General features: G+C 43.0%; 3 protein-coding genes, 1 long non-coding RNA gene and 1 pseudogene across 4 annotated transcripts; 4 read left to right on the top strand and 1 right to left on the bottom strand.

The window, feature by feature from the left end:
• Positions 1–5,581: 5,581 nt before the first annotated feature.
• On the top strand, positions 5,582–10,161 carry LOC143132599 (uncharacterized). The gene is made up of 3 exons (XR_012988344.1): positions 5,582–5,689; positions 9,641–9,777; positions 9,942–10,161. It is a non-coding gene; the product is annotated as an uncharacterized LOC143132599 (long non-coding RNA).
• A 46,378-nt stretch (positions 10,162–56,539) lies between these two features.
• Positions 56,540–59,380, top strand: LOC143133194 (macrophage-expressed gene 1 protein-like; annotated as a pseudogene).
• Positions 59,381–76,965: 17,585 nt separating this feature from the next.
• Positions 76,966–93,384, top strand: xpnpep2 (X-prolyl aminopeptidase (aminopeptidase P) 2, membrane-bound). Its single transcript, XM_076292769.1, has 21 exons — positions 76,966–76,978; positions 80,968–81,032; positions 81,481–81,591; positions 82,963–83,026; positions 83,274–83,378; positions 83,481–83,567; positions 85,450–85,593; positions 86,014–86,115; positions 86,437–86,518; positions 86,851–87,049; positions 87,524–87,613; positions 88,877–88,986; positions 89,226–89,303; positions 89,479–89,550; positions 89,687–89,747; positions 90,087–90,156; positions 90,286–90,390; positions 90,619–90,678; positions 91,359–91,435; positions 91,696–91,785; positions 92,826–93,384. Exons 1-21 carry the CDS (start codon positions 76,966–76,968, stop codon positions 93,024–93,026), a joined length of 1,986 nt encoding a protein of 661 aa, XP_076148884.1. The 3' UTR covers positions 93,027–93,384.
• Positions 93,385–96,591: 3,207 nt separating this feature from the next.
• On the top strand, positions 96,592–106,056 carry sash3 (SAM and SH3 domain containing 3). The gene is made up of 8 exons (XM_076292234.1): positions 96,592–96,792; positions 100,165–100,260; positions 102,401–102,523; positions 102,920–103,061; positions 103,324–103,484; positions 104,097–104,309; positions 104,549–104,693; positions 104,894–106,056. The coding sequence occupies exons 1-8, from the start codon at positions 96,730–96,732 to the stop codon at positions 105,115–105,117; spliced, it is 1,167 nt and encodes a 388-aa protein (XP_076148349.1). The 5' UTR covers positions 96,592–96,729; the 3' UTR covers positions 105,118–106,056.
• A 1,002-nt stretch (positions 106,057–107,058) lies between these two features.
• On the bottom strand, positions 107,059–132,126 carry zdhhc9 (zDHHC palmitoyltransferase 9). The gene is made up of 9 exons (XM_076292233.1): positions 131,166–132,126; positions 122,471–122,631; positions 117,525–117,683; positions 115,503–115,640; positions 115,089–115,135; positions 114,281–114,385; positions 112,464–112,567; positions 111,930–112,044; positions 107,059–110,830 (listed from the first exon to the last, which is right to left on the bottom strand). Exons 1-9 carry the CDS (start codon positions 131,330–131,332, stop codon positions 110,639–110,641), a joined length of 1,188 nt encoding a protein of 395 aa, XP_076148348.1. The 5' UTR covers positions 131,333–132,126; the 3' UTR covers positions 107,059–110,638.
• Positions 132,127–133,744: the final 1,618 nt, after the last annotated feature.

The following is a 133,744-nucleotide window of genomic DNA, read 5'->3' as shown; positions in this document are numbered from 1 at the left end:
GTAAATGCAAAAATGCATAGAGGGAGTTATGACAAAACCGTGACTGTTAACAAACTATAAGCTATATAAGGTAGGCCCTATGCTAGGCCTATTACACAACACAAATTGTCACTAGGCTATGCTGGCGACCCAAATAAAATCTCCTTTGGAACCAATGGCTTACACCTTACAGCATCAAGCTGCCACCTCTTGGCGAAAAGTTATGCATATCAGTAGTAATACATTTCAAGTAGCTGTGTGAATCACCGAAAGGGCGAATGAAGCGGACACTTCTAAATGGAACCCAACCCACTGTACAGTAGCTCAAGGTCTGTGGCTAAAGCAGCCATAATAAAAGCGTTATCATTGTTTGGATACTTCACACACACGTGTTTTTTAATCGCATAGACTACAACTACCAAGCTGGAATCAAAGCACATCGACTCCCCTCTCACACCCTAAACACGCACTTCGAACAAACAAAAAGCGCCTCAGTCTCACGATATAGCCATAGGCAAAACTGTATCTGACCGGTGTAACGTTGGTACTAAATCATTGATCGCAAAGAATGATTTTTGTAGCACGTGCAACAAATATGTGTAGGTACAGCCCTGCCCTGAATACATCTCAACGTGCGCTCTAAAACATCTGGTTTAAATGGAGATGTAGATCATCACGGGTGCGTTAATAAATCTACATTGCGGCGAGTTGACACAAATTATTCACTTTGACGAATTTATGTAGTGTCAGTTACTTTACTTTGAGCCATGCTCTTCCTTAAAAATAGAGGATTGAAGTAGCCTATATGGGTGTTTGGGAATGAACGTTGACTGCTTTTTGAGACTTCGAGCAGAAATGTCCCAGCCCGGTGTTTAGGATGCATCATAGACAGGTTATCTTTCAGGCCTATATATTTTTTAAAAAACCATCACGTAGCGAACGTATTGTGGCTAACTCACTTAGCTCCTGTTAGTAGCCTAGGTTATGGTCATAAGCAAATGAGATGACAGTCGAAAGATACAATTAGTGCTGTTATCAATTTGCTTGGTAGCCTATAAACGCATTTATGGTTTTCTACAAATACATCAATAATCAAATTGGCCTCCATCACTCAACCATGCTAATGGTAACATTATTTTACCTACGTTCTGCTATTGATAGGATTAACGTAGCCTACCTGCAGTAAAAAACAAGCATGTCCGATAAACATTCTCAGATTTATTTCGGCTTCAAGAGGAAATGGGAATTACATGTCATGCAGAAATCATCCTACCCTTAGACGTTCTCTGCGGTAAACTACTGTAGGCCTACTGTCTTGTCCTTGTAGGAAGCATAGTGTCTTTCCAAACCACTTTAGATTAATTTCCAACAAAATTACGTCTCACTGCAACGATGCGCCATCTAGTGGACAAACGACTACGGGACGCCAATACTGGAAATGAAGCCAAATTATTATGATGAATATTTGGTTTTCCTTTAATCCTACTGAATTTGTAATTATGTATCAGCCGTTCTAATTGCCGATACTGATGGTATACATGCCTGTGTGTGTGTGTACGTGTGTATATGTGTGCACCACCATCTACAGGCCAATGAGTGTACAGTACAGTCACTAAATGTACACATAACTTCATTTTTTAGACCCCCCCATGGATGAAATTCTACGAAACTTGGCATACCCCCAGAGAATGTCAGGTTAATCATACACATACAATTTGGTGCAGTTCTGAACTTCTTAACTGAAGAGAGGGGCGATTAAAGCAGAATTATATTGCATTTTCATTTTTTACCGGGGGGGTGCAAATCACAAATGAGTGATTATGGGCTAGGTTTATGTGGGCCCTTGAGACCAACATACCATAAAAATTTCTTCATCCTCGGTGCCACGGTTCAGGTAGTTATTTAGGAAAAACTGCATTTTTTGGGTTTCGGGGGGCCCCGCGCGGAGGGGGAGTGGCCCCCGGGGACCAAACGAAATTTTTCCGTAAAAGTCTAGTGGGGCTACATACCCACCAAATTTCATGTGCCCCGGTGTTTCGGTGCCCCGGGTATCGTTGACCAAAATTTCAGGAAGTAGATGACGGGAAAAAAAAAAAAAAAAAAAAAAAAAAAAAAACTTTGACAATCCCTATATGACCGCTTCGCTAGCTTCGCTAGCGGCGGTCATAATAATCTAACAAACAGCCTGAATCTGATATGGGGTGGGCTTTAACAGAGAATTCCAGCAGATCTCAACCTGATCCCCATTGTTAGATGTCTGTACACTGTAAAAAATAACATTACATCTTACTGCAGTAACACAAGTATACCTTACTTACTATAGGCTGACCTAGTGTTCTTACTAGAGTAACATTAGTAATGTGCCGAACTTGCATCAATGGGGTCTAAAACTTGAGATACACGAGTAAGCTTCACAACTCCGACCTGAGTAAACTGGACTCACGCAGTGCACACGCGCACAGTCAGCAGAGGGAGCATTCTGGATTCCACAGCCAACGGTCGTCAGTGTTACGGTGTGGCTGACTTTTGGGATGGGAGTGTAACGCAGCTTCACCAGTGACTTGCTCTGTCCGGTAAGTTTACAGTATGTATTAATGTGTCAAATGTTTACAGTATAGGTTGAACTAACAGCATTTGTGCAAAACTGTACATTCGGTTTCATTAACAGCTGGGGTAATGTTAAGTTCAACTTGCTAAGTGGCCGATATATGCGCTAGCTGCTAACAGTTTGCAGCTAACATTAACTGATAGCAGCTATGCGAGTTAACATTGCCTCAGACCATGCGGAGCAGAAAACAAATATTCTAGGTATTCAAGCCCTTTGATATTTTTTGTTATCGAAGTTATGAGGAAGTGGTGGCGCCTGGGGTCTAGAACTAGGCTGTATAAATTTGCCAATAGCAGTTGTCTTCATGAGCTCTTAATAAGGTTTAGTTCTAACGTTTCTCATGAGAAACGCTTGCTAGCATGCTAAGTTGATTCAAAACGTGTAAAGATTAAACTGTATGGTTTACGTCGATATTCCTACTGTATTGATAAAACAATTAGGATAATTGGACTCATAACCTTACTGACTGAGAAAGCCATGGTCTTTTATCTAAAATCTTTCGTTGTGATTTAGCAAGAGGACTTAGGTTGCAGTGTGTGGAATTTAAACGAATGTGCCGTTATTGAGGTGCAAAATGGCGTCATATAATTCCAACATATGATTGACATTTTAAATTCTATTGTGATAAATGTACTAGGCCTGAAGCAATAGAGAAAATTCAGTTGCCAAATCATAATATTTTTAGCTTAACAGTATTAATTAGGTCTCTGGAGAAATAATTTAAATGAACATTTAATGTGATAAACTTAATCAGCTGTTTTAGTTAAACATGGCCAATAGATGCATATTGATAATAATTTTGCCCTCTTTTTCTTTTTGCAGTTGGAAAACTGAAAATGCAGAGCAATGAACTGGACATGTAAGTTGTGCTTGTTTGGATGTGAAGTCAGAGGTCAGTTGCTCAAACACTACAGATTGAAACATGGAGGTTACACCAGAATACGACCGAAAAAAACTGAGGGTGGTGAAAACTGGCCAACGTATCACCGGTTCCTCACTCCCCTCCATCAAGGCCATCCAGGGCAAGTGATGCTTGCGTAAGGCGCGCAGCATCATCAAAGACTGTTCTCACCTCAACCACAGACTGTTCATCCCACTCCCCTCTGGGAGGCGTTACAGGTTTCTCTGCACCCGAACCAGCAGGTTCAGAGGAAGCTTCTTCCCTGCGGCTGTCACCCTACTGAACTCTAGCTCTACATCCCGGTGACAACCAACCAACTAAGCCCCCACCCGATGCCTCCTTGCCTGTGCCTGTTGAGGTGTCCACCATGACCATGGAAACCTTGACGGGGGACACCCACCCCCGCGGACAATTGCATTACTCTATCCCACCCATAGTGTTCTATTTATTTACAAATGTACATACTGTAATTACACTTATACATGGCATTTTCTACTGCTCTTCATACTATTCACCCTGCACATACACATATTTTTACTACTGTTATAATGTTACTATTTCTGCACTACAGTACTGTTACCACACTGCACATAGCTGTATACTGTACATATATGTCTATATGGTTCATACCGAATATCCATATTTATTCTGCTAATACACTGCACATATTTATACCTAATTTATATTACTCTAAACCACCTTCTGTAAACCAACTGTATACTACTGTTTACACCGCATATTTCTTATCCTGTCTATGCACCACCTGTCTTTGTATATCACATTGCATTTTTCTGCTTTTTTTGCACTTCTAGTTAGACGCAAACTGCATTTTGTTGTCTTTGTACTTGTACTCTGCAAAATGACAATAAAGTTATCTAATCTAATAGTGCCAACTATTTGTGTACATTCTGCAAGTAAACTTTACTATCCAACATAAAGTACCCTTTACAACTCAAAGTAAGGGTAACTCATTTAACAGTAGTAAATACAACTTTGTTTTTAAGTAAGCTTTACTCGAGGGCATGAAGTAAACTTTACTAGTTGGAAGTAAGTAACCAGAACTTTAAAGTCTTAAGTAAGGATAACTTCTTCTAAGTAAGCATTACTTGTAGACATCAAGTAAACATAACTTGGACGAGAAAAGTTTTGTTTACTTAACTTATTTAAGGCAACGAGTTTCCACCCTTTTTTCAAGTAACCATTACTTATTATTTTTTACAGTGTAGGTAGGCTACTTTCATTAGGGACACAAACATGGAGATATTATATAGAACTTGAGAGAGTGAGGAAGTACAGCCTCCATGCATTTCAATTGTTGAGGCTAGCTAATTCAGACAAAATGATACTCATCATTGGATTAGAATCAAAAACTGGTAAAACACAAACAAAAAAAACTATTCCGTGTACTAGACTGGAGACAGTAAACTTTTTTGCTTTTTAATAGGTTTTTCTTGTTGCTCAAAATTGACTCTTGTAACATTTCATTTTATGCAGCAAGTGCCCTTGGGGAAAGTTGTAACACTGGGTGAGTATGAGTGTAACATGTATGTTTAAACAGGTACAATTTTAATATGTATATATTTCCTATATTTGTATTTTGGAAGGCAGAATTGTATACAAATATTTGATTTGGACATGTCTTGATGCCTTGCTGCCACGGAATGCATAAGGCTTCACCCGGAAAAAAGATTCAAATTGGCTTCACTTGTCTCTATTGAAGTCCTATGGGGTGGCTGTGTCCATTTCTTTTACTGTCTATGGTTTATTCTAGCCAAAGAGGTTATGCGCTGCATCATCAGTAATGGACGTCTCTTAAAAGTGATGCGTGAGTGAGCATGACATCATAGGGCAATTCCACGCAAAATTGTCACGTCCATAACGGCAACTAAATACTATGGTATTGTGTTGGCGTTATGGAGGTAACAGTTTTGCGTGGAATTGACCCATATCTGCCTCTCCTTGATTCCTCCATCCTCTTTCCATTTCTTCCTCGTTTCCTTCACTAAATGTATTACTAAATGTACAGCCGAGGTGGTGGCGGTTAATCTGTGTGAATTGAACTTTTGAGGAAGTGCACATCACTGCACACGTTACCTCTTCCAGGAAATGATAGTGAAAGTAAGAAACACCAAGAAACAAAGGCAGCACCCAAAAACATTTCTGCAAAGTAAAAGACTTCTTTAAAAGATGCATCTTAAGATGTAAGTAGAAAATAATTGTTGTAACTGATGTTCTGAAGGTTACTTGATTGTAATATTTTCTATAAGCCAAAACCTGCAGTAGATTTGTTGCAGATGAGTTTTCATATAAATAAGAGTCCAGGGGAAACACAGGTGAACACTGATAGTGGGACAATTTTGGAAATGTTATGTTCTCTTACAATCTCTTGATTGTAATATTTTCTATAAGCCAAAACCTAGATTTGTTGCTGATGAGTTTTCATATAAATAAGAGTCCAGGGGAAACACAGGTGAACACTGATAAAGTGGGACAATTTTGGAAATGTTATGTTCTCTGCCACTTTTAACAATAATCCTAATGTCATATAACAACTGTAGGACCATCCTTAAATCATTGAATTCATGTCTAAGTACACAGTTTAAATATGCCTTTGTGGTAGTTTAAAAGAACATTGTAAAAATGTTGTAAAATAATGTATTACTGTGAAAGTGTCTGTAAATGTGTTTTTTAAATGTGTTATTTTTAGAGTCAGGAGAGAAGAAAACAAGATGACAGAGTTTAAAGAGAGGAAGCTGGAGCACACTGATCGCTTGCAGTCTTTTATTTCAGTGCAAACACTTGACTAACGTTTCGACAACATCAGTGTGCTCCAGCTCCCTCTCCTTATCTTAAAGTCTGCTGTTCTACTGAGAAACCTGACTGCACAGTTTCCGAAGGATAATGTGTGGAATGCCCTACTTTAAAATGACAGACTGTCAAGTCAAGTCAATTTATTTATATAGCACATCTAAGTTCAAGTTCAAGTAATTTATTCTCATGTACTCATTGGTAATTTATTCTTATGTATTCAATGGTGTGTGTGTGTGTATGGGGGTTAGGTGTGTATGGGGTGGGGGTAATGGATAATTTAATGCAATAGGGTTGACCCAACGTGCATTACAAATGATTAAATGAATAATAACAAAATAATAATATAATACAAAATGCCATAATACATAAGAAAAAAATAATAAAATAAAGAGTATATAAAGTAACTAGAATTGTGTTCCCGAGGAACTGCAAGAGTGGAATTGATCAGGTGCAGTTTGCCAAAAGGATTGCAACAGTACCTCATTTCTGAAAATCTGCATTAACACAACATCCAAAAAGCCAAAACGCATGAATAACATGGTTGCTATGCTGGTTGCTAGGGTAATCATGCTGGTTGCTATGGTGTTAGGGTCACATTATAGTGGTGGTTGCTAGGTTGTTGCTAGGGTAATTAAGAGGATTGCTAGGGTGTTGTTATGGTGATTAGTATGGTTGCTAGGGTACATATGGTGGTTGCTATGCAAAATAACACAGATGCTGTGATGGTTGCTAGGGTAATCATGTTGGTTGTTATGGTGGTTGCTAGGTTGACATTATAAAGGTGGTTGCTACGTTGTTGCTAGGGTAATTAAGATGGTTGCTATGGTACATATGGTGGTTGCTATGCAAAATAACGTGGTTGTTAGGGTAATCATGTTGGATGTTATGGTGGTTGCTAGGTTGACATTATAGAGGTGGTTGCTAGGTGGTTGCTAGGGAAATTTAGATGGTATATAGGGTGTTGCTAGGGTACTGGTGGTTGCTATGCTAAATAACATGGTTGCTATGGTGGTTGCTAGGGTTAAAGCCAATCAATGTGTATGCAGGTTAAAGTATGCAGGTCACATCATTTTTTAAAGCCAATCCAAGCCAACCCATGTGTATACAGTTCATGTACATGGTCTACAGCAGATCTACAAAGATTTGTTTGATATGGATTGGCTTTTAAAAAAAAAGATGGACATCTTTTTTACATGACCTTTACAACTGGTGCTGGCTAGGCATTGAACTGGGCTTCATTCAAGTACTCCAACGGTACTTCATTTTTGAAAATCGGACATACTGTACGAGTCAAAAGTTACATTCACACACCTTCACAGACACAAACAGCCCAGCCCAGCCCAGCTTCGTAATTGACCGATCGCAAGCCCCGCCCATTAAACGCAGATGAGCCAATGGCAGTTCACTAGCTCGCAGGCAGGCACACTCCGACAGCTTCAACTTACGGCTCCATAGAAATGCATTGGGAGCTTACGGCTCCATAGAAATGCATTGGGAGCCAGTTTTATGGGATTTTTATAGTAATGTGAGTTGAAAAGGACAGGCAAACGACATGTATAGGATTAAAGGAGAATTCCGGTGTGATTTTGACCTAAAGTGTTTTGAAACATGATACCGAGTGTGAACGTATGTCTCATAGCCCATCTCGGCTTGTCCCCTGCACTCCGAAATCTGGCGCTAGTTAGCCAATGCTACCAACAAGGCGGTCAATGGTCGTGCCTCGGCATCGGCATAGCCATGCAAATAAATCACTGTTTTACACCATTTACGAGGCTCAATGTATCTCCACACTTCATTAGTAGACCTCCGAGGGCCCTGACATTTAAAACGAGACATTGAGAACTTTGAAAAAGCACTGGTAGTTTACTTACAAGACGATTTATACAGACAGTATCTTCACGAAGTTTAGCGTTTGCAGCCATCTTGAATTTAATCACGATAAGTCGAGCGACGAGTAAGAATGAACAGGTATGATAAGGGATCAGATTCCAAAAATAATTCTGTGGAAATGCATGGAACTGGAAAGGCAACACCGATACACAGAATAATGACTTTCAATCTTGATTATGCTTTCTGTAATTATGTTATATTGGCTATATTGGCAAAGTGTCAAAGTGGGACACAATAAAATAAAATACAAATCTTAGCAAACCAATTTGGGTATGATTACCTATTGTAAAACACATTTGATGGACTACTACTGTTTATACATCAAATAATTGATCCCATAGTAAGCTACAAAATTATTTAAAGATCATAAATGTTTCTGCTAGCAAATATGGTAGCTTGCTGTCATGTTGGCCACTAGCCACGTATCTAGCCAAGTATCTTGGATAAAGTACTCCGCAGTAAATAACTGTTTAGAACTGTCTTAATTACTTTATGTGCACAATATGTGGTCAAAGGTCAAAGTTAAATCAAGTTTTGGAAAAGGTAACACCCCTCGATTTGCTTTCTCACTTTAACAACACCCTAACTGCGCCGCATTATAGTTTTGGCTCTAGTGATGGCCCTATGTTGGGCAAATGCATCACATGCTTTGGTGTCTTAAATATTGAAACTGATAGGTGGCAGTATATTTGAGCATTATTTTAGCAGTTGTGGAAGCACTAAGTAAATTAAGTAGCCGATAGTTATCCTGGGTTTCCCCACGCTGCCTTGCACGTGATTTTATTTGCGCTGCTAGGCAGTCTGGATTCCATAGACTGATTTTCACCTCAACGAAGGAACAAATCACAGAATGGAGGGGAGACAGCAAGACGATGACAACGTCTATGCGACACACTGAAGAGGCTATGAGCTACGTACAGACGCATTTGATAGACATTCGTAGCACCCAATAAACGGCTCTAGGCATTCGTAAACCACGTCTCAAATACGAGAAAATGAATGTGTAGTTCCCAGACCCCATCTCAATGAGATGAGGCCTGGCGTTAGCCAGGCTAGCCGATAGTAGTAACACAGGTGAGAAAAATAAAATAAATAAATATATTAGATACCACAATTAAACTTAACTCCCCCAGTTGTTTACATTACAATACATATTTTATGTATTACAATTTGTTTTATGTATTTGTTTGAATATGCAAATGAGGCACTATCTACTTAAGTACCAATGCAGCATTCCCGTTGATTTCCAAAGCATCAATCTGAATATTGGATGGCGCCATGTTTTTTTGTTAATATATTGGGTACCAAATTGGGAGCATCTATTTAGGATGAACTGTTAGCCTATTGTAACTGAAACCTTCAGACCCAGGGGACAAGGGCATCAGCCAAATAAACAAATAAATACACAAGCAAATAAACTTCAACAATTCACATGTGTTCAATTTTTTCAGGAGTGGAGTGAAGTTCGTCGGTGCTGGGATTGGGATAAATGTGGCAAATCTCTATGCTTCGTCTGACGTCCTATACAGTATTGCAGCAATAATATTAGCTGTTGGATTTCTAATTATTGTAGTTGGCCTATTTAAAAGTAAGTTTTTACAGTTGTTAATGGGACTTAATTTTTATTTACCTGTCCAAGTTGAAGTTTAACACAGTAATATCTCACCACTTAGCCTACTGCCTGAAGGCATACTAATAAGTTATAATGTTACTCCAAAGCCTCTCATGTGATGTCTCTGCTTTATTTTGAAGATCCACCACCTCAACCACCTCAACCATCTAATGGGTTCAAGAAGCAATGATCAGACAACACAGTCAACAGAGATATAGGCTGTGCAATTATTCAGATTAATTGATTAATCATCAATTATGAACTCCACCGATTATGAAAACGACAAAATCGCTTTGCTCTACATTAATGTACATAAACTTTTTATGTGTTTTCCAGCTGAAGCAAAATGTAATTCAATTCACTGTTTTTACAGTTGTTATTGGGACTTTTGTTTCTACAATGCCAAATGATGTACTTAAAGGAGAAATCCGGCGAGTTTTCACATAGATCTCCACTTCTCAAGGTCACCAAGTATTATTTGTTTGGAAAAAACACGAGCTACACTCTGGCGGCATGTCTGTGAACTCCCATTTACATGCCCACAGAGTGTAGTGCTGTAGTTGCCTGGCTACATTAGCTGCTGGCTGTAGCAACTCGAGCTAGGTAAAACCGATTGTTTTCGGGTTTTTTTCATACTGACAGTATTCGGTGACCTCGAGAAACAGAGATCTATGTGAAAACTCGCTAGATTTCTCCAGCGAGTTTTCCCATATTTACATTAAAAAGGTACTTCGGGGAACCCGCCCAGGAAGCCCTTATTTGGACTTTCCTGTCACTGATTGCTTCCCCCCACAGACACCTGTGGAGCGCCATTTGTTTTAATCTGTATTCTAATTTCACTATATCTGACCATGAGTGCTCTGGCTCTGCACTTTTTTTGCTTGGCTTACTTTGTAACTTTTGTATTGATATATTTTTACTACCATATTTCTCTTAAGACTCAATCAGGACGATGCACGATCAGAATCCAGGCTTTATTCTTTTCAATGAGGGGCCAGTGCCCCTCAAGGGAGAGAGGTACATGTTTGGGTCACCCCATCATGGGTTTCCACCAGATTCTCAGTATTTCTTTGACTTCTCTGAGGCGTATACTAACTTTATGTTACAAACAAAAGAAGGAGTGACGTCTAGGTCCAACCCAGTTTGAATATGCAATAGAAAGGCCCATCCACCAACCCACCACATGCCCCTCGAAAACTCCCTTCCCCTGGACAATCCCAACGCTGGACTATTGAACTTTCTGTCACTAAATCAGGAATAACGAACTACCATAACGGATACGTAATCATCCCACCTCTTGTAACTTTCAGCTCAAGTGGTTAACACCATGTCTTATTCTCTACACCCGACTATCATATGCATTTGTCATGTATACAGACCTTACTGTCATGTACTGACCCTAGGCAGATGGGTCAGGCCCTTGAGTCGTGGATCTGCTCGAGGTTTCTTCCTATATATATCTCCAATTCTAGGGAGTTTTTCCTCGCCCCTGTTACCCATGGGCCTCTCTCTTGCTTTCCTTTTCTTCCTTTCTTTCCTTCTTTCTCTGATTGCCTACATTCTGTAAAGCGCCATGATACATGTGTTATGTTTTGGCGCTCTATAAGCACAATAAATTGAAATTGAAAGGGAGGATGAGGATTAGGCCTTCATCAGGTCTGGTCAGCTTCTATTGTCTTTTAATTAAAACTACCCCCTTTCCTGGGAAGTCCTTCAGAGGCCTGGACACATGCTGTTCTACAAACATTAACATTTCACACCTATCTGAAGAACAAAAGGCATCTAGACAGGCTTTCACTGAATTCAAGGATAAACAAAGGATGCTTGCATACAGACCAAAGACACACACACAGGGTACACATGGGTACAAAATCACAAATGACCATAAGAACTACACAGTATTCAAGTCATAAAGACTTGAATCATTAAACTGTTCACATAAAATATGAATACAGAATTATTTCCTTCAGTATCCTGAATACTGCTGTAACATTCGTTTGAGTTGTTCCTGTGGTAGCCAAAATAAAGAACTATTATTTCACCAGCCAGCTTGAAGATTTTTACCTGCTCTATAGCTAACTCGATTGGATTAACATTGGATTTTAAATCAACTCGCATGGTGCCTTTCTGCACTTAAAGTTAAAATATTCTACAGGGGTTGTCTACAGGGATCTTCTCCACAGTATCACATAAGTGCAGGGCCTTGCACAGAGATTTTGGGGGACAGGGGCTCAAATGAAAAAGGGCACTTTGTATAATTTTCCAAATAAAAAATGCTTTAAAACAAGTGGGTAATAGGCAAGCAAATTTCTGACTAACCGAAAATACCTTCACACCCATGCAAATATGTAATACTCAACAGATTTCTACAAAAGAATAGATTCACAAAGGTCTTCATTAGAAGAATTATAAAATCCCTTCTTTTACATAGGGAAGGCTGTCTATATTGTGTATTGATGAAGATCTATTGGCAAGGAACTAGTATGAATAAGCCTAGTTATTAGGTGAGGAGCCTTCAATCAAAATGATGCAGTTAATGTTTAAAGTAGGACACTACAGGCATAACATTTTCCCCATGTACTGTAGGCTAATTTTCAGATTTTGGTTTACTGTGGTATTTTGGTTTACTTCTTTCACTTTTTTACTATCCTGTTTGCATCTATAGACTAAATGTCTCACCAAACAAGCTAATATACAAGTAAATTTAAGCTTTCAGGGGTAAATGCTGTCTTTATGTAAGTAATTAAGTCCTATGTGATATATTCACGTTTTTTTCACTTCACTCTCAGACCCCGTTTACACGAGCATGTGTATTTTTATAAACGAAGACATTTCCCTACTTTTGAGCCTTTCATTTAGACGCAAACGGAGAATTCGCCCCGTAAAACGGTTATCCAAAAAAACTCCGGCCACAGTGTTTTTTTTGGAAAACTCCGTTTATGCGTTTGGTTCTAAACTGTGGTAAATGGAGTTTTGGACAGCCAACGTCACAGTATGCGACAGAAGTACACCAAATGTGCGACCAATGTTTACATTTACATGTTCTCACGTGCGACTTTTCAGGGTTCTGATTGGTTAATGTGAGCTTGAGCTTATCGTTAGACTGCCACTGTGGTTTGGCGTGCTCATGACAGCATGTATGTACACGGGTTCGTGTAAACACATTTTAAAAATAAACGGTCTTGGGTAAATGCAGTTTTATTTGCAAACGTAGATGGCCAGATATTCGTTTAGGAAAATACCCTGCTTCGTGTAAACGTACTTGCATGGCAGATGGAGCTTCAGGCCTCGAGTACACAGCTGGGCTGGTATTACGGAGGGTCCCTTCAGTGGCAATCTGCCTGGATCTTTTGCCGTCTGACGGCTCTTTTCTAATGCTGTGTTAGTACTTGTAGTTATCTTATCGTGCCTCCTTTTATTCTGAAATCAATATTTATCCTATATAAACTTTTCACTATATGATAACCATATGCCCTGGTGTTCTGATTCCCATTTATATGAGACAAGGGTATTTTTTTGTGTTTAAAAGCTAGTGTTTGGTTGTGGTGATGCTGCAGATAATCACAATGAAACCAATGGTTGTGCCAACTTTTATAACCTGTGTCCTCAGACAACCTGAGGTCAAACATCTCATCTCATCATCTTTTTAAAAAAAATCATCTAAAACTTTGTGCTTAACTCCCCTTGGAAACCTGATCAACTTCCAAGGGGAAATCCGCCTAACAACTTAAATTATGGGTAAAGGTTATATATGTCAAATAGGTAAGACGCTCGGCTTATAATAAATACTTGTAACTTGTAAATAAAATTGTATGTTCTAACATCCCGTTAGGAAGGTTTCAACAGGGAAAGGACTGGCGTCTAACAATTTTTGGGTGTTGCCTGCAGGGGGCAGCACACCCCCTAAGGCAGTGGTCCCCAAACTTTTTCTTCAGAGGGCCAGCTCACTATGCCTGGCTCTAAGAGAGGGCCAGAGACTCAGAGTATGTCAGTACTCAGTAACCATAAATAGCTTAGTGCTGTGAACAACAGCAGTCTACCTTAGTTGAATACAGTATTAATCCATTACATTTAATCATAGGCTATTGTAATCTCATACCATTGTGAAGGAGAAATTTTGGATTACTAACATTTTATGAAATAGAAGTGATTAACATTTCATTTTCTTATATTTTGTGTATGCTGTCTATACATTCAATATGCATTAACTTTGCTTTGTCTGTAATTTGCTCTCTCCATGTCACGACTTTCTAATAAAGGTCATGCGACCCCCTTTGTCACTAGGGTTAAGGTTAAGGGTATTCTGCCTGAGGCAGTAATATTAGGAATATCTCAACAGGAACTGGACTATGGCAAGAAAATGCTGAAGGATGTGTATGTATTGTATTGACCAATTATCTACTTACTTGGAGTAGCCACATGACTTGCGTATGGATCCCATGTATGCCGCATGGATCACATGCTATATCCAAGAAGTGTATATGTATTGTTGTATTTCTGAATGTATGAGGATTTTTGGAAAAGACCATTGTACTCATGTGATTTGTATTACCAATGTAATTAACATGCATAAGATGGGGCTTCGCCCTAGAGAACTTTGAGTAGTGTTACTGTAACATGCCGTTCCTAGTGACCTGCTCCCGGAATCATGAATAAACCTGCAGTGGTTCCTCACACCTGAGTGTTGCTTGGATATTTTTGGCCACAATTGTTGGCTGTGTTTTTTTTTCATATTGCCATCATTCCATATCAAGATAGTATAAGTTTACGTATATATACTCTTTTGATCCCGTGAGGGAAATTTGGTCTCTGTGTAGCAGGCAGACCTTGTCTGCTTGCTTGCTCTTTCCTCCTGGTCTCTCCTGGCCCCTCTGCTAATGAGTGGGTGGGGCCAATCATTCAATTAGGCCCACCATGTGCTACTTTAGGAGCTCTACACCAAGAGGCTCGGTAGGTTCCCCTGTTTGTCCCTCGGCTGATCACTGGGTCTACCGACCAGCAGGTATGTTACTGCCCTAATGCTGTAGACTTAAATGTGCTTGGTTTAGCTAAACTCCATTTCTCTGTAGCCCTGTAGATGGATGGATATGCTATCCTCATCTGCTGTCAGTGGGAAAATTGGCATAGAGAAGAATATGGGTATGTATGTATGTATGTATAGCTCTAAAATAAATGTATGTTTGGGGAAATTCCAGGTAGCACAGCGTTTCCATCCGCGTTGCCCTCAGCGTAGGTCGTGCTGCTGTCTTGTCTTGTCTTAGTTTTATTTGGTTTCTGTTTAGCTTTGCTTGCACTTGGCAACTGCCTGCATTGTACTTGTACCCTTTTGTTTTACTTTACTTTTATCTTAGTTATCAAGTGTCCGCCTATCCATAGAGTCTGGGAGCAACAACTTTCATTTGTTTGTTAATTTGGCAGGCAGGGTTCTCGCTGGCGGGAGGCTAGTCAGTCACTTAGTGGTGGTGCAGTAAAGATGCACATTTTGGTGTGAATTATCAGAATGTTTGTTGTGGTCTGCGGTGTTACTATTTGAGCTTTCTTGCTGTGCGTGTGCATGTGTGTGGGCTCTAGGGCACATTATCAGTAGTCTGCCTCCCCCAGGTAAGCCCCTGCCTTGCTTATCCTGCTCCATCGTGCCTCCCTTATGGAATCTGTTAGTTGTGATCAATTTTAAAATAAAAGAGCAACAAGACCACATAATAAATATTGTTGTACTTTCCTAACTCGGATTAGTCTTGTCTCTTTGCAGCTACCCCCCCTTTTCCCTGGCTTCAGTTCAATAAACTTGGTCATGTTTACCCTGGAATTCACGTCTCTGCCTAGTGTATACGAACCTGTGTGCAATTGTGTGTTATCTTAACTCATTCTCTGGGTGCTAGGCCCAGGGTGGCGTAGTCTGGCTACAGTGATTGGCTGTTAGTGCTGCTTTCCCTCTTCGAAAACCCCGCCCTGCTACACTTACCAGTGACAGAACGCTATGTAGCCTTTTTTCGCCACAGGAGCTCCAGTTATACATTGGATGAGTGCTAGTTGTCCTTTGGAAAATAATAAATCAGATTGTCAAAGGAAGCCATTGACATTATGCCTCTTTTTGCCAGTTGGAGACCGGGGTTGCGAGACTTGGCCAGTGTTTTTTGGGGGGGTCGCCAGACATAAAGTTTAAGAAAATCGACTGACAGAGCTTTCAATTAATCACATTATAATCAATAGACCAAAATCATAAGTGTTTTTTTTTTTTACAGTTTATCTGTGCTCGAGGTTCATAATTCAAGAACTAAATAAGAGAATCATAAGGCTATGTATCTTGAAGTTACGTGAGAAACTTGCTGTGCCTACAGTAAATATATCCAACCTCAAGTATGCAGCTAACAAGGAAATAGAATTTAAATAAGGTGAACTTCTTCCCACTGTGGAATGCTACAAGGAAGGGAATTCAAACACACTGACTCAACACCTTACCATCTATTGAGGTCATTGTGGTTCATTGAGTTTTGTAATTTTTTCTGTTAAAGATTGACATATAGGCAATAGGACTGATTGCCTTTGACGGTGTCCTTTTCTCTGTGAACTTGCACAGTTAAACTTGCTCGTCTTTACTTGCATACGACTTCACACCAGAGCTGACGCTTCAGCAATAGCAGTCACTGAAATACATGTGAGCTTCGTTGAACACAGCTGTTCTCACATTAGCTGAAGGGGAAAAAACATTGTTGCCTATACCAATTACACTTGTGTGTAGTATCTACTGTTTTTCCAGTGTGCCCACATTCCACTCACATCTACATTAGATATACTTTATAAAAATGTGTGTGTGTGTGTGTGTGTATATATATATATATATATATATATATATATATATATATATATATATATATATATATATATATATATATATATGTATATGTAGTCCTTATCCTGAACTATCTGTCAAAAATAAGCCCCGCCCCCTGAAACGGCATAAACCACGTGATAGCCACGCCTCCTTTTTATGCAAATTAGCCATGTTTGTTATTGTTATTGTTTTGTGAGTCATGTGACAGTCATGTGACTGGTGTCATACCCTTGGGCGGCCATATTGGATGTAAAGTCATGTGACAGTCATGTGTCTGGTGTCAAACAATGCCACGCCCCCCTTGGCATCCATATTGGATGTATTGTCATGTGACAGTCATGTGAATGATGTCAAACCCCTGGGCGGCCATATTGGGCCCCAAACCCCCATGTGTGTTTTGTTGTTATTATTATGTGTTATGTGATAAACTTTGTATGAAATGTATAGGAGTGTTAATAGCTGGAAATAAACTTATAGTATGCTACTAGCATAGCCAATAACCTGTTTAGCATGTTAGTGGTTTTGGTTGAAAAAAGTGTTAGCTAGACGCTATGCATTGTAATGTAGCCTAACCTTTAGAATTGAAATTATGGTGGTCTTAGGTGACGAAAATGATAGTCTATGATCCCCCTACTTTGTAGGGGTGGTGTTTTGTCCGGGCATGTCTCTGAGTGTATTGTTTGAGACCCCTTTCATGTGGGGGGTCTGCCTACTACTTACGTACATGATAACATTGTAAAAGAACTGTATGGTTTGTCAGAGTTTCTGGTTGGTTTTATGTTCGAATCTAAAATGTATTTCACTCGCATATTTATTCTTCTATTTTTATTTTGTAGCGCCATCCCATGATCTAGCTGGTCACTGTGTTATCAGCCTCGAAACATCTGGTCTCTTGTGCGCTGACGAAAACGATTTGGGAACGACGTTTGGGGGATCTGAATTAGGTGCTGCGACAAGCAGTAAATCTACATCTGGTACAGAACCAGGCCCCGGAGTGGGTAATCGGGAGAATCGGGAGAATTCCCGGTGGCCCGCTTCACTTTTGGGCCGGTCGAGGGAAAAATATTGGCATTTGTCACGTTAATCTATCTTCTCTTAAAGTTGGCAACACACGTTCGCATTCTATGCCTAACACCGCAGCCTCTGCATGGGTTGTTCTCCCCTCCCAAGAAGAGTTAATTGGTTGGGTCCATACTTTCCTAAAAAGTTTTCTCAGATACCAGCCGGGCCGGTCCTACCGTAGTGATAAGCGTCAGGGGGGATGGATGGTAGAAAGATGCCATGAGGGACTGAAAAGGCCAGGTAAAAAATACGAAAAGTATTGGAGTGAAATGCTGCCAAATGTGCCATGTTTCCAATGTTTCCATGTTTTTGAAGAGGACAGACATAAGTGGCAACTGGTAAAGAGAGATAGCCATGATTATAACATCGTAATTGGGCTAATAACCTACTGGACGTTGTAGCGTTGTCAACCTATTCGCAAGTAACATAATGAATTAAAATATTAGCATTTTGGTATCATCCAATATGGCTATTCATAGACTTTGCAAATATTATGCAAATATTGATAACAAAACTCAAGCTTGATCTGTGTATGCAGTAACCTATAGGCCTAAAAACAAAAGTAGCCTGAGCAGCAGATCAGCCAGTCCCCCGCAATGATGAGCCCAAAATGAACTATGACTATAGGGACAAGTAGAAAGGATAATAGAGTTAACCATATGAATTAAAGTTATTTTATGGAAGAAAGAACAGTAGGCTATGACAGCAGTAGGCTGCATGATCAACCTATATGGCTTGTTTGCTCAGAAGTGGGTGTAGTAAAGGAGAAAATCACCAAACAACAACATGATAGCTGACCCATGCAGAAAAAAAAAACATGTAAACAATACAGTAGTTCAATATGCCTCTTAGTGGAATTGTGGGATACATTTCAAATGCTTTATTTCTTCCTTCCTGATTTTGTTAACTTATCAACCTATCCTTGTGGAATAGTGGAATATTAGCCTATAATAAAAACTACAGGATAGTAAGGGCTGAAATGATGCCTTTTTAATCCAATTACCACCACCACTAAAAAAGGGGGCCGGTCTTGGGCCTGAAACTTCTGGGCTGAAAAGTGGCCCCACTCTGGCCCTGTACAGAACCCTTACCATCTTACGACCATGTCTATTGGAAGGATACTAAGAAGAGACGTTATAACGATTCTGATCTAGAGATCCTAGAGATCTAGCCATAACTGCGAGGCCTGCTAAGCATTTTACTGGGGTAACGCGAGTGATATTTCCCAATAGTTCATTCTTTCCCCTTTTGATAAAACAGCTGTTGTTACGGGTATGTTTATAACTGTGACACCCACTTTGGGGTAGAGTGTTGGTCTAAATCATTACCGGTGACCATTTGGAGATCTCTGTAATTTAATGTCTAGTTGTTTTATTCTCCATACATGTATGACTTCTAAGTGTAGCATGGTAGCATAATGTGTTTGCGGTAATTTCATTTGCAGAAAACGACGCGCACGATGACTTGATAGGTCTTGGAAACGCATCTATCAACAGGGGGAATACACATTCAAAGGACTATCAAACTAATGTTAATACTCAATCAAAGGACATTAACCGTGTGGATTTATGGAGTGATACTATACTAAAAAACTGGATGTCAAACAATTTCCTCCAGTTGAATTCTGACAAAACAGAAGTCCTCATCATTGGATCCCAGCACATAGTGAAACAAATGATACCATCCTTAGGTCCCTTTCAATTTTTAGACTGTGTAAAACCTGTTGCAAAGAATCTAGGTGTCTGGTTTGACAATAATTTAAGCTTTGAACGTCACATCACAAAGCTCATACAGTCTTGTTTCTATCAACTCAGAAATATTTCCAAGATTAGTTCCATCTTAACTTTTAAAGACACTGAGACCATTATGCATGCATTTATTTCTTCACGCCTGGATTACTGCAATAGTCTTTTTTCTTGTCTGAACCAAAAATCTATAAAGAGACTTCAAACTGTTCAGAATTCAGCTGCCCGGCTTCTTACTAAGACAAAGTACTAAGACATTACTCCTGTTTTAGCCTCACTGCACTGGCTCCCAGTAAGCTTAGGAACTGATTTTAAGATTCTTCTGATTACTTTTAAAGTTCTACATGGCCTGTCTCCCAACTACATATCTGATCTCCTAGTACCTTATACACCTGTGCGTACTTTAAGATCATTTGGTAGTGGTTTCCTAACTATTCCTAAGGTCAATCTCAAAACTAAAGGGGTGAGAGCATTTAGTGTCAGGGCACCTAGGCTCTGGAATGACCTGCCTGATGAAATCAGGTCAGCCAAGTCAGTATGCTCTTTTAAATCCCTCCTTAAAACACATCTTTACAAGCAAGCCTTCCTTAGTTTTGTTTAAGTAATATACTTCATTTTGTGTTAAGTTTATTAAGTTTTATTTCAGTGTTAAGTTTTATTTCAGTAAGTTTTATTTCAGTGTCAAGTTTTATTTCAGTAAGTTTTATTTCAGTGTCAAGTTTTATTTCAGTAAGTTTTATTTCAGTGTCAAGTTTTATTTCAGTAAGTTTTATTTCAGTGTCAAGTTTTATTTCAGTAAGTTTTATTTCAGTGCAAGTTTATTTTCCTTTTTCAAATTTATGTTAAGTTCTAATTGAATTAGTATATATTATCTGATTGTTATATTATTATGTCTTATTTGCATTTTCATATATGTTGATATTGTACAGCACTTTGTAACTTTGTTTTGAAAAGTGCTATATAAATAAAGATTATTATTATTATTATTATACAGAACTCGATTTTGACGACCTATCTGACGCGACTTTACTGGAGGCTGCGGATGCTGTCGACCCGTGTGAACTACATGAAAGGTCAGATTCGTTGAATGTTTCTGAACCTGGGGGGTGGCTGGGGCCCTCTGCAGATTTAGCAGTGTGTGATGTAAACACAGTTCGCTATAATTACACAGATGTAGAATCAGCATTGGATAGTGTTGAGCTGAGACTAAATTATGCTAGATCTGTGGCTCGTAGAGCTACGGATGTAATAGGTCACACAGTGGCAGATCTGCTTATCGGTGCTGTGGAAACTCTGCAAAAGATTAGCCGGGATCATATAAAAAAATTAAGGCTGTTATCGATGGCATACTGAAATGAAATGTTACTTTAATGATGATCTGAATGGTGTTTAACCTCGGTGTGATAGATTGTTTATAAGGTTCATGTTTATTTTTTCTTTGTTGTTGTGTAATATAGTTTAAATTTGTTGAGTAATCAGTGAGTAGCCATGCCCCCGCCGTAATAAGCGTAATAGAAATGACAGTGGGTGCAATGATATTGAACCGCCTGATAAACGTACCAGAGATGATCAGACAGATTGTGTTTTTTTTTATTTTTTTTTATTTAGCACTTGTAAAAAGACAGAATCAGAGAAGAAACAAAGAAAGTAAATCAGTGCAGGAAGAGGCAGTAAGCCCAGACTGGCTTATATGCAGGGCTGTACGTTAACTTTTTTTGCAAGTAGCACTGGTGCTACAGAGGTTAAAAGTTTTGTAGCACCAGCCACAAATTATGTAGCATCGATATAAAACCTCTAAAATCTCTAAAAACAATCAGTTCATCACAGTTCATCAATTGTGGATGGGATTTAGGCCTACTGCAACTGGATTGATAAAAGGTCATGTAGTTGTAAACATCTCACCTGGCTACATTGTGTTTGAGATGAACAAAAGCTATCAGCATGATATGTTATTTGGTTGTTGTGTTTTTGTAAAAACAAAAAAACAATCAATGACAGTTCCATGCAGTTAGACTTTTCAATGGGTATCAGGAAGACAGGTCATGCCATGATTTTTTGTTCATTTATTTTTGAATAAGTAGAAGATATGCTGAAGATTTTATTCCACTAAGATTTAATTCACGTTTAGTTCATATTTCTAAGTTTTTAAATTAGTGTAATCCTACATTTAACCTTATTGTCATTGCACGAGTGAAATACCGTACATCTAACCAGTGGTGCAAATGAGTAGGCTAACTGACATGTCAAATGCATCCCTAGACTGTTCCATACACATAGGCTGCAATAGGTAGCCTAAAGATAGCTGAAGGTCTGTGGCTAACGAGTCGTAATTAAAGTGTCGTGAAGGTTTTTTCGGAACCGATCTTGTATAGGTTATTAAGCACTACTAAGCGAGACTTGCGCATGAAGTGGGCTCATATTTGACAGATAGAAGCGAACGTCCCGGTGGACTTTTTTCTTCTAAGTTTTAGATCTGAATGGTGCTGTTTGGATAAGTTGTTCGTTTTAAACTGAACTAAAAATGCAAAGCAACAAGGCGATTGCCACAAACTTCTACCTCTGCTTGACTAATCTAATCACCAGTGATGCCAGTAACGCGTTACTTAGTAACGCGTTAGTCTATTTTTACCACTTTTTTCAGTAACGAGTAATCTAACGCGCTACTATTTACAAACCAGTAATCAGATTAAAGTTACTTATCTAAGTTACTGTGCGTTACTATTTTTGTCATGTTCCTTAATAAAAAGATATATTCTTTGCTTTCTTCTTGTCTTGGGTATTAATGTCATGTAGGCTATGCTCACGTTTTCAGCATGAGGACAATTCACGTGCAGCGACACAAACGTAAACAACAATGGAGGGAGAGAGAGAGATGCACATTTCATCAGTCATTACTTTGAGTTTGTGTCAGTTAAACATGACAACATTAAGGTACATTGTACATTCTGTGCTGGCGACAAAGTGCTGTCTAGCTAGACATCCCAAGTCTCTCGAAGTTTTGGGAGTCTCCCACATATTGATAGCGGCTTCCTGACGCCCGCAAATTACATAAAATCTCCCGGAACCTAGAGCGAACAAGAGCACGCAAGCCAGACCGGACTTCAAATCAAAGATTCTAGAATCTTTGCTTCAAATCGCGTGTGCATAGCTTAATGCGCACACAACGGAGAGGGAGAGAGAGAGGAGTGGTGCGTTTGTGCCTGAAGCGCATCCAAGACAGAGAGCATCCTGGTCTGTTTTGCTATATCAACCAATCCGTTTTCAGTGTAAGTGCTTATATCTCTTTTCTCCCAAACATAATTAATCAGTTCAGTCAGTGTATCTAGGAACAGAAGCGTCATGGCAGCGTCAGTGCCCCTCAAAAAGGAAGATTTAAGACCCATTTCACATCAGACTACACAAAAGTGTACCCAATTGTCTCAAAAGATTAAAACATAATGATAATCTTGCACACTGCACTGTTTGTAACAGCAACTTTAGCATTGCTCACGGCAGGTTAAATGATTGCAAAAGACTTGTTGAGGTGAGTTTAACAAGTGTAATTTCATTTGCATATTACTCAGGCCTATAGGCTACAAGATGGCTAGTTGCCAAGGCTACATGAAAAAAAAATCTACATATTTTACTATAACAATTTCTATCAATAGGCCTTCCTTATTTGGTGTACTTAGACATTATTGAACAAACATCTGAATTTCAGTAGGTTAGGTTGGGATGTCTGCTATACATTGCTGTTAAAATGCACTTCCAGTATATTGAGTATTGGCAAAACCGGTTATCATTTTTATGTTGAGGCGTTGGGGGTGTTGTCGGCAGCTGCTGAAAGTAACTAATAAAGTAACTTGTAATCTAACTTAGTTACTTTTAAAATCAAGTAATCAGTAAAGTAACTAAGTTACTTTTTAAAGCAGTAATCAGTAATCAGATTACTTTTTCAAGGTAACTGTGGCAACACTGCTAATCACCTCAGCCCGGCCCGGTCGGAAGATACTTTCGCTTTAGACTAAACATAGCTATCACTTGTTTGATTCGCGAGGATAATTTGCAAGGTGTTTTTTGGTTTGGAGTTGGATTGTTTGGATACTATGCCTACAAACAAGTAGACATTGTTTTTAATCGCGTAGACTGCAACTAAGTTGAAATCAAAGTAGCCTCTCACAGAAGTAATCTATACATACGCACTTCAAACAAACAAACAAGCGTTCCACCGGGAGCCTACGCCGGGCGCGTAACAAAGAGCTCCGTTTGCGACGCGCAAAAACAGAAGAAGGGTCTATTTTTTTTTTACGTAGCCTACGCGCCGCTATCACATCTGGTGTAGCCAGTTGCACTGATCACAGTAGAAGGTAATTGCTGTAGCCTCCCTGTCAGTCTCACACGCATGCATTGTATTGCCATAAGCAAAACTGTATACTGTAGCACCAGTGCTACGTTGGTAAATCATCCATTGCACAAACTATTTTTTTTGTAGCATGTGCGACATATGTCGCACTGTACAGCCCTGCTTATATGAGGCCTCCACCTAAAAAAGTAACATAACACCAAGAGCCACAAAAAATATCTAAACAATATAAATTAAAAGAAAAAGAAAGAAAAAGTATGAACAAACAGTGTAAGCACTACAGTAGAAGAAACTACATTGACAGAAGTCTTCAGGAGAACCAGCTATAGACCAGCAATTAAATTAGCCTTTAGGCATCCTTTAAAATGATTAGTAGTAAAACATTTCAAGGCCAGATGTGAATTTTTTTTCTCGATATTTTAGCACCCCTATAACGTATGGAAAATTGAGCTTGACATGTTTTAAGTTGAAGAGGGTGAAAATCATTAGCTTGCCTCGTTACATATGAGTGAACCTGTGAATTAGTTTTAAAATAGCACTTAAAGTGCTCAGGAATCTTTCCATTACAATTATATATTTCATAAATAAAAACACAGGTTTGAAGTACATTAATATCATTCACAGTAAGGATTTTCAATTCTTTAAATAACGGAGTAGATACAGCACACCTTTACATTAATACACAGGATTAGATGTTAAAATCCCTTGTGCCAAAATCCAAGGTAAAAACACATTCAGAAGCCCCTGCTCAAGTTTAACTTTAAAAAGCACACTACCCACAAATCCGCCAACAAATGGTCACAAGCACAATGCAAATGGCCTATCCAACAGCAGTAGCCTATATAGTATGCGGCATGTCATTGGGGTTATCAAGTGGGCACCCTCATTCACCGATGTTTCGTTAAGTTAGGCCCACGACACCTCATGAAGGCTTAACAGTGAAACCAGCGTCCTGGAGACACTCCCCTCCATGCTACCACCATATTACCACATTGAAATATCCAATACTCAAAACACTCTTAACCAGCCCAGGCATGGTCTAAGTTGGCTAGGTCGGTCCGTCCCGTTGATGTGGACTGAACCATAAACCATAAAGAACCTTAGCCAAGTACCATCACCCTAGGCACAGCCCATAACAAGCACAAAACAAATTAGCCAGTTAGCTTAGCCCATTATCTTAGGCCCCATCCCAAACACAAAACAAATTAGCCAGCAGTTAGCAGTTAGCTTACGCCCCATGCTGCCCCATATTACCACAACAAGCATCCAAATACCCTTAACCAACCTAGGCATGGTTTAAGTTGGCTAGGTCGGTCCGTCCCGTTGATGTGGACTGAACCATAAACCATAAAGAACCTTAGCCAAGTACCATCAACCTAGGCACAGTCCATCACAAACACAAAACAAATGAGCCAGTTAGCTTACCTTAGCTTGCGCCCCAGGAAGGGTAACTTCTCCTTACCCACCACCAAAACAAATGAGCCAGTTAGCTTACCTTAGCTTGCGCCCCAGGAAGGGTAACATTTCCTTACCCACGACCAAAACAAATGAGCCAGTTAGCTTACCTTAGCTTGCGCCCCAGGAAGGGTAACTTCTCCTTACCCACAACCATTCGCTTGCCCGTTCTGCTGCTAAGGACATGTTACTAACCACCTGCCTTAGACTTCGACCACAAATGCCCAATTCAGACAGCAAGCCAATAGCAGATCTGGCCACAAACCCACGTGCACCGATTTCAATAGGCCTTAATCGTGCACTCCAACCTCGCTTAGCTGCCTCCTCTGCTATTTCAGTATATTTAGCTCTCTTCAGCTCATTGGCCACTTCCACTCTGTCTTCCCAAGGAACAGTGAGTTCAATGAAGTAAACTATCTTCTCTGAATCCGACCATAGAATTACGTCAGGACGTAGCTTAGTACTCACTATATGTGGAGGTACCGCCATCTGCTGGCCAAGATCAACCTTCATTTCCCAGCCCGCCCCATTTTTCAACTGGCCGGTTTTGCACCTGGCCTTCGCGGAACAAGGTTTATCCCCCTGACGTACAAAGTTAATTTGCCTTACCCCTTTACTAGCTGCTAATGAATTGACTTCTCTTCTTTTATCCTCTATTGCCGCTGCCACACATTTCAATACCTGGTTATGACGCCACGTATACCGCCCCTGGGTGAGACTTACCTTGCATCCTGATAGGATATGGTGGAGACTGCCCACACACGAGCAAAGTATGCATTTATCATCCTCACCAAACCATTGACTTAAATTCTTGGGAGATGGGAGCACATCATATGTAGCACCTAACATAAATCTGATCTTACTAGCTTCCATGCCCCATAGATCTTTCCATTTAATCTGTCTTTTTTCCACCCCTTCCCAGTTCACCCACTGCCTTTGTTTTGCCTGCGACACTGCCTTAGTACATCTTACAGCCTCCTCCTGTCTATGCATTTCCTCCACTACCATTTTCCTCTTTTCTCCTGCAGAAGCCTTACTCCACAAGGGTTTACTTGCACCCACCCCTAGACCCCCTGCCCGTGCTGCACATGGCCCATTATATCTCTATGCTTCAATGCTGATTGAGCTTGCTTAACTGCCTGCTCTGGGTTCCACTTCCTCCCTGCATTAACTGAGGGTGCAACTTTCCTCACCACTGGGTCCTTGGACTGAGTAAGAGTCAATTCCAATCTAGCCTTAGCACACTTAAATTCCTCTGTCAGACTAGATATTGGCAACTCTACAATACTCTTCCCATACAAGGCTACACTGCTTAAGCAGCGTGGGACTCCGAGCCATTTTCTGACAAAGGAGTTGATCATTTTTTCCAACCTCTCTACCTTTGACAGAGGAACTTCATAAACTGTCAATGGCCACATTAGCCGAGGCAACAAACCAAACTGCAAACACCACAGCTTGAGCTTACCTGGCAGCCCCGACTTGTCAATTTTTGCAATACCTTGCCTAGTGACCTGTCTCAAGTCTTCAACCTGTGATTTATCACTAAGGCTTGCATCATACCACCTTCCCAGGCTCTTCACTGGTTTCTCCAGAACTGTGGGAATCACCTCCTTATTTATAGCAAACTTCTTATCTGTTACCTTCCCTTTAATAATTGAGAGACTCCTAGACTTACTTGGTTTCACCTTCATTCTGGCCCATTGGAGATTACTATTTAACTTACCCAGCAACCTGTTGGTGCATGGAACGGTTGTCGTCAAGGTTGTCATGTCGTCCATGAAAGCCCGAATCGGGGGGAGGCGTGGCCCTCCCTGCAACTTCTCCCCGCCCACTACCCATTTTGAGGCCCTAATAATGACCTCCATTGCCATTGTAAAAGCAAGTGGGGAGATGGTACATCCGGCCATGATTCCTATCTCAAGTTGTTGCCAACCTGTGGTGTAATCAGCTGTAGTAAAACATAATTGAATATCCAGAAAGTATGCTTTTACTAGGCTTTTAATGCTACCTGGGATTCTGAAATAATCAAAGGCCTCCCACAACAGACTATGCGGCACAGACCCAAAAGCATTAGCCAAATCCAAGAACACAACGTGCAGGTCTCTCTTCTCACGCTTTGCTAATTGAATTTGGTGCCAAATCATGCTGGTATGCTCTAAGCACCCGGAGAAGCCAGGAATTCCAGCTTTTTGCACCGTGGTATCAATTAGTTTATTCCTTTCAAGGTAATTTGTCAGTCTCCGTGCCACCACACTAAAGAAAACCTTCCCTTCAACATTCAGTAGACTAATTGGCCTAAATTGATTAATCTCCACTGCGTCCTTTTCTTTGGGAATAAATATTCCCCCAGCCCTCCGCCAAGCCTTGGGAATACTCTGCTTTTTCCAAACTATCTTCATTAATTGCCATAAAAATCTTAAAACATCTGGTGCACTCTTATACAACCGGTAGGGCACTCCATTAGGTCCCGGGGCTGAAGAGGCCCTTGCACGTTTTATTACTTCTTGCACCTCTTTCCACCTTGGTGGACTATCATCGCATTGGCTACTTAATTCACCAATAGGTGGGATATCAGCAGGAAGTACCATCTCCCTGAACCTCTCCCTATCTTTGTGCACTCCCTCTAAATACTCCTCAAGCTTCTGCTTAGGTTCCAAAAGACTACCACTCTTCTGCATTACGAATAAAGACTTAACAAACTTAAATGGGTCTTTATAGAATGCTAGTCGGGCTCGTGATTTCTTCTTCCTATTTTTCCTAATATTTTCAGCTCTTCTTAGCACTACTAACCGCTCCCTCACATCTGCCTGTAGACAGTCAATACCTTCCTTCTCATCATCTGTAGCTTTTCTCCACTGCTTCTTAAGCTGCCTCCTCTCCTTGATAAGTTTATCTATCTCCTGCTGGCGCCTAGATTTAACTACCTCATGTAGCCGTTTTGTCCTTCTCTCAATAGTCCCAAATCTTTCCTTACCATAGCTATAAATAATGTCTCCCATTTTCTCTAATTTGCTTTCAGCCGTCCCCTTGAGCTGACCCAGGATACTGACAAAATCACTATTAACATCTTCCCACATTCTACATTCTGCTGCGCCTGGCCATCTAACCCCAGGCCTATGACCATTAATCTTCTCCCTCCTTGGCTGACTGGCCTCTCTCTCTGCCTCAGTGCAAGAACTTACCTCAACAACAGGGGTACTGATGTCCTGCGAACTGTGGGTTTCTTCCTGTCGCTGGACTTCAACCGACTGACTTGATGCACTTCTTAAGAAATAGCTATCAATGCGGGGACCCTGTGTTCCCTCTACCAAGCACTTCTTTTTCCCTTGATGAATTTTCAGGCCCTTTAGACTTGTAACCTTCTGCCAACCACACACACACATCTGCAGCTTTTTCTCAGTTTTCTCTGAACTAGTGGCTTCCACAAACATGTTTTCCTTACTCGTAATCAAATTCGTTCCAGGGTCAGTAACCAAGTCTATCACCAGTGAGTCATCTTCCGCCCCTGCTCTCGCTGACTCTAGGGGTATTTTTCATTATGTCGTACTGTAGCTTAGTAGGGTGCAGCCCATAGCTTAGTGAAGCCTGGGCTACTGCCACAATGAGCTGCTAACCCATTGTAGCCCCGGCGGGGTCTATTCCCTCCTGTCAGCCGTCTTTCCGTGCTGTCACAAGGTCTTTCCCTAGTTGCCAGCTGCCCTATTCACAGCAGTCACTAGCCTACGCTAGCTTCAGCATTACATTAATACACAGGATTAGATGTTAAAATCCCTTGTGCCAAAATCCAAGGTAAAAACACATTCAGAAGCCCCTGCTCAAGTTTAACTATTTATAACAGGTTGCAATTCTAACAAAACGCTTTTGAATGACCAGTAATTTCTATTTTAGTATTTTTATAGACTTGTCAAAGGCATTTGATACTGTTAACCATTCTATTTTATTGGAAAAACTGCATAAATATGGCTTTCATGATCTTACATATAAGTGGCTAAGTAACTATTTATCTGATCGAAAACAATTTGTCTGTGTAAAGGGTTGCAATTCCAACATGGCTGGATTACCCTGTGGTGTTCCACAGGGTTCTATCCTGGGACCTTTATTATTTCTTTTTTATATTAATGATTTGGCCAATGTTTCTAACCTTCTTTTTCCTATTATGTTTGCAGATGACACTACCTTGATTCTTTCACATTCAAATTTCAGTGTTTTAATGAAAGAGGCAAATGCTGGCTTATCTGCATATGCCACTTGGTTCAAATTAAATAAACTTTAAAACTTTTAAATCTTAAAAAATCTAATTTCATCATTTTTGGAGGTAAAAAATTATACCCTAATGACATATGTAAAATTAAAATTGAGTCTACAGAGATACCGCAAGTTTCATCAACCAGATTCTTGGGAGTTATTGTTAATAAAACCTTAAAATGGAAGGATCAAGTAGACTGTTAGCAAAAAAGTAAATAAATCAATTGGGATAATTAGGAGGGTTAGTTAGTCATCTTGTCTCTAGAAATTGCCTCCTCACTCTTTATTATAGTTTAATTTATCCATACCTTTCATATTGTAATTTAGTGTGGGCAAGTACTTTTCCTTCCACTATTAAGAAATTACTGGTCATTCAAAAGCGTTTTGTTAGAATTGCAACCTGTTATAAATGGTGTGCTGTATCTACTCCGTTATTTAAAGAATTGAAAATCCTTACTGTGAATGATATTAATGTACTTCAAACCTGTGTTTTTATTTATGAAATATATAATTGTAATGGAAAGATTCCTGAGCACTTTAAGTGCTATTTTAAAACTAATTCACAGGTTCACTCATATGTAACGAGGCAAGCTAATGATTTTCACCCTCTTCAACTTAAAACATGTCAAGCTCAATTTTCCATACGTTATAGGGGTGCTAAAATATCGAAAAAAAATTCACATCTGGCCTTGAAATGTTTTACTACTAATCATTTTAAAGGATGCCTAAAGGCTAATTTAATTGCTGGTCTATAGCTGGTTCTCCTGAAGACTTCTGTCAATGTAGTTTCTTCTACTGTAGTGCTTACACTGTTCATACTTTTTCTTTCTTTTTCTTTTAATTTATATTGTTTAGATATTTTTTGTGGCTCTTGGTGTTATGTTACTTTTTTAGGTGGAGGCCTCATATAAGCCAGTCTGGGCTTACTGCCTCTTCCTGCACTGATTTACTTTCTTTGTTTCTTCTCTGATTCTGTCTTTTTACAAGTGCTAAATAAAAAATAAAAAAAAACACAATCTGTCTGATCATCTCTGGTACGTTTATCAGGCGGTTCAATATCATTGCACCCACTGTCATTTCTATTACGCTTATTACGGCGGGGGCATGGCTACTCACTGATTACTCAACAAATTTAAACTATATTACACATGTTTACTACTCTTCCGCAATTATAGCCGTAAAAACAACAACAAAGAAAAAATAAACATGAACCTTATAAACAATCTATCACACCGAGGTTAAACACCATTCAGATCATCATTAAAGTAACATTTCATTTCAGTATGCCATCGATAACAGCCTTAATTTTTTTATATGATCCCGGCTAATCTTTTGCAGAGTTTCCACAGCACCAATAAGCAGATCTGCCACTGTGTGACCCATTACATCCGTAGCTCTACGAGCCACAGATCTAGCATAATTTAGTCTCAGCTCAACACTATCCAATGCTGATTCTACATCTGTGTAATTATAGCGAACTGTGTTTACATCACACACTGCTAAATCTGCAGAGGGCCCCAGCCACCCCCCAGGTTCAGAAACATTCAACGAATCTGACCTTTCATGTAGTTCACACGGGTCGACAGCATCCGCAGCCTCCAGTAAAGTCGCGTCAGATAGGTCGTCAAAATCGAGTTCTGTATAATAATAATAATAATAATCTTTATTTATATAGCACTTTTCAAAACAAAGTTACAAAGTGCTGTACAATATCAACATATATGAAAATGCAAATAAGACATAATAATATAACAATCAGATAATATATACTAATTCAATTAGAACTTAACATAAATTTGAAAAAGGAAAATAAACTTACTGAAATAAAACTTACTGAAATAAAACTTGACACTGAAATAAAACTTAGGATACTGAAATAAAACTTGACACTGAAATAAAAGTTGCTGAAATAAAACTTGACACTGAAATAAAACTTACTGAAATAAAACTTGACACTGAAATAAAACTTGACACTGAAATAAAACTTAGGATACTGAAATAAAACTTGACACTGAAATAAAACTTACTGAAATAAAACTTGACACTGAAATAAAACTTACTGAAATAAAACTTGACACTGAAATAAAACTTACTGAAATAAAACTTAACACTGAAATAAAACTTAATAAACTTAACACAAAATGAAGTATATTACTTAAACAAAACTAAGGAAGGCTTGCTTGTAAAGATGTGTTTTAAGGAGGGATTTAAAAGAGCATACTGACTTGGCTGACCTGATTTCATCAGGCAGGTCATTCCAGAGCCTAGGTGCCCTGACACTAAATGCTCTCACCCCTTTAGTTTTGAGATTGACCTTAGGAATAGTTAGGAAACCACTACCAAATGATCTTAAAGTACGCACAGGTGTATAAGGTACTAGGAGATCAGATATGTAGTTGGGAGACAGGCCATGTAGAACTTTAAAAGTAATCAGAAGAATCTTAAAATCAGTTCCTAAGCTTACTGGGAGCCAGTGCAGTGAGGCTAAAACAGGAGTAATGTCTTAGTACTTTGTCTTAGTAAGAAGCCGGGCAGCTGAATTCTGAACAGTTTGAAGTATCTTTATAGATTTTTGGTTCAGACAAGAAAAAAGACTATTGCAGTAATCCAGGCGTGAAGAAATAAATGCATGCATAATGGTCTCAGTGTCTTTAAAAGTTAAGATGGAACTAATCTTGGAAATATTTCTGAGGTGATAGAAACAAGACTGTATGAGCTTTGTGATGTGACGTTCAAATCTTAAATTATTGTCAAACCAGACACCAAGATTCTTTGCAACAGGTTTTACACAGTCTAAAAATTGAAAGGGACCTAAGGATGGTATTATTTGTTTCACTATGTGCTGGGATCCAATGATGAGGACTTCTGTTTTGTCAGAATTCAACTGGAGGAAATTGTTTGACATCCAGTTTTTTAGTATAGTATCACTCCATAAATCCACACGGTCAGTGTTGCCACAGTTACCTTGAAAAAGTAATCTGATTACTGATTACTGATTACTCCTTTAAAAAGTAACTTAGTTACTTTACTGATTACTTGATTTTAAAAGTAACTAAGTTAGATTACAAGTTACTTTATTAGTTACTTTCAGCAGCTGCCGACAACACCCCCAACGCCTCAACATAAAAATGATAACCGGTTTTGCCAATACTCAATATACTGGAAGTGCATTTTAACAGCAATGTATAGCAGACATCCCAACCTAACCTACTGAAATTCAGATGTTTGTTCAATAATGTCTAAGTACACCAAATAAGGAAGGCCTATTGATAGAAATTGTTATAGTAAAATATGTAGATTTTTTTTTCATGTAGCCTTGGCAACTAGCCATCTTGTAGCCTATAGGCCTGAGTAATATGCAAATGAAATTACACTTGTTAAACTCACCTCAACAAGTCTTTTGCAATCATTTAACCTGCCGTGAGCAATGCTAAAGTTGCTGTTACAAACAGTGCAGTGTGCAAGATTATCATTATGTTTTAATCTTTTGAGACAATTGGGTACACTTTTGTGTAGTCTGATGTGAAATGGGTCTTAAATCTTCCTTTTTGAGGGGCACTGACGCTGCCATGACGCTTCTGTTCCTAGATACACTGACTGAACTGATTAATTATGTTTGGGAGAAAAGAGATATAAGCACTTACACTGAAAACGGATTGGTTGATATAGCAAAACAGACCAGGATGCTCTCTGTCTTGGATGCGCTTCAGGCACAAACGCACCACTCCTCTCTCTCTCCCTCTCCGTTGTGTGCGCATTAAGCTATGCACACGCGATTTGAAGCAAAGATTCTAGAATCTTTGATTTGAAGTCCGGTCTGGCTTGCGTGCTCTTGTTCGCTCTAGGTTCCGGGAGATTTTATGTAATTTGCGGGCGTCAGGAAGCCGCTATCAATATGTGGGAGACTCCCAAAACTTCGAGAGACTTGGGATGTCTAGCTAGACAGCACTTTGTCGCCAGCACAGAATGTACAATGTACCTTAATGTTGTCATGTTTAACTGACACAAACTCAAAGTAATGACTGATGAAATGTGCATCTCTCTCTCTCCCTCCATTGTTGTTTACGTTTGTGTCGCTGCACGTGAATTGTCCTCATGCTGAAAACGTGAGCATAGCCTACATGACATTAATACCCAAGACAAGAAGAAAGCAAAGAATATATCTTTTTATTAAGGAACATGACAAAAATAGTAACGCACAGTAACTTAGATAAGTAACTTTAATCTGATTACTGGTTTGTAAATAGTAGCGCGTTAGATTACTCGTTACTGAAAAAAGTGGTAAAAATAGACTAACGCGTTACTAAGTAACGCGTTACTGGCATCACTGCACACGGTTAATGTCCTTTGATTGAGTATTAACATTAGTTTGATAGTCCTTTGAATGTGTATTCCCCCTGTTGATAGATGCGTTTCCAAGACCTATCAAGTCATCGTGCGCGTCGTTTTCTGCAAATGAAATTACCGCAAACACATTATGCTACCATGCTACACTTAGAAGTCATACATGTATGGAGAATAAAACAACTAGACATTAAATTACAGAGATCTCCAAATGGTCACCGGTAATGATTTAGACCAACACTCTACCCCAAAGTGGGTGTCACAGTTATAATCATACCCGTAACAACAGCTGTTTTATCAAAAGGGGAAAGAATGAACTATTGGGAAATATCACTCGCGTTACCCCAGTAAAATGCTTAGCAGGCCTCGCAGTTATGGCTAGATCTCTAGGTTCTCTAGATCTCTAGATCAGAATCGTTATAACGTCTCTTGTGTTAGGCATAGAATGCGAACGTGTGTAGCCAACTTTAAGAGAAGATAGATTAACGTGACAAATGCCAATATTTTTCCCTCGACCGGCCCAAAAGTGAAGCGGGCCACCGGGAATTCTCCCGATTCTCCCGATTACCCACTCCGGGGCCTGGTTCTGTACCAGATGTAGATTTACTGCTTGTCGCAGCACCTAATTCAGATCCCCCGAACGTCGTTCCCAAATCGTTTTCGTCAGCGCACAAGAGACCAGATGTTTCGAGGCTGATAACACAGTGACCAGCTAGATCATGGGATGGCGCTACAAAATAAAAATAGAAGAATAAATATGAGAGTGAAATACATTTTAGATTCGAACATAAAACCAACCAGAAACTCTGACAAACCATACAGTTCTTTTACAATGTTATCATGTACGTAAGTAGTAGGCAGACCCCCCATATGAAAGGGGTCTCAAACAATACACTCAGAGACATGCCCGGACAAAACACCACCCCTACAAAGTAGGGGGATCATAGACTATCATTTTCGTCACCTAAGACCACCATGATTTCAGTTATAAAGGTTAGGCTACATTACAATGCATAGCGTCTAGCTAACACTTTTTTCAACCAAAACCACTAACAACATGCTAAACAGGTTATTGGCTATGCTAGTAGCATACTATAAGTTTATTTCCAGCTATTAACACTCCTATACATTTCATACAAAGTTTATCACATAACACATAATAATAACAACAAAACACACATGGGGGTTTGGGGCCCAATATGGCCGCCCAGGGGTTTGACATCAGTCACATGACTGTCACATGACACTACATCCAATATGGATGCCAAGGGGGGCGTGGCATTGTTTGACACCAGACACATGACTGTCACATGACTTTACATCCAATATGGCCGCCCAGGGGTATGACACCAGTCACATGACTGTCACATGACTCACAAAACAATAACAAACAACATGTGGCGACAACCACATGGCTAATTTGCATAAAAAGGGGGCGTCACGTGATTTATGACGTTTCATGGGGCGGGGCTTATTTTTGACAGATAGTTCAGGATAAGGACTACTTATATATATAGTGATATCATGAGAGGCTACATGGTTCTCAGCGGGACAGTTCAGCAGTGCAAGGACACAATGGTATAATACAAGGAAGGTTTTTAATAAAGTTCTTGGGAATTAACAAAAAGTTATGCCAAGTTCAAAAGGGTAACTAAGGATACGGTTGATCTTTCAACAGTCAAAACTTAAACAATGTCTCTTCAAACGTGAAATCATAGTCCCATTCCCTCAGGTAAATATCTTCTTTGGAAAGCGGTCTTCAGCCTTACTTAAGTCAGCGCCGCAGCCCATGGCCAATCCGGCGATAAGTATTCCAGTCTTCAGGTAAGTATTCCAGTCTTCCAGTACTTCACGTGGAAAGTGCCACTTCGACGGTCTGTAGCTTCTCTGAGAGCACAACTTGGAGCTTGTCTCCCAAACCCCACTCTGACACCAACTGTGTCTCTGGGCCTTAAAAAGCCCTTCAGCTCATCAGGCCCTGATCGGTCTCAGGTGTGTTGGGATATCGTGTGTTTGAGGGGTGGAGTTTCCAACTCCACCAGCAGATGGAGCCAAAGCTGTCCGTGACTGCAGCCATCTCAGGGGAATGGAGCGCCCCTCCAGAACGCAGCCTCTCGTGACATCACACATCCCCCCCCTCGAGACCGACGTCCTCGTCAGGGTGAAGGAGGCGAAGAAGGCGTCGCGCCGGGAAAGGGCATCCGCATTGCCGTGGCGCTTGCCAGCCCTGTGAACAACAGAAAAAAAAAAACGCTTGCAAGCTCAAAAACCATCTGGTAACCCTACTGTTAGTCTCCCGGTTCCTGGCCATCCACTGTAGAGGGGCATGATCAGACACCACCGTAAACCGTAGTCCCAGGAGGTAGAACCGCAGGGATTCCAGGGCCCAGGTTACAGCGAGGCATTCCTTTTCCACAGTGGAATAGTTCTTCTCCCTTGGAAGTAGCTTCCTGCTGAGGTAGAGAACGGGATGTTCCTCACCGTCACCGTCACCGAGTACAGCACCCAGACCCACCTCCGAAGCATCCGCCTGGACAATGAAGTCCTTCTTGAAGTCCGGCGCCACCAGGATCGGACTGGAAAACAGGACTTGCTTCAGGTCGACGAAGGCTGCCTCCGCCTCGGGATTCCACCTCACCATTTGTGAGTGGCGTTTGGTTGTCAGCTTTGTTAGAGGTGCAGCAATGGTAGCAAAATCCGTAATAAAACGTCTGTAGTAGCCGGCTAGGCCCAAAAACGACCTCACCTGTTTTTTGGTGATGGGCCGTGGCCAGTCCTGTATGGCCCGCAACTTGGCTTCCTGAGGCTTGACCAACCCCCGCCCAATGGTGTACCCCAGGTAGTTCGTCTCGCTGAAGGCCAGCCTAGACTTCTTTGGGTTTGCCGTGAGCCCTGCTTCCCTGAGTGAATCAATCACCGCCTGTACTCGGGGTAAGTGGCTGGCCCAATCGGGACTTTGTATGACCACATCGTCCAAATATGCTGCTGCGTACCTCTTGTGGGGTGCGAGGACGCGATCCATCCAGCACTGGAACGTGGCAGGCGCTCCGTGGAGACCAAACGGGAGCCGGGTATACTGGTAGAGCCCCCCTGGTGTGGCAAAGGCAGTCTTCTCCTTCGACGCCGGGGTCAGGGGCACCTGCCAGTAGCCTTTGGGGAGGTTAAGGGTGGTTAGGAAGCGAGCATGCCCCAAGGAGTCTATCAAGTCATCAACACGAGGCATGGGGTATGCATCAAACTCAGACACTTCATTTAATTTCCGATAGTCATTACAAAATCGTACCGACCCATCTGGTTTGGGAACCAGTACAATGGGACTTGCCCAGGCACTTTGGGACTCTTCGATCACCCCCAGCTCCAGCATCTTCCTTACCTCCTCGTGAATCACCACTTTACGAGCCTCCGGCAGGGCGCTGGTTTACCGTTTTGCCAGGCATGGTGCGAATCTCGTGTTGGACCACCTCCGTGTGCCCAGGTAGGGAGGAGAAGACATCTCGGTTGCGATCCACCAACTCCAGGGCCATCTGCCGTTGATGTGGGGACAGGCTTGGACCCACCTGAACCTCTTCTCTCCCTGGTTCCTTGGTCTCTGTGGAGGGTAGACAGCTGAACAACGCCTTCCTGGCGTGCCACTTCTTTAAAAGGTTAACATGATAAATCTGCTCAGGCTTTCTTTTATCAGGTTGCCTCACCTTGTAGTTTACCTCTCCCACACGTTCAATGACCTCATATGGCCCCTGCCAGGTTGCCAGGAATTTGCACTCCACGGTTGGCACCAGGACCAGCACTCGGTCCCCGGGCTTAAACTCTCTGGGTTGAGCAGATCTATTGTAGGAGGCTTGCTGTTGCCGTTGAGCAGTCTCCATGTGTTCACGCATCATGGGATAGACAGCCTTCATTCTCTCTCTCATGGCCCCGACATGCTCGATCAGGGTCCGCTGTCGGCACGGTTGCTCCTCCCAGGCCTCCTTGGCGATGTCCAGCAGTCCTCGGGGTCTGTAAGACCGCAAGAGCTCAAAGGGTGAAAAACCAGTAGACGACTGAGGTACCTCTCTCACCGCAAACAGTAGGTACGGTAGCAGCTGATCCCAGTTGCGCCCATCTTCCCCGATCGCCTTCCGCAGCATGGATTTTTGGGTTTTGTTAAAACATTCGACTAGCCCGTCTGTCTGGGGGTGGTAGACCGACGTTCTCAGCTGTTTGATTTTCAGCAGAGCACAGAGTTCTTTCATAACCTTGGACATGAATTGAATGGACTCCCTTGGTCTGTCAATATCTCCTTCGGGAGCCCCAGACTAGTTGACAGAAGGAACAACTCCTTGGCGATCTGTTTGGACGTAGCCTTCCTCAGCGGGATGGCCTCAGGATATCGGGTTGCATAGTCCAGGATGACCAGAATGTACTGATGTCCCCTGGAACTCTTCGGTAAGGGCCCAACGATGTCCAGTCCAATCCTCTCAAACGGGGTCTCGATAATGGGCAAGGGAATGAGCGGGTTTCTATATGTGGGCTTTGGCGCCACCCGCTGACACTCAGGGCAACCACGACAGTAGTTCTCTATCTCTTTGTGCACTCCTGGCCAAAAGAAGCGTCGCAAGATCCTTTCTTTCGTCTTCTCCACCCCTAGGTGGGCCCCTAGCGGGTGGGTGTGTGCTAGGTTGAGTATGGTGGCCCGGTGGGGCTGTGGTACGAGGAGCTGTTCATGCACCTCACCATTTTTCTGTACCACCTGATACACTAACCCCTGGTTGACTGCAAAATGGGGGTAGGTAGGGCTTGTCCTATCCCCTAGCACCACTCCCTCTATCACCTGCACATTTTTCAAAGCATTTGCAAGAGTGGGATCTTGTAACTGGGCTGTACCATACTGGCCTGTGAGAGGGGGAAGCTCTTTGGTGCCTTGGACGTCTTCCTCACTGGAGATTGCAGCACTTCCTGGGACCATGTTCTCTTCCTCCGTGTCTGGACCAGTCTCTGAATCAGCCTGGGCACCTGCCATCCCTGCAAGAGCACAGGCTGGTTCTGAGGGTTGTATTTGCGTATTCTCAGGATACGTCTTACCTCTCCGCTTCCGAGGTACTCGGGTCAGCCTCTCCTGAGTCTCCCTCCACAGTGGGTGAAAGGCTGGGCAGTCTCGTCCAATTAGGACAGGAACGGGTAGGGAATCAACCACACCCGCCGTCGTGAGGATGGTTCCCCTGGTGGTGGTCATTGCGAGTTCAGTGGTGGGGTAGTCTCTGGTGTCTCCATGGACACAGGAAACCGGGAGGACTTTCCCTGGGGTCAGACACGATGAATCCACCAGATCCTTATGCACCAGGGTGACCCGGCTACCGGAAACCGGAATCTTGCAGAGCTTCCACATCATGGTGATTCACAGTCACCGGGCAGGTGGGGGGTCGTTCTTGGGCGCCATCTACGACTCCCACGAGCGAAGCAAAAAGGTGGGCGGGTGGTGAGCTGGAGGACTCAGCAGTGGGCATAGGCTCATCCGCCGGTTTCCCACACTGCCAGGAGATGTGTCCCATCTCCCCACACCGGTAACACTGTCAGGTTTCACTCTCCCGGTGTCCTCTTCCTGGTGCCGGCTGGTTTCTGGCTCCCCCTGGAGCCTGGAGCCTGGACAGCTCCTGAATTGGCTGGGTTGGACCCCTTGCGGTTCTTTGGACGGGCTCCTCCAGTCTGTGGCGGGGACGCACTCTGGGGCTCCTTTCTGGAAGCCCGAAGCCTCTCTGCTGTGGCCTGGTACCTTTCCACAGCTTCCACGGTTAGGTCCGCTGTCGTCAAGGCCTGTTGACTAATGAGCCATTTCGCCTCATAAGGCAGGGCCCGTAAGTACTTGTCCACCACAACGGCCTCCACTATTGCAGCTGCCGTACTCTTCTCCGGTTCCAGCCATTTCCGCGTGATCCGGACAAGTTCGTGCATCTGTGCACGAGGAGGCTGGTCTGGTTGAAAGGTCCAGCTGTGGAAATGCTGGGCCATGCCAAACTTGGTGAGCCCACTTCTGCTGAGGATCTCCGCCTTCAGTGCATCGTAGTCAGTCGCCCTGTCAGAGGCCAGGTCCTGGACAGCATTCAGCGATTCCCCCGACAGAAAGGGGGCTAACAGTCCAACCCACTGTACCTTGGGCCACGCTTCCCTAGTGGCTGTAGCTTCAAAGGCGTGCTGGTACGCCTCAACGTCATCGGTGGTCCCCATCTTGGATATAAAATCACCTGCTCTTATTGGGCGGACATTACGGATGGCCAATTGTTCCTCTGTCTTCAGAAGATTGGCTCTCTTTTGCTCCTCCAAGAGAGCCACGTTCGCTTGCGTCTGGGCTTGCTGGCCAGCCACCAGGGCTTTCAAAATGGCCTCCATTTTGTTTTGTGGGAGGTCTACGGCCAATTTGGAAAATTGGGATATCAAATGTTCAGTGTCCTCCTCTGACATGCACTATTAGCGCTTGAACTCTGCCCGCATTCTCCACCATATGTGATATCATGAGAGGCTACACGGCTCTCAGCGGGACAGTTCAGCAGTGCAAGGACACAATGGTATAATACAAGGAAGGTTTTTAATAAAGTTCTTGGGAATTAACAAAAAGGTATGCCAAGTTCAAAAGGGTAACTAAGGATACGGTTGATCTTTCAACAGTCAAAACTTAAACAATGTCTCTTCAAACGTGAAATCATAGTCCCATTCCCTCAGGTAAATATCTTCTTTGGAAAGCGGTCTTCAGCCTTACTTTAGTCAGCGCCGCAGCCCGTGGCCAATCCGGCGATAAGTATTCCAGTCTTCAGGTAAGTATTCCAGTCTTCAAGTACTTCACGTGGAAAGTGCCACTTCGACGGTCTGTAGCTCCTCTGAGAGCACAACTCCCAAACCCCGCTCTGACACCAACTGTGTCTCTGTGGCCGGTTGCACAAAGCACCTTAAGTTAAGTTTTTCCCTTAAAATCTGATTTAAGGGTCCCTTAAAATAAAAACGGTTGCACAAACACCCTTAAGTTTTCTCCTTAAGGGTTCCTTAACATTTTCCCTTAGTATTTAAGGGTTTGTCCTTATCTTTTAAGAAATCCCTTAAACTGTTGCACAAAAGACCTTAGTAGTCTAACTAAGGGGAAAACCCTAAGGGACATCTGACTCTACCTTAACCATATTATTAACTGAATTGATGCTGATAAATTAAGTTTATTAACTACTTTTGACCATTCAAAATAAAACCTCTCTGTTAATATGGTTCCTCTGTCAAATAGATAGGCCTATCAGAAACATGCCGTAGCTTTTATTGTTATTGTTTGGTTTACGTAGGCTAACGTTAACAATTCATGTGGATGTCTTGTTAGCCTATGAGCTTCGGTTCGGTTCGCTAGGCAAAACGTTGGTGCACTGATGACAGTCAGGATCATTTCTAACTTGCCAACTAGTATTGTTCAGTTCGTGTATACATGTTTTACTTGCTACCTGGATAATTTCCGCTAATATTATTAAGGTAAGATGAATGATAAGATATAAGCACTGTGTTCGGTGGGTTAACTAACGGCATCGCGGCAAAGGCAGTTAGCTAGGCTATAGCTGTTGAACAATCTCCGTGGAAACTATAGAATTTTCATGCCGGAAAATCCCTTTCAGTGCAGTAAATCCCTTGACGTTTCTCCTTAACTAAGGAAACATTTTAAGGTATTCTGTGCAACACCCTTAAGTAAACCCCTTACCTGAGGAGAAATTAAGGGCCCATCCCAATACCTCCCCTACCCCTAGATTTTTGCCCTAACCCTCGTTTTTGCGCGTGTACGTGTAGGGCTAGGGCAGCCATCACCAAATGGCGGACCGCGGTCCGAGTCCGGACCGTGATGTGATCCTATCCGGACCCAGACCATAATAGCCTAATTTAGATTTTCACGTAAGATTTCAAACCTGCGCTAAATGTTTCGTTGGTTAGGATAACACAGCATTTACTTCAGGAGCTTCAGGAACCATCATTTCGCTTGCTGCTACTCAGCCAGTGAAATCTGTGAATTCTGATAAAGTCGAGTCAGTGAGTAAAGTAGCCTACTATGGAGAAGAGACTGATAGCCTGAAACGAGCGAGGAGAGGAGACGGGACGAGAAAAAATTAGATGGATATCTAAGTTAACGATAAGTAAGTTATTTTCAAATCATCGATTGCTCAAAGAGGAGAAAGCTAGACAGCGAGAACAGAGCTTTATGTAACGATACGGGAGCAATACCACGCAAAACTGTCACGTCCGTAACGCCAACTAAATATGGATGTGACAGTTTTGCGCGGAATTGCCCTGGACCTCTTCTATATATTCTGAGACAGGCGATTTTAAGCGCCAATTTGAAGCACCTCTACTAGACAAAGCATATATTTTGAGCAAGCATAGGGTAGGCTAAGCCCATTCAACAGTGAACTGAGACCACAGAATATTTTACGATTTAAGAAGGCAATATGATTGATCCACCACAATCTAGTTAAGCATTCGCTGCCCAACAACGTGATATTCCTGGGTTTCCAGGATTTCGGGTCAACATAAAAAAAAAACTAAAAACCTAAAAGTGCACGTTAAGATCTTAAAAACTACTCAGTTTTTCTCCCCAATTAGGCTACTCTTATCTTGCCTTATTTCTCCTCATTTCGAATGTTGCCTTTTAGGCTATTTAATGTTTCACATTAAACATTAGGCCTAGGCCTACAACCTTTTATTTCTTGAATTTCCCCTTGGGGATCAATAAAGTATCTATCTATCTATCTATCTATCTATCTATCTATCTACAACTAGGCTTCATCCATCCATCCTAATATTATACATACATACCAGTGATGCGCGGGTCCGTGGATGATCGACCCGCCCCACCCCGACGTTTTCAACTAACCCAACCGCAACTCGACCGCAAAAAAATAATTATTAAAATACTGTACCCGACCCGCTTCCCGACCTGCTTATTGTAAACACTAGTCTATGCTCTTGATGAACTTAATCGTAGCGTTATTGAGCTACGCAAAACTGGTTTCCAAGAGTCATATGCATTTAAAACAAAGTAGGCCTATTCAAGTTATACAGTATAATAATTGCTCAGCAGTTGGGAAACCTGCGTTTAGTCTTTTTTTGTCCCGCGTCAGCATTCACCCAAAAATTATATGACTCAACATTGAAAATAATTAAGGATTTTCCACTACAAATTCTGTTACAGCCGTTCGTCACATGAATGCCTAATTGAAGCTCTCCCAAGCAAAAAATGCAGGCATAGATTTTTTCTAAGAAACTCTTTATTAACGTCTTCTTCAACGGACCAAAAACAAGTAGCCTAAGACCTAGTCCTATAGGCTACAATGTGCAGAAATGAGCAGAAAAAATATTCACAAAATATATTCATAAAACTAGAACCTAAACAAGCTTAGCTGGGCTGAAAAAGGAAGGCTAAAAGGTGCCGACTGTTGGTCAAAATAAGCTGGTAGCCTAACACAGAAGATTAACACAAAAGATATCAGTGCACGCTGCATGATGGGCCCAATTGCATTTAATTTTGTAAGAAAATGAAATATGCTACAGCAGCCTAGGCCTACTCTTTTTTAGCTTTCCTCGCGCTGTGGAGAAATAATATTGCGTCAACTGTCTCTGGGTTGAGGCGGTTTCTTCTAGCCTCGATGACACGGCCTGCAGAGCTGAATGTGCGCTCACTGGCTGCACTTGAAGCTGGAATGCAGAGGATCCTCCTTGCCAATGCACGGAGCCTCGGGAAGGTGTGCGCCTGTCAGTCTGAGCCAAAATTCAAGCAACCGGTCCTCATCACAGTCATCCGGTGTAAAGTGCGCTGCATGGTACCTCTCCAATTCATCCTGTAGGCCTACATCAGCACGGGAATCATCGGCCCATTCTGCAAAGTCCACTCTGGGTCTTTTCTCTCTCTGACTTCCAGTGACGTCTATGAAAGACATAATAGCCAACCTTTGTTAATAATGTAATTTACAAGCCTGAAACTCAAATACCCCATTCATCAATAATAACGCAGCCACTTACCCTCGCCTGTAGATCTTCGTGGTGCTGAAGTGCTCGTAGTCGGAATCTCAGGAGAGTCCGCTGCTTCATATGAGACAGGGTGTTTGAGGTCGCCAATGATGCTGTGGACATTTGTCCTTTCATTCTGGGTCATCATTCTGAGACTTTTGAACCGGGGACAGAGGAAGAGTGCGATTTTGTGCGTGTCTGTGATGATTAACTTTTCATGGAGTAGAGCACTCTGGGTCTCCAAAGACTGGTTGGCAGTGTGCGCCCAGTTTGTAAAACCACAGCATCACCAAATGCAATGTGGGGTAGTCCTCTCCCTGCAACTCCTCGGATGCTTTCTTGAAAGGTTCCAAAAAATCTATCACGGACGTGAGCGTGTTTTGATAAACACCTTCCATGCGCTCAGACTGTCCCCTGCTTTCAAGTAACTCGTAAATGTCCCTATATTGCATACTCACGGATTTCAGCATGTCTATTTTACTATTCCAGCGAGTCTCACATTCTTGAACTAAGGCATATGGTAGAGTTGTGGTCACACTGGCCTTTTTCAGATATTTGACAATGCCCTTACACGCGTCCATCATCTCCGTGACCTCTTCAATGTCAGATCCACTGAATGTATGCTTCAGGACTGTGTTCAGAACGTGGACTGAGCATGGAATCCAATGATAATTTTTGAGGGCGGCTTTTATGTTAGAACCCTGGTCACTCACGAGCACCACTTGATCAAATGAGATTCCATATGAAGATAGCTCGTCATTAATCTGTTCGTGGATGTTGATTGCTGTTTTGGGCATTGTGGAATCAAATTCCACTGTGCACATAACACGACTTGCCAGCTTCCAATCTTCTTTTACATAATGGCAAGTCAAAACAGTGTAGGACCTCCTGTTGAAATCATCAGTCCACATGTCAGTTGTCATTGCAATCCCCCCGCTGTCACGAAGCGCTGACTTCAGAACCTCGGATAAGGCCTCCTTCTCGACCATGGCCTGTTTTTTAGCTCGATCACACACCGTCTGCCTATGTGGAATGACTGCATTTGCGTCGACTGATCCATAACGTGCTCCAATGTTGATGAGACCCTGGGCCACTTTAGTAAAACCTTCCCCCGAAACAATATCAAAGGGACGCAGGTCTGTACAACAGAAGTCCACGCAATCATCCACAAATTTGCTCTTAACTTGGAGTGGAATTTTCTTGTGGTCAGCGCGCATAAAGGCATCTATGGTTTGAGGTCTGGGTGATGTTACTCTATTAGGCTGGGAAGGCTTACCAGTACCGCATTTATGTCGGGCCATGTTTGTCGTGCCAGTTTTGTGGCTATCAAATGTGTAAATTGTATCGCATGAAGAGCACATGACAAAGCCAGCACTCATGTCGTCCTCTTTAACCACCTCTGCAAACGATTCCCACACTTTGCTCTTTCTATCGGTGTGTTTTTGGAGTTTCCACTCCCCAGTCTTTAGCTTCTCCCTTACCGCCTCCATCTCTATCCTCAAGCAAGCACCTGCGGAGCTCGTGCTGCATCTTCGCGCCAGTCATTCAGCCAATGACAGATGCGGCTGTCAAGGCACACTTTTAGATTTGACTTAGTGGCAATGCTACAACCAATGCTATATTTGAAAATCAATTATGAGTTTAATATTGTTAACTTTCTCGTGATACTTTAAGTATATATATATATATATATTTAATCAATTTGACCCGCCCGCAAATGACCCGAATATCATTAAAATATTTTTTTTATGACTCGTAACCGCGGGCGACCGCGGTTATCCGCAGGCGACCGCTTCATTTCGGGCAAACCGCGCAACACTGATACATACATAAACATATACATAGCCTAAACACACGTTAAACATTATGATGCTCCGGACCTTTGCTTGAGGAAATTTTCTGTAACTGGACCTCGCTGAAGATTAATTGAATACACCTGGTGTTTGGAAGTTTCAGCTCTGTGCTGCATTTGCAGAGCTATTGCCACGCCCTCTTCTCCTTTGACACTCATTTCCCCATTCAGTCCACTGCAGCTCCAACCAATTAGCCCAATCAGCCACAGACTTTATTAGGCAACACCTGTGCCCACAGCCCTTCCTTTGTTCAAGCCACATGGAGGAATCCTTGTTCGTTGCTGCTGCGAATGTCGTGTCCTGCCTTGTGTGCGTTTTTTGAACTATGTAAGTCATGTTTTTCTTCAATGAATGTTGTTAATTTAATTCATTTGATTATTTACTGCATTCTATGTTCTAGTGTAAATGTTTGTTGTTTAATTGAATTGTGGCCTTGTATTGTGGCATTATGGAGCTAATTGTATCCCATATCCCTTTCCCTCTTAGAGACCACACACACACACACATACCTGCTCCTATCCAGACAGTCATACACACACAACCATAACCATACTGGATGTAGCATCAATAAAAAGGATTGTGGAATTACAAGTGACTGGACTGAACTGTTCTCACCGACACCTCCACTGGTATCAAGCCAGCCACCTACACCTCCCTCTCACACCTCCTTTTCATGGTCCTTCGAGGCCGGAGCCTACTGATGACCAGTGGAGATGTCCAGTCACTCCTTGCCCTCGCTACTTCAGCCTGATCGTCCACGCCGCCAAGCCCAGCTTCCTGCCCGGTACGATGACTTTATCCTGCAATATAGTCAGCGACCACAACATCCTGCTGAAGCACCAGAGCCACAACCTCTTTACTCCGCAGACATCTTTGGTGTTGGACCTCAGTATCAACCACAGCATGAGGATGAGGAGGAGGAAGAGCCACCTCAACTACCCAACGAGTATGATGAAGAGGAAGAGCTGGAACCACCGCAAGAGCCGGAGCCAGCGACAGAGAGAGGGACTCAGGCAGACTCTCCAAACCCTCCCTCATCTGTCTCTTCTGGAAGAGCCTCAGCCTTGATTCCTGACCCTCAAACTGAGCTCTTACAGCAGTTACTCGTAGAAGTAAGAAATCAAGGTAGACTAATCCAGCACTGTATGCTTAGTGGCCAGTCCTCACGATCTCGTTCACTGCCATTCCCTTGCCCTGATAACCTTGGCCCTCAGTTAGTAGCATCACCAGCCCAGCCTGCTGCAATGCCACCTCAGGCTACCACAAGTGACCATAGGCCCTTTCCTCCCCCACCTCAGCAGCAGCTTTCTTTTCCCCCTCCTGTAAGCCGTGCCTCTTCCATTCAGCCCCTAGCTCAGTCCTGGCAGCCTACGAATCCTCTTGACCATAGTCAGTTTCCTGCCACCTCTCAAGTCTCAGTCTCACGTAGCCCCTTGCTCCCAGCCTACACGTTGCCACCTCAAACTGTCCCTGCAGCAATGGCCCGCTCTGCTCAGTCAGTGTACCAGTCCCGCGATGTGCAGCCTCACCACCTTACTTCTGTGGCCCCTCCAGGCCATTTAGCTCCTCCTTCAGGCCGATTGCAGTCATATAGAAAGGTAGAAGGTCCCTCATTTCCTTATCTTACTAGTGAGGATGAAAGCCAGTATATGATGTTAAAGATGGCCCTATCTAACCTGTTAGACCCAGGAGAGTCTGAGCAGTATAAATACCACATCTTACTGGATCACTTAAAGGTAGATCAGGCGAGGCGACTTGCATTAGCTTATGTCCATGCCCAAGATCCCTACACTCAAGCTATTCGGGCCCTAGATGAGCGTTATGGTCAACCCAGACAGCTTGCTCTGAGAGAGCTCCGGGCTATAATGGAGATGCCTGCTATCCGGATAGGTGATGGTAGAGGTCTAGATCAGTTTTCCCTTAGAGTACAGGCCTTAGTGGGTCTCCTCCAGTCCATGGGCCATGAAGGCCTCTCGGAGCTTACTTGTGGCTCACATGTTGAGAGGCTATTAGAGAAACTACCTAGTGAGCAATTCTGCCAGTTTAAGAGAAGCATGAGTTTGAGCAGACCAGGTCCCCTTTCCTATAACCTCCTAGATTTCTCCTCCTGGCTGCGACATGAAGCCCGCTGCCAGCCCAGAAGGGAGAGAACCCTTCAGCCTGTCCGGCCAAAGCAACCACCCTCTCACCCCTTCAGAGCTACAGCCATACTCCATGGTAGTAAGACTTCCTCTCAAGTGAACTCCCCTAAAGTCCAGATTGCTCCTACTAAAGCCAGTCCGCTTCCCCCCAACGCCTCATCCGAACGCTGTCGAGTGTGTGCTTACTGTAATTCCCCTGAACATCATGTCAGTAAATGTGAGGACTTCCTCCACCTCACAAAAGATCAGAGAACTAGCTGGATCAAAGAGCAGAAACGCTGCTGGCGATGTGCACGAGACCACTTTGCAACCCAGTGTGATCTGAAGGGACGCTGCAACCAGTGCAATGGGAAACATCTGCAGGTCCTATGCAACATCAACCAGAGGCAAGTGCAGAATTTCTACCTAGACCATCCTAGCGATTGCAATAAAGTGCTGCTGAAGGTGGTTGATGTGACCCTGCGCAATGGAAACAAGTCCTTAGACACGTATGCCATATTGGATGATGGGTCCGAACGTACGATCCTGCTGTATCCTGCTGCCCAGAAACTTCAGTTGGAAGGAGAGCCTGAGAGCCTGACGCTGAGGACTGTGAGACAGGATATCCAGACTCTTAACGGTGCCGACGTGTCCTTCACCCTCATTCCAAAGGCCCATCCAGAGAAATCCTATGCCATCAGGCATGCATTCACTGCTGACCAGCTTTCCTTGTCCGAACATTCTCACCCTGTGAAATCCCTCCAGCGGCGCTATGCTCATCTCCGGCAGATTCCCCTGAAACAACATGATAATGTAAGCCCTCTGCTACTCATAGGAGCTGATCATACTCACCTCATCACTCCAACCCAGCCTGTAAGGTTAGGCCCTCCTGGAGCCCCTGCAGCAATCAAAACCCGTCTCGGCTGGACGCTCCAGGGTCCTGCTAGAGATATTGTTAGCTCTCCCTCCACCAAGTGTCATTATACCTCTTTTAAATGCCCACCTGATGACATCCTCCACAATGTGCAAAAACTGTGGCAGCTGGACACATTACCTCTGAGGAACACGAAAATGGTTGTCCGCTCTAAACAGGACCAAGAGGCAATTCAACAGCTGGAGGCTCAAACCATCCGAATTCAGGTCGATGGCGTCCTACGGTATGCCACACCTCTCCTACGAGCAGATCCCTGGCCCTCTCTGAAAGCCCCCAAGGAAGCTGTTATGTCCCGTCTTCGCAGCTGTGAGAGACGACTCCTCCAGAACCCCCCACAGGCGGAGACCTATACAAGAGAGATCCAGAAGTTAGTTGATGCTGGGTATGTCAAGAAGTTATCCTCATCTGAAGTAGCTGATGCTCCCGAGTCTTGGTACATACCTCACCATATTGTGCATCATAATGGAAAAGACCGCATTGTATTTGACTGTTCCTTCTCCTATCAGAATCAATGCCTGAATTCACAGCTGCTCCCTGGTCCAACCCTTGGGCCTTCCCTCCTTGGTGTTCTCCTCCGTTTCAGGCAGCACAAGATTGCCATCAGCGGAGACGTTAAGTCCATGTTCCACCAGGTGCGCCTGCTGTCCAGAGATAAACCCCTCCTTCGCTTCCTCTGGCGTGACCTGGACAGTAGATCCCCTCCAACTGTGCATGAATGGCAAGTCATCCCATTTGGCACAACCTCCAGTCCATGCTGTGCCATTTACACCCTCCAGAGGATCGCCAAGGATGCACAGGCAGATGAGCACATTACCCATTCCATACACCAATGTTTCTATGTGGATAACTGCCTTCAAAGTCTTCCCACACCAGAGGAAGCTAAGGACCTCCTTCACAGCCTGCGCACAACCCTCTCCTCTGGTGGCTTTGAGATTAGGCAATGGGCCAGTAATGACCCCAAGGTCATCTGTGACCTCCCTCCAGATGCCAGGTCAGACCAGGCAGAGCTCTGGCTATCACACCATCCTTCCCTTGATCCCATGGAGTCTACTCTAGGCCTTCACTGGAATTGCCATACAGACACCCTGAAATATAGACATAGAGCCATTGAAGCTACTACCCCAACCATGCGTCACATCTACAGAGTTCTTGCGAGCCAGTACGATCCCCTTGGCTATATCCTCCCCTATACAACAAGAGCCAAGATCATTGTACAGCACCTGTGGGCAAAGGCAAGAGAATGGGATGACCCCAACCTTCCCCACAACATCCTAGAAGCCTGGCTTTCCTGGGAAGGAGAACTCTCTAATCTTTCCACCATAGTACTGCCCCGTTGTCTCACCCCTCAGACAGTAGAGCCCTCCTCAGCCACTCAAGACCTGCACATTTTCTGTGATGCATCAGAGCAGTCTTATGGTGCAGTCGCCTACATGCGCACAGAAGATAGTCCACAGGTGAATGTGTCCTTCCTAATGGCGAGGTCCCGCGTTGCACCCAAAAACCAGCTATCCATTCCTCGACTTGAATTGTGTGCAGCCCTCATTGGAGCTCAGCTACTCAACCTCCTCCAAACAGAGCTCACCCTCAACATCAGACAGGTTACTTTATGGAGTGACTCTACCACCGTCCTCTATTGGCTTCTCTCAGAATCATGCCGCTATAAGGTCTTTGTTGGAACCAGGGTGGCTGAAATCCAGGAGCTCGCCAAAGGCCAGGAATGGCGCTATGTGGATTCCCAGAACAACCCAGCAGACGATCTAACTAGAGGGAAACAGCTGTCTGATTTAGCTAAGCCCTGCAGGTGGAACCAAGGACCTGCCTTCCTCCTGCAACCCCCTGACCTGTGGCCAATTAGTCCCATCATCGATCAGTCCGAAGATCCATCAGAGCTACGTAAGCCCAGTTTCTGTGGTGCTGTATTTCTTGGCCCAAACCACTCCATTCCAGATCCTACCCAGTTCACTACCTTTCAGGATCTCCTTGACTCTACCGCTGCCTCCTGTCATGGGGCGGCAGAGACTCCTGCAACACCATCAGCAGAAACCTTCCTCGATGCAGAGATCTCCATCCTAAGACAGGCCCAGTTGGATTCCTTTGGGAATGATCTGGCATGCCTTCAGACCCACAAACCCCTTTCAAATTCCAGCCGTCTTCTCTCCCTTGCTCCTGAACTAGATCCAGTATCAGGTCTCATCCGAGTAGGTGGAAGGTTACGGCAAAGCAATGACCTGCCTCCTGATGCCATGCATCCAGTTGTGCTGGACCCTGCCCATCCAATCACAAAGCTTATAATTAAAGATTGTGATGACCATTTACACCATCCTGGTCCGGAGAGACTTTTTGCTGAGCTAAGGAGACGGTTCTGGATCCTGAGGGGTCGTGAGGCTGTCAAGAAACATCAGCACAGCTGTGCTAAGTGCCAGCAGTCCCGTGCCAAACCCCTTATTCCCCAAATGGCTGATCTCCCCCTTGCTCGCCTACGCCTCTGTGAACCTCCCTTCTATTCCACCGGTACAGATTGTTTCGGGCCCTACACTGTAAAGATTGGCAGACGAGTAGAGAAAAGGTGGGGAATTATTTTCAAATGCTTAACCACTAGGTGTGTACATCTAGATTTACTCAGTCACATGAATACAGATTCCTTTTTGATGGCACTGAGGCGCTTTATAGCTCGCAGGGGCAAACCTTTTGAGTTGCTTTCAGATAGAGGTACCAACTTCATCGGTGGCACCAGAGAGCTACAGGAGGCCTACCAATCCCTGACCCCTGACCTCCAGGCAATCCTGGCCAAGCAGAAGATCTCCTTCAAGTTCAACCCCCCACACGCGCCCCACTTTGGCGGGACGTGGGAGCGTGAAATACGCTCAATCAAGATTGCCCTGCAGACCACCCTAGGGGCCCAAGCTGTCGCGGAAGAGGTGCTACGCACCGTCATGATTGAAATTGAAGGTATCCTCAATTCAAAGCCCCTAGGTTATGTCTCCTCTGATGTTGCTGATCCTGATCCGGTGACTCCTAATCTATTGCTTATGGGGCGGCATGACTCCTCCCTCCCCTTGGTAACGTATCCTGACTCTGAGCTGCGCAGCCGTCGCCAATGGCGTCATAGTCAAATCCTCTCAGATCATTTTTGGGCCCACTTCGTTAAAAATTATCTTCCCTCTCTCCAGTCTAGACAGAAGTGGCGCACTGATAATCCTGACCTTCTACCTAACACTGTTGTTCTCATTCTTGACCCTCAGCTCCCCCGATCCCTTTGGCCAGTAGGTAGAGTGACTTCCCTCCATCCCGGCAAGGACGGCCGTTGTAGGGTTGCAGATGTCCAGGTGGGGGACAAACAGTACACAAGACCCGTTGCCCGCCTCATCCCTCTCCCTGCCCTACCTGAACCCCCATGACCTACTGTACTAGCAAATTTGCAATCCAAATTTGGGGGCGGCTGTTTGGAAGTTTCAGCTCTGTGCTGCATTTGCAGAGCTATTGCCACGCCCTCTTCTCCTTTGACACTCATTTCCCCATTCAGTCCACTGCAGCTCCAACCAATTAGCCCAATCAGCCACAGACTTTATTAGGCAACACCTGTGCCCACAGCCCTTCCTTTGTTCAAGCCACATGGAGGAATCCTTGTTCGTTGCTGCTGCGAATGTCGTGTCCTGCCTTGTGTGCGTTTTTTGAACTATGTAAGTCATGTTTTTCTTCAATGAATGTTGTTAATTTAATTCATTTGATTATTTACTGCATTCTATGTTCTAGTGTAAATGTTTGTTGTTTAATTGAATTGTGGCCTTGTATTGTGGCATTATGGAGCTAATTGTATCCCATATCCCTTTCCCTCTTAGAGACCACACACACACACACATACCTGCTCCTATCCAGACAGTCATACACACACAACCATAACCATACTGGATGTAGCATCAATAAAAAGGATTGTGGAATTACAAGTGACTGGACTGAACTGTTCTCACCGACACCTCCACTGGTATCAAGCCAGCCACCTACACCTCCCTCTCACACCTCCTTTTCACCTGGGCTAGGGTGTCCCATTACTTTAGGGCAGGGATTCCCAAACTGTGGTACGCGAGCTGCCACTAGGGGGTACGCGAGATGAAAAGGGCAATGGCAGAAAGGAGTTAAAAATTATTAATGAATTAATACTCTAATTAATTCATAAATAATACATAATTTCGAATCGGGTTATAATGATATGGAAACGTGAAATTAAAGGAAATAATTTGTAAACTCTATAATAGGGTATGTTTTCATTAAAAAATAAGCTACACAATAGGCTACACGTGATTTTCCTGCGGGCAGCCAGAATATCTGGCGCGTTAGTTTCGTTGAAGTATAGGTAGAAGACTGCGTAAACATGGAAAACTGGATAAAAACAGGGACACTGTCCAAAAGGCCTAATTAAAGCGATCGAAGAGGAGAAGCGAGAGAAACAGAGCAGGACACAGGTAACGATGGAATGGGATGGGGGGCAGACTAATGAAGGTGGAGATGGAGCGCAGGGGATAAAAGAAAGAACGAGACAGAAAAGACTGCGCGAAGAAAGCGAAAGTATGATGGATTGGGAGACAGACTGCCCAAAGCCACAGTGCGTTGTCTGCAGTGAGATGCTACCTAACCATAGCCTACTAATGTGGTTCTCCACTGTTTTTTGTAACGTGAGAGCTCATAGACCAGTTGCACATCTTGATTATGTTATCATGTAGGGCGGCTAATTAAACAACGATGCCTGGAATGCGTCAATAGAATGAGTTACTTTTTTATGTGTTGGATGGTGGGGGTACGCGAGCCGAGTCAGGATGTAGAAGGTGGTCCGCGGGGAAAAAAGTTTGGGAACCGCTGCTTTAGGGAGCAAGGGGAAGTGCTATTTTCCCCTTAAAATCAACCCTCAAAATATAGCCAGGACCGATGCAGGCTTAAAACGAAGTGGGAGATGAAATTAGGATAGGCTACCGTGCGAGCTCACCCAGCCGGCCACATTTTTCATATATTTTCGCAAATAAGCATATTAAAATTTCGAACTTTGTTGGAATATGTTAGTTTGATGCACATCTGATGGACTGTTGAGAACACTAATGTTAGAAAATATCTCACGGGAATCGAACCCGGGTCGCCGGCGTACGGTGCAGGTGCCCCAGCCAGTTGCGCCACAGCTGGGGCCACCAATAAAGTATTTTGATACAAAATACAGAGCCATTTTCTTCAACCGAATAAAATACAAATTATAAAATAATGTATTTATACATATTTTATACATGTACATAACAGGCAGATTACATATTTATAGTTGGCCATATGATGACATACTTAGGTTAATATGTCATCATATTAACCTAAGTATGCTACTCGCTACTCGCTACTCAACCCTCAGATGCCTCCTCCTCCATCCAGCCTTACTGCAGATACACTCGCCTCCTTTTTTACAAACAAAGTGGCGGCAATCAGCAGTCAATTCTCTACATGCCCACTCAACGCATCGGACTCAGATACCGCACTCCTACAACCTCTAGGGACTGCTAGATCATCTTTTTCAGCATTCACGCCTCTCTCCGAGAATGAAGTATCTAGACTCCTGACATGCAGCCGTCCTACCACATGCTCGCTGGACCCTATACCTACGAGCCTACTTCAGTCCATCAGCCCGACCATCGCACCAGCTATCACACACGTGATCAATGCCTCGCTAACCTCCGGCACATTTCCAACAGCGTTCAAAATGGCCCGGGTAACACCGTTACTTAAGAAAGCTTCTCTCAACCCTGCTCAAGTGGAGAACTACCGCCCTGTCTCACTCCTGCCTTTCTTATCCAAAGGCATTGAACGAGCAGTCTCCAAACAGGTCTCTGACTTCCTTTCACAGAACAACCTTCTGGATCCAAATCAGTCTGGGTTCAAAAGCGGCCACTCTACCGAAACGGCTCTGCTGTCTGTAACAGAAGCCTTAAAAGAAGCCAGGGCGACCGCTCGGTCATCAGTACTCATTCTGCTTGACTTATCGGCTGCCGGTTAATCACCGCATCCTTCTCTCTATACTCGCTAACATGGGAATCTCCGGTTCTGCTCTCTCCTGGTTTGAATCCTACCTCACAGGACGCTCGTTTAACGTATCATGGCTTGGTCAGCTATCTGCACCTCACCATCTCACCACAGGGGTCCCCCAGGGCTCAGTACTGGGCCCCCTTCTCTTTGCTATCTACACCACCTCCTTGGGACAGATTATCCGTTCGCATGGCTTCTCATACCACTGCTATGCAGACGACACACAGCTCTATCTGTCCTTTCCACCTGATGACCCCTTGGTTTCAGCACGGATCTCGGATTGCCTCTCAGACATAGCTACATGGATGAAGGCACACCACCTCCAGCTGAACCTCTCAAAGACTGAACTGCTGGTCCTCCCAGCTAAACCTACCATACACCACGACATCAACATCAAATTTGACTCTCTGTCTGTTTCACCTACCAGGACTGCAAGAAATCTAGGAGTTGTTCTCGACAACCAACTAAACTTCTCAGATCATGTTGCCTCAGTCGCCCGGTCATGCCGTTTCGCACTCTACAATATACGGAAAATCAGGACTTACTTAAATCAAGATGCCACCCAACTTCTGGTTCAGGCAATAGTTATCTCACGACTCGACTACTGCAACGCCCTCCTGACAGGTCTCCCAGCCTGCGCAGTGAAACCACTTCAGATGATCCAAAACGCGGCGGCGCGCCTGGTCTATAACCAACCCAAGAGGGCACATGTTACCCCGCTACTCATCCAGCTACATTGGCTACCTATGGCGGCCCGCATCAAATTCAAGGCTCTAACGCTTGCCTACAAAGTAGTCTCCGGTTCTGCTCCCACCTACTTGAATGCCTTCATACAGATATACGCTACCTCCAGACCGCTGCGCTCCTCAGACGAACGACGTCTAGCTCTACCTCCGGTACGCTCAGGCCAATCCAAACTTTTCTCATCTGTTGTTCCTCGCTGGTGGAACACACTGCCAGTTCCTACAAGGGCAGGGACATCCCTCTCCATTTTCAAAAAACTCCTGAAGACCCAGCTCTTTAGAGAACATCTCCTCTCATAGCAACACTTACAACAAGTCTTGCTGATCCTAGCACTCACCAGCCGTCTTAAACTGACACGTAACTGTTCAAAACAGCACTCACTGATGCACTTATTCTTACTGTACTCTAATGTTTTTTAAATTGTCCTAATATTGTTGAGAATTGCTCTAAAACTTAAACTGTTTACCATGTTGTTAGTCGCTTTGGCTAAAAATGCGTCAGCCAAATGTAATGTAATGTAATGTAATGTAATGTAATGTAATATTTCACCAGGTCAGAGGGCTAGATGTGTTAAGTAGCAGAAGATTAGTCTATACAATGTCCTAAATTGGAGACCCAATAGAAGTTCGGTATGTAAACAAAATTAAGATAGCTCCAGCATGAGTGATATTTTTCCTGTCACAAGTTCACATCCATTTTAGGCTGTCCATACTTTATTTCAGAGAAATAAATGCTACACACAGTATGTCAGATGTCGCAAGAAAATAAACTATTGAAAAATTCACATTCAGCAATCATCCCTTCATGACCGCTAGCTGCCCATAAGTAGAATTTCTTTGTGAATACAAAAGGTAGGGGTGAGCTACCTCTCTGGCATTTGGTCCTTAGTAAAAATATAATGTTCGATTTTTTGCACAACAGCGTCTGCTAATAAATTTAAACATAAAAATAAACACAAACAAATGCAACTGCAAAATCCCTGACTGCACCTTTAAGAGCCGTCTGTTTTTTAAAACACCTGTCTTTACTGTATTATATGCTTATTCTACCCCCATACTGCTTCTGGGAGGTCATTACTTTTTGTCACAGCTTCAGATTCATCGTTATTTGCCACACTGGATAAATAGAATCCTGTGATTGAATTACGTTTGTATACCTTGTGATTAACAGCCACTCCCCAGGGAGTTACATGGTGGTTGCTGGTTAATATTCAAAAGTGGCACTACTGGTTTTGCCATCCATGGTATCACTGGTAGAATATTGTGATCTTCTGTTCACAGCTCAATCAGACATGGGTCTCAGCTTAGGAAGCGTTATTTTGCTTTGCTTTTTGTGTCACTGTAATTCTCAGCCTCTCCCTCGACCAAGCAATGGATTGCAAGAGTGCTGGAAAACCATGAAGATGCCAGCCCTGGGAGTGTTGCCGGGTGGAGGATGGGACAACCTTCGGAACCTGGACATGGGGCGAGTCATGAACATCACCTATGGACACTGTCACACTACTGAGGATGGGGTCTATCTTGTCCCTGATGAGGTGTTTGTGATCCCCCAGAAGGTGAGCGATGTGGAGATGAATGCCGAGATCCTCTCTTCGTGGTACAACGAGCACAGCTCCACTGCTCGCTCTATCAACGCAGATGCATCTTTCTTGCCCATTCTAAATGCAAAGTTCTCTAGTGATAACGAGCGAGTGAAAAGCCATCAACTGAAGGAAAGATCAGTCACCGCTTGTAAAAGTGAGTATGGAAGCATAAAAACATATCCCAGAGAATGGACGAACGCGGTACACATGTGTTATTAACCCCTAGGTTCATTTTGCGCTGGCATTGTCCTTTAACAATGTTGATTATTTAAATTAACCTAGAAAATAATTATGTTCAAAGTCCAAGTTGACAATTTTGACTTGAGATGCCATCACATTGTTTTAAACTTTGATTAACTTTTATTTCCTCTGAAGGTGTGCTATCACCTCTACACAGTTAAGGCGTACCCTGACTTCACATTGGACTTTCGCTTTGCCCGCCAGGCACAAGAAATTGCAGATGCCTTGGAAAACAACCAAACCTGTCAAGCCACTTACCTCTCAGAAAAGCTGGTAATGAACTATGGCACTCATGTCATAACAACTGTTGAAGCTGGTGCTTTGCTAATACATTTGGACTACCTCAGAACCTCTTATGTTGAAAAGACTGATAAGTTGTCTGTTTCTTGGTTAGCCAGTGCAAGCTTTTTTGGCAAATTTGATTTAAATTTAAATGTCTTATTCAAACAACCAACTACAGAGGAACGCTGGTATATGGAAAACCTCACATAATCTTTCACCCAGAGCCATGGTGGAGCTTTGTTCTACCCGGGAATCACGCTGCAAAAATGGCAGGAAAGCACCCTTAATAATCTAGTGGCTATTGACCGTGCCGGGGTCCCGTTGCATTTCCCCACCTCCCAGAGCCAACCGTCAATAAAATGGCAATATTAGTGCGTCAGGCTGTCGAGCGGTATTACAATATCAATAGCCATCCAGGATGTATCAAGCCAGACTCAAAGAATTTTAACTTCCAGGCCAATATAGACGATGGTTCTTGTGAAGGTCCGACAACCAAACATAGTTTTGGAGGAGTTTACCAGCGGTGTACTCAATTCACATCAGATGCAAATGTGATCTGTAAGGACCATGCACAGGTAAATCCAGACACTGGAGATTACTCATGTCGAGCACCATTCAAGTCCATTTTGTTGCAGTCAGAGTTCCTAGAGCAGGGTTACAGTGAATATGAATGCCACGATGAAACATACAGTTGCTGGATTATTTCCAAGTGTTCTAAGAGAGTTTGTAGGAATGGTTATCATGTCAGACGTGCTCGCATTGACACTTTCTGGTGTTACTCTGCTAATGTAACTGTGGAGTTTTCAGGATACCTCTTCGGGGGGCTATATAGCCTTTTAAAACAGAATCCCTTAACCAAATTCAAGGGCTGTCCACCAACATTTTTCCCTCTGAAACTGTTGTCCAGTGGGCTGATGGTGTGTTTGAGTAATGAGTATGAAGGAGGTGCCCGATACTCAGTGCCTTTTGGAGGATTCTTCAGCTGCAAATCTGGCAACCCTCTGACTGAAGGTCTTCAGCGCTGCCCCCCACAGTTCAGCCAGCATCTTGCAGCCAGTGATGGATGCCAAGTTCTCTACTGCGTGCAGTCGAATGTCTTCACAGCAGACCATTTGCTGCCCATCAACTTGCCCCCTTTCACAAGACCTCCTCTGGTTAAAATGCTTGGTACGAAAACTATTGCTGTCATGACAGAGGGAGACAATGCCTGGGTCAGAGTAGGAGAGACGAAGGCGTGGAGACGTGCAAAGCCTGAGGATATCAGAAACCTTTCTGAGGACCTGGACCCATCCAACAATATATCAGGGTGGCAGATATTTGGCAGTGTTATGTGTTGCATCGTGTTCGTCTTCATTATTATAGGAATCGTGCTTCTGGTGAAGTGGAGAAACCAAAGTTCTGGGTTTGCAGGGAATGTACGATGTGAAAGATTCAACAACGATGGTCAGACTAGTGATTGTGGGGAAAACTTGTGATGAACAGCGTTATTCAGTGAGAGTGAGGTTGCCTGAATAGCATGCAGAATTTTGAGCCCATTGTGCTGAATCGGATTAGATTGTTCTTTTGACAAAATTTGACTAAATACAATCTTCAACCTTTAACAAAAATATTTCCTTTGGAAGTTTCTTGAATAACTAAGAAAATACCATTATTACTACAGCATGTTTAAAAGCTGAGGTTGCCGAAACTGTTTTTCTGTGTTTATCACTGTAAGTACACAAAGCTGTTCTCAAATAAAAACCTATGATTTCACCTGTGTCTCTGGATTTTTTTTTATTTTGGCTTAAATATACAAATAGGCTTGAAACACTGAGGAATGTTGAGGGATGCAGTACTTGATGTGTATTTGAATACTGCTTTGCTTTATGTATCCACCTATGTTCCTCATCTGCAGACAGAAAGGATTGGATTGAATAAAATGAGCTGAGATACAGGCGGGCAGGGCCTAGCTAATCATCTTTCCCTTCTCTTTCATGTTAGTCATATTTGGTGAAACACAAACGCACACACACACACCCAAGGGGGAATCAGTGGCTTTCAAAAGCATGGATATGTATAGCTAGTAAGCTAGCATGCTAAAGGCCAGAGCCGTAGCAACGGGACAGGCAAAGCAGGCAATTTCCAAGGGCCCCGAGCTGAAAGGGGCCCCCAGAGAACGGCCGATTATGTACTTAATCCACACAATGACAAATGTGTGCATGCCCATTTCGATTCTATGATCGGGCATTTGCAAGAAATTTGGGTGGTGCAAATCACAAATGAGTGGTTATAGCCCATTGGCCAGACCAAATGTCGGTACCACTCAAGGCAAAGGTTACTTATAATTTTTGAAAAGATCCATTTCTGTAGATAACATTATGGTATGAACTCCTCCTGTGTCACAGCTAAATTAGTGTTATCAGCTGTAAGTTACCCTCCCCCATTGAAAAATTGCAATTTATATGCTGGTGCATGTCTTGGTATTGGCTCATGCTCAGGATATATATCAATGTTTTATATTATTGTGTTTGGTAACATTTTTAAGGGGACACTGAGCTTTCATTCAAGCCCTTTTGTGAATATGTACAGTATGGCAAGTACAGTGGACACTGGAGCTCTTCAAACTTTTAATCACACACATTTTCCTACAATTTCCGCCTAATCATATATTTTCTTTTAGTCAATTGGCATCAAGTAACACCAGAGAGACAAAATATAACAACTGGGATACTGACACAACTCTAAGGATTCAGGAAATGTATAATTTGTCCATATTATGTCATTCTGACGGGGTGATTTTCAGCCTAATATTAGAAGGACAGTTTTATCATCTTTATACTTCATCATACTTTCTGGACTCCATCTGGACTCCTTCTGGACACCATCTTTATTCCTTCCAGTGTTACCAGATGTACGATAATTATCGTATTTGTACGATAATTTTGACCTACAGTATGTACGATGTACGATCAATAATGAAAAAATCCCATAATGTACGATAATTTCAGTCGTTCGTCCAAACACACATCCTATCGCTTCTCTCTCTGACCCTGAATCATTTCGCAGGCTTGCCTGCCTGCACGCAAGCACGTATACACACACACACAGATACCACACGGTGTCGCTCGCACGTCAACACTACACTACAGTTTTGCCGAAGAGGACAGTTCAGTTTAGATCAGTTTAACAAAACGAAGCAGTAACTTAGAGATCGAATTTGAATCTTTCTAATGTTAATTGTGCACTTTTTTACCTCTGTATCATAGTTTAATTATGGTCTAGTTCAAAATGTGGACTGTCGGCTTATCTTTTGCACTTACAAAAAAAGCAAAAAAAGTTATGCAGCCAGACTTCCTCCAGTTAGTGTGAGCGTATTACACAACTTGTTTGAATTGGCTGTAAAATTATTTGGAAAATAAAATTGTTGGAAAATAGCTATATTTTATGCGTTTGGTTTATGTACGATCATTTTTATCAAAAAACGATAATTTTGAGGTTTTGGTACGATACTTCGACATTTCTAATCTGGCAACACTGATTCCTACACTCAGTTGAACCAATTTAACGGTGAACAATTCATATGTTAAGTTCTGTGCATTTTGAATATAGTTAGTTTAGAATTAACATACAATATGTGTATGTCTATTGTATTTCTCTGTAGACCACACCGACCCTGGTTGAACCTGGTTGTGCATTGACACTTGCACCACATGTGAGTGCATTGTTGGTTTCCGAAATGGCACAGGTTGCGGGCCATACTCGGGCCCTTCATGGCCACTTGCGGCTGGGTCATTCCACATCAATTCAACCAGGGCCCACGCACTTTGGTCTCCAAAAATTCTGAAAAAATTACCAGGTGTACCTATGTTACCCAGGAGACACTAAAATTACTCTTATGTAAGATCAATACTTTCCAAGATACAGCCAGTTTTACAGGGGGAGGGAGGTGTCGATTTTGTTCGGCCTCTTTTTTTTGTCAAAGTTCACAAGCCCACAGCGCAAGAACTAAACCATGTAGGAAGCTCAAAGTTTGCATGCTGGTACATAAATAGGAATAGTATGTAGCAAAATCGTCACGTTTGGTCTGGATAATCCTGCATGGTCATAGCTGTCCCTCAAAGTTGATACAAATTTAATTGGAGTTTTAGGCTGGGCTCTGTTTAGGCCTTCAGAAGACATATTTGTACTCAACATAGGCTCTTGATTGGTTTTCCTTACTGAGATAAGTAGAAACACTCTCACAAAAAACAATGAACAGAAAATAAATTCCTTCAGGGTCTGAACAATAGACCTTACAAGTCTGAAAAATCATTTTGGTTCTCATTTTCAGAGCACCCAAACACCTTGTGGGAATATGCAAAGATTTTTTAAATATTTTTTTCTTTATTCTCCATGATCCTTTCTTTTTAAAAACACCAATTTGACTTGTCTTATGCAAATCTTTCTTTTTCACTTTCCACCCTGAACATGGGCAAAATGCACCATTGATATCAATATGTTTTGTATAGAGCTACCACAGGTTACTCTATACAACCACAGGTGGCACTGTGGTAACTCTATAAAACATTGATCAGAGAACCGTGGCTATGAAATATGACACAGACCGTGACTCTATGGGAGTTTTAAAAACGCCCCCGATGCCCCACAAGCCAATCAAACGTGATGTAGCATGAAGCACCCTGACTCTGTCATAAGCTGACAACAAGCGCATCTAAGCGGTGTCCGTAAGCCCTGAGCCACCGGCCTCCAGCACAGCGTGCGCAACAGCTGACGGGATGACATCTAGGCGGTAGTGCTTCACAAAGGTATGCGACGAAGCCCACAGCTGCACAAACAGCCTCCATGGGAATTTGGCCCAAGACGCAGCCATCCCCCTAGTAGAGTGGGCTCTGATCGCATAGGTGTGTTCTTTCCCAGCGGCCTGGTAGGCCATGGCTATAGCCTCCACGATCCAGTGAGATAGCCTCTGTTTGGAGAGTGCGTGTCCCCTGGACCCTGTCGCAAAGCATACAAAGAATTGCTCTCTGCTCCTGAACGCTCTGGTCTTTTCCAGGTATATGCGTAGGGCACGAACAGGGCAGAGTGCATGCAACCTCTTTTGCTCCTCAGACGAGAATGGAGGGGGACAAAAAGAGGACAATTGGATGGATGTACAGCCATAAAGCATGGGCACCTTGGGCATAAAGGCAATATTAGGCCGTAGGGTGACCCTGCTATCTCCCATACTGAACTTGAGACATGATGGGCTAGTAGAGAGAGCAAGAATTTCACTCACTCTTCTTGCTGAGGCAAGCGTGAGCAAGAGTGCCGTTTTATAAGATAGGATTCTGATGTCGTGCATCGTGCAGAGGCTCAAAAGGAGCGCCACACATGGCATTCAAAACACCAGGGACAAATCCCATGTTGGGAAAACAGGTTTGGTAACCGGACACAGATGACGGACGCCCTCACCAACACGTGGGGGAACAGGTGAACAGGTAAACCCCCCCTGCCGATTTATATACAACACCACTGCGGTGTTGTCTGAGCGTATTAGAACATAGTGGCGCAATAGCGTTGGGAGGAATTGCCTCAGTGCTAGGAAGACTGCCATCAGCAGAATATTTATGTGGAGCTGACGTTGTTGCGTTGACCAACGCCCGCTCACCACCTGGTCCTCGAGTGTGGCCCCCCACCCCCTCAGTGACGCGTCCATGGTGACCACCTTGCGTGTTCACAGCAAGGCCCATGGGAACACCCTGTGTCAACAGCACGGGGTCCCTCCAAACCTTCAGTGGCCGGAGGCATGTCGTAACAACCCCCTGAAATGTGGGGCCTTTCTCGCAAATTGTACTCGATAGCCCTGCTCTATAGAATTCACGTGCATATGCCAGGCTGGGAGAAATTGTGTGAGCGCTGGCTGACCTGCATTGTGAGAGCTCGAAATTATTATTGTGCTTATACTCCCTCCGTGTGGTTTCGAGCGGTACTACGCCTGGTACGTGACAAGTGTGTTCTGATCGGGAGAGAAAATTTTGTTTCCTGAGAGATTCATACAAGCACCCGACTCGCCCAAGAGACTTATAGCCGTGGGGACAGGGGATAATTGTGTATTTTTATCATTTTTTTCCACTGACATAAATTCCCTGCAACTGAGGTTGAAATCTAGACCCAGAGGTGAAACCGTGGGAACCAGACAAGTGTGAGGCAGAACAGGGCTCGTAGCCTTTATCTTTATCAACATTGTGAGCGAACATCCCCAGAGCCGTGCTGCAGGATAGCGCTGTGTTTGGGCAACATCTGCATCCAGTTTGATGGTGGGTCGGCGCCTCCAAGTGCCACGCATCACCGCGGGTTAAGCTGAGCGAGCCGTCGCGGTCTGGATCCACCTGTTGCTTGGCCATTGCCACGCCTGCCTCGTCGCCACAGCATGTGAAGAAGGGCTGGCACGTTGCGCAGAAAGGGTAGACGATGGGGGAGCCATTCTCCGAGGCAGGAGAAAGCTGAAGGCTTCGTTCTCCTTCTTCTTCAACTCCTCGAGACTGCATTGCCTCGAGTGTGAGACTGCATTGCCTGCACAGCCGAGCCGGAAAACCGTGTTCGGGTCGACCGGAGCATCTAAGAAGACGATCATTGTAACCAAAGATGTCTCTGGCCTACAGCCATCAATTCCATGGCCCTGCCAGTCGCCTGGTTAGTGCAGCGAGTTGACCTCATCACGAAGTCCATCGCGGTGCGAATCTCTGTCCACAACTCCTTCACCGGCCTCCCCTCTTCGATAGCAGCACCGACCTCCAGCTGCAGCTCCACCACGTAAGCGAGAAGCAGTGAGATAGAGTTCTGGGCTAGGGCAGCCTGTCCAAAGACTATGAAGCTCTTCTCCAGTAGCTGAGAGGTGAACTTCGGCTGTTTGTGAGGCAGCTGTGTAGGCGCCGCTGCACTGCCTTAGGGGAAATCCAAACAGTCCTGGAAGAAGGGTGCGGAGGGAGTCAAACGCTTTAACCACTGAGCCGAAAATGCACTTCTATAAATTTGAAAATATTTGAAACGTTTTACCAAAACGTGTTTTATTTTTGAACAAAAACATTTCAGGAATCTCCCCTGAAAGTCTGGCGAGACACACGTCGTCAGCAAGACATAGAATATGAACAGTCCTTGTCTACTGAAAAAGAAAAGGTATAATGTACAGTATGTGGGTTTTGACTGATCAATTGTGTATTGAGTATCTGCCAGCCCATAACCCCCCCCCCCCCCCCCAATTTGGATCCTGGAAAATGTTGAGTATACCCCAAAGTTATCTTGACTTTGAAGTTATTTCATGCTTAGAACATTTGGGCCTATACCGTGTGTCCAGCTTGGTCCAACCTGGCTCGGATCAATTGCATTGATTACGATGAAATGGCATTAATCACCTCGTTTAAACATCTAATTACAGGATGATCTGCAGAAGGAACTCCTTGATAAAGAAGAAAGACGCAGGAGGGTATGTGTCAGATTCACAACTCTGAATGCTTTGGGATCCAAGAGGTGAAAGTGACGGAACTCTATTGTTCTTGCAATAACTTTTGAACAATATAGGGCCAAGAAGCCAAAAGCAGTAGTTATTCCATTGAAGCAACTAAACTTTTGCCATTTCTATGATTCACATTGCATTTCTAATGTAATGGGGGATTCTTTTTCCATCCAGGCCATACATAATAGGCAGACAAGGATGGCACAAAAACCTGAGGCTGGTTTTGGTGTGCCCTTGCGATTTAAGTACCCAAGTGGATGTATAAGAACAAGACGATTCCAGCTATCTGATTCCATCCAGGTTAAGTTCTGACTATTTTATCGTCACTGTGATACAGGCTGTGAATGTAATGCAGTATGTCCCTGGTTTAAACAGGCTTAATTCCTTTTAATGTTATTTCTTAGGTTTTGTTTGACTTTGTTGAAGGGAATGAGGATGCCACTGAATACTTTCATGTACAAGACGCCTTGTCGCTGAACAGACTAAAAAGCATTATGGATGGAACCCTAATGGAGAATGGCATCACAGGATCATGCACATTGTATGTGCACTGGATTAATTCAGATGCCCCTGAGGTGAGACATGATGTTCAGACATTCAGTATATTGCTGACAACTTGGGAGTCAGTAACTTGAGTTCATCTGTGTGTAATATGAATGTTTGTTAATATGTGAGTAACCTTAAGATGCCAACACAAATATTAAGCTAATTGATAAAACTGACTGTTACAATCCTGATTCTGATTGCAGTTTGTACCATTGGATTTCACACCACCACCTTTGTCCCCATCACCACCACCTGTGTCCTGTTCCCCACAACTTGTGTCCTCACCTGGCCATGATGGGTACTTACTTCAAGAGAGGCATGTTTTTATATTGTGTGGTGGGAGTATAATATGCTTTACACTACTTGGTTTTTCTTGTGCCTTTAAGCCTAAAGTACCTTATTCTACTGTATGTCTTTTTTAGTTTTTTTTTTTTTTTTTTTTGTCTCCACACAGGATCGACTTGGGCACCATCCTGAACTCGCTTAAGGAGAAAGCTGACTTTAGTTCAGCCCCAACGAGTAACCAAATCAATATCTGTAGGGACTATACAGGAAATGTGTACAACCTTTTAAAAAGTTCACTACAAGCTTTCGGATGCCGGTGTTTCAACCCAATGGCCAGGCTTGATGTCGTTTTTGTGGATGGGGAGGACAACGCTGAAGGTGCAGTGGATGGTGGTGGACCCACCAGAGAATACCTACGTATTCTTATGAAGTGAATTCACCAGTCCTGCATATTTGAGGGACCTGAAACAGAAAAGGGTCTCACCCGATTACTATGTTCACTGTTAAAACTTCCCAATAAGCCTGGGCTGTATGGACACCTTTTTGACCATCTTGTATCAATTAGCAGTGGTGTTCCAGCATAGCATGCAGAACTAGTAACAGTTCTGTAAAATATTCCTCAGTAATAAATATAAAAAATGTGTTTTATACTATTAGTAAGCAAGCACAATAATGGACTTCACTTCACATGGCCATGGTAGTTAGTGGATGCATATTGGACTTTACAGTTTGGTATTTTCCATTTTCAGCCCTGAAAAAAAAACCATACCAGCAGATAGAATGGATGATTTCTGTGTGTGTTATTCATGGAGGCGTGGCACCAGGTTTTTTTCTAGTTATATTGAAGTATACCAATTGGCAATTAGCAAGTACTTGCTGGTAATGACATTCCATCTTAGATCAAAGACGCAAGAACTGTCCAAGAGACAAAAGCAGCAGTAGAGAGGCAGAGGACTGTCTCGCTATTGTGGGAGCATGCAGAAGCATCTCCACACTTAGACAGAGAGATGCCCTGGTTCAGGCTGCCGTTGACTACTTCGTCGAGGGCAGACTACATGTTGCATTGCAACAGTGAGTATCTGTGTTAACTTGTCGTTATTAGATAAAGAGTTATTCCTTATCCTTCATCTGTGAATTTCTGTGAAGGCTCATTAAGTGTGTGTGTGTGTGTGCGTTTGTGTGCAGATTTGAAGTTGGCCTCAACACCCTTGGTCTTTTGGAGGCAATGAGAGAACACACAGATCTATTCTATAACATGTTTGTAGAAAATCCGGGTCTTTTGAAGGCTGCTGACCTATCGACACTCCAATACTCCCCACCAGGGACCTGGGCACGAGAGTTAGAAACTCAAAACATATGCTATTGGAGAGATTTGCTAATTGACATTGAAGGTAAACCCTTGAAAATTGGGGATCCCCTTGGGGATCAATAGAGTATCTATCTATTTATCTATCTATCTGAAAACCATTGAAATAAGTGAGGAGAAGTGTAGGTGTTAATGTGTCAACTTGTATTCATTATTTTATTGCAGAAGGAGAATGTGCCCCATTGACACTTACAGTTATGGTATTCGTCTCAGGCTCATCAGTCATCCCACCAAATGGCTTTCTCCTCCAGCCAACCATAGAATTCCTTCAGCCTGAAGCCAATACTTTTCCAGAGGCCAATACCTGCAGTATCATTCTAAAATTGCCAATTCACAAAGACTATGAGTCTTTTAAGATGCAAACGGCCAATGGAATTTTGTGGGCACAGCGTAAAAAAATTGTAATGAACCAATGCTAATTTATTTGTTAACACTGTTGTGAGTTTTATTTATTTATTTATTTATTTTGTTCACTCATTTAATGTATTGTTATTAAATTATTAGCCTTTTTATTAATCTGATACAGTCTTTTAAAGGACAAGTTCGGTATTTTACACTTAAAGCCCTGTTTTCAGATAGTTTATGATTAAATAGAACGTTTAAGATTGAAATTTGGACACATGCTGCTGTCCTGAGAATTTTCGGTTTCTGTGGTAGCGCCCCCCCTCCACAACGCTGCATAGGTACACTGGAACAATCCTTCCTAAAACGCATTAAACTTTCGTTTACAAAGACATGAAACTCACCGAGTGGTCAGGGGTGTTCACTGATATGCTCACACAAAAATCGCTGCAAAAGATTCTTTCCAACAGGTTTTATCGTAGTTTTTGTCCAACTCCATTGACTTGTATTGGATGTGCTGTGAGGTACGGTATTACTCCACTGCCGGAAACGGATATGGAGTTGAGTTGTTTGTATTCTTTCTGTAGTCTTGCAGTCGCGGTATCGTAGGCTACTACGCTATCCAAATTATTGTCACGTCCAACCATGGCTAATGCTAAAATGTCTTGGAACTTGCACGATGTGAATGATAGCCTACGTGAATCATTACGTTTTCATCATGAAAGTTCCACAGCCAAAAAAATAGTAAACGTACAAAATCATGTAGCCAAATTATTCATGTACTGTAGGCTAGGTTTAGGCTTATGATGTGAACATGACAGGTTATGGACATAACAAATAAGTTAATTTTCCACCTGTTACAAACGTTACGTTACAAAATGTCAACCTTACCCCAAGTTCTTCCAACTCTGTCGTCCCAGGAGGTAATGTGGGAACCGCTGTATTTCTCAGGCGAAAGAGCTTTTTGGGCGATTTCTTTCGACCTCCAGCGAAGTTCAGAAAAATGCAGACCGCAGAGACACGGTGATCAGTTTTCTACAGATTCTCAACAGGTGTGCTCACATCCAACCCCAGAAATTCCAGCCACAACTTTAGCCTTTCTGGATCGTTGAAAGGAAGTCTGTGACAACTTTTTTTGCTATGAATTTTCCCGCAATTCGGAACTGCACAAAATCGCCTCATTTTTAGCTGTGTTGCAAAATACTTCAAGACAGCGATCTTCTGCTTCTTCTGTGTATTCAATGAAATGCCAGTGGTTTGCTTGTAATTTGCAAGACGGTGTAAGGTGCATTATCGCCACCAACTGGGCTGGAGTGTCTATTATTCAAGCTCTCAACGGAAGAATGTACGGGTGTGAGGCGTTTGGAAAAATAGCTCCACAGTTTTACAACGCATGGTAAAACACCTGTTGGAAAGCATCTTTTGCAGCGATTTTTGTGTGAGCATATCAGTGAACACCCCTGACAACTCAGTGAGTTTCACGTCTTTGTAAACGAAAGTTTAATGTGTTTTAGGAAGGATTGTTCCAGTGCACCTATGCAGCGTTGTGGAGGGGGGGCGCTACCACAGAAACCGAAAATTCTCAGGACAGCAGCATGTGTCCAAATTTCAATCTTAAACGTTCTATTTAATCATAAACTATCTGAAAACAGGGCTTTACTGAACTTGTCCTTTAATATGTTAAAAAAATCAATTCTCCATCAAGTTTCGAAGAATGCGTACAGTCTGTATGTAAGTTGGTATTATCTCTGGAAAAGGCACAGATGGGTTTGGTAGTGTTGCCTGTTCCGTTGTCGTCAAAGGACGAGGCAGCTCCAATTCAGGAACATAAACTCCAGTTGTCATAGATCTCTGTGGTTCGCTCCAGTCGACTCTGCTTTTGCCACTGGCCTGTAAGTGTACATTAAGTGTAAAGGGAAATGTTGGTTATTTTAGAAGCATTGTGTGATGTGTTTGAAATTATTAGAACAAAAGTAAATTACCTGACTAAGGCTTATCAGCCCATCTCTGTGCCCATCTTGATTTGCTATACCACAGTCGTAGAGGAGATTTGTTTCTTTCCGTTCTCAAGGGGTGGTTGTTCCAAGCTTTCTGGAACTGCTGCAGATGTGACTGGATATGCTGAATAGTAACACCTATGTAAAGCATATATGTCTGTGTCCTTGTCAGGATTAAGCCATCCCATTACTTCCAGACGATAAAAAGTGGTGTAGAAGAGATCGAGTACTTTTTCAAATACATCCCGCCACAGCCGTTCAATTCTAAAAAAACAAAACAAAACATGGTAATAACACAAACTAACTGTCCCCTTTCTAACATAATTTCACATTATTTCATAGACAATTAATTAAGGTACACTGCAGCCTTATTGGAATTGTGTTAACAGTTAAATTGTAGATAAAACAACAACCCTTAAATGTATTATCACATTTCTTGGGTTTAAACGGTTTACCTTTGATTGTGGACACTTTTTCCAGCAATGTGAGAGTTTCTATTGGGTCCATTACTTGTCACCATGAAACGTGCCACTAAAGTGTTCTCCCCTCCTTTGTCTGAACGGACTCTGTAGGGAATACCATGCTGATCCACTGCAGTAAGGAAACTCTGAAGGACAGTCTGAGCTCTGTTGTATGTTGCTGCCGTCAGGAATACGATCAGCTGGGAGAATCCATCGATGCCACCATGCACAACTCGCCACCTACAAATATGTTAAAAAATATATATGTTTATGTTTTTTTTCCAGACATTATCCGTGCTGTTGATATTAGGTTGCACACACTTGCCTTATGAGCTTGTGATTCCCATCAATATGCCAAAGGCTGTTCGGCGCAGGAACAGAGTAGCATCCTTGTTGTTCGTAGAGACAGCTTTCAGCTCAGTACCCCTTGCGGATCGACACATCTCAATGAATTTTACTCCGCTAAGTGTTTATGTTGAAACCCAAAATGGAAATTTTACTTCATCAAATGCTTAAAAAAACAACTAACATCTGAAGACATCGTTTTTTTCTCAGTAAACTGTTAGCTGCCATTACTCCATTGAGATTGACTGGGATTTAGCTAAATAGCGGTGGTTTTGCTAGAAAGTTGCTAGTTGTCTACTACCCTCATTAGTTCCAACGTGTTGCCAAAAAATTGCCCGGTGTATCATCAGCTATACAGTTTACAATCACAGCTTGAGTATGGATGTAATATCTCATAGCCTACCTAGTGAGAGGTCGTCTGACCCTGGTGAGTGGCACAGATACTGGGGCAGATGGACCTCACTTCTTTTGGTTTTGACGCTAACTGGAATTCTAAATGGTGCATGTTCGTTCCCACTGTGATCACATCACATGATTGCATGAAGACTCATATGTAGCCTATATGATATTTTATAAACGAATACAGATCATCTTTTTTACATTCTGTTTATGTTTATGTAGCCTATAAGATGTTTTTAATTTTTCTGAAGAGGAAAAAAATGCTTCAGATGAAATAATTTGGCGGACCCCCTGCAGTACCTCCGCGGACCCCCGGTTAAATATCACTGAAATAGGTTGGTGCAGACTTCCACTAAAGCACTGTGTGAAATAGACTTGTTATGTTGTTTTTTACTCACGCATATGTGGTTTTACCAACCGGAAGGGATGGGAGCTTGTGCTTAGTAGGCCGTCGTATGCAAACAGTGCAGGGGCATGGAACAAAGAGACCCCAGAAGAGTTTCATAGGTTTCTGGGATTGATCATTACATGGGGTTCACTTCCCTCCCTAATATCTATTGCTACTGGGGAACCAAGTCTTGGCTGGGATCAGGGGACCTTGACCAAATGATAAGTACATATTGTGTACTTGTGTACAAACGCAGAATACCAGAAAACACTTTTTCTCCATTGATATTGCTGTTGTCAGTAATTTATTATTTCAAGTTTTGCAATGCAATGCAGAATCTGGTGTCTGAAACCTAGGTTTGGTAGCTTCAGCCAGAAAGACTTTGGAGGAAATCTATCACAGCCTCATCTTCAGCTGCTCCAATTACTACTCTGTCGTCTTTTCATTAAGTACATATTACTGTACAGCAGGAGCTTGTTATAGAAAACGTTGCAATGCAATGCAGAATCTGGTGTCTGAAACCTAGGTTTGGTAGCTTCAGCCAGAAAGACTTTGGAGGAAATCTATCACAGCCTCATCTTCAGCTGCTCCAATTACTACTCTGTCGTCTTTTCATTAAGTACATATTACTGTACAGCAGGAGCTTGTTATAGAAAACGTAGACAATAAAACTAAAGTAGCTTGTATGGCCCTGGAGTGTAACGGTAGGCAAATTTGTTTTATTGGGTTGGCTAAACAAAATTGCTGTCAGATTTGGCATTCTGCAGAAGGGGATGTGTTTTGTAATGAGTCATAGCTCTTCTGTGTTCAACCTTCAGGTTCCCCACCTGAAAGTGTTGTGAATCAGCCTCATTTCTGTAAATGTACATACTGCGTACTTCTTATGGTCATCTGTGATTTTTGTACCCATGTGTATCCTGTGTGTCTTTGGTCTGTATGCAAGCATCCTTTGTTTATCCTTGAATTCAATGAAAGCTTGTCTAGAGGCCTTTTGCCTATCACCAGGTGTAAAATGTAAATGTTTGTAGAACAGCATGTGTCCAGGCCTCTGAGGAACTTCCCAGGAAAGGGGGTAGTTTTAGGCCTAGTCCACACGTACCAAACCGATCTTTTTTTCCTCCGTCTTCCCTGGAACCGTATCAAGAATATTTGCGTCCAAACGGATCCATTTCAACACGACTCAACACGTTACTTCATATCCCAGGCCTATAGGTGGCACTGTTTCTTTACAGTAATTTACCAAAACTTTCACGCTGTAGGCTTTACAAACAGACAGAATAGGCTACGACGAAATGGCTAGTGCAAGGAAACCAGAATTGTTTGTGTGGACTGATGGTGAACTGTCAACTGTAGTCAACTGTAAAACTAATAAACTTTATTTTACGGTTTGTGAAGGGTGCTGTCCCGTCCTTTATTTGGCTAATGCAGGTAGGCCGACTAATCACCTTTACTTTATTTGGTTGTAGGATAGTCCGTGATTCACATTAGTTTTGGCTATCACCGCAATTAGGCTACTAAACGCAAGGCTTACCCAAGTTCTAGGCTATTCTGTCGCCACATTTATAATATTGCTATAAAACCTTCGTTAGTAACAGTCAATACTTTTGCCTGCATCAAATCGCGCATTCGGATTCAGTGTGCTACCATCGGCTTAACGTGAGTTCTAAGCGTCTTTGTATGCTTATATCTGATTTCACTCGACTGTGAATGCATGTATGTTGTAAGACATGTAAAATAAATGAATGACACTGGCACTACACACAAATTAATGTAGCCTAAACTTACACCGCACTTTCCTAATAACTTAAGTTCTCTCGCGTCACTGACAGTAGCTAGAATGCATAAAAAAACACCGGGAAAAACAGTGTTCAGTCCACCAAGTCATAAGCTATCGGCGCTGCGCAGCACCAGTTGTGATATTTATCTTACGGAGTGTAATCGTAGGTAATGTCATGTATGAAAACTAGTATTGTTAGGCAATACTATAAGTGCAAGTCCAGGGCAGCTGAGGTGTGGCGATGACATCATCGATACGCAAGCGGGATGTGCGGTTTCGCTGTCTAAACGAATTCAAACGGGCTACGGTTTCAGATTTCTCCACTCTGGACCAGGTTTCAGAAAAGTGCGGTTTCGGGCAGTGCGTTTACAGGATTCGTTTGGACGCTCGGCCAAGACGAAGCAAAACCTCTGTGTTTAACCTAAAAAGCGTCTCCGTGTGGACGGGCCCTTAGAGGTCGTTTACACGACACCGCCGGGTGGATTTTCTCTTACCGCTTTCACACCTTTAACGACTCCGGCAAGAAAAAACCTCGCATGTACACACAGGTGTAACCGGCTAAATGTGCTGTAGTGCATATGCCAGACCAGTCGATGGCGCCGCTGTGCAGAAGCTTCACGATAATTTCGCGTGAATCGCGTAGAAGAAAACATTGTTGAAACAGTTTGTTAAGCCAGAGAATGTCTAGTAACTTCTCTGGTTAAGCAGTCGCATTAAATAAGGAGACTACAGACAATTCGGTTTTCAATTCAACTGTTAAACTAATAAAGTTCATTTTCAAGGTATGTGACTGCTATGTGAAATGTCAAATGCTTAGCCTACGCATTGCATTAGGTCTGAGCACCACTGGAGAAAACACTAACATGCAGTAAGCTAATGTTTAACTAAGTTAAGCTAACGTGTGCTTCTAACTTAGCCACTAAAGGCTGATAGGCTAAATTGTGCACATAAATCATGACAGGGGAAAGAAAAACATTTTAATATGATAAATAAATGGTTTGGTTTGTTTTGACAAGCAACATGTCAGGTCGAGTGCCGTGGCTGAGTTGAGAGGTGGGGCTATGTCGTCATAAAGTTGCCGGCTTCGCACCTACAGGCGTCTACACGGCGAAAGTTAGCCGGCGGTTTCAAAAGTTCCCACTTCAGAAGCCGGTTTCAAAACCTATCGGTTTCAGTCTCCTAAACTGCCGGCGTCGTGTACATGCAAGGCGTAACCGTTAACAAAACCTCACCGGTTTCACAAAAACCGGCATCGTGTGCACGGCCCCTTAATTAAAAGACAATAGAAGCTGACCAGACCTGATGAAGGCCTAATCCTCATCCTCCCTTTCTATTGCATATTCAAACTGGGTTGGACCTAGAGGTCACTCCTTCTTTTGTTTGTAACATAAAGTTAGTACACTGTTTCTGTATAGTCAGAGAATACTGAGAATCTGGTGAAATCCATGATGGGGTGAAACAAACATGTACTGTACTTCTCTCCGTTGAGGGCCACTGGCCCCTCATTGAAAAGAATAAATGCCTGGATCCTGATCTTGCATCATCCTGATTGAGTCTTAAGAGAAATATGGTAGTAAAAAATATACTATCACACCCCACCTTTCCCTATCATCCTCTGTGTAAGTGTGTGTGTGTGGGTATGAGTTTGTGTGTATGTATATGTGTGTATGTGTTTATTCTCCACGGGCTTGTTCTGTATGGGGGTATGTACTCCACTTTCAAATGTTTAGAACACATTGAGTTTTGAGTGATGTTGATTGTATTCCTAGCTTTTCATAAACAATAATACATTTTGTATATCATTTTCATATTATACTGATTTATATAAGGAAGTTGTATCTGTTGAATCAAATGTAGTATTTTATGTCTCTATTCCGACATGGTCTTCAATAAATATACAGTATACTTACTTCCTGTATTACTGGTAAGGTATGTTTTTTTTCCGTCATTCTTATTGAGTTTTCAGCGATACGCCAAAGTCACTTGCGATTTGCTTCCTAGGCTTCCCCGATGACTATCTGGCACCTTATCTCTGCCTTGATGTTAGGCAAATGCTGGAGCAAAGCAACTTCAGCCCGATCTAAATGTGCTCGGAAATTATCTTCTAGGTTCGCTTCCCGTAGCTCATTTCGGATTCTAGTCTGTTTAATGCCATGCCATACTCCACCGAAGCGCCATCGAAGTCATCGGCCAGTGAAAGTACAGCATTACGTAAGATGTCCATAGCTCCTTTATAACAAAACTCCTTTATAAAGCGCAAATATATGTTATCAACCGTCTCCTTTGAGTTTAGAAGAAGGCGCTCGTGACAACTAGAGTTGTTACATGGTTCAAAGCTTGGTTCGTTACAATGTTTCATCAGCGTTCTTTTAAGGCATTCTTTGCCATATGGATTTGCCAAATGATTTGGCAAATGGAAAAGCAAAAAAGATTTTGCAATTATATTTGCAAACCCCTTTTTAAAATGCTTTTTGTAAATTATCTTTTTTAAATACTGTTCAATATGGTAAATTAACCATTTGCCATGTGACATAGCCGATGCCATTGGGGGAAGAAAATTGAGTCTGTTGAAGGCGTGCGCTGGTGGTGGTTTCAGCCAGTCGACGCCCAAACGCTCAGCTGCGCGCTAACAAATGTCCTGAAAAAGTCTGCCCGCTGCAGTGTGCGGTTCAGGGGTGCATTCTATAAAGCGTAATTGGCTAACTTGCGTCGCCACCTTGGTAGTTCACACCGTCGTTCTTGGATTTGGTTTTCTAGAAAGGGTAGTTTGAACTTACCCTGGAAATCCAGAGTTCTCACGAGAGCACAATGGAATTGTCTCTGCGAGACACTCTGGCAAAGACCAATGATGCACGTTACTTTTTCCCCTTGCATTCCGGGCAACCAGCTAAACTGATGAAGACAGCGCTGCAACATTGGAGGACAGTACACATTGGTCTAGTGTTATCCAATTGCGTGCAGTGAGATTTTTAAATGCATGCTTGTTGCCGCCCCTTGAGTTGGGCCATTACATTGCTCTTTGCCAGACCCTTAATCTTTCTAGATTATCAGGGTCTGGATTTTCCAGGCTAGTTTGAACTCTCAATCACAAACAAGAACACAAAGTTTGGTCGTTTGAACTACTGCCCCTGGGCAGTCGACTTGTGTCGTCCCTTGGTACTTCCAGTTAGTGTCCGGAGCGCCTAGCCAAAAATCACAACCACCTAACCAAAAATTACGAAGTGAATGTTTATCTCGTGACTCAATGATTGTTCTATCCTGTAGCTTAATTTTCATTAAGAGACTGACTCCCCTATGGGCTCATTCTTGTTATTTATGTTAATTCAAGTATTGACTTGCTTTTTGATAGGCTAGTATTATAATCTTCACAGACTCTTAAAATCAGCACAGCTGATAGCCTAAATAGCAAGAATGAGCCAAGTAGGGGAGTCAGTCTCTTAATCAAAATAAAGCTACAGGATAGATCAATCATTGAGTCACGAGATAAACATCCAATTTTTGGTTAGGCAGTTGTGATTTTTGGTTAGGCGCTCAGAACACCAACTGTAACTTCCAAGGAATGACACAAGTGCGACTGCCCAGGGGCAGTAGTTCAAACAACCAAACTTTGCGTCCTTGTTTGCAATTGAAAGTTTGAACTTCCTTTTTTAGAAACACCAAATCCAAGAACGATGGAGCGAACTACCAAGGTTGCGACGCAAGTTAGCAAACGACGCTTTCTAGAAACAAGATCCTGAGTGGTCAGACTCGTCGACGGTGGAGGCCGAGTCAGTGGCTTGAGTAAGGGGGAGAGGCATGCCGCCGTCCCCGCTATCATCCATCGTCTCCTCTTCATCATCATCATCCTCTGGCGCTGCCTGGGCAGCGGTAGCACTAGCAACGGTAGCCAACCGAGGGGCGGCATTGCACTGGGTACCTCCTGACCAACTGATGACCTCAGCCTCGTCGTCCTCAGTCATCATGAGCTCGGAGAGTATGGGGTCGGGCGTGATGGAAACCCATACAGAAAACACACACGTCGTGGGTGTCCTTTCGGTCAATGCCATAACTGCATTCATTGGGGCACGGTTAGACCTTTGGGCAAACCGTGTCCTGCTGCATGGCTGGCAAGAAAATCTACACGTGGAGTCAGCAAAGGTAACATGCACGTAACATGCACGTAGTAGACCAAGGCACTAGCTGAGGGTAGCAAGGAGCAGTGATGTAGTACTCGAGTCCGGTCTCGAGACCGATTTCTGCTTTCTCGGACTCGACTCGGACTTGTTCCTTCAAAGACTCGGTCTTGACTCGGTCTCGGACCACAGTGGGAAGAGAAGGACTCGTAATTTCAGACCGAGTCCTCGAGACCAGCGCATTTTTTTTATGTTCATATATAAAAAAAAACTGAAAATGAAATTTCACGTTTCACGTCTTTGCCCCTTGCGTTGGCCTTGGTGCCCCCTTCTTTCAATAGGCCTATTCTGCTTTGCGTCCGTTTAATAGCGATTTTTATTTAGCCTATAGCCTGTCAAAATAATCTTAGTATTACAGCGCAAACTAATTCAGTCACAGTGGAGAAAATGACAGCAGCATGGCAAGACAGAAAGTGCGTCCAAACTCACCCATTCTTCTCAGTTGAAATACTCGCAATCGTTAAGCCTACTCATCACACAGACACATGTATCACATCACATGAATCAGCTTTTAAACGATGTTAGCCTCTAATTGCTGTGGTGAACGGTTCGCGAGAAAAGTAAATAATATAATTAAATTTAATCATAACGTCTACATAAGGTGCTATACCCATCTCCCCTACCCATTCATCTCGGTGGAATACTTCACGAACCCTTAGTTCAACACGACAAACCATATATCAGAATAAACAGCAGACCTTACCAGAAATAAAGCAGTCCCCTGTACAGTAAGCCGTTCCAGCGTATTCCGGTTAAATTAAAAATGTAATCTGCAGCAAGGTCTACATTCATGTCTCCAACTTTGGTCTTTAGGTTTCAAAATCTGTTTAAATCGTTCTTCATGATTTCATAACAGGCCAAATACAAAATAAATGTTACAAATATTGCCTAGATATAGCCTAGGTAAATATTAAAATCAGAGGATATAGAGTAAGAGTTTGTGAAAGGAGTCTTAATGATCAAAAAATGCTAAGCATGCATCTAGGCTATCTGAGTTTCTTAAAGCTGAGCTGTGCTTAAATTGCTCAATACATGATTCCATAACAGGCCAAATATAAAATAAATATAAATATTAAATATAGCCTAGACATCTAAATATTAGATGATTACATGATTTACAGTTATATTTAATATGTCATGTTTCATGTTTTTGTAATGTTTCATACAGTGATGCAGGTCTACTGTTGTGAATAGGCTAAAGACAACTTTGACTATTTTTATAGCCTACTACTGTATAGTTAACTTTGGCCTTGGTGCCCTGACATGTGGCCTTTGTGCCCCCCACCAAATATGCCCAACTGAAGGCCAAGTGGCCTTGCCCCTAAAATGGTGAAACTGTTGATTATTAATTGGGGTGATAGTAGATCATGAATATGAAAACTGACATGTTTTTATGGTCTATGGCCTAAAGGACTCGGTCTCGACTCAGACTTGCTTCCTCAAAGACTCGGTCTTGACTCGAACTCGACTGTATTTGAAAACCAACGGACTCGGTCTCGACTCGGTCTCGACCCTTCAAAGACTCGGTCTTGTCTCGGACTCGGCATAGGCGGTCTCGTCCCCATCACTAGCAAGGAGAGCGGCTAACCGACAGAGAAGAGATTTCTTTTTGTAAAATAATGCTAAATAAACATAGTTCCGAAAGAAATCGTTTAGAAAGACGAAGAGTAAACTAGCAAACTTCTCCTCTCCTGGGTAGTTGGCTTAATTATTAGTCTTTATTGCTTATTAGCGGGTCTTGAAGAGCTAAAATGTGATGAGGAGTATACATATACAGTACAGTAGCTGTGGACCTCCCTCCATATGCATTATCAGACGTGCTATTGACAGACAGTGTAGCACCCAAGGGTTTTCTGCCTCCTTGCTACTACACCCACTTCCCAATCTGAGTATAGGCTACTGCCTGTGTGGGTTTGTGGGTTTAAGCTGGGCTGAGTTGCATAGTTAACGCAACACAGGTTACTTTTACACAGAAACACTCTCATACAATTATTATGTCATGGTTATCATGCATTAACTCCCACACTATATTGTCATGAATCATCCTGGCAAATGTATTATGATGGCAAATAGCCTACTAGCATAGAACTTTATTCATTCAGGCTTTCGTTCTCGCTCAGTCTTCGCTCTCGCTCACTCACTGATTTATTAGTCCACAGAGCAGATGGAGGCCAAACATTAACTACTTCGGCAGAATAACAGAGGTCATCCTCTGCAGTCTCCCTCCTTATTCCCAGACAAAGGCCACAGGCTAAAGTACACCAACTCAAGAGAGAGCTGCAGTACACTGCGGCTATTTTCAAAACTGAGCTTGTTTGCCGTAAAATGACATTGATATCCTTGTATCTCATGTGATTATCGTTGCATGTACCACTATGACAATGCATGTACCACTATGACAATGACTCTTGACATATTGACAATTACTTTTTCCTTTAGCAGATATGACTTCCTTGCAGTGCAGTAAACTGCTGGGCCCTGGGGAATCTCCTAAACTACTGATCAGTGTGTCTGGGATATGAATGGGTTGCATTGAAAAGCTCTTCACGTGCACATTGGTCTTTCTGGCAATCAAAGCAAAAGTAAATTAAGCAGAACGATGCATCTTTTTATCCACCCATGTGATTGCTTTTTTCCATTGATATTCACCATATTTCTATCCCTACTTATAAGCATTCAAAAAGCCTATAAATCCAATCCATACTTGTTGTAATTCGTCGCAGAATGTAGAGTGCAGAGCAAAGAAGGTCATTGCTTTAGATGCAGGTAGGTCAGCTGACAGAACACCCATACATGATGAAGTGTGTGTGTGTGTGTGTGTGTGATAGAGAAAAACAGTGTGTCTGTGTGTGTGTGTGTGTGTGTGTGTGTCTTGTGTGTGTGTGGGGGGGGGCAGAATGCCAGTTGACCGTATCGCGTAACAGGAGCCAGGGAATTCTCTCCTTGACTTGTGGATGCTTTTTGAGGTATGTGCACCATATAGTTAGACACAGATGCACACACATGCTCAGACAGGCACATGCGCACACACACACACACACACACATTTTTTATTGCTGGGGCACAGAGATCATTCTCATTCGTAGTTCCTCCCACTAAGCTAGTGCACATGACTCAAATCTGACAACTCCTTTGAACAGGGAAAGTGTCACACACATGCAAATAACCTCTCTATATGCATACACCCATACACACACACACAGACACACACACACACTTGCTCCCTCACTCACTCCCTCACATACACACAGGTCTCCAGTGCTGTCATTCCTTCTCTCTGGATTAGCTCGTGGCAGATGGTGCAGAATGTCTTGGTCTGTGTGGATTCTATGTGTTTGTTTTGGAGAATTCACAGGTAAATTATCTTTACTGTATATATTAGTTCTGTTTTTTCATTTATGTGTATTGTGTAAATGTTCTGTGGGAGTTCATATGCTGTCTTTCATCAGCCTCTTGGTTTAGTTAGGGAATTAAATCTGCATTGTGTAATCCTCACAAAAGTGCATCATTATTTATTTTTCTTTTTTTTGCTATGTACTGCATAACAGATCGCTGAATCTGTTTTGGTTTGTATCAGCTGGTGCATGTCAATTGTTGTCCCTCCTGTGCAATGAGTCTTTCTTATCAACTCTCATGTCTCTCAAATACTGTACCTTTAGTGAAATTGAAGAACCATGTAGGAGTTTTCATTAAAGTGATAGTTCATCCGGATCTACAGCCTGGATAATTTAACACTATTTTAAGATCTAATTGTTATTTCCTGTACTGATTTCTTTGCAACTTTTTGCAGGAGCCAGCAGAGCTCTCGCTGAAGGCTCACGCTCCACAGAGAGGAACTGCTCCGCTGTTCCACCAGTAAAATCTCCCTCTACCCACTTAAAATTATCTCTCTCTCTCTCTCTGTCTCTCTCTCTCATTTCTCTATTTTAGCCAGCGTTGTGTCACTTAGTCATATCTTGTGTCAGTCTGTCACTTCATTTCCGTTGTGTCCGTTTCTTTCTCTCTTCTGTCATCTTACCCCTCCCTCTCTCCCTCTCTCCCTCTTTCCCTCAGTCTACTTTTTATGGCTTCTTATATCCTTGCTGCTGTGCTACATTTACGGCACACTGAGATCAGTATCAGACTGGATCAGTATCAATATCACTATGTCAGCTTGCAAATGTAATCCAGTCCCTGTAATAAGTATCATCATTTGTACCATGCTGCATGGCACAGTAACTTTAATCTCTGCGGTGCCTCTGATTTACTGTGCTCTCTCTCTCTCTCTCTCTCTCTCTCTGTGTGTGTGTGTGTGTGTGTACAGTACCTCCCTCCAACGGCAGTGAACACCACACTAAGGCTGCAGGCTCTGAGAGATGTCATGAGGGAGCAGAACATCACAGCCTACATCATCCCTGGCACAGATGCCCATCTGGTAGTAACCTTACCTCTGCCCACCCACTCCTCATGTGAACGTTCCTCTTGCTTCTCTCGTTCACTACCTCCATCCCCTGTTTCTTTCTTCCCTCCAAGACATTTGATATTTCTCCTCTTCTCCCCACAGTCACAATTTGCTGGTGTTCTGACTCATGCCACATTTTTTCTTAGAAGCTCTGAAAGAAGATCACTTAATGATACTGAATAGCCTTGATGTCATCCCTTACATAAAAACATCCCTTACATTCTGCCATTAATCATGCCACTTCTGATGGCATGATTAATGGGGGGGGGAAGGAGAGAGAGTGTAGATCCCAGGGACAGAATAATTTCCCAATAAAAAGATGTTGTAGGAAAGGCACACATATTAATGTGCATTCTATTTAGTTCTCAATTGTTGGTGTTGTTTGTATTAATTGAACTATTTAATGATGGGTCGTTACCGATCAAGTTATTTGTTGAACTCCATTTTCTATCCAAGGGCAGGAAAGGCATCTCCCTGCAATTTGGCAACAATGCCGTCTCTTAAGTTGAACAGCTGACAGCTGGAACAAGATATATTTGCTGCCAAAATTGGGATGCCTTACAGCGCAACACAGGAAGGGCAGAAAGCACACTTGGATGCATTTACATCTGCCTAGAAATCACTCAGCAGAATGTGTTGCACTGTAAATAGGATAATCCTTTTGCCCACCTTTGCAAATAAGTAATAATGTTTCGATATGAAGTGTATATATGTCCTTGGTTTTATGTCTTTGTGTTTTTCATGGAAAGAACGATCTTGGGATTTAGATTCAACTTTATTATTTTTGTCCCATGGTAGTTGTGCTTCAGTATCTAAGCCAGTGTTTTTCAACCTTTTATGTCCCACGGCACACTAACATCCTGTGTGAAGAAAAAATAAACATACCATAGCCTAAAACTTCAAATAATACACAGATATGGCCTTATTATGGCTTCTATGCAAGACCTGCTCAATAAAACAAGCGCCCTCTGTTTCATTTGTAGGTGACTATATCTAATTTAATTGTTGTTATGAACTGGATATGTGATGATTCTGTGAATACTGGATATGGGGCCCCCGTTGTACAATGCCTGCATACCACAAATAGTGCAATCATACAATCAATGAGAGCATGAGGTTATAAATTCTTTGATGCAACAGTTGCTTTTCTGGACCAGTGAGTGACATTTGGGTAATTTTCTGCGGCACACCTGATGATCTCTCACGGCACACTAGTGTGCCCCGGCACAGTGGTTGAAAAACACTGATCTAAGCCATACAACACTTTTTGCTTGCTTTAATAAAACAACCTCTGTAGTCTGTAAGATATATTTGTTTTTGTTCTGTTTTTCTCTTTTCTCACAGAGTGAGTACATTGCTCCACGGGATGCTCGGGTTGCCTTTCTGTCTGGCTTCACTGGTTCAGCAGGTTAGTTTTAATTACATTTCGGCCCACTGTTTTTGGAATGACACAACATAAACACATTTGTATGCACGACCATTGGTTTCCCATAACCACCCACAGTGGCATAAAACAAATTGATTTTGTCCCTGAATTCACGACTTTGGCACAACATCCGCCAGTTAATAGACAATATTTATGTCTGAATATGTGCGTAGTGTGTTTGTAATGGTCTGTTATTAGTCCCTCATTTGGATGCGATCCTCATTGACAGGCACAGCGGTTGTGACACTGACTAAAGCAACGCTGTGGACAGACAGCCGATACTGGGTCCAGGCTGAGCGCCAGATGGACTGCAACTGGGAACTAGAGAGAGATGGTGAGGGGTCCCCCACCCACATATAATTTCATCAACCCGCGTCAGCAGGCTGATAGTTAATGATGTCTTACTAATGCACGGCTGCCCTGTCTGACCCCACAGTCTCCATACGCAGCATCACGGACTGGCTCATCCGAGAGGTTGAGGAGGGGAAGGAGATTGGCTTTGATCCCTATGTCTTCTCAGTCAGTAAGGCCACATGCAACAGATGCCATTTTGTTCTCATTATTTATGAGGGAGTCCTTACCCCACAAATGAAATGCTACTCTAAAAACAACTTTAAACTTTAGGACACTTTAAGGGCTCTACATTAATCATTTTTAGCATTCTATGAGGTGAATCTGAGGAAACCTTAAGGTTTCTACTTTCTAGACTTTGCTAGGAGTTTTGATGGAAAAACATGACATGACACTATCATGACACATGAACCCTCACCCTAATCCTAACCTTTAACCCTAACTCTAACTCTAACCCTAACCCTATCCCTATCCCTATCCCTATCCCTATCCCTAACCCTAATCCTAACCCTAATTTGTTATGACAAAAACCGAATGACACTTAATAACAGAAGCGTTATGTCAAAAACATTTATGACTTGTTTATGACAGTGTCATGTCACTCTTATGTCAACACTGTCAAGTTCAAGTTTATTTATATAGCACATTATCATACAAAGAATGTCACTCAATGTGCTTAAAAGAAAAAAAGAAAAGAATAACTGTTATAATAATAGTAGTTAATACAATAAAATAATAAAATAGATCAAGGGGGAAAATAAGACTGAATGAATAGGAGGTAAAAACAAACAAAAAAATCAATAAAAAATAAACCTAAAAACTAATCAATAAATGCAGAATAAAAAAGTTCAGTTTTTAGTTACTTTTTGAAACACTCTATTGTTGGGGGAAATCTAATATCTATTGGAAGCTGATTCCAGTGCTGTGTGGCATAATAGCTAAATGCCATTTCTCCTTGCTTGGTTTTAACCCTGGGGACTATAAATTGACAAGTTCCAGTAGATCTAAGCTCTCTGCCAGGTGTATATTGGGGAAGCATTTCAGAAAAATGGTGCCAAGTCCATTCAGTGATTTATATACTAGGAGTAGAACCTCGAAATCAATTCTGAAATTAACTGGGAGCCAATGTAAAGATTTAAGAATGGGTGTAATATGATCTCTCTTTTTAGTCTCCGTTAACAGTCTAGCAGCAGCGTTTTGAATTAATTGAATCTGTCTAGTGGACTTCTTGGGGAGGCCAGTTAGGAGACTATTACAATAATCTACCCTACAGGATATGAAAGCATGAATAAGCTTTTCTAAATCTTGTCTAGAAAATCTCTGATCTTAGCTATGTTTCTGAATTGCCAGAATACTGATTTAGTCATGCTTTTGATGTGATCATTCATAGTCAGGTCCTCATATAAGATAACTCCCAAGTTTTTTACTTGAGTCCTAGTTGTAAGTGCTTTAGATTCTAAGTAAGCACCTATTTGTGTTCTATCCTCTTTATTACCAAATAAAATCATTTCAGTTTTGCTCTGATTAAGTTGTAAAAAATTCTGCTGCATCCAGGTATTTACTTTTTCAAGGCAAAGACATAAGGAGTCAATAGGACTCAATTCGTTTGGTGACCATGCAAGGTAGACCTGTGTGTCATCTGCATAGCTATGATAATGCAATCTGATATGCAATGATATGTATTGAAATATTTCACCAAGGAGGAGCATGTACAAGTTAAATAAGAGTGGCCCAAGAATGGATCCCTGTGGCACTTCATATGGCATAGTATGTTTCTCAGATACATAGGTACCAATAGGTAGATGTCAAGTGAAGTGTAACCAAAATTATATATATTAAAAATAATATTCTGTAGTTTTAGCAGTTTAATTTAGCACTGACAGTAGGACAACCATTAATTTATATGGAACAACTTATCTTTGAAGTTGTATTGGTGTGATTTATTTAAATTGTGGTCATTTGTTCACATTGATGAGTCAGTGATGCAGGATAGAGTTATTGATTAACATTCAGACAGTCTGTCTCTCTCTTAATCCAAGTGATGTTCTTTGCAGAAACGTTCAACTTTTATAACATCAACCTGTCCCCCGCCAGCCGGAACCTGATGTCCATTCCTGCCAACCTGGTAGATAAAGTATGGACCAATCGGCCACCTCTCCCCCCAGACAACCTTGTGCGTCTGCCGGACAACATCATCGGTGTGTTGTTTTCTGTTTGTGTGTGTGTGTTTGGCTGTGTGTGTGTGTTTGAGCGAGAGAGAGAGAGGGAGAGGGAGAGGGAGAGAGAGAGAGCATGAGTGAGAGAGAGGGAGAGAGAGGGAAAGAGTGCTTTGTGTTATCTTGGGTTCCAGAGCTTATAAATACCTGCAAACAGAGCAGATGTTCATAAACTGGTGACAAACAGAGTAATAAATGGCCTGTTTGGAGACTTTACAGCCAGTTATCAGTTTTATCACTGTAATGACCACTGAAGCAAGACATGACCAAGGAGTTGTATAACTTCCAATTTTCCTCTTTATGTCGCTTGTAGTTACAATAACTGTGTGTGTTTGTGCATGTGTGTGTGTGTGTGTGTGTGTGTGTGTGGGTGGGTGGGTGTGTGTCTGCTGACGTTGGCAGAAAGGACTTGGCTAGAGAAGGTGAAACATATCAGGAATATAATGAAGGAGAACCCTTACCAGCCCACCGCTGTTCTTCTCTCAGCACTTGACGAGACTGCCTGTAAGAACAACACTCACATGTACACACAAACGCACACAACATATATACAGTATATACAGTATATATATATATAAATGTTTTTCAACCTGAAAATACTTGCAGTATTGATACAACCAAAACAGAAAAATCAGTATGTCCCATATACATAGACACACAAATCATCCACAAACAACACCAGTAACACAAACAAGTACTTGTGTAAAGTATAGACCTGGCTAGGGCAGCCTAGTTGTTCTAATCTTCTTTTAGTTCTTAGTTCCATGACCTCTCCGTAGGTGACATATATAGAGTATGACTAAAAGCTGTTGCTTGTTGTCCCAGGGCTCTTTAACCTTCGTGGGAATGATATTCCATACAACCCATTCTTCTACTCCTATACCCTGGTGACTACGGACGAGATCTGGCAAGTGTCCTGCCTCCTTCACACCTTCATGTCCTCACATCGTCCAGTGTTGTCAATGAGCTTTCTAGTCCAGTCACAGTGTGGTTATACTGTATGTGTTTTAGCTCTGTTTTGTTGTGAACATGGTATAAAACATGGTATTTGTTTGGGAAAATCAATTCTAAAGTGTTTGTGGTTGAAGAATACAAATAGATGATATACGAGATAATACATCATAGAGGATTTTTCTAATTATCTTTCTTCTCTCTGTCTCTCTCACTCACTCTCTGACTATCTGTGTCTGTCTCTCATTATCTCTCTCTCTTACTTCCTTTTGCTCATTCTCTCCATAGGCTGTTTGTGCACATAGCTCGTGTGCCAGACGACCTGAAGACATACTTGAACGCAACCTGTTACACGCCCGACTGTGTGCAGCTGATTGAGTACGGTAACGAGCGAAACCTCCTGAAATCCTACCTGCTGCGGCCAAATACAAGGGTGTGGGTAGGGACAGAGTACACCAACCAGGCGCTCTACGAGCTCATCCCGGAGGTAAGGCCTTGGATCAGCATGAGTAGATCCTCTCCCACAGAGATGGACTAAATTGGCCATATTTTTCTCCTCTAGTCTGCTTACCATTACCATTAATGTCAGGTTTTGTTAGGCCTTATCTCTCTGTTTCTTGAGGTATTTATACCATAACCTTGTGATAAGTACCAGCTGTGTCTTATCATACTCTGAACCCATTGTACAATTTATATACTTATATACTGTTTATAAGTATAAGGGCGTTTTCATACCTGAATCGGAATGTGGAGCTTTCCCCCAAAGATCAATTCAATTAGGTATATGTGAAAGCAGCAATCGCTCTCTGTTTTGGAACAAAACAAACGGACCGAGACCGCCTGGAAGAGGGGGTCTTGGCTTGTTTCCAATCGAACTTCATACTCATAGCGGTTCGTTTTTTGATTTGGAACAAAATATCTCCCTTAATCAGTTGTTTGTGTGTTTGTTTGTTTGTTTCAGGACAAGTTAATGACATCTGATTACTCACCAGTACTCACCACCAAAGCTGTGAAGGACCCCACCGAGCAGCGCATCCTCCGAGACGCACATGTAAGATTAGATTGTGTAGTCATAATGTCTTTACCCCATTTCTGCCTCTGTCTCGCCTTTTTTATTCTCAGTGGAACATAAGAGCCTCATTTGCATTCCTAACCCAAATGCTTTCACTGAAATTAAGTAACTATTGATCCCCCCCCCTCCATCCAAGAGAAAGATTATGTTGGATGTAATTTTCTTCTGTGTATGGTTGACTGCAAATAAAAAACATTTAGCATAATTTGAAAACTAAAAAATGTAATTCTACTCTTGATGATAAACCCAGCAAAGTTTGATGTTTATTGTTTTGTGCTCTATGGTTTGGGAGTTATCAGTACTATTCCTATGGTACCCATTGCCATTGAGGCACCACCAGCCTTAAAAGTCCTACCTCCTTCACCACTATGTGATAAAACACAAATCAAATATCGTTCTGGAACCAGTTATTCAAAGATAGAGTAAGAAGTGAAATAGCATTCTGCCACAGCAGTTTTCAATGCTGAGCTGCAGTAATGTGGTGTTTTTTCTCGGAAGGCGCCTGTGATGACAGGATGATGGATGTCCCTGTCTGTGGGCAGACTTTGCCTTGCTGTAGAGTTGCGTGCTATTTGTGCTGCTTGCTCCCTTTGTGAATGAGTGAGTCCTCTCTACTGTTTCCTGTGTTAGGGAGTGAGTCTTCTACTGTTTCCTGTGTTAGGGAGTGAGTGATGGAGTGAGTGAGTGGGTGAGTGAGTGCTCTCTACTGTTTCCTGTGTGAGTGAGTGAGTGAGTGAGTGAGTGGTCTCTACTGTTTCCTGTGTGAGTGAGTGAGTACTCTCTACTATTTCATGTGTGAGTGAGTGAGTGGTCTCTACTGTTTTCTGTGTGAGTGAATGAGTGAGTGAGTGAGTGCTCTCTACTGTTTCCTGTGTGAGTGAATGAGTGAGTGAGTGAGTGCTCTCTACTGTTTCCTGTGTGAGTGAGTGAGTGGTCTCTACTGTTTCCTGTGTGAGTGAGTGAGTGCTCTCTACTGTTTCATGTGTGAGTGAGTGAGTGCTCTCTACTGTTTCCTGTGTGAGTGAATGAGTGTGTGAGTGAGTGCTCTCTACTGTTCCCTGTGTGAGCTAGTCCTCTCTACTGTTCCCTGTGTGAGCTAGTCCTCTCTACTGTTCCCTGTGTGAGCTAGTCCTCTCTACTGTTCCCTGTATGAGCTAGTCCTCTCTACTGTTCCCTGTGTGAGCTAGTCCTCTCTACTGTTCCCTGTGTGAGCTAGTCCTCTCTACTGTTCCCTGTGTGAAGGTGAGGGACGCGGTGGCAGTCATGGAGCTCCTGATCTGGTTGGAGAAGAGTGTCCCTGGGGGGAAAGAGACCGAGCTCACAGCAGCACATTATGTCAACGAGCGCCGCAGGTAATTGGAAATCAGATACACATACACACACACACACACACACACACACACACACACACACACACACACACACAAACACACACATTTATGTATGCATACACACAGACATACAGATATACATATCCACATGCACACATACAGGCACAGTTACTATTTGATTAGTATATCAGTGTCTTCGAAATGGAATGTCTCTTTATAAGTTGAGTGCTTGGTCAACTGCTGATTTCATGACTTTGCAGCAAACAGAACTTCAGCAGGGGTCCCAGCTTTGAGACCATCTCTGCAAGTGGACCCAACGCTGCTCTTGCACACTACAGGCAAGAAGCACCTGCCCTCACATTTCAATGTAGTATATTCTGAGTGAGACTACTGTGATTGAGTGTTTTTGAAAAAGCGCTGTGTACATTATATGTTTTATATGTGTTATTAGTAGTAGTAGTAGTGGTATTCGTGAAGTGTTTCCTGTATTCACAATACCCTTCTATTTTGCAGTCCTTCTGAAGGGACGTCACGAGCCCTGACTATAAATGAGATGTATCTTGTGGATTCTGGTGGCCAATACCTGTAAGTATGATCAGCATGATCAGCAGCTGTCTAGCTAATGTGTTTACAGTGAAAAAGACTTCTTAAATGAGACATTACTTGTCTGGAGAGTCTGACTGACCTGTGTTGTTGTCGTGATGATGTTTTCCTCCCATAGGGACGGAACCACTGACATCACCCGAACAGTACATTGGGGCACTCCCACTGACTTTCAGAAGGTAAGGCAATGGGGTTGGCTGGCATTACACTGTAAGAGTGAAGGCTGTGCCTGCTCTGAGTTGAATAAGATGTTAATGTGTATGACTGTGTGATGCTCGTTTAAGTGAGTTTTGCATTAAACATCACGGTCACAGGGCATCCTACAAATGCGCATAAGAGTTGTTCACTTTGGGGGGCTGAATGTATATTACTGAGGCTTCTGTCTGACCTTTAGCTGAACTATATCCGTGTTAGCTGTTTAAATATGAATAACTCCGATGTTACGTCCTTTGAAGATAAACACTGAATTGTCCTTGTGAGAAAGTTTACTAATTTTCTTTTTTTTCAACAACCTGTAGGAGGCCTTTACTCGTGTGCTGATGGGTAACATTGAAATTTCTAGAAACATCTTCCCTGATGGAACAAGAGGTTTGTGCACTCCTCACACATTTGAGTTGAATTGTGTGATTACTGTAGTCCCTCCACAAGGGGTCTCCATAATGTCTCTGGCGGCTCTCTTGAGTAATTTTATGTCCGCTCACGTTGATGTTCTTGTAGGTATCAACATGGAGATGCTGGGCCGCCGGGCATTGTGGGAGGTCGGACTGAACTATGGTCATGGCACAGGCCACGGTGTGGGCAATTACTTTGGAGTTCATGAATGTGAGTCTGGCACAAACTTTGTGATGTTTTGATGGCATTGCCAATCTCAAGTTATGTTAGATATTTCAATGTTTAATCAGTTGTCATGGCAGAGCATGTCACCTAACTGTTTTTGCATTTAAGGGAGAATTGAATTTATATTGAACTTATACCTGTACATAGTGTCGTCGACATATCTGTTCATTACGCTACTGTGTGTTCTGATGCTACGTAAACAAATTCCAACAGGGCCTGTGGGTTTCCAGTCCAACAATATCCCCTTTAAAGAGGGCATGTTCACTTCCATAGGTAAGAGCACTCCTGTTTTTAGAGCCATAACCCCTCACATTCCTTTCTCATGTGTTTAACTCAGTCCAGTGAAAGTGGATTCAGTGATGGTGGCAGATTCTGACTGTTTTGAAGTTCAGGAGCCAGACAGATACATTTATACAGATACAGATACATTTTAGTATTCTCCTCAGAGTCCTTCACTGCAGTGTAGTCTGGGCGCTTGGTGAAGAACAGCCAGACTGGGATTCTTCTTAGTTGGGTCTTAGGGGGCCTGTTGCTTTTCCTTTCACTGATCCCACATTACAGAGCCTGATCTTGTCACAGAGACTCACTCAAAATATCCACTGTACTGACAGACACCTGGTGAAGATAACTTTACTTTACTAAATGTTTGGAAAGAAAGTGTTCTGAGTCGACTGTGTTGTCTTTTTTTTCGTGCTAAGAAAGGAGACGTCACCCAATATCATATCCTTTGTTCACGAATGTTCTGATGACAGGCAAAGACCAAAACATCAACAGCGTTGACTTCTTTGAAGTGCATGGCAGCAGCAGTGAATCTTTTCTTCTGCTTTTTTGTTTGTTTTGTTTTTGTTCCCCTCCCCATGTGCCACCAGACCTATTCTTACAGATTCAGCATATACAGTGTTGGGTTGAGTTTATTTTAAGTTGTTAATGTTTATTACCTTTTTATTCATTAGAGCCTGGATATTACAAAGAGAATGACTTTGGCATCAGAATTGAGGATGTTGCTGTCTTGGTTCCAGTTCAAACACCGGTAACATTGATTTTATTCCACTGTATTTACTGTGAAGCGTCCATTGTTCGCAAAGTATTTTTACAACATATATTATTATTTTTATCATTATTTTACAATTTTACAATTATTTTATTATTATTACGGGGCATACATATTGTAGTTCATAAGATGCTCTTATGATTCTGATGTTGTGTATGTATGTATACATATTTTTGCTTATTATACTGTACATGTAGGTTATACACATACATAGTTGATCCATGTTCTCTCTCATCCAGTATGGCAATAACTTCTTGACCTTCGACACCGTGTCTCTGGTTCCCTATGACCGGAAGCTGATCGACACTTCAATCATGAGTCCGCAGCAGGTAAACGACTCTGTCAGCCTTCAAGTCGCCTCTCACGGTGTCCTTGTCAGCTTGTGTAGCTGGGCTCCAATCCAGAGGTCTGGCAGAATGCGGTGACTATGATGGAGTGGCGGCCATACTGTCTGCCTGCCTCTCTGGCGCATTGAGATTTATGCAGAATTTATGCTGAAAGACAAGCACAGGAGAGGGAGCCAAGGTAACATATTGTGCTGCAGGATGTGTGTGTGTGTGTGTGTGAGTGTGTGTGTGTGTGTGTGTGTGTGTGTGTGTGTGTGTGTGTGTGAGTGGGCGGGGGTGGGTGTATGTGTCTGTGTGGAGCCTGCTATCATTTGTTCAGTAGAGCTTTGACACCTCTAATCCTTGTGGTGTTGAGGTTTGCTGCTCTCTATGCTAATGTACTGGCTTCCTTTGAAAAAACCCCGCTGACATCTCTCTTCTCAGAAACTTTCTAGATGCGCACATCTGGGTACAGTAATACATATTTCACGGGTTTTTATTAGTTATCTACAATCCCCAGTTACTTTGGGTCATTTTTTTATTTATTAAAACCTTGATTGATCTTTGTTGTAACCCTCACTTATTATTACATATCCACATAAGATCTTCACATTTTACTTTTATGGTTACTTATATGATGATAGCAATAAATCAGAGTAACTGTAATTACACAATACCTTTAGGATGACAAGGAAAGGGTACATGTCATCCAAATACCGACACACTCCTTGGCACAAAAGAATCATTAAAAACTTAATTTACTTCTGAGCCATTAAATAGTTCTAATTACAAGCTTAGTGATTGAAAAGGCTGTAAAAGTTGATAGACCATCAGATTGGGATTGAGTGGATTAAGGAATTTAAAGGTTTTACCAAAGAACTTTTAAAGCAAGTAGTTAGATGTTTCAAGTCCTATGGAAAGTGCTCTATATAGATCATCAATAACAACAGATTAAAATGAATTATCCTTCTCTGGTGTGTGTGCATGCGTGTGTGTGTGTGTGTGTGTGTGTGTGTGTGTGTGTGTGTGTGTGTCCACCCCAGTTGCAGTGGCTGGACCGCTACTACCAGACCATCCGTGATAAGATGGGGCCGGAGCTGGAGAGGCAGGGCCTGAAGGAGGTGCATGACTGGATGATGGAGCACACAAAGCCCTTCCAGACCACCAGCGCCTCCGCCTCCGTCTGCTCCCTCTCCCTGCTCCTCTACCTCATCCCCACCGCACTCCTCCACCACTTCCTCTGAGATCCTCCTCTGCCCCACTCTTCACTTTGATCTTTATTTTTGTTTGTGTCTTTCACACACGGTTTCTCTTCACATCATCATGTTGTTTTCACTGGGTCTCCATCACCTGCTTGTTTCAGAATGTTTTCCCCTTTTGTCTGCACCTTTTACCCGTTCTACATCTTTTACCCGTTCTTAGTTTCCTACCTTCATTCTCTCGCTTCTGTAGTATGTGTTTCGATCATAAACATCCTCCTCATTTGTCTGTGAGTTACCGTGATGTGCTCATAAGTCAGCATTCATGTTCAATTAAGTTATTATAATTTTGTTAATTTTCTTCTTTTACTGTATTTTAATTTTGTTTATGAACTGTAAAAAGCCAAATATGTGTGTATTTAGAAAAAAAAGTCTATTCTTATTTATAATTTAATAAAATATGACAACAAGGCTTACACATCTATATGAGGGAAAGTGAGTGTTTGGTTGCTTAATGCATGTTTCACGTTGACCTCTAACTGTGCTATAACCATAGAAACACTGACTGACATGTGGTGACTGACATATAGACCAGTAAACACTGACACGTGCATTGAAAGTGGGGATTTAAATAGCGTGCTAATTCTCAGAGATGGATGGCGGCGCTGTTTCACTGGTGGTTGCACAACAGGAGGCCTTCTCACGGCACGGCTTTAAACGCTTGGCCCCTCATCTCCAGGAGCCTGAGCGCATCTTGAGGTTTGCCTCTGCCATGTGAGAAACACTGCTGCCAGCGAAGGTGCCTGTTGCCAGGCAACGGGTTCCGTCAGAGCCGCGGGAGGGTGTGAATGTGGTTTCAGACGCGGCCTTGCGCTGCACTTGCACACTTCTGCTGGCCTCGCAGGCACGGAAGCGGAATTAGAGCAGCAGAGTGGCAGGGCCCTTAAAGTGCCACAGAGACCTTTTCTGTCTGTAGGGACCAGGGCCCTTAAAGTGCCACAGGGCCTGTTTCTGTCTGTAGGGACCAGGGCCCTTTAAGTGCCGCAGGGCCTGTTTCTGTCTGTAGGGACCAGGGCCCTTAAAGTGCCACTGGGCCTGCTTCTGTCTGTAGGGACCAGGGCCCTTAAAGTGCCACAGAGACCTTTTCTGTCTGTAGGGATCAGGGCCCTTAAAGTGCCACAGGGCCCTTTTCTGTTTATAGTGATCAGGGCCCTTAAAGTGCCACAGAGACCTTTTCTGTTTATAGGGACCAGGGCCCTTAAAGGGCCACAGAGACCTTTTCTGCAGGGACCAGAGTTCTTCTCCAGTTTCTGCATATTATTCTTCTTGTTGAGTGACACATTATATTCACATCACGCAGGGATAAAATGGCAGGTTTTGATAAACCAACAAATATATATCATGTTAAAGTAAAGGTTGGGCACCCTCAATATCAGTGGTAAAGAACAGCTGTAGGAAAAAGGTGTGTTGGCTTGTGGATATTCATCTTCACCTTGCAAGTCCACTGCTGTGGTCAAGTATTTGGGTGTACTGTGTAGAAATTACTGTTTTATGCAAGTGTCTATGTGTCAGGGGAGTGAACTGTGAAAAGTGCACTGTTTTTATAACTGTGAGACACAGAAGAACAGAACAACAGTGTGACTGCCGGCCACCTCTTTTTCTAGATAGACGGTAAATCCAACAGAGGCACAAACAGGACTGTAGAGAGAGAGAGCACTACCAAAGTACTTTTAGGCAAGTCCCTCAACTCGGCGGCCATATTGCAATGCTTTTTGCGCACTTATAGGGCATCTATTCGGGCAGAAATGCACGTGCCCGAGGCTTCACAATACCAACCTTGCCCCAGCGGCGAGATCACAACACATGATTGGCACAATGTATTCACAAACTATCCCCATGCATTTCTTTGGAGGATTTTTTGAGTGCTGTGTCTCCTCATTAGAAAGTCTGTGGCACTACTAGAGAGCGCACAAACGTGCTTTTTAATGATGACCATACAGTATGCGCTGTGGCTCTGGTCTGCAGATGGAGCCTGGAGGAGGGGAACTATGGAAAGAGGAACTTAGTGGGAAGAGATTAAATGATCTCATCGCTGTGAGGTGGGAAACCAACAGAGGGTTTATAGGAAGGTTCACATGTCACGTTCGCAACTCTGCGAGTTCTGCAGCGCTCGATGAAACCTGTTGCTAATGTGAGTGTGAGTGTGTGAGCAGCATTGAAGTTAGCCATCAGCTGTATACATGGTCAGGCTTGAACGCACCTACTAGTTGCATTTGACACTAGAGACAACGGAGCAAAACTAGGGTATCCTAGTATCATGTGGTCTGTCGGCAATGCAGAAATATCCAAACACACACACACAGGCACACACACAAATACACTGTCATGCACGCAGACTTCCTCTTCAGTCTATTTTCACATTTTTGTCTCATTAGGCAAGGTACATAGGCAAAGCAGGGTGCATTTCCCCAGTTTCTACTCTGTCTCCTCCACTTGAGTGCATCTGCTATTCTGTATTAAAGAGAGTGTTTGTGTGTATGCGTTTGTGTTCGCATTTGTCTATGTCTGTGTTTGTATGTGTGTGAAAGAGAGAAAAGTGTGTGTGTGTGTGAGTATGTTTGAGAAAAAGATAGAATGAGAGAGAGTTAAGCCTGCATGTTTCTGAATCTCTAATATCTGAGGCAGAATCATCAAACCTTAAGTCCTACCCTTTGTTTTTCTTCCCCCCTGCATTAGACAGTTCAGTGGCCTCTCTTACATTGTCTTTTTACCTGCCAGAGAGCACTTAGGTTTGTAGTCTAACTGCACCCACAAAACCTCACTAGTGCTTTCATTTTTAAAGAACAAGGACTCAGATACCTTCTGTGGGTGTCCTGACAAAAGATAAGTCACAGGTACTATCAAATCCACCACCCAGCCATTAGACTCTATGGTCTCTGCACTTTGTGCTCCCTGGCCTGCCAAACAAACTGTCACATGTCTCAGTCCCCAAAGCATTCCTTTAATCAAAAATGAAAAAGGTTTGCCAGTTTCATAATGAAAATGGTTTAAAATTATGTTAGATGTTAGGACTAGGATGCGATCAGAAGAAATTGTAGAAGTAAGATGTTGTTGCCAGTAAGTGCAAGTTGTCGTGCTAAGTGTTGGATGACTCATTTTGAGTTGTATTTGTCTCAATATGGATGGTTTTGCAAGAGGCAGAAACGTCAAGCAAGGAGAAATGACAAAAACATGTTCTGCAACTGTTGTCACGACATATGCAGCAACGATGTCCTGAGTGATGTTTTTCTCAATGTGTTTGTGTAAATTGAGCAATAAAAATATGCAGTGTGATATAATTTTAAAGGAAAATAATTACATTTAATATAGGTGTTATTTAGTAGCAGCCGGTAGTGTCAGATACAAACATGTAGAGGAATCCTATTACTCAAATCAAATGAGTTGAATGTTTTGATCATTTTGCTGCATATTTGAAACTAACTTTACCACCTAACTTCTACCAACTTACTGAAAGACTAACTTGACATGTCCTTTGTCAAAAAAAAAGAAGTTCCTGCTTAGTCATGTGACTTCCTCCCACACTGCGCTTCACAGCGAGGAGAGAAACAAAGGCTTCTGTTCACACAGGGCTGTCAGTCTTGTATCGGCACACATCTGATCTGATCCGGAGTCAGAGGAAGGACTGGATTTCCACTTTGACCCCCCGGCAGTCTCCTAGGCCATACGCACTCTCAACACCGTCCAGAAGATGTTACGGCGAAAGCCCTCCAATGCCTCTGAGAAGGAGCAGGTGGCGGGCCAAAAAAAGAAGGTATGTGTGTGTGTGTGTGTGTGTGTGTGTGTGTGTGTGTGTGTCTGTCTGTCTGTCTGTCTGTCTGTCTCTGTGTGCAGGCTATAACTGTGTTGCCTGATTGACAAAGTGTTTTGCCATGGGATGTGTTCATGAAGGGTACAATCCCATTGTAAGAGTGAAGGCCGTTCCTGCTCTGAGTTAAATAAGATGTTAATGTGTATGAGTGTGTGATCTGGATGAAGTTGGCAGAACACTACAGATGGGCTATTGGTGTGTTAACCGTTAAGAATGATTTTTTTCAGCATGCATAAGATGATTTTGTCCCTCAGTTTACTGTTGCTATAACAAAAACAGGTCTCAGAGAAACAAGATGTACTTCTCTTAAGTGCTCCAGGAGTCACACATTTACACTGCAGGACTAACTCTGCTCTGATGCTTAGTGAGAGGAGTAATATAAAACGGCACTCTGCTCATCTGCCAGAACAACAGGATGTGTGAGGTTGAGTAGACCACAGCTCTTTTAGGCTGGCATATGTTTCACTCTACAGAACAGCATGCATATGACATACTTAAGGCTTAAACATTTCCTGACTTTTATCTTCCCTTAACAACCATAGATTATTTATTTATTTTTTAAAATGTCTTATTTGAGTCATTTGGTAGCAACAGTAGTGAGTCTGGATTAGATGGAAACTTATCCATGGATGGCTGATTTGGTAGATGATAGACGAGCACTGTTTCCTGTGTAAATGAGTAGTCTGGCCTTGACGTACAACCGCTAGCTGACAAAACCTGAACCCTTGCAACACCAATTAGGAGGCCAGGGGACACAACCTTTACGCCTGCCGCTTGACTCAAACCGAGGTTTCTTCACAGGCTGTCGTGAGATGGTACCAGTGGTTCCACCTCCTCCTACACAGCTCACCACTGACCTTCTTTTCAATTGGATACTTGTCTTTTGTGTCTTAACCAGATGTTGTAACAAATCTTCTAGAGTTGACTTAGACTGAGGAATAAGTTGGCTAATGACATGATCCAAGCTATACCGTAATTTCCCAACTATTAGCCGAGGTTTATACATTGATTTTGCAAAATGTCTTCAGCTAAGAGGTTAATACACAGTGGGAGTTAATATGGTATTAATATGTTGTTGTTTTTTTTACTTGCATAAAACACTGTCCTGTGGTTTATACACAATGCAGCTAAAACATAGGAAATTACTGTGCATCTAGTTGAGGTTAGAAATAATAATTGAGAAAGATGATCTAATTTCTCTGTAACTCTGAATAGTGGTGCAATGTTCAGCTCAATCCAAATCTCATCACAGGGGTGTTACCAGTTGCAGTTTGAGAAGCCCCGCCATAGCACTGTTTCCTTGGTGACGATGGATCATTGTTCCTTGTTTGTTTCCACAGCTTCTGTGTAATGTCAGTAAATTTCATTGACTATAATAACACTGACACTGGATATTTGTAGAGCCAGAATGTTCCAGTAGGCCTAAAAAAAAAAGACCAATATTATTCACTGACTGTGATGGCAATGACAATATTTTCATGGTGGACCTAAATCTCTTTTTGAAAATACACTTGTACTGATACAGGTTGAAGTGATGCTGCTAACACAAACACATGTCATATTTAAGTTTGTTTAAGTGTGTTTGCTGCTGTTGCATTCAAGTAATGTGACATGTGAGTCATACATATGTTTGGTTAACGTTGTGACAATAAGGCTTTAGCATGGCCATGATAGTACTACACACACTAAGTTGGTCAGATATACCAGATAGATTATTTACATCCCCTCAGATAGTATTTGTGCTGCGCTGTATTTTTCTCTAGTTAAACCACATGAGCAGCTAAGATCAGCTTAGAGCAGCTAGATTTGATTCATGGAAATCTATGTCAGTTTTACTGATGAAAAAGTGATGAAACTTTGTGTGAAGGGCGCTTCCTGCATCCTGCCAACAGATCTAGTTTACAGTTTCGGCTGCGCGTCAGCACCGTTTGTGCTATCCTCTGTGTTACTTACTGTAGCCTGAATTGCTGACATTTTTCTCATCTCATCCCACCAACATGAAACATAATGAAAGCACCTTACTTGCTTATATTTCACGCAAGCCCTCAAATCACTTTATGTAATCAACTAGTTGAGGTCTAGACAGACAAGCTTTATGCCGGTGGCTTCTGCACGACAGTTGGCGCTGAGTCTCCTGTTTCCTGTTATTAAGGACTGTTAGAAGAGTGAGGAGCAATGATAAAAGAAAAAAAAAGAGAGTAACTGACAGAAAGTAATGCGACACTTCAGCACTTAGAGGTCACACTCCAATCACCACCATGGGTTGAGTTGTGGGGTTCTGGAGTTGGTCCATTGTGTAGTATCATAGACAGCTGCCATAGTACTGTTCTCTGAGACTCCACCAAGCACTCAGCAACAGCATTGCTTCAGTTTGTTTGTTGTGTGTCAGATGTTTCTTGTGTTGTTTGTTTGCATGCCTGTGTGTTGAGACTCGGACCATTACTTTACCACAGTAGTGTTTTAATGGTTTCTTGTCAGTTGAGTCACCCCCACACTCTGACACGATAAATTGCAGTGCTACTTCTGCTGGTGCGTCACTGCTGCCTTACTCATGAGCCTTTTGGGAAGCAGCAAGTTATCACTGCATCCTGTACATGGCTCTCTCTCTCTCTCTCTCTGTCTCTCTCTCTCTCTCTCTCTCTCTCTCTCTCTCTCTCTCTCTCTCTGTTTGTCTCTCTCTGCAAATGTGTGTCATTATGGACAGTAAATATTGATCAGCGTATGCACTCAAAGTCCAATGGAAGCATTTAATGGCTAGCATTACAAGCATTTAGTGATATTGTTTTATCTAATACAGCGTGATGGACATTGATGCTTGCTGAGTAAAGATAAAGGTTGCTGTGCACACAGCTGAATATCAGTATATGATCATGTCTATCTTATGTTTATCTTAGGTTTCGGCCTACGCCTGAGCAGGGTCCTTATCTAACTCTCGTTCTGTTCATGAAGAGGGTTTTTTTTTTTATCTGTTTCTGTTTTGATGGGCTGCAAATAGTAATGGTTAATGAACCTTGAAGCAGTAAACATTTTCTTTCTGCAACTAAAAGGAAAACTGATTTCTGTGATTAAAAACAAAGGGATGTCCAAAATCACACAAAGTATGATTGTCCTCCTATGCCTATTAAACGGATGGGATTTGTCATAGATAATTGTAATCAATGTAGCATTATGAATATTGACATTCCTTGCTGTTTTGGTCAGTGCACATGGTAATCACCACTTACACTGATTGCCCAATCTGCGCAACCTGCTATCTAATTGCCCTCCTCCTCTCTCTCTCCTCTCTGCATGTCTTCTTTGTCTTCTCTCATACAGCTGACCCTGCAAAGGTCCAGCAGCTTCAAAGACTTCATGAAGCCCAAGCCATCCTCACCTGTGGTGGCAGACCCAGAATCCATCCTGGATGAGACCGTAAGTGTCCTACCAAACCAGCTGCAGTGACCCACACCATAACACTACACGACCATACGTGACAATATGTCCTATGATGAGTATTTCTGGGTTAGAGTTAGGGTCGACCCTCATCTTGACAGTGGCATGGGGGGGACTTGACACTGAAAAACAAACAAGATAAGCGACGACAAACAGACATATGGAGTGGAGCGAGTTCAGTCTAGTGTAATAAAGTGATTACTGATTGCTCTTTCTGAATTAGGGCTGTTTACCTGTGCAGACATTGTCATAATAAGACACACTAAATGTCAGGCAGAACATAAATATACATATAGGAACTGCTCTGTGCTTCCTAAAAGTGCACAAAAATAGAAGTACTAGCAATGAGACATAACAAAACAGTGTACAGAAAACATTTCCCCTTATAAGTAAAACAAACAACACATGAGAAAACTATTGAAACAACCTTTAACTGAGTTTGATAAGAAAGACCTTATATGCTGCTTGCACTGGTCTATACAATATCATGTATTGAGCAATAAGCTCAACTCCTGCAACACTATAGGGGTTAGTGTGTTTCCCGTTATGAGCTATCTTGTCCAGAGAAACCGCAGAGTTCAGTTGAGATGACAGTCTTTTCATTTAGTGTGTCAGAGTGCAGCAGTCACTAAATAGCCCCCATCACACTGAACCATTTGTTCCACATTAATCAGGCAAGGCACATGCCATCATTTAAGATTATCATGTGGACAACACCATAAATAACTCCATCTACGTCTGTACATTTGGCCTGAATACACTGTCACACTTTATCAACGCAGAAGTGGGTACCTGTGAGTGAGAAATGTGTCTTCTCTCTGTTTGCTGTGGTTCCTCACGTGAGCTTCCACTGAATGCCCTGGGCCCACCTCTCATCTCTCACAGTGCCTGTCAGCCTTGCGGCCTGAGGCCGAGGGGCTCTGGTGACTCACTGTGTGGTGACTATAGCCTATGGTGGTGGTGTCTACCAATACTGTTATGCAAGAAGATGAAGGTCATTGCAAACCGAAGCTTCAGTCAGCAGATCAGAACATCTTGTGCGCTGCACCTTTTAGTGGGGATATCCCTCTCAGTATGTCAGGCTTGTGAAGGTGGATGAGACCGCATGCATGTGTGTGTGGAAACGGCCCGATCAGAGATTAAGGGAGATGCAGAGGTGCGACCTTATGAGTCGATCGTGAAGCTGAACACATTTGCAGAAATGTCTTTTGTTTAACAGGAAGTCTGAGCTATTTCAAGTTAACACACCAGGCGGTTCAGTATTGTGGTGGCTGTGCGCTAGCTGTTAATCTGTATCATTTCCTGTGCCTATAATAACATTTCTAATATGTCTATAATATATATTGGTTGATAGTGTCAGGAACAAAGATTGAATAGAAACTAGAAATGCTCTCTAATGTTCATTTTTTGGAATTCTGTATTTTGTATATTTATCATTATCATGTTCATCATTGCACCTCATGCTTTTTGTCCATAACAAATACTTTTTAAAATGTCACACTTGATTGAATGTCACCATATTTAGTATTCTCGCCTTTTCTGAACTGATTGAGTCATTTTCATATCCCAAGCATTTGCATGTCTCTGTTAGCCCCACTGATAAGCTGGGCAAAGCAAACTGCTTGTCTGAATAAGCCAGGAGTAAAATCCCATAATAATAATTGGTTCATGTTTTAAGGTCCTGTGTTAACAACAACGTTTTCACATGGAATTGGAAGTCTTACAGCTTAATCAGCAGTGGCCTTGACACAGAACACCGTCTTAAGACTTCATATGATGTTCTGTGGTGTTACACTGAAAGTTACACCTTTTGTCATCATTTCATCACCACTGTCAGTGTGTGTGTGTGTGTGTGTGTGTGTGTGTGTGTGTGTGTGTGTGTGTGTGTGTGTGTGTGTGAAACCTGCAAACCTATTTCCTGTCCTGTTTGTGCATGCAGTTCAGGGAGTTCACTTTGAACATTTCTGCTCATTTCCTTCATAATAAACAATAAGATTGAGCTGATTTCACTACAGCTGACCTGAACATAAAAAAATTCTAACAGAACCCAAGAATCTAACTTCTCTCAACTAAAGAAATATCCTACTGATGTATGACCGCTGTCATTGTCATCTTGCAGGCTGAGGGGCCAGGCCATGAAGACACTGGAAAAAACAAACCAGGGAAGTGGAGGAAAATCATCACCCGTACCATGACTCGCAAAACATCGAAGATGGTCCAGAAGGCTCTGGCAGAGGAAGGAGTGAGTGTCGCCCACCAGTTGGTCACATGCTGTTGTTTGGTCGCTTGAAATGTTTGAACAGATAGTTGATCTGTTGTGAATTGTGAAAATGGACCAAACATTCATTCACTGATCCATGAGTCTCCATTTTTGTCACTTTTAAACAATAACAGATAACTGCATTGCAAAATAAATAACCAAGAGGCGGAGAGCTGTGCTTTCAAAAAGATTGACAAGTGTGCCCCCTTGTGGCCACATTAGACATTGCTGGTGTGTTCACTAGAGGCTGTGACCATCCTTTTGTCTATGAAACTACAGATATTTTCCCACTGACCATTTCATTTGGTATCATTTTGCTGACCTTCTTGGTTACGAACAAGGGTGACTGACTGAGGTGTTTTGTGATGTTCTCCACAGATGGACAGTGGGGAGGACGGACCTGTGTCCCCGGCGTCCAGTGACTTCACTCCCGATCTGACTCCAGGCCAACGAACTTCCGTCTGCTCCAATGGCTCTGGGGACACCCTGCCCAGTCCGGTCTCTCGACAGCTCTCAGGATGTATGCAAAGCCCTTCTCTAAACACACACACACACACACACTCGCACACACACGCACACACGAACACACACACACACACACACACACACACACACACACACACACACACTCGCACACACACACACACACACACACACACACACACACACACACACACTCGCACACACACACACACACACACACACACACACACACAAATCAGATCTTGAATGCTGTGATGAGTGGGATTCACACTGACCATATGAGCTGGTGTGTCTTTCAGGTGGGGACAGACAGAGTCTGGACAGCGGCTACAGCCAGCGAGACAGCATGAAACTGGACGACAGCACGCCGGCCCCATACAGCGGGCCCTTCTGTGGCAGAGCAAAGGTGCACACCGACTTCACCCCCAGCCCCTACGATTTTGAGTCCCTGAAACTACAGGTGAGACCAGCTGACTTCAGACCAGCTCAGATCAGCCCATCTTTCTTTGGTTACTTCAGTGCAGGAAACATAAAGGAAAGTCATGCAGGGAATAACATCATCAGAGGTTGTGTCCTCTCCCTTTCTGTTTCTGCTGGTTATGATCATTAAAAGCCTCTGGCTTCAGTTCATTGGGGGGAGCACACTTGGCATGGCACAGACTTGAGACTTAGATATGCTAGCTCACCCTCAGTGGAGCCCTAGATATGCTAGCTCACCCTCAGTGGAGCCCTAGATATGCTAGCTCACCCTCAGCGAAGCCCTAGATATGCTAGCTCAACCTCAGCGGAGTTCAATTCACAGGTTGATGATTGAAGTAATTATGGTCCTGGCCACTCCTGAATACTGCTACCTACAGAAGCACACAGTAACTGTGTTGAATGTTGCCTACAGGAAAAAGAAACCTCCACTTTTTGTTCACTTCCAATGTAGGTCTGCATGGACAAATGTCTGAATTCGGACTGTATGGAGAAACATCTATTTTATGTCATTTGGCATTATCTGATTTGATTAACTGTACAGTCAGATGTACTGAATGCTGAATATATATCTGCACCCTTTTCCCCTCCACAGAAAGGTGACATCATTCAGATCATTGACAAGCCTCCAGCTGGCACTTGGACCGGCAAACTTAACAACAAAGTAGGCTCCTTCAAGTTCATCTACGTCACCATCATGCCCGAGGAGATCGCTCCGGCCAAGAGGAAGCGGTTCTCCAGCCAGGACCGCCGCAACAAACCCAAACCCAAAACCCTGGAGGAAGTCCTGGACAAAATCGGCCTAACCGTAAGACCCACTTCTGTAAACTCCTGTTTGCATGCAATCTTGTTTCCCCCAACACAAACACATGGGAAATGTGGACAAAGAAATTCACAGCATAGAAGTACATGCTCAAAACATGCCACTCTGATCTTCTCAGAAAATACATAGCCATATCAAAACAATGCATCTGTCTAGGGCTGAGGTCTTAGAATGACAGGCTCAACCAATCTCCAATCTCTCCAACTCATTGTGTTTGTGTGCAGGACCTGGGCTCCCTGCTGTCCATGCAGGGCTTCCAGTCTCTGGAGGACTTCGGTAGCCTGAAGGAGTCCCACCTGAATGAGCTGAACATCACTGACCCCGAGTACCGCACCAGGATACTGACCGCCGTGGAGCTGCTGCACGAATGTGAGCTCCAAACTCTTTAATAATAATAATAATAATAATAATAAATAGGTAGAAAATAAATAATGATACAACTACTACTTATCATGCTATTACTATTATTGTTCCAGTATGCCTACATCATTTTAACCCTTATAATCCTAACAGTCCATTAAATGTAAGTCCATACCATGTGCTTATGGTGACTCTGTTTTCTTTGTCAGATGAGGGTGAGTCTGATGTGGAGGAAGAGGAAAAGACAGAGGAGAAGCCTGAGGTTCCACGGGACTCTGGGTGTTTCGAGAGCACAGAGAACCTGGAGAATGGACGTGAAGAGCCGGAGACGGAACCGCAGGCTGAATCGACTCCAGATGTGGAGGAGCAGGAGAACGAGCTCAAGGACGTGCAGGAACAACTGCAGGACCTGGCCCTGGACCAGGGTTCCTGAAAAGCAGAACCTTTACAACAGGAGAATCTTTAGAACCTTCTACTAGAACCCTGTGAATTTCCGGCAATTTTCCTGAAGGAAAAAAGGCATTGCTCGTCATGTAGAAGCACATGTCAGAGTTCAACCTGTGCCGAGGTGATATTTCCATGAACAATGAAAACTGAGATTTCTACGCATTCCTTTCGTCTAAGTACATTTGCAAGTTTTATGCAAAGCTTTGGTACTTTGAGCACTTGTGTATTTGAGTAAGCATGAAAGTATAATGTGTATGAATTGTGTCATTTCTGAAGGATACGGCTGTAGATGCTTTACTTTTAACTGTTAAACTGTGCATTTCTTTGTCTGTCTGATATACATGTACTGTACTATATATGTACTGTATGCCCATTATTTTAGGTACCCTCTCTTCATCCATTTTAAAGTCGTGTGTCTGTGCTGGATACTGTATGTCTGTAACTGTGCTATTGTTTTGGCTATTGTTTTATTTGTTGTTGTTTTTTGCTGTTGTTTTATTGAAAATATAGGAACTTATTTTTAAGAGTTTTGAGTTGAGTAAGTTGTTGAGTAAGTTGAATTAAGTTGTTGAGAAAGTTGTTTGACTTTAGTGTACATTTTACATTGCTTAAAATGGATTGTTTGACATTGAATGTGAGTTCGGAAAATTGTTACAGGAGTACAGGAGTATTACACCTGTTTTGTTTACCGTTCTCTGCTTTTCATGCTATAAAGTGTAGCACTCTGTACAAAGCTGAATATCAACTTCAATTGATGACTGCAAGGTGTTTGTAGTGCATTGTGGGTGTAATTTTGTTTTTCTAACGGATGTAAGTCTAGTTTCAGAGGTTGGGAGAAATAATGATTGTAACTAACTGGATTTTCTTTACGCCTTTCCTCTTGTGGCTGGAATAATATCTTTGAATAAAACATACAAAAATCTCAGAGATCACCTACGAGCATTTTATACACACCTCTGAAAAGCCTGTGAAAACTCAGTAAACTCGGAGTAATAAGACAATATATAATTTAATGAACATACACACCAATGTATCCATCATGTAAAAAGAAGTGAAGGATATATGGGAATTTACATAAATCACAGTGATAATACAAAGTAAAGTGAACATAAACAGAATCCATTTGTGATACATTTGTAATGTATTTATATATACTGTATAATGTACCGTATAGATTGAGACCAGGCTGTTTAAAAACCTTACATCTGGTCTGTATTAGGTATTAACATCAAACACGCATAAACTCCATACATGTACGCACCACTCCAGGTGAAAATCAGAATTTCCTGAAAGCTAACACTAACAGACAGTACTGACACAACTTCCTTTTCCATGTCAATTTATCTCAACTCTCTTCACTTGATTTTTAAAGGGTCCCTCAGAATAGCAATAAAACACCAATGAAAGTCCACGATTTCACTCACTGTCTCGCTGATAGAGTGAACTTCTGTTGATACCCAAGCAAACAGCCATACAATGCCTTTAGTCAATATGCACACAGGTTAGATGTTGACCTTACACATTACTCATATTTGTGCAGAGTGGAGTCAGGCAGACGGCAGGTTGTATTTGGTCTGTACTGATCAAATAAATAATAAAAAAAAAATGTTACGAAACACTTCACTTTTCTTCTGGATTTTACCCATTTTTGGTTTGACTCATCTCAGTACAAAAACCAGAGTGCCCATGTTGTTCATGTAAATCCTGATTTAGACAAAAAAAGATTAGTCAAGATTAAGAGTCATCAACCATGATTCAGCCACACTTACATCTAATTCTTCAATTCCATTTCCTGCATACAGACAGGTTAAGCAGAAAACACACCTGTCGCTTCTTGATAAATGAGGTTAAACTGAGGTCTGATAATCAAATTAAAATCTAAATCTACAGTTTACCACTGTTCACTATGAAATATTTTACTATCAGATATTTTACTAAATGTGTTTTTGTTTTACTGTGAAGGCCAGGATTGTAGCTACAGTCATGAAAACACAGAGAGAAAAACTGCAGCAAAAGAGAAGCAATGTTGTTTCTTGCTAAATGTAACCATAAACTGACTATCCTCCTCTAGTGAGTTATCAAGAGCATGTTATCATCCAGGGAAATAATTCTGAGCTCAGGCTTTAAAATATTTCAACAACTTAGACATTAATGATCCTCTGGATGTCATAACTTAGGGAAACTGGGGGTAAGAGTATGAAGTGCATTATGCCCATTATCACAGTATACAGTCTTCACTCTCTGCACGCCTTCACAGAACACCACAGTCTGACATCATACCAAATATACCAGAGCTGGAACACACATAAGCAAGGCAAATTCTGGAAGCATTCAGTGAATGGCCAACCTCCTGATGAAAGATCTATTCTTGGGATCAACATACATACAGGGAGATAAATAAATATTTCTTCTTCAGACGGCTGGGGAGTGTGATAAACCACTCTGCCATCAATCCAACCACTCAGCCGTCAAACCCAACCACCGTGCCACCGAGCTGGCAACCAATCAGGGCCAGGTAGTGACACTTGTGCTCCACGCGTGGTGCCACTGGCCCTCCCCTCTAATAGTGGCATGGGTTGGCCCTGCCCTCTAATGGTGGCATGGGTTGGCCCTGCCCTCTAATGGTGGCATGGGTTGGCCCTGCCCTCTAATGGTGGCATGGGTTGGCCCTGCCCTCTAATGCCCCTCTAATGGTGGCATGGGTTGGCCCTGCCCTCTAATGCCCCTCTAATGGTGGCATGGGTTGGCCCTGCCCTCTAATGCCCCTCTAATGGTGGCATGGGTTGGCCCTGCCCTCTAATGCCCCTCTAATGGTGGCATGGGTTGGCCCTCCCCTCTAATGGTGGCATGGGTTGGCCGTCCCCTCTAATGGTGGCATGGGTTGACATATGTTGAATGCAGCAACACCTACAGTCTGAACTCACCCAGACACACTCAAGCATAATAATACTGATTCAGCGCTCGCTTTCACAGCTCATTTACTTTACCCATAAAAAAACACAGAGAGAAAAAGAGAAAGAGAGAGAAACGAGAAAGAGAGAGAAGGCGAGAGAGACAGAGAGAGAGAGAGAGAGAGTAGCATGCTATCCATTTCTTGACACAAGCTAGAAATAAAGAAACTAAAGGCTACACAATATGCCCTCACTATCTCATTCTTTCTCATACTGTACCACATTTCTAAAGAATGTAAAAGAATACTTTTTCTTCTGGGCACTGGAAAAAGATAAAGTACATATCGTAACAAAGCCGCCGAATGGCGGCCACTAAGGGGGACAAGTAGACACAACTGCTCTAGTCACACTATACCATAACAGCCTTCACTCTTTGCAGACTAACACTGCTCAAACATCTTGCACATCAAAACATCTCTTTCAATAATGGAATGCAGTTTCTCTATCATGCCTCTGGGTTGCCTTAGCAACCAAATTCACCCCCCCCCCCACTCCTTCCCACTCCACACTACCCCCCAACACATCCACTGCTGCAGTGAACTCTCTCATTCCTGTCTCTTTCTCTACTTAGTGTGAAATGAACAGAGAGCAGATGGGTGGAATAAGATGGTGGAAGAGTGGGGAGGGGTGGGGTGGGGTCTCTCATGTCTCAGGGCTAGATAATGAGAGTGCCGCACACATCTTCAGAGGCTGGTGCAGCGCGGGACTCGAGTGAGCATACTTTCATCCACCGAGTGGGAGAGAACCCCGCTGCTCAGTGGCGAGAGAGAGGAGAGAGAGAGAGAAAAAGAGAGAGAGAGAGAAAGAGGAGAATGACAGGAGGAAAATATGAATGGCAAAAAGAAGAGGTGAGTGAGACTTCATGGGAAGCGGTCTGGTATGTCAAGAATGAAAATGGCTCCCCTTGGAGGCCTTGAAAAACAGTCAAGCATGCACAGATAAGGACAAAGTTACCTATCTGTCATTCCTCCCCCCCTCCTCCTTCTCCTCCTCCTCCAAAAACGAAGTGAATATGCACGCAGAGACATACAAATGCTTTTTGACCAGGCTAAAAAAACACTCTTTTCATAACAAAATAACCCAGAGGAGTTTCAAACACATGTGCACTTCCACACAGCATATGCAATATATACATTTACACAATGGCTTTGCAATTTCACTTCTCATGTCTGTGCATTTCGATGTCTCCATGGTACATAGTAGTAAAAAAAAAAAAAACAGTTAGAGTATTCCTTCCCTACTGCACACTGTACAAGTAGACGTAGTACCACGCAGGTGAGACCTGGGAGAGTTGGTTTGCAGATGGCCTGGATAGATGATAGTGCAGCTTGTAGATAAGGCACTGTTACTAGTAGTCGATCAACAGCAGTCCTGGTGTGTCCTCAACAGGACACAAGGGCAAGGAAGGACACAGCGTCTATGTTATGTATAAAGAAGGAATCGGAGGACTTCTGACTCAAAACTCCCAGAGAAGCCAATGGTTTGCTCTCAGGAGAAGGGACCTTGCAAACACTACTGAATGGATCTGGATTGTGGCCTAAAGTCCTTTACTCTGCCGTTGCTCACTATTCACCGATCCTTCTTCATAGATTCCTAGATGGCATTGTATATGCTTTATTATGTCCTGAAGCTCATAACAACATCAAATTCCCCTTTGACTGCTTCCATTTTTAAGTTTTGAGTATAGAGTGGAAAGACCAGTAGTTTGGCAGCATTATTTAAACATCAAAGACCTCTTTACATATGGTTACACATTAATATTATCTCTATGTGCAATCTACCCCATTGCCACTCCAAATCTATGAGTAACTTTAAAGTTTGCAGTTCAGAGACATCTATATATTCGACAGCTGTGTTGACCCACTGTCTCAACCAAAAAGCTCTAGTGCCTATCTGTAGGTATTGCATAGGGACATTTGGGTACTGTAAGCAGAAGCCGAGGGCTGATTCTGAAGCATGTTTTGATGTGTATGCACATGTCCACCAGGGGGAGCACTGTCTATTACAATTGCGCTGGATACAATTGCAGAGGGCAGATATTCACATTTGAAGAACAATCAGTTGATTTGATTTGAAAAAAGGGGGTTAAGGGAACATCAACTGATGGCAATCTCAAGCCGTACAAAATAACAAAAGAAAAACAGACACACAGCCAGCAGCTAGCAATCAGCTCAATGGAGAACGATCAGCCATTTCAAAGTGAGTTCACCAACACCCCATCATTCGCTTGTTTGTATAACTGTTTTTTTTGTTTTCATGCAATGTTCAAAAGGAAAGACAGTAGTTCTGTTGCCGCGGTGCAGGCTATACTCTGCTGATCCTAGAACAGTTGGCTGGATCCACACTCTAAAAGGCTTTCGTCCACGCCCAGTGCGCAGCATGGAGGATGTCTCTGGAAGCCTCTCAACCATTAACAAACATACACACACTCTCTGAGTCCAGGTCCAAGGTTGAGGTTTAGACCAGGTAGATCTCAGCTTGGGTTTAGGCTTGAAACGCCCAGTGCATTTTGAAAGTGGAGCAGAAACTCAGAGCTGAGTCTCCGAGTCTCTTCTTCTACAACTTCTGGCTCAATTCCTTGGAGCCGTCGGGGAATCGGACATCAGTGGGGGACTTGGAGGGCACGTCCGCTGGGGAGGCTGCTTTCTCCTCTTCAGGGGGCGAGTGGCTCTTCTCCGGCAGAGCTGCAATGCTGGGCTTCGCATCGTCTGGAGTGTGCTCATTGGGAATCAGTGGCGCTGTGGTTTTCTGGAGAAATAAAACATTTATGGTTATGGTTATAGCATTTTGCAGACGCTTTTTTATTTTTTTTATTTTATAATTACAAAAAACACTAAGCGAGTGTTCTAACTTTCACTAAGGAGTCAAAGCCACAGAGCATCATAAATGTGTTGATGTGAACCCCTCAGCCAAAACTGATAATACTATTTTGAGATGCACAACTAATTGCAGGATATTCTACATTTGCTTTGCTTGCCATGGAATCTATGTTGGTCCCATCGCCTGATGTCAGCTTTAAGAGGTCCTCAAAAATATGGATGAAGTGATCCATACCATCAGACCTTTAGCCTACAGGAATGACACCACTAACTCTTTCCTTAATTGTCTGTATGAGATAAGGCAACCAAGTGAAAATGCCAACACTTGTCTTGTCTGGAATAAAAGAAAAAGGAAAAAGGGGGAAAAAAATCAAAAGGTCACCAGAAGGCATTGCTTATGTTCTGAAAACTATATTACTATAAAACAACCCTAATTTGGGTTGGGAAACATTTCAACGTGACTGTTAAAATGCTAAAGGACTCCACAATGTCCAGCCAAATGCATTTGCACATAATCAAGAAAAGAGCAACTAATGAATGAATCTGTTGTCTATTGCTTGACCACTGGTCATCCCTCTCTTCTTCCTCTCCTCTCCTCTCTCTCTGTTTGTTCTCTGCCCACCCGCTTCCTCCTGTAATTGATTTTGGTCCTTTCATTTTTGGAGCATGCTCACTATACTACATCCGCTTGCTCTGGCAGCATGCAGTGGCTTGTGTGCCAGACACACAGACGGTCTTGCTTTGTGAACAGTGAGAGAGAGAGAGAGAGAGCGAGAGATAGGGAGAGATAGGGAGAGATCATAAGTGTATGTTTATTTGTAGGTGTCTCTGTATGCGTGTGTGTCTGTGTGTGCGTGCGTCTGTGTGTGTGTATAAGTGCATGTGTGTGCGTGTGTGTGTGTGTGTGTGTGTGTGTGTGTGTGTGTGTGTGCGTCTGTGTGTGTGTATAAGTGCATGTATGTGTGTGTGTGCATCAATGTGTCCGTGTGTGTGTGCGTGTGTGTGTGTGTGTGTGTCAGTTGGCTTACTGTGGTCTGTGGCACAGGGTTGCTCCCCTTGTTGACAACAGTGGAGGCGGCAGGAGCATCAGATTTGGCCAGAGCTGCCGCGTCGTCCAGCACCACCCCTCTCCTGTCCAGCACACTACACACACCGCAGAAACCACCACGCCACATGAGCTACTGGCCTGACATGCACTCAATACCCACAGCAAAGCAGTAGAGCGGAGTATGAACACAGAGAGAGAGAGGGAGAGAGAGAGAGAGAGAGAGAGAAAGAGAGAGGGAGAGGGAGAGAGAGGGAGAGAGATAGAGAGAGAGAGAGAGAAAGAGGGAGAGAGAGGGAGGGAGAGGGGGAGAGGGAGAGAGGGATAGAGAGAGAGAGGGAGAGAGAGAGAAAGAGGGAGAGAGAGGGAGAGGGAGAGAGAGAGGGAGAGAGAGAGAGGGAGAGGGAGAGAGAGAGAGAGGGAGAGAGGAGGAGGTGGAGGAGGAGTAGAACAAGGAAAACCAAAATGTCAAAAATGTAGGATAAGGTAGGATGTGAAATGCACACTGCATACATACCTGGGATAGGGCGGGCCACACAGGACCTCACAGCAGTTCTTAATGATGTTCTTGTGACTGTAAGGGTTCTGCACCCGGTTCTTCCCCGACCACGAGCCTTTGATCTGCGGAAAGTCAAAAGCAGCCTTGTGTTACTGAGCCCCAAAAAGTAGGACAGAGATGAAATCCACCCTGGATTCTGGCAGCTTTATCCTGAGCCCAACAGCTGTTTAGCTGTTTCCTTGTTCTCTCTCTCTCTCTCTCTCTCTCTCTCTCTCTCTCTCTCTCTCTCTCTCTCTCTCTCCATCTTTATTGCTCTCTTTTCCTCTCTCTTTTATTCTCTTTCCATCTCCGCTTGGTTGCTTTCACTTTCACCAAACGACTCCAACTGCTGCGGAAAGACCTCTCCTGCACTTACACTATACCTTACCTAAAAGCACCATTTCTTTCTCAGCCTGTGTTCCTGCAGTGTAGCACTTTACCTACAAAAAGACACGGTGAGGAATTTAAGACACCTTTTCTCCCCTCAAGATCACACGCATATAGCATGGACTGGTCAAGGTTGTCCTCATCAGAGCTCTATCCCTCAGTGTAACGCCTGAATCCGCAGATGGATGTTTAAATAAAGACAGACTCCAATCTGCATACCAAAACACACACTCGGACCAGATATTTTGGAATTAAGTGCTGTCATACACCAACATAAGGGATTTATTTCTTGGATGGAATAAATTCTTGAAGGCACGATGGAAAACAATATTAAAATGGGAATCAGATGGAAGATTAGGAGACATTTTAAGCAAATCCTCATCATCAACTTAGAGTTTCTTCAGCTGCATGAGGGGCTTAATAGAAGCATACAGACACTGATGGAATAAGATGGCCAATTCTGGGGCTTCTTCATGCGTCACTGCACTCCAGCAGGCTCAATACTAAAAGAGCAGTTTTATTTCAATGCGGAAACCTTTTCAAGGCAGCACCTGAACCAGCCACAGCAGTATGCAAAACCTAATGGAAATACCCTCTCCATAACCTCTGTCATTTCATATCACACCACTATGTCTGAAAAGGGGCAAGTGTGTGTCGTTGTGTGCGTTTGTGTGTGTGTGTCTGTGTGTCAGTGTGTGTCTTTGTCTGTCTGTAAGTGTGCCTGTCTGTCTGTGTGTGTGTGTGTGTGTGTGTGTGTGTGTGTGAGTGTGTGTGTGTGTGTGTGTGTGCGTGCGTGCACTGGGCAGCTGAGCCAGCCCTAAAGGGTATTGATATGTCTAAAAACAGCGTGACGGGGCGAGACCTGGCTAAGCCACTCTGGCTGCGTGCCCCTCGGCCTCACGCTGTGACCTGGTGACCAGCCATCCCTGACCTGCGGACAGGACACCGGTCCACACACACAAAACCGGTCCGGCACAGTAACGTTCATAAATAAGTCATTAAGCCCCCATTAATGTACTGCATCCCTTTACTGATTACTGGCTTATTTTTATCTCACCGGTCATCGCGCGGTCAAATTGAACCCTCAGAGAAATGTAAGGGAGGGAGGGAGGCAATCGTGCCGCTGTGTTGGAGTTGTCATCACCCCGTCATTACTGATTAAACCTCTCACACTGGACTGCACACATGCCACAGTTACTGTTCAATGTTGTCTTTTGTGAGTCAAGTCTGTAGCTTTGAGATACAGACAGAAGCTGGCCTTGAGCACCCACTGTAACAGACCACACAGAGCTAAGGGGATTGAGAAGGGGAGAGATAGATAGAGAGATAGATAGATAGATAGAGAGATATAAATAGAGAGAGAGAAAGGAGGAGGAGAGAGAAGCCTGGTTAGCAGTATGAACACTTACGTCTTCGTTGGTGGTCTGGTTGAGGGAGATCAGGTATGTGTGGAAGCCGGTCAGCCCCACCACGGACCAGAGGGTGAAGAAGCACACCACCACCTCCAGCACAGTGACACAAGAGTCAAGGCAACAACAACAACAACCACCACCACAACCACAACAACAAGGTAGCACCCATTCAGCTTCAACCCATCACCCTGGACCGCCATTCAAGAATCCTGAACTAAGCTTATGGTAGTCATCTGTGACCAATGACATACTTCATGTCACCAGCATATATAGTGAAGACATTATGGATATGTTTGTCACTTTCACTGACTTGTTAGTTTGTTTAGTTTAGCTGTCACGTCAAAAGCTTAATACAAATTTTACATTTGACTATTGTGAACATATACTACTCATATAATCAAACAAGAGGTGTCTAAAATGGAGTTGTTCCCCCGCGTGCATGTTGCTTGAACTAGCAAGTCGTCATACATGACCTATATACTGTATATTTATCTGTATATGAAGTTTTCTGCTAACTTCACAAACATTCCATGGTGTGTATGGCAAGGATTAAACTCTGCTCCTGATTAGTTTAGACTGGCCAGCTTAGCCTAATGCAAGAGACATTCTTGGAATTCTAAACAAACGAAAGTACGACTTCCTCCTCAGGCCACCTCTGTTAGTCAAACCAGCCTGTTTGGCAAAACGAAATGTGTAATCAGATTAAAAAGTCTGTCAGAGCCAGTGTCAAACATTTTTAATTTCTCGGCTGGTTTGGCGTCCAGAGGGAGCGCTCTCGTGTCAGACGTGGTTTGAAAGGATATGTTCCAGGGGTCTCCTTCAGCGTGTTCACAAACCCGGAATCCACAGAGCCTGAAAGGGGGGGGGGGAGATGCCATTGGATATGCAGCACGACAAGCTAGTGTTTACATGGTTTAGAACAACAGAGCAGTACACAGGAACAGCCTCTGTCATGCACGAATTGGGCAGTGTCACGCACATGAACACAGACACACAGACACACACGCACGCAAGCACACACACACACACACACACACACACACACACACACACACACACACACACACACACACACACACACACACAGACACACACACACACACGCACACGCGCACACACACACCTATAGCCTAAGGAAAAGCCTAAGAAAAAAAGGGGTTTGGAACTAATCAGTATTGGTCCATGAGCTCAATATACAGTGAGCCAGCTTTTCACTTACGTAGCACCACGTGGACGATGTCAAAGGCAAAGATGTAGATGGTGAGCAGGGAGAGGGAGAGCGTAAACAGGTAGAAGTAGCGGTAGTTCCTCTTCCCCACGCAGTTCCCCACCCAGGGGCAGTGGTGGTCAAAACGGTCTGGGGTGGGAGAGAGAGGGAGAGAGAGAGAGAGAGAGAGAGAGAGAGAGAGAGAGAGAGAGAGAGAGAGAGAGAGAGCAATGGACATGTTAGTGCAGGATCCAAACTATGCAACATTCCAACAGGAGCCTTCCACCAGGAACAGAGAACAGAACGTTCAGTCATTCATACCAGCTGAAACATTTGAACTTTCCAGGTTATTTCAGCTTCAGAAAACAAAGACACAAATAAACGATGGTTTCTAGAGGTTTAAAAAAAGTGAGCTGCAAAACGCTGTGCAAAAATATGAAGGGAAAGCCTCAACACACTTTCAAATCACTGTTTTTAAAAGAAAAACATGAAACCCAAAAAACAAGTCCATCTTTGAGTATAGTGCAACACTTAGATTGAGTTTCCAACATTTGTAGTGAGCCTGGGGGCTTGTGGGTATTGTAGTATCTCAGGGAAAGCCCTCCCTCGGCATCTCTGTCTGTGGCCGCCAGCTCTAAGCTCTGCCAGCAGACAGAGGGAAACGTATGAAGGAGAGTTCAGTCCACCCACGCGGCTCGTCTAATGGAGGGAGCGATGAGCCGAGTGAGTGGACGGAAGCGACAGCCTGCGTCTGTGTTTGGGGACACTGGCTGGAGAGCGCCGCTTTCTTCGCCGCGCGTTTTTTTCGTCTGATGACAGACCGCGAACGGATCAGAGGACTCATGACAAAGCAGCCGAGTGTATCGTACTGCGTCACACTGTGTGTGTGTGTCTGCCTGCATTTGCATCAGAGTGTGTGTGTGCCTGCGTGTGTGTGTGTGTATGTCCGTGTGTGTGTGTGTGTCAAAGACAGACTGCAGCAGGTGCACAGGACTCTGACAGACGGCTTTGTGTTGGCTGTGGCTGGGCAGAGAGGCTGATACTGAGACTCCTCTGTGCTCGCTAATCTCCTCAAACCACTCACGGTGTATGTGTGTGTATGTGTGTATGTGTGTATGTGTGTATTTGTGTGTGTGAATGTGTATGTGTGTGTGTTTGTGAGGGAAGTTCATGTGTGGTGTGTGGTGTGTGTGTGTGCGTATGTGTGTGTGTGTGTGTGTGTATGTGTTTGTGTGTGTGTGTGTGTGTGCGTATGTGTGTGTGTCTGAGTGCAGTGCATGTCTGTGTGTGTGTGTGTGTGTGTGTGTGTGTGTGTGTGTGTGTGTGTGTGTGTGTGTGTGTGTGTGTGTGTGCAGTGCATGTGTATGTGTGTGTGTGTGTGTGTGTGGTGTGTGTGTGTAGGTGTGTGTGTCACCACTACGGTCATATTTGAGTCATCCCTGACTAAATTACTGTTATTACGGAGAAAAATCCAATTACATGGCTGTGTACATAGAAAGCAATATAATAACACTGGGCCAACCTTTAGCTGTAAAAACCTGTGGTAGACAACTACTTCACACAAGTAAACACTCTTGAACTCTTGAGTCAACCTTCATTTAAAACCACAGATTTAACTAAGGGATATTAGTTCAGATCTAACTAAGGGATATTAGTTCCCTGACGGGAACTCAATTCAGTTCTCTATATCTCTGATAGTGGAGAACTGCGCAAATTAGAACTGTGTATATAATAGCCTGTTTTAATTTCAAGTAACCTCTTTGAGGTGGAGTATTTGTGTGGCTAGGATATGTAAGTGTGGAAAAGAAAACACACACACACACACACACACACACACACACACACACACACACAGACACACACACACACACACACACACACACACACACACACACACACACAGACACACACACACACACACACACACACACACACACAGACACACACAGACACAGACACACACACACACACACACACACACACACACACACACACACACACACACACACACACACACACCACTAGCTCACTCACCCACGCAGTTGTCACAGATGCTGCAGTGGGAGGCTCTGGGTGGGCGGAAGATCTTGCAGGTGTAGCAGTACTTCAGCTTCACAATCTGGTTGTTGATCTGGACGTTTCTGATGCGCGGTGGGGGCCGCTGTCCCGCAGGCACATTCCCATTGGCCGCCTCTGTGGAGCAGACAGGAGAGGAGAAGAGCATGATATCTGGATGCTTTGCTACCTACAGACAACACACATACATTCATACTGTAAACCACAATGGCGGTGTCTCAACTAGTGTTATTCCATGTTTGACATTCCTGGGGGTGGGGAAGTTGGTCTGTATTACACAGTTCAGCATCTACAACAAATGTGTAAAGTTCACTTGGCAAGATATAACAACAGCGCAAAAACAAAACATCACAATATGTGCATGTGTGTTTGTGTGTCAATGTGTGCCAATGTGTGTGTTTGTGTGTGTGTGTGTGTGTGTACATGTGTGTTTGTGTGTGTGTGTACATGTGTGTTTGTGTGTGTGTGTATGTGTGTTTGTGTGTGTGTGTGTGTATGTGTGTGTGTGTGTGTGTGTGTGTGTGTGTGTGTGTGTGTGTGTGTGTGTATGTGTGTTTGTGTGTGTGTATGTGTGTTTGTGTGTGTGTACATGTGTGTTTTGCTGGCCTCGTCTCCTCATGTGCGGAAAAGAGCAGCACATGGGAACTCTGGCGCTGTGATAAATGCTTGGTGGGGGACCTTGGGAACGTCACTGCAGACGGCACACGACCACGGCATCCTGGCTGCTGCGTGCTTATTTACGATGATCTGTTATCACAGCGCAGCCTGCATGACGATTTACACTTTTATTTATGTCCTTATTTATGGCTCGAACGCCAAGGACTTCGCTTAATATGACTTCCTGTGTCCGGATATGTCGAGAAAATCAAACAAAGTTGGACAGTTCCGTATAATGCCTTCACGACACTCAGGGAGGCCTTGGATGGCTATTAGTTGACTCTTAATGATGGTGTCTACAGGTGAAACAGGAGGACTAAGCCACAGTTGTTGATTTAAAGTCTATTTTTTCTAGTCTTATCTATTTATTCATTTTGCATTATTTTATGTATTGTATTTTAATGTACCTTCGTCTCCCTCTAGTATGTAGTGTATAACCATGACAAAACATGACCATGCAATCTCGGCTTCGTTGTAAATGAGGGCTTCTCTCAATTAACTTTCCGAGAATGAAATAAAGGTATACTACTAGTAAGTACTAAAAGGTATTTCTATATAAATAGAGCAAGGCTTACCAGTCTCAATTTCAAATGAGATTAAATACAGAAAGACAAGTTAATAATCAATTTTACTGCATGACAGCAGACTTGGAAGATGAAGTCACCATGAGTGGACTTTGGGCCTTGGAACAAACAACGGTGGCAGCACACCTGTCATACTGTAACCTGCCATTCCGTTTGAAACACTCGTGTTTAACAACCTTTATATCAGCAGGGGAAACAAACAAAGCTCTTTTATTTCTTTATTGATTGCAAGCCAAAGGTTTAATAATAGCTCACTTAAGATAGAAAAGTCAGGAAGGAATACTTACTTAAAAAAAAACTGATTACCATATGAAAGAACATCAATGTACTATATTTCTTAATTTGGAATGCCTTCACCCGAACAATACAAAAATACTAAAACAAATAAAACACCAGGGGTTTAACACCATCTGCGGCCACACCTAGAGCCAAACCGAGTTTGTGAGGTCACTGAGGGCTTAGCACACATCCTTCAGGGTTTCCGCGTGTGACTGCACTTCCCTCCGCGCCATCGACGTGTCACGCCCTCGCATGCTGGCCGGCTTTGTATTCTCCCCTCACCGGAAAAAAGGGGCATTATCCTCAGGAAGCCATTCCGTATTCCAGGAAGATACTTCCTCCGATTAGCATTCCTGAAGGACCTGGTCATTAACTAGCTGTAGTGACGGCGGAACACAACAGCCACGGGCTGGTGGTCGCCTGCAGCACGGGAGTGTGTGTGTGTGTCTGTGGAGAAATTCTCTTGCCTGCGCTCAGTCTAACCCACGCTTCATCACAACCACGACGAGCCAAGAATAGTGTGTTAAACCTCAAAGGCAAATCACAGACACATACAAAACAAAACACAGAGAGAGAGAGAGAGAGAGAGAGAGAGAGAGAGAGAGAGAGAGAGAGAGAGCGAGAAAAAGAGAGAGAAAAACAAAGACAGAGAGAGAGGGAGAAGAAAATGGAGTCCTAGAAGAGTGAGAGCAAAATAAGTCAAAGTGATCCATTTTCCTGAGCACTGCAGCACCCCCTGTAAGCTGGGTAATGGAGTGGCACGAGTGCTGCAGGGGGCCAAGCAGACAAACCACACACACACACTGTGCAAACTGAGCCTCAGGCGTGGCAGTGACAGCACCCAACTCCTTATCTATTTATGTTATGATTAATAGCGTCAGCTCAGAGGTTTAATGACAAAGATTGTGCAGCAATGGGCCAAACCTGAACTGCTTAATTGCCAATAGCTGTCACTCCAAAACACGATTTACAAGAACTGTGAGTGTCTTGGTCTTCATATCAACCTGTTGGCTGTCGTAACGAATATGGCTTTGGGCTGATTTCAGTCTTTTCTTCAGTGTCTCGTTTGAAATGAAGATCTTTTCCCCTGTCTCTACTGTCAGTGGAAGGGCGAGTCAAGGACAAAGAAACAGAAATCCACACCACACACACACACACACACACACACATAAATGCTCACAAACACACACATACACACACACACACACACACACACACACACACACACACACACACACACACACACACACACACACACACACACACACACACGTGCGCACACACATTCATGGACATACAAACACACACATTGACACACACATTTCCATGCACATCCAGACATACACACACATGCACACACAAACAACTGAAGTAGAACATTGACAGCATGGCTACTGCAGACAGACAGACATTTTTCAGAAAAGGGTGAGGCTAGACTTAGATATTGATAGATATTGCTTTTACATTAATTCTCCCAAACTACCTGGGATTATGAGTTATGAATCAAAATTTCAATTCAATTTCAATTTCAATTTATTGTGCTTATAGAGCGCCAAAACATAACACATGTATCATGGCGCTTTACAGAATGTAGGCAATCAGAGAAAGAAGGAAAGAAAGGAAGAAAAGGAAAGCAAGAGAGAGGCCCATGGGTAACAGGGGCGAGGAAAAACTCCCTAGAATTGGAGATATATATAGGAAGAAACCTCGAGCAGATCCACGACTCAAGGGCCTGACCCATCTGCCTAGGGTCAGTACATGACAGTAAGGTCTGTATACATGACAAATGCATATGATAGTCGGGTGTAGAGAATAAGACATGGTGTTAAGCACTTGAGCTGAAAGTTACAAGAGGTGGGATACTGAGAAATATTAGCCACCCATAAGATTAGTGGTAGTATCAAATAATAAACCCTTAAAAGAGGATTGCTGATCTCAATGAGTTATTCTGTTAGCAGTTTACTAACCAAAAACTCTGCAAAATCTGCTTTACTCAGTGCTTCTATGGTGTAAAATACTAATTCTGCTTTACTCAGTTCTTCTATGGTGTAAAATATTAATTCTGCTTTACTCAGCTCATTAACACATAGCACATAGGACTTTAATCCCATGTCATGACAGTAACGTAACCATGTCGTAAACATTACAGATTAGATACTGTAATCAAGTCATTATGTCATGTTATGTTATGTTAAGTCGATTACTTAAAAGCCAATAACAAATGACAGGATCTGCCATAAAATAATGTTGTGATGTTGCGTCAGTCTTTGTCTGAGTTAGGTTTGCTTAGTCATGGTTATTTATGTTTTGAGGAGCAGTAGTCTTTAGAGAGCTTCTTTGACCGGGCAAACTTCTTTCACTCTTACTCAGCTAAGCAGAGAGCTGACACACCCTCCAGTGTTCAGAAACTTGTCTCTTTAGTGCAAATCACCCAGCTCTGTGGGCCTACTGAAGAAACAAGTTCGATATACTTATGCAACTGCAGAGTTTCAATGTTATGCTTTTCTCAATTGCGTCATTTTAAAATAAGGTATCTACACTGACAAAGAAAATATATTTTGATCTGATCTATTACTTAATAAATTGGTTGTCTGAATTGTAATGGAATCAAACATGGCACAAATATCTGGTAGGTCCTTTGAGCATGAGTGAACAGCAGTGTTGGCTGGCCAACCTCTGATCCTTACAGATGAACACACAGACCCAGTCTTAGTCACCACAGGGTCACATTGGCATAAATAAATCAACAGAGATGAAAGAGCACTTGATGATGACGCGTTGGCCTTAACAGTAACAGCACTGTAATGCTTTGTTACTAGCTTGACAGGTGTTCACTACGGATAACATCTCAGATCCAGATTCAACCAGAAAACATGTGATTACTCATTACATCTCACTGGGTTTAATTATAATCCTCCTCCAACTGACTGGACCCTTGTTCGCAGCCTCTCAGTTGAATACTTGTTCTCAGTGTCGAGGTCTGGAGAGTGTAAACTGTGCGCTTGGTCAGGCATCTAGCCAGGGCCCTGCGTCCCCTCACACATCCCCCATCCTCCAGGTCTACAAGCGGTAGGACACGGGGTGAGGAGGAGAGGGAGGAGGATGCTCCGCTGATGAATTTAAATTCCCCGTTAAGATGGCTGAGTGAGGGCAGCACGCCAAATGAGCACATTAAAGGGCTAGATTGAGGTTGTGCGTCGGAACTGTAGAGGGTGGATTTCAAGGACCTGGTCCAGGCATCCTGCACTTAAGATGCCAAGAGGGCTTCTATTGGATTGGTGTATTATTTCTCTTAGATGTCTCCTCCTCAGAGGCCCACAACATAAAGGGTGGAGAGAAGAAGCTACAAGAGGAGGAGATTTGGTATTGGAGGAAGCAGCTCACCGATCTCCATCTCGATGAAGGCCGCCTCCTCTGGAAGGGCTCGCGGTAAGACCCCCGGGTCACTGAAGCTGGTCCTCAGCAGCATGGCCATGACGAAGAGGAAGAGGACGATGGCGAAGACGGGGATGGCGGGGGAGAGGTGGACCGCCAGGTAAGGACACCTGCAGGAAGGAAAACGAAAGAGAGGAGGTTAAGGTTATATAGTTAAAGTTGACTGATTTAGCAGACACATTTATCCAAAGCAACAGACTCGCAACTGTGGGAATGAAACCCGGGTTGACCAATGGTGACCTCTGCTCCACCATGCCCACCTTACAAGAGGACTGCCAAAACAGGGCGTGAGGGGGGGGGGGCAGAACCTATATAAAAACTCAGCTCTATGTGAACACATAGTAAACATTTTGATCAGAACTCATTTAACATCAGCACACAGCAGTAAGCCTTCCATCAACAATGAGAAGCAGCTGCCTTTTTCATCTCAAGAGCTTTTGAGGAGGACGGTCACTATTAAAGGCCAGCCAAGGGCTCCAGCTGCAGCCTGCCCGAGAGAGAAAGCATCATGCATTTGGCCATTATTCTCTCTCAGTGCCATACCAGGGGGAGTAACACAACACTCGGTAATTACTGTATTCAGCCAACTACCCATCCACCCTTACCCCCACCCACTAGCACTCTTTCACAGGCATCTGGTTGGTTGACATACTGTATAGTGCACATAATGCTGCGTGCACTTAAAAAGCACTTCCTCGTCAGTGGTGGAGGAGATCGGGCAGAGAGGCCAGGCGAGCCGCAGGACACTGGCAGCCTGCGCAGCAGTCCTGCACTACAGCAAGCGCTATTTATAGAGGAGACAGCCTCTCTCTCTCTCTCTCTCTCTCCTCCACCCTTGCTGAGGGGAGGTGGAGTGGGGGTGGGGGGTGATGTGCGCTCGTGATGCGCTGTGATGTATGGATTAGGGATCGGCGTGGCCGGTGTCTCCTTCCATGTGCGTTATCCCCAAAGGACGCGGCAGCCTCGGAATGAGATTGCTCGAGGACGCTCTGCTGCCCGTGTCCTGCGCGAAACGCTGAACAGAACAATCTCATGAAGTCTGATGGGGGGGGGGGGATTTCATTTTGAGCCTGGAGGACAACAAGCAGAGAGAGGATGGGGCCAGTGCCTTCTCTCATACCTGCTGGATATATGAGTACCCCCCCCCCCCAACCCCCCACCCCACCCCACCCTCCACTCCACCCTCACATCCCATTTGCCCTGACTCATGATGAGAACAAACCCTTGACTGGCTCCTGTGCCCCCGTGAGCAGTCTGCACCACCCACTGCACTACAGAAGAATGGGAGCCACATATTATATCCCAGTCTAAGTGATCTGAAGCCTAGTCATGTCCACTGGAAGAGTGCCAGCGTACTCTGAGTGTGTGTTTGTGTGCGACTGTGAGTGTGTGTGTTTGTGAGTGCATGAGAGATAGAGAGAGAGAAGAGAGAGAGAGAAAGAGATGTGGCAGAGAGCGAACAGTATCAGGAATGTTACGCTGCTATGGTTTTCTCACAGATTTTCAAGGAGATGATCTGTAAGGAAAATGATCCACCTGCCCTGAAAGAATGTTCTGAGGGTACAGGCCAGTGAATCAGCATACCAGAGACGTGGTGGGCCTGTTTGGCAGGTTTGGGCCCCACTCTCCTGTTTCCTACTCTCTTTCTGTTTCCTACTCTTTCTCTCTCTGTATGTCTCTCTCTCTCTCTCTCTCTCTCTCTCTCTCTCTCTCTCTCTCTCTTGCTCTCTCTCACACATACACTCACATACTGTAGACAGCATTGGAAAAACTGAAACCATGAATCCGGTCGATAAAACTTTCCACTGGTCACAGCAGCCTGACAGGAATACCTCTGAGCTCTTTCCATCAAGAACAGCAGAGCAACAATCAATTCCAAAGGAGTGTGTGTGTGTGTGCATGTGTCACGTGTGTATGTGTGCACTTATGTCTTTCTGTATGTGTGTGTGTATGTGTGTGTGTGTATGTGTGTGTGTGTGTGTGTGTGTGTGTGTGTGTGTGTGTGTGTGTGTGTGTGTGTGTGTGTTTGTGTGTGTGTGCGTGCTTTACACATCAGACATCATCAGTTCCCATCAGAGACCAGCGAGCTTCTGGGACGCTGACCGATGACTTTGAGAGCTGGAAGCAGAGAAATCCTCACCTTCCAATGCCATGAATCAATACAATTGAGAGACGATGGTTGAGAAGGTTTCAAAATGAAAGTGTTTACTTTTTTAAATTACCGTGTCAGCGATGGAAAATGTATGAACTCAGCATTTCATTATTGCTCTCTGTACTGCCTGTGGGTGGAGAAAGGTGAGGGAGGGGGGACTACAGGATATGTTTCCTCTATAACCTGCCATGAAAATAATCCAATGCAAAACTAACCTTAATATGTAAACATTGACCAATGGTGCCAACATGGGTCGACCTGGGTTGGTGACAACAGTGTTCTAACTATGGTGACTATGGTGTAAAGGGTTGGGGACAATATAAAGGGTTGTTCAGTTAAACTGGCCAAACTAGTCGGGTTAATGGAAATTGGAACAGTTAACAATGGATCTACCATTTATAATACTGCCAAAGTGACAAAACAAATCCACACACACACACACACACACACACACACACACACACACACACACACACACACACACACACACACACACACACACACACACACACACACACACCCTCAAACAGCACTCAAGCAAATAGGAAAACGACTTGCACAACCACAGCACGTGCTCCAAGTCGTCCATCTTGTTTGCCTTGGCCGCGCAGGAAATGGGGAGAGAGGAGATTGCAGGGGAGTGGACAGAGGTAGCCTGACAACAAGCTCAATCAATACGGCTGCAACTGCTGCTGCCACTCGTAGCAGACCACACCAAGGCCCATGATATGGCTGAGGTAGGGCGGACAGAAAGGTCTAGAAAAAAATCATCACCCATAATTGTCTATTCAGGATGAGGATGCAGGTGATGAGAAGGGATACCATTCACACCTCCACCTTATTAGCACATTCATCTCTAGATATAAACAGCCAAGCCAGCCAATTAACACAATCTAGCGTGTAGCCCCGAGCATTGAGTCTAAATGAGTATGACAGCGGAGAGAGCTTCCTCTGATAGATGGTGATGGCTTATTTTTCAGGAAACAGAAGCATGTTTGCCGTTCGTTCCCTTTGCATAAATACAGTGGTGGAGATAGAAAGAGGGTGGGTTGAATAAATAACCGTCTGTTGCTAAACATGGTGCAAAATGGTCCCTTCCTGATGCAACAGATGTGCTTCCATTATCTGCCAGGATATTTCAATTCCTTCTGCTTCTTTGGGCAAACTGCCACAAAGCTAAGAAAGCAGAGGTTCTCAAATAAACAACTGAGCTAGTTAACCATTAATGAAGCGTGGGCACATCTAAAATATCTAATAATGATCCTGCAGGTTTTGAGAACATCTCCCAGAGTAACTCAACGCCCTTTGGTGCAAAATAAACTGAATCTCAGAAAGAAAATGCAAGAAAGAATGCACATTCAAGGACACCGACTCTGGATAAGGAAATCAGCATAACCAGTCAGAGTGATTCAAAATATCTAGTTTGACTAGAACACCCAGTCTTTCACTTTGGGCAGTCTTTCACTTTGGGCAAACCAAAAACAGCAGCCTTTAGTTTTTCATCTGACCCAATGGAAAATACATATGATAGTGTATCTAAAAAGCAGGGCATTTTGGATGAAAGTCCCTCTTCTACTGTGCAAATGAAGCACATAATGTGGTTATTTACTACTGCAGCAGCAAATCACCAACATGACATTTCAAAAAAGGAGGATTACGGCCAGTTGGTAAACCACTTGGAAATAAACGGAACCTCCCTCTGTAAATGTGTAAACAGCAGCATGAAAGCACCGCAAGCATGAAGGTGTTGCTTTTTCAATGTGAAGGCACCTGACATAATCCTAGCATTGTCTTGAACTTGGAGTGCAACTGATAGCACACGTTGGAAAGGCATTTGCATGGGCAAATGTTACTGTAAGGTCTGATAACAGATATTACACAATGGCACATTTCAAGGTATGCTCTTCAGGTTCTGGAAAATAATTCCACTTGCAATCTCTCGCTAGTCCTTTAAAACAACATTGGTGTCTTCTGACCCTTTAACAACCCATACTAAATCCCTCACTTAAATGTGTGTGGATGAAGCAAACAGATATTATAAACAACACTGACTTTCTGATGACAGTGGAAATGGCTGGGCAAGGCTCATGGCTTTTCCCCTACAAAGCAGGTATCTGGGCCTATGCCTAAAATAACCTGACAGCACTGCAAACGACTTTTGAGAAATCATACAAAAAAACGAAGACAGATATTTAGGCCGGTCTATAAATACATGATAATAACACTTTGAAGAATGCTTCCACTGTGTCAGTCATGTTTGATCATCTCTGCCTGTATGATTAAAACTAAATAACTTTAGATAAAAGTGTAAATATAATAAAATAAATGTAAATGTAACTAAACATATTACTTTCCCATTATTATACCACAACTTGAACCTAAATGTAATGTATGATGAAGCATTCTTCAACGTGCTATTGTTATGTTATGTTATAAAATAAATTCCAGGATTAAAAAAAAAATAATAATAATAAAGGGTGTTTTTGGGTTAGGGTTAAAAACACCCTTCTAGAGATGATTCACCCGGCAAAGCTCAGTGTAAAATGCCATCCTTCCTAACATGAAAAATCACGAGGTCATAGCCTGGAACCTTAGCCATCACCAGCAGGGAAAGGTCTGATAATGAATACTTAATTCTGAATGTATCTATTTAGGAGCCGAGTGAATCACAAGACAGATTAATTATGTAGTGCCACTACTTAGGCATTCTGTTCAGGCCACCACCCACTCTGTACAGCCCCTCTGGCAGCTCGCCTCAGCATCCACCCGGGAGTCATTTCCAGCAAGGAACAGCGGCAATGATGATGAACGCTAAGCACCCTTATAGAACAAGACCCATCCATTTCCCGCACACTTCAAGGCATGCTTATGGGCTAGAGAGCCATTTTGCCTATTTCACCACGGTGACTTTGTGGTGGAGATATTTTCCGATGGCGAAGGTGTTGTTCTGGCAGAGCCCCGAGCATGCTGGGACCTCCAGCCATGACAACGCCCCATCCACCACGACGACTAAAAAAAAAAAAAAAAGCGTGTCAAACGCCTCCCCAGTAAATGAGGCAACGGAAAACAATGAAGCCGTCTGGCTGACTTGGTGCTATTGCTGAACAAGAATCTCTTATTTTCCCCGTGGGAGAGAGCAACCGACCTCTGTAATGAGTCCGATCCACAACTCACACAACACAGCAACTTACCAAATGCCCACGGGTTCAGCGCTAGGCCTGAAGAGGCAGCTTATGGCAGCATAATAGAACTAACATGATTCTATACTCAGGGAAAGGCTGGGTTATGATGAAAATTAATCCTATACATTGCACCCTGTGCCTCTGTTCAGAATGTAGAAAATATGGAAGACACTGTGGAGCTACTGGAAGTACCGTATGGCTGAATCAAGACCTCTCCATGAACAGACACGTGGCACTATTCACCATGTTGGGTCATTTTTTTAATGATTACATTAGGAAACCGAACGGAAATTTGAATCAAAATAACCGCGGTGATGCGATTATAGCCAAAGGAAGACAGCAAACAGGGTAAATTGCATTTCCCCAAAAAATCAATGCTGTGTGCAACCAAGAAGAAACTGAAGCAGCATGACTCAGGCTGCACATGAGAAATAGGAGCGCAACTCTGACAGTCCCTGAGAAACACTGGGAAATAAACACTGAAACAGCAGTACTACCTCTCAATCTGATGCTTCATGAATAGTCAAATGAAACTAGCGAGGCTATTTTCGATTGGGGCAGACTACCAGAGTGTCCTTGCTGACCGCGGACGGCAGACAGGGTCTCCGTGCCCTAGTGCCCCCAGCCTAAAGGGGCCATCGGCACAGAGAGGCAGGCTGGGGACACACCATGGACGGACACTCTTCTTTGGCCGCGGCCAGTCTGCAAGGTCAGCACGGCACAAATCCTCTAGCCTAATTTCACAATGGCAACACAGACATGTGTGTGTGCATACACACACGCACAGTTCTACTTGATGGAGCGGTCAGCCGGTGGTCTAATGCCTCTCAGTTGTTGGCTGTCTTCCACTGCTGTGCTTTTAATCTAATCAATGTTAAGACACACACACACACACACACACACACACACACACACACACACAGACACACACCACAAACATAGACAATTTCCATTTCCAATTCCCACTATGTGCTATGCACAAACAGCACAGCCTGCCTGAGCCAGCCACAGCACAGGAGAGTGGAGAGTGAGCTGAGGAAGAGACCCACGGGCTTGCTGACACACTGCCCCTCTCTCCAAGGCTACTTTATCTCGAGAGCATAGAACCGTGGTCTCTCCCCACGGACAGTAGCTGTAGTCGGGAACTGCATAGGCTACACAAAAGCAGGTGACCACAGCCCACCAAGAGTAACCAGACACTCAGCGCAGAGAGAAACATACTAAGGACACAATATGAACAACTCATTTTTGAACCATGAATTTAGAAGTTGTATATAGGCCACATACAGTGCACACAATGGGTTAATCACTCCATGAAGCGTTTCAGATCCATTAACTCGGCCTGGGAGAGTAGGGAGATCTTTTAGATGCGGCTACTAATTAAGGCGTAATATGTTTGTCATGAGCAGTTTAGTTTGTCCATGTGAATAAACAGCCCCCAAGACTGGGCCCGCCTGTCCCTGCCCATCTCCCACTGATTGCTGAGCGATAAGAGCACTACCCAGTTGTTCTTGGACGAGCGCCAGCGCGTCCACAAGGACACTGCCGCTCTGTTCTCCGATCTCATTTTCAGCTAAATCACAGACTGCATCATCCATCCGATGCCGAAAAACTCACACAAAGAACACATCTCGAATTCAACCAATTTCCCCTGCAAAAGCCTGCCAGCTGGAGTCTCACAGATCATGAACATAAACTCAATTAGTGACACGGACTAAAGAGAAATTTAAACATTGTCTAGAGTTTAGTGTCATTATGGAAAATCAAGTGTAACATTGCTGTAACAAAGCTGCTACATTGACTTAATGTCTTATCTGTTCATTCTTCACATACCACTGAACAAAAAGGCATCTGCTTCATTTATTTTAAAAAAGCAGCCTTAGAAGTAGCATATCCATTACTGGGAAGAGCAAGTGCAGGCTAGGCACCTAGCCAACACATCAGAATATCTCCACTTTACTCGCATTACAGTAACATACTGTCGGCTATCTAACACCATTATGCTACTGGGTGGGTGTTACATCTAAGAGGACTAAGATGGCTCTGAAAAATGGCTTGTGTGTTTGGTCAGCAAGATCTCCAAGGCAATTTTCCATTCCAAGGTGGCATTATAATTATGGATGTCTGTGATATAAGTGTTGCGTACTAACGACCCTCTTGCCATCAGCGTCTGCTGACAGCCTGCAGGCAATGTGGTTTCATTTGTAAGCTGGAAATAGTTGTTCCCTCAGTAGACACACAAACAAAATGTGAGGACGCCCAAGGGCCCAGAATATCAGAATTAAGTAATGAAAACCAGATACACTGGCCTGCGTTTTCACATTAATGATGTTGAATCACTTTAGGATCGACACTGGCCCTGAAGTAGTAAAACACTGAAGACTTTTTAAATCATTTTCTTTCTCACAAAAAAAGACTGAAGACATAAAAAATAGACCTCTCAGGAAAAACAACTGGAGAATCACACAATTCAATGCATGCTGGTCGAGAAAAGAGATCACTCTAATTGAAGATCACAGGGCTTCTGGGATTTCAAATATTTACATTTGCTTTTAGCTTTCATTGATCCAGAACCTCCACACTTCCAAGCACACTAAGTGCTATGTGTGTGTAGAGGTTTTTAAAGATCAGGTTTTCACATATGGGTATCCATCAAGCAACACCACAGTCTCGGCCATCTAGGGCTGGGTCAGCAGTGAGTGTCACTAGTCATCAATTTCCTGACATCACTTAAAGCCTGATGCACATAGGTCGGGTCGGGATCATAGGTTAAACTCTCAATACCCTGATAAATAGGAGATTATATCATGCATGACACAAGCGTGCATTGTCTAATTGCATCAGGATGGGAACGAAAGGAATCATGAACAAACAATGGGTTTTATGATTATCCAACCACAAGCAGACGCCTCTATGAACCAACCAGAGGTGGATATTGTGAAGTATTGAAGATCACGTGTGAACATATGACTGTAGGCCTGTTATGCCAGTGCATGTCTTATAAAATATAAGAAAAATAGAATGTAACTAATGGGTAATAAACCGTTTTACGCAAATGTAGCCTATTTTTTTAATATGGTCTTCTCCCTGTCATCTTAAGCGCATCAGTTTGAGGATGTCAACACCTACTATCCTTGGCAGCACAAAAGACACAACCCAGGCCTTCGTTTGTTTTGATTCCCCATATGGTTCAATACTACGTTACATCAACATAAGCAGCGCAATAACCGCCTTTATACATGCTTTATCTTCATCATGTTCCCGTGAATCGTGAACGCTATTCATATTGGTTGCATTAGTGCATACTCACTCAAAACCGAAGAACAAGGAGCAGGTCCCGATGATGAGGAACAGAGTCAGGTAAAACACGCCTTTCTGTCGGGCCATCATAACGCGGCCGTCACAGCAAAAAGTGTTCTTTCCCGGGAGCTTCTCCCATTTTCGGGTACCCTTTCTGGCTATCATTACAGCCGACATGATGAACAGTGATTACAAATAGTCAATAATGATGAAATAGAAAATATTAAAATCAAATCGTTTAATATTGCTGGGCTAACTGTTTGAGTAAACTGTCAGGAGTGAATTTGTCACAGTCATTGCCAATCGAAATTTTCCAGATATATCGCAAATTCATGGAAATGTCAGCGTGCAAGCAGCCCTACGAATCATATGCTCTTGTAGAATATCGTTTCTTGTCTTCACCATCCGACGCTAGCCTTAGATAGCATAGGCTATAATACCGAGAAGGTATCCAATTCAGTAGCTTTTAAACAGCAAATGTATTTCTTCGTTCAGAAAATGTGGAATTGTCTGTACAGTACTTTAAAGTCACATCATATAGCATGTCTGGTCCTGGATGATAAACGAAATCCATATTTTCTTCTCAATCAAAGTTCTTCTCAATGCGCAAAATCAAGCGGTGGTCATAAATCTCACATTCTGGCATTTCCAGGATATCTCTGTCTTCACCCCAGTCGCGCTGCCTAGGTGAGTAAGGCAGGTTTATTCTCGTAAACGCACGTTGGTAAATCTTGACACTGGCATCAAAAGAGTGGACCTTGACCCGTTGACATTCATGCCATTTCGATGAGACGTCCTGTACAGGTCCACTAACGTGGTTAACAATCTTCTAGCGCATTACACATTTTCACATATTTATTTCAAAAATCTTTTACGTTGTCCTTAATGCTCTATTTCATGAAGATGAATATTCACCCAAATTGCGACAAAAAGATTCCGTATAGGAGCGCTTTACCTCCCCACTGGATGGCAGCTGGGTTCGTTTCTAATCAATGGGAGGGAGGAAACACGCCTAGATTGAAATGTCTTTTCTTAAAGGGATAGTACCTTGTATGAAAGAAACTGAGAACAAAGGCGGTGAGCAACCACGAACGTTTGCAGCTATTGTATTTCTGTACAGGGCTCGCAACAATTTTTACACCAAACTGTATGACTAAAAATTAGCCTATTGTAATTGGCAACATTGTTATACCCTTCCAAATGTTACTCCAACCTTAAAGGCGTTTGCTACCTGCAAGTCATAACATTACAAATGATAGTGACCTATCTTTGCTTGATGGCACATTAAAGCTGGTTTCACACAAGGCATATTTCTGTTGGATATGATATACCATAGGTCATGCGGAGCCCAGTCGAATTGAACATAATAATCCATGCTGAATGGATGTCAGTGGAAATCTCACTGATGCATGGCCACATTGGACCAGCCAGGATGAGGAGGGTAAAAAGAAGAGGCCCGTTCATCCTCCTCTCTCCTCCCACCGAGGATGGAGCTACCGGAGGCTGGTAACCTCCATCTTTGCATCTTCACCAGGGACTCTTTCTATTTAAATCTGCTCTGGAAGTCCATGGGTAATTTATGATTTGTCAGAGCCTGCCAAGGATGAGCTGTAAAACTGCAGCTTATCACATCCCCCTGTGTGCTACACACAACTGCTCACTGAATTACATGCAGTCAGACACTCCTGGGAGATTCGATTCTGAATGGCAGGTTGCTGGTGTTTTTGTTGCTTGTTATCTAGACTGAGCAGTTAGATTTACTTAGACAGACACAAAGCATATGTTATCAAGACTGAGGAGGTAGAAGATGCATGGATTTTTTTTTTACCTGCATTATTTTGAATTCATTTATTTATTTGCAGATTATAAATATGACTTACTTGGCATCAAAATTGCTTGGGTTGCTTGGCTTCAATCTGAGTACAATAATGCTGCATTGCTGAAAATACAGAAGAAAAAAAAACAGTTAGGCTAAATCTACGTCCTTGAAAAAAAACAAACAGAGAAAACCTCATCATATACCTTTCTGTTACGCCTGCATTTTAATGGCTATAGGGGCACACAGAGGCATAACACATTGATTTAAACTTAAGAGCAAAAGCAATGTACTTTATTGTTATGCCACTGAGAGTGACAAACATATTTTTCGTCAGAAAGAAATGTGCAAAACCAAACTGTGATGCATTATTAAATCATAACTGTATGTTCTAGTTTGTTTTCATTTTTGCATCCACTGCATCAATCTCCTATAACACTCCTGTCACCCCATTCTTGTCTTTGGGAAGTGAATGGGAATTGAATGGGAATGTTACACCTCATTCTATAGGTCTAGGCTTTCCATCTGAGAACGTATCAGGAATGTCCAGCTCTGTATGTGATTATGTCCCTTGAAATAAGAATGTCAGGGTCCACTGCTCTGTAGTGACACCTACTGGATCCAAAAAAACTCTGCAAACAGAGTATTTTCTTGCATCCAGGCAAGTATCTGCACACTGCAGCCAAGGGCCCATAGGTAAGGGACCGTTCGTTATTTATAAACGGGGTCACCGGAGGAAAATAGGGGAGGGTCATGTCTTTTTATTCTTTGTT

The sequence above is a fragment of the Alosa pseudoharengus genome, unplaced genomic scaffold (assembly GCF_046254945.1).
Source record: "Alosa pseudoharengus isolate Yale_2024_CS ecotype anadromous, Long Island Sound unplaced genomic scaffold, YU_APseudo_1.1 YU_APseudo_1.1_scf_19, whole genome shotgun sequence".
NCBI classification, from domain to species: Eukaryota; Metazoa; Chordata; class Actinopteri; order Clupeiformes; family Clupeidae; genus Alosa; species Alosa pseudoharengus.
The sequence above is the reverse complement of the archived record's forward strand: the minus strand, read 5'-3'. Positions and strand labels throughout refer to the sequence as shown.

What these genes read in the sequence shown, in the direction of transcription:
- xpnpep2 (XM_076292769.1), top strand. An exon ending in AGCACTTGACGAGACTGCCT is followed by an intron (nt 86,116 to 86,436) that starts GTAAGAACAACA and finishes TTGTTGTCCCAG; the next exon opens with GGCTCTTTAACCTTCGTGGG. An exon ending in CTCCCACTGACTTTCAGAAG is followed by an intron (nt 89,748 to 90,086) that starts GTAAGGCAATGG and finishes AACAACCTGTAG; the next exon opens with GAGGCCTTTACTCGTGTGCT.
- sash3 (XM_076292234.1), top strand. Translation starts at nt 96,730, where the DNA reads ATGTTACGGCGAAAGCCCTCCAATGCCTCTGAGAAGGAGCAGGTGGCG. An exon ending in AGGCTCTGGCAGAGGAAGGA is followed by an intron (nt 102,524 to 102,919) that starts GTGAGTGTCGCC and finishes TGTTCTCCACAG; the next exon opens with ATGGACAGTGGGGAGGACGG. An exon ending in CGTGGAGCTGCTGCACGAAT is followed by an intron (nt 104,694 to 104,893) that starts GTGAGCTCCAAA and finishes TTTCTTTGTCAG; the next exon opens with ATGAGGGTGAGTCTGATGTG.
- zdhhc9 (XM_076292233.1), bottom strand. Translation starts at nt 131,332, where the DNA reads ATGTCGGCTGTAATGATAGCCAGAAAGGGTACCCGAAAATGGGAGAAG. An exon ending in TCCTTGTTCTTCGGTTTTGA is followed by an intron (nt 122,632 to 131,165) that starts GTGAGTATGCAC and finishes TCCTTCCTGCAG; the next exon opens with GTGTCCTTACCTGGCGGTCC. An exon ending in CTTCATCGAGATGGAGATCG is followed by an intron (nt 117,684 to 122,470) that starts GTGAGCTGCTTC and finishes TCTGCTCCACAG; the next exon opens with AGGCGGCCAATGGGAATGTG.